This window comes from Globicephala melas, chromosome 17 (assembly GCF_963455315.2).
Source record: "Globicephala melas chromosome 17, mGloMel1.2, whole genome shotgun sequence".
NCBI classification, from domain to species: Eukaryota; Metazoa; Chordata; class Mammalia; order Artiodactyla; family Delphinidae; genus Globicephala; species Globicephala melas.
In genome coordinates this window covers 24,437,048-24,568,040 of record NC_083330.1, presented here as the reverse complement: position 1 = coordinate 24,568,040, position 130,993 = coordinate 24,437,048, and the positions used below count along the sequence as shown (strand labels likewise).

General features: G+C 37.5%; 4 protein-coding genes across 8 annotated transcripts; 3 read left to right on the top strand and 1 right to left on the bottom strand.

Annotated features, from left to right (window-relative positions):
- Nucleotides 1-23,923: 23,923 nt before the first annotated feature.
- On the bottom strand, nt 23,924-61,697 carry CHMP4C (charged multivesicular body protein 4C). 2 transcript variants are annotated; one of them, XM_060287328.2, is made up of 5 exons: nt 61,598-61,697; nt 31,045-31,222; nt 28,757-28,871; nt 25,606-25,771; nt 23,924-25,423 (listed from the first exon to the last, which is right to left on the bottom strand). In XM_060287328.2, exons 1-5 carry the CDS (start codon nt 61,662-61,664, stop codon nt 25,359-25,361), a joined length of 591 nt encoding a protein of 196 aa, XP_060143311.1. In that variant the 5' UTR covers nt 61,665-61,697; the 3' UTR covers nt 23,924-25,358. The 2 variants fall into 2 exon arrangements, with proteins under 2 accessions (XP_060143311.1, XP_030695051.1); XM_030839191.3 differs by lacking the exon at nt 61,598-61,697 and adding an exon at nt 51,249-51,552.
- Nucleotides 61,698-61,921: 224 nt separating this feature from the next.
- ZFAND1 (zinc finger AN1-type containing 1) lies at nt 61,922-89,482 on the top strand. 3 transcript variants are annotated; one of them, XM_030839188.2, is made up of 8 exons: nt 61,945-61,999; nt 64,880-64,922; nt 65,883-65,922; nt 68,283-68,407; nt 68,495-68,586; nt 69,370-69,491; nt 86,715-86,870; nt 86,961-89,482. In XM_030839188.2, the coding sequence occupies exons 1-8, from the start codon at nt 61,945-61,947 to the stop codon at nt 87,129-87,131; spliced, it is 804 nt and encodes a 267-aa protein (XP_030695048.1). In that variant the 3' UTR covers nt 87,132-89,482. The 3 variants fall into 3 exon arrangements, with proteins under 3 accessions (XP_030695050.1, XP_030695048.1, XP_060143403.1); XM_030839190.2 differs by lacking the exon at nt 64,880-64,922 and having other exon boundaries at nt 61,922-61,999; XM_060287420.1 differs by lacking the exon at nt 86,715-86,870.
- A 139-nt stretch (nt 89,483-89,621) lies between these two features.
- Nucleotides 89,622-92,150, top strand: SLC10A5 (solute carrier family 10 member 5). Its single transcript, XM_030839185.2, has one exon. It carries the CDS (start codon nt 90,744-90,746, stop codon nt 92,058-92,060), a length of 1,317 nt encoding a protein of 438 aa, XP_030695045.1. The 5' UTR covers nt 89,622-90,743; the 3' UTR covers nt 92,061-92,150.
- A 6,512-nt stretch (nt 92,151-98,662) lies between these two features.
- On the top strand, nt 98,663-119,617 carry IMPA1 (inositol monophosphatase 1). 2 transcript variants are annotated; one of them, XM_030839184.2, is made up of 9 exons: nt 98,663-98,763; nt 101,729-101,846; nt 102,226-102,359; nt 104,189-104,293; nt 105,483-105,528; nt 107,781-107,889; nt 109,702-109,810; nt 116,875-117,026; nt 117,893-119,617. In XM_030839184.2, the coding sequence occupies exons 2-9, from the start codon at nt 101,784-101,786 to the stop codon at nt 118,006-118,008; spliced, it is 834 nt and encodes a 277-aa protein (XP_030695044.1). In that variant the 5' UTR covers nt 98,663-98,763; nt 101,729-101,783; the 3' UTR covers nt 118,009-119,617. The 2 variants fall into 2 exon arrangements, with proteins under 2 accessions (XP_030695044.1, XP_060143193.1); XM_060287210.1 differs by having other exon boundaries at nt 98,666-98,763; nt 101,784-101,846.
- Nucleotides 119,618-130,993: the final 11,376 nt, after the last annotated feature.

Here is a 130,993-nt window from a genome sequence, read left to right as displayed (position 1 = left end):
AAAATAGCCTTGATTTTAAAAGCAAATTCGCTAATATCAAAATACTATAATAAATGTTGTACCAGTGTATTATATGTTATACTTGTATATTTTCCACATAATCTTTATCTTAAATCTCTACCTATAGAATCAGTGGGTTTGCCTTTGTCAGAACACTACCTCTTTTTGCTAATCAAGGCATACTCTTTAAAAAATACAGATTGTAAGCAAATAGGCAGTTATACAAAAAAATAAAAGAGAAAAAGCCATATATCCTACAAAGTTCCTATGTCAGCTCCTGGCATTGCATTTTTATTTCTGTATATGTGAATATGTTGCTATAATGTATTGATGCTGATTTTCTTCTTAATATATTTAGCCAAGTGATGCACTTTATGACAATTAAACTCTTTTGTGCCAAGTTTAATTGGTGAATTTCTTTAGTAAGTGGAGTTAGGAAAAAGAATTATGTAGTGCCTTCACTATTTCACTCTTTACAGAAGTCTCCTAGAGTCTTTGAGTCCGCGTTATGAAAACAATGTTTATCTCAGCTTTGCATATAGTTGTTGAAAGTGCCTTGTTTCATTTTTATAGTATGAAGTTATTTATTTTATATTTCTATTGTTTTGCATATTGCTGTTAATAAGCACTGTAATCATGCTGGCATTTTGAAATCCCAGTTGGTATATTGAACTGCGTATGCTTTCTAAAAACTGAAGGAAACTTATTGGGGAAAGAATAACAGTCTCCGTGTTTTTCTTTCACTAGCTAAAAGCTTATCAGTATCTTGATGTACATATTAAGATGTGGTTGTTTAAAATTCTACGGACATAGATTAATAGATACAGTGGCTGTTGTCAACCTTTGATCTAAAAAGGAGACTGCTTTTTACCAAAGTACCAAAATTTTTTAAAGTCTTCATCAAAATGGACAGGTATGCTCTATCTCAATATTTTCCACAAACTATATTTGAAATGTGTGTGCTGTCCAGGGAGACCGAAAGAGTATAATAAAATGGTCTACTTGTTCATTTCAAAATATTATTCTAGGCTTTAAAAGGTTTAAAAAGAACAATCATTTAAATTAATCAATATAATTTTTAGTCTAATAAAACAAGATGATAAATTCCAGATATTATAGTGCTACATACATGTCTGTCTTAAAGTGAACCATACACTTTCAAAATCTGGCCTTTCAGAAGACTGTATTTAAAACTTTGAATGGGTGAAGAAAAACTCTTGTTAATTAGGAAAACCACTGTTGTTTATATTTAGAATTTACTTTTATAATGCATCTTATTCCCAGTATTATACTCATTTAATAAATTATTTTTTCAGTACAACAGTAGCTGTGTTGTTCAGATCTTGAATACTATTTTTCTCCTCCAGTTTCTATGTTCTTCCTATCCCTTACGATTATTGTAAATTTAATTACAGTTAACTGCTGCATTTCACAGATGTGGAATGAGTCTGTGATTTTCGTTTTAAGTTTACACTTTATATTACTGATCATTTTAAGTCTTTGTAAATAGGTGCAGTTCACTTCAAATGTAACCAGTATTGATTAAAAATTTGAACGTAACTGAAACAATTTTGTAGATAATCTTTTAACCTTTTGAAAATTAAGTCCATGTATAAGAAGTACAACCATAAAATTCAGCATTTTAGAATGTGTTCTATCTACTATACTTAGATTAGCCATTTAAAGCACATTTATTTGGAAAACCATGGTCCTCAGATAAATCATGTAGTCTGCTTCACCTGTCTGTGAGATTAGCAGGGAACAGTGGCCTTAGGTCTAAGAATAATTAGTCTGGTTTTGAAATGGATTTGTATTACTTACAGGAATAGAGGAAGTTTTAGATGTTGTTAAAACAAGTTTGTATTCCCAACTAGAAAGAGAAAGGAATCTAAGTTTTATATTCTGGGAGATTTTCAAAGAGCTACATATTTGATCCACATTTTGATTCTTCATAGAATTAGCTTTACTCCATTGCAATTTGCTTCTATGCTGTTGGCTTCTACTAGCAAAAACAATCATCAAAACTTGTATTTTCAATACATGTGTTTTTAAAGCTGATGCATTCTCTATCACACTGTGTACCATTTATGAGAACTCGTGGGAGAAAATTCTCGTAGGTCTCAGTTCCAGTAAAACCTGTGCGTCTCCTAAACAATTGATTTGTTTTTATCTTAAAGATCGTATTACTGTCATTCTCTTTTTTGTTTTGTTTTCTGGGGAGCTCTAAGCCAAATTGTGGTTCACCTGTAGCTACTGTATAGAACCTTATGAATTATCCTTTTGTATAGTAAAGATGACTTTATTTTTCCCTCTTATTTTCTTTTAACTCCAATTTTCTTCCCTATTTAAGTTCTTCAATTAGAACAGATGTATTTTTGTTCTGGTAAAGTCTCATATTTTAATGATATTTTAGACTACATTAGGTAAGAACTTGTCATAGCCTGTACTAAAACAATTTCTGCATCATTAAGTGATGCCAGTAATTATACAAATTATTTTAAAAGATGCCTTTAAGTAAAATCAGTGAACATGAATGCAAATTTAGAAATGCTGGCTAGTGGTAAGCTATTGGTAGGTTCTCGGCCAGAACACAATAAACTCAAATTATGGCTTTAACCATTGCCTCAAATTAGAGCAAACCCTACTTGCCACTTTCTTATATTTATCATTGATAGAAAAGTAGACCAGTGTTAATATCTCCACACAAATCAAACAACAACAACAACAACAAAAATACAGCCAATGTATACTCAATAGATGAAAGGTAGTGTTTTAGATACAGGGAAGACTAGGTACAGACTTCAAATACCCTAGTGTAATGTTTGCAGCCCAGCTAACTGTAATCAAAGAGGTATTAGTGCTAGTCAGATGGTGGCTAAAGCCCTTTGCTACAGTGTGAAATATAAAGCCCACCTTGTGATGATTAATCTCATGACAGGAGGACTCTTCTAGAATGAGCTGATCTGCCAGTCCAGTCTTCCAGTTCCCTCTCTAGCACACACGATTCATTGACTAACCTGACAGATGCTTGCATTCCTCATCTCCTTTGCCACCTCCAAAATAAGAATTGGAGAAACTTAATACTTGTTTTCTCAGCTCCCCTTGCAGCTAGGTTTGAGCCTGTGACACATTATGGCCAGTAACACAAGTAGAAGTCTGCTGGTAGCTTCTGGGAAATCTCTTGCTTTTCCTGTAAGAAGGTAAACATGCTACTGACCCATCCTATCCCCCCTTCCTCTTGTTTTGACCTCAGATGGTATCCAGAGGTACTATGAAAGCCATCTTGCAAACATGAGGTATGACAAGCATGGGGGAAGAGTAAGAAAATCACAGAGACTAGCCACTTGTTAAACCACTCTAAATTGTAGTTTTTTGTTAATTGTACCAAGATAAAAGCTATCTTAAATTTGGATTGTGGATTGTAAGCTTAAAGAGAAAATAAAAGGCCTTTCTTCCTGTGATGATGTTGTATATTAGCAAAGAAAAAAAAAGGAGAAAAAAAAATTTTTGAAAGCTAAAGGGGAGAGAAGTATCTATTAGACATATCCAAGGTCACATTACATTTGAGGCTTCTTTTGACAAATTAAATATGAAAATCTAGTATTCTACATATAGGTATTAGTCTGGTCGGGCTACTATAATACCAAAAACTGGATGGCTTAGACAATAAATTTACTTTCTCACAGTACTGGAGTCTGGATGCCAAGATCAAGGTGCCAGCAGGGTTGGTATCTGCTGAAGACTGTCCCTGGTTGCAGACAGCTTCTCGCTGTGTGCTCACGTGGCCCTTCCTCAGTGCACGTGCATATGGAGAGCAAGCTCTCTGGTATCTCTCGTAAGGACAGTAGTCCCATTGGATCAGGGCCCCACCCTTGTGACCTCATTTAACCTTAATTACTCTCTTAGAGGCTCCATTTCCGTATACAGCCACACTTGGGAGTTAGGGCTTCAACGTAGGAATTTGCGGGGGGACACAAACATTCAGTCCATAACAGTATGGAATGAATATGATATCACTAAATGCTTGCAAAGATTTTTCTCAGTTCAAAGGATAAAAGTAGATAGCCTTAAAAAATATAGCATATTCTTTCATTTGTTCATTCAACAAACACTGAGTATCTACTGTGTGTCTGCTCTGGGTTATGAAAATTATTGAGAGGCACATGATCCCTTCAAGGAGTTCAGAGTGATCCGATTTTTTATGATCTCTATGTGGTGTGGCATTGAGGTAGATGTGGTAATATTCTTGATGAATTATGGGAATGAGAGGACTGGAAAGGGGGGCAAAGACTGGCAAGCAGTAGAGGTCTAGTGCTTTAGCTGCTTCTTAAAGTGGAATGTGAAGGGCACACCAAGCCGAAGAGTCTGCTCCAGCCTATGCAAGTGACAAGTATAATTATCCATAATTCTTCTTCCCTTATCCCGTACATTACTTATAGCTACAAAATGCAGAAGTCCACTTACCTGATGTGATAGATCAGAGACACATACTATGATACACACCTTAAACATATCATTTTAACTTAATGCACATAAGTGTATATTCATTTACCAATGTTCTTATAGAGGTTCAAGGCTTTTCTTTGGTATAGTTTCACTAGTGAGAGTTTCTGATTCTCTCTCTTGCTAAGCCATACCCCTAATGCATTTTCTGAAGCTTAGCTTTGGTTTCTGCAGAATGAAGACATGTATGAAGGAATCTGCGACAGGAAGCACATTTCTTACTGATTTCTTTTTCAATCCTTTACTGCTATCTTACATACACTTTTACCAAGTATCATCTGACCTAGTTTTTCCTAGAAATTATTTATTCTCCTATTTCACTGTTTTATATACTATTAATAAATTTATTTAAAATTAATCTAAGTACAGCTGATACAAGTTTGGAAACAAAACTGATGCTTGGTAATCACACAGCCCTCTTAGGAGGGAACAGAGTGTGCAGGTGTTCTAAGAAGGATCCAACCAGCCACGAGCATCCAGCATACCATGGGTGTCAATGAGCACATTCTCTAGAGAAGATGGAAAACTTCAGCGGGTAAATTATGTATTCTAAGTTTGGGGGTGGCGAGGAGATGGCTTACCTTATACCTTGAATTTATCCAATTCTCTTCATCTCCACTGCCATCTACCCGGTCCAAACCACAAAAATATCTCAAGTGAACAACTGTGAGCCTCTATCAACTGATCTCCCTGCTTCCATCTTTGCCCCACTATAGTCTCCCATAGTTGCCATAGTGTTCTTTCTGAAAAATGTAAATCACATAATGTTTTTTTCTCTACTTAAAAACTTTCAAAGATTTCCTACAATGTTTAGTACTGTAACATTCAAACTTCTGTATGTGGCCTCCAAACATGGCTTTACCCTGACAGCTCCTCCTCCTAACGCCAGCCCACAGGTCTACCTTTCTGTTCCTTGAGTCTGTTAAGGTCTTCTGCCACCTAACCTTTCCATATCCCCTGTCTAGAATGCTGTATCCAGAATCCTACCTGTCTGGCTCTTCTCCAAATTTTAAGTTAAGTGTTATCTTTATAGGCAACCTCAAATAGTCCTCAAAACAGTCACTTCAACTGCAGATTTCTTACTTTCTTACTGTCTGTTTCAGAGCTTCCTCCAAAAGGAAGCTCTGAAGCTTTGTCTACTTTCTTCTAACCCTTGCCTGTCCCCACCACTACCAAGCTTAGAGAGATAAGGCACATAGTAGGTGCTCAAAAATATTTATTGAATAATTAAAGACCTAAATTAGGGAACTAGTAGAGAAAGTAGAGGTATTTGAAAGGGAAATTTAAGTCTTGGGGATTGACACTCTCTGTGGATTGTTGTGCTACCAACTGAGGAAGAGAGTGACGCAGGGAGGGGGAGTTTTAGGGAGGGGGGCATAGATTCAGTTTGGACACGCTGGGTTTGAAATACTATAGGTTATCCAAGTGGAGCTCTCCAGCAGGAATTTGGATACAATCCTCCAAAATTCAGGGGAACAGTGTGCCTTGTAGAACTCAAGTCAGATTAATTAGGATTAATTGTTTTTCATATCCTTTGCCCATTGTACGTTAGTCTAAAACCTATCAGGGACTCATATGTTAGCACTAAAATGAAGACCAGAAATGCATGACTCCATGTGTACTATGGTGACAAGCATCATGGAAAGATACCTAATGGGCCCAGGTGTCTCATCCAGTTAATTTGTTTTTCATCCCATAAGTAATTTGTTATCAGAGAAGATCATGTTTTTCTTCTTCCTTCAGAGGAGATACAATAATGGCACAATATCACAGTTTTGTCTTGTTTGAGGCTAATTTTAATATTTAGTATTTAAAGCAAAGGTTAAGAAAAAGAAGAAATTCAAATATACGATAAAATGAGAAAAGTTGGACCTCACTAATCAAAAATAGTTGCTATATATATGTATATTTTTTAATGGTATTTTTACTAGAGTTGGAGAAATGAAGTCTGTGTATTGCTGGTGGCAGTGGGAATTGGTTTAAGAATAATATTTCTGGAGCTGATCTGACTACATACAGCAAAACTATTAAAAATGTTCATAGCCTTCAACCTAGGAATTATACTTCTAGAAACTTAAACCAATGAAATATATGTGATGTTTAAAGATCTTGCTTAAGGGATATGATCACATTTATCTCAAACACTTCAACCAAAATTTCCACTGCTAAGGAGATTTATTAAATATTTTATAATATATAAAAAGGTAGATTCTTTTGTACCCAATAAAGCAAGGTTGCAGATTTAAAGATGTACATGAAGTACCACTACTTGAAAGAAGCAGATTTCAAGACAGTATGGTCTCACTTTTATAAGTATAAAAGGTATACACTTATGCATTGGTATACAGAAAGAATAAATACGTAAAATATAAGAATATGTAACGATTAAATAAAGAATAAATACGTAAGATCATAGCCATGATTATCTACTAGATGGAATTACGAAGGAATTCTATTTCCTTCTTTTCATGAATCTGTATTCTTTTACTTTTCTACATTAAGCATGCATTACTTTGTAGTTTGTTTTTTTTTTTTTTTTTTTGCGGTACGCGGGCCTCTCACTGTTGTGGCCTTTCCCGTTGCAGAGCACAGGCTCCGGACGAGCAGGCTCAGCGGCCGTGGCTCACGGGCCCAGCCGCTCCGCGGCATGTGGGATCTTCCCGGACTGGGGCACGAACCCGTGTCCCCTGCATCGGCAGGCGGACTCTCAACCACTGCGCCACCAAGGAAGCCCACTTTGTAATTTTTTAAAATAATTTTTAAACTAATGGTAACTAATATGTGTTTAACACCACCATCTACTGTGTGTTTGACTCATGGCAAATTCCTCAACCTACCTGTCTCCTGTAAAAGGAAGATAGTGCCATTCAAACTACAACACTGTTGAGGCCTAAATGGAGTGTGAAAACTCAGTCTATCACATAGTAGGCACTTATAAATGAACAGACTCTGACATCCAACCCTGTGTACCATCATTGTTGGCCATTCAGGTGTATACCCGTAAACCTGAAACACAGTGGAAATCCTTCATTAAACTGATATTGGTGGACAGACCGAATGTCATTCATTAACCATGTTATTCCATCATTTACTGTATATTTCACATTTTGAAGGCTTGAATAGGCTCTGTCTGGTTTACAAATGGTTTTTGTTCTAACCATACTTCCACGTGACCCATTTGGTAGGCGATAGTTTATCAAACTGAGCTTAAAATGCTTTTTTAATCTATAAGATAATGGAAATCTGTAAAATGTTTGCAATGGGGCAAAATGGTTTTGAACTGGTGATTAAACAAGAATAATTTAACAATAAATATTTATGTGGACATACAGGGCTTGAGGGAAGCAGTTTGATTAGAGATGAAAGGTATGTGGAGACTTTTTTTTTTTTTTTTTTTCACGGGCCCAGCCTCTCCGCGGCATGTGGAATCCTCCCGGACCGGGGCACGAACCCGTGTCCCCTACATCGGCAGGCGGACTCTCAACCACTGTGCCACCAGGGAAGCCCAAGACTTTTTTATCAGAGTAGAATTGCTTTACAATGTTGTGTTAGTTTCTGCTGTACAATGAAGGGAAGCAGCTGTATGTATACCTATATCCCCTCGCTCTTGGGCCTCCCTCCCACTGCCCGCCCCGCCATCCCACCCATCTAGGTCATCACAGAGCACTGAGCTGAGCTCCCTATGCTTCACAACAGATTCCCACTAGCTATCTATTTTACACATGGTAGTGTATTTATGTCAAAACTAATCTCCCAATTCATCCCACCTTCCTCTTCCCACCACTGTGTCCACATGTCCGTTCTCTATGTCTACGTCTCTATTCCATATATGTGGAATCTAGAATAATGGTACAGATGAACCTAAGTGGAGACTTTTGTAAAGAATCTAATGGGCGATTTCAAAGAGAGCCAGGCCAAACACAAAGAGATGAGACAGATTTGTAGTCTGCTCAGAAATGACAACTCTGACCACCTCAACTAAATGGGCCAACAAAGCCAACCGACAGTGCAAAAGATTTGCCATAAGGATACAAAAATAGCTCCCCAAGTTCTCCCTGGTTTCTCATGGAGGCCAACCTCTAGTTTGGTGACTCATGCAGCACACGTGGGGCACAAGGTCACAGAAGCAAAGTAACCACTGGCTCCCTCCCTGCCTTCTGTACATCAGCTAGAGTGGAGCCATGTCAGCCCTAAAGACCCACCTACTGCCATACAAGGGAACCCCTTTCAGTGCCATAATTATCTGACAATTAATTCTATTTTTAGTGTCTTCATGCACTCATGTTTCACAAAAGGCTATCAATCACCGGCTCTAATTTTATGCTCATTAATCAAAATAAGGGCTGTGAAGACAGAGGAAGAAGTGAGAGATGGCCTATAGTTGAAATAGTTAAAGTATGCATGATAAAAGAAGAACAAGTTACAACAACATTTGGGCTCATGCCCCGGAAATGAAGGAAAGAAGACCAGACAAATATGAATACAGTGGATAAAGCTGGGACAGACAAAAGCGGAGGGGCTCTCCTTCTAGGTGGCTGATATTTCACTGTGTCAGACTTCAATCCTTCAGAAACCCAATGATTTATTTAGTAGGGTCTTGGAGAAACTGTTTTTATAGTATATGAACAACTTTATGTTCAAAATAAGACTTTTATTGTATGTGCTGAAAGACATAAATACATTTAGAAATGGCTTTCACTTTTTAGCTAGGTAATACATTAATTCCTCGATAAAGGTTGATATAGCTAACATGGATATATTTACAATGTCTTCCTCAAAGTATTTTGTAAAAACCTGTTGGGTTTACTTTTCTGAACATTTCATATCTACAAAATATTTCCTAATTTTCTCCAGTTCTTGAAGCCTCAGAACCTTCCAAGTTCACTTACCTCTTAATCCAATACTAGTTAAGAATATACTTTAAAATTGAACAGACTTAAGTTTGAGTTTGGGCTCTGCTTCTTACCAAGTGGAGCAAGTTTCTTTGCCTCTCTGAGCCTCAGTGCTCATTTAAAACAGAGGTAATGATAGTGTTCACCAATTTGGTTTGTTGAAAGGAGGACATGTGAAAGGGTGTGTCAAGTGTGCAGCTGTGGACCTGGCATCTCCCATGGCCTGGAAATATCACCATAGCCCTGGGCAGCATGGGTGTTGCAAAGGTGCTAAGCGTGCTCTTCTGTGCACAGGTAAAGCTGTCAGGCAGGTATTTCTGCCTCACCCAGTGCCCACCGAGCTGTGTTATAAAAAGGTCATAATTCAGTCGCAGTCTGGAGACTTAAGTGGAGAAGAGAAAGCTACCTGCAGTCCTGGACTATCCATATTCCTACCTTTCATAGTTTCACTTGGTGATAGTGGGATCTCTGTGTGAATAGATATTTTCATGGAAATACACGTTTAACGCACCCAAGTTGACAATCGGTTGGAGCTCACCTCTCAAGGTCATCTATCACTCTGCTTCTCATTTCCTAGTCATATTAGCCTTTTCCAGCTCCTTGAGTGTTCTACTTTCCTACCCCCTTACCTTCACACACAACATTATCTCCACATTTTCTTTCAATAGAAGCAGAAAGCCAAAACTTAGGATATCTCAACTTCCTGCTTCTGCTGTCTTTCCGATAAGTTTTGTTTCATGAGTGTTGCTTACAAATTGCTCTATAAACACTGAAAGTTAAAATGAGTTGTCCAGTGTAAATGCATAAGGCAAACAGAGCATATTATTTAAGGACACAAAGAAATGGGGAAATGAAGGAAGTTGATCTATTTGTTGTCAGACATCAAATTCCCTCAGACTTATTCTTGGAAGCATTTTTCTTTTGGTTTAGTCTCACCTTTCAAATATGTCAGAGGAATAATATTGATTTAGTGCACGGTCAAGGCATAAAATTTGATATGGAAGTCACTTCCTAAATTTATTTTCAGGGTACAGAATGGTCATCATGACTAAACAGACTGTATGCCTTAGGCTTTGGTAGGTTCCTCATTTTATTACATAGGGCATTTTCAACTTAAAAATGTTTGAAAATAAATATTATTTGAATAACATTATTCCATTCTTTTTTCACAAGCTTCTGCTGGGATGAGAGGAGATGTAGTCTAAGAAATTTGTATTTGAGATGCAGAAATAAGAATTTCCTTAAATTTAACCAATTTGAGATTCCTCCCCATGTCCATGGAATTTATGGAAAAATGACAGCAACAAAGACACAGTCTATGCTGGCCTTAGATTCTGTCTAGAGAAATATTGCAGAAACTTTTTAGACATTGCTCTCAGTTACACAACACTTTGTAATCTGTATGAGTTCAGGCATTTAATCAGCAAACAGTATTGGCCGTCTGCATGGTAGAGCTTGTTCTTGACATGTGCTGCAAGGAACAAGGCCCTTCCTGACCCAGCTACTTCTCCAGGCCCTCAACTGCAGACATGGTCAGCCCTCTGTGAGTCCTCAACTCCAGACATGCTATCTTCCAGCTCTGCATGGCATATTGCCACTGGGATGCCCAGGAAGTTGAACCCCTAGCACTTTGTACATTCCTCTAGTACTTACTGCTTTGGGCTGTACATTTAAGTCCATTCCCCATGTAGACACTAATCATATGCATGCCAGAGGCTCTATAGATATTTGTTGCATGTGAAAGGATTGTGACCAATCTTGGAAATTAAAAATAATTTTAAAATAAGGTATTTGGACCTCAGTCAATTAATACTTTATCAACAACTCACAAGTAATATAGACTCAGAGGGTCTATTATAACTAGAAGTACTTTAGAAATTAGCTGGTTTAAACTGATCCTCGGGCACAAATCCCATACATAACAAAGCTGCCTTTCCCCCAGAAGCGACTGTGATTTGGACAGCTCTCCTGCAGGGGTTGTGGCATGGAAGTTTGCAGACAGACTCTACTTCTCTGGATTCCAATCCTAGAATGTTTATGCCTGAAGGAGACTGTCAAATCTTCTGCTTCAAATCCCTCATCTTACAGGTAAAAAAAGTCAAACCAGAAAGATTACCTGAATGCAGTGACTGAGTGGTAGAGCGTCATGGGAAACAAGTCTTTTTGGCTTCCAGTCCAGTGCTGCTTTATTTCATACAAACCTCTCCCGTGTTTGGTTATATCCATAAAGACGACATGGATGATAGATCATAGCCATTATCTATGTATTAACTTTCCCACAGTTACTGGAGGGAGAGTTCTCAAATTTGTCCCTGATTCCAGGTTCCAGTTCTACCTTTTAGGCTTATGTTGACAGAAGAGGTTGGTGAAGAAGGGTCTTGTGTCCCATTTTAATACCAACAAACAGGAGTCAACAACTTCCAGCCTGAGCCTGGCTGCACGCATCCTATCCTCCTCCCTGAAGTCTTTGAAAATCGGTGCCCATTCCAATGCCTAGAAGCTCACAGACAAGGAGAGCTGTTTCTCCGAATTTACTGGAATGTTGAGCCCCTCAGGCGCTGCTGCAGTCATGCAGTCCTGGTTCCTCTGTGCGAATGAGCAGTGAAAACCCTGCTCCTCTGAGCTGCTTGTTAGAGAAGTTACCTCTATTGCGTGCATGGCTGAGCAAGGTTGCTGGGTCTTATCAATTCCTTGAGAAGCAGTCAACCAAGGCATCTCCCAGTTAGCACAGTCCCAAGCCACCTGTACTCGGGGAAGAGAGGGCCACCCCAGGCATCACTGCAAACTTGATGCTGTCACTGGCAGCCTCACCTTACTGGTGCGCAAGATGCCCTGGAGTGTGAGATGAAGTAGGAGGGATTCCAAAGACGACTTGCTTTCAGGCTCAGTTAAACCATATGTCATGCCTTGTTGCCTAGTTTATAAAGAAGCATTTATCAATTCTAAAGTTTCAATTAATAAAATGCAAACTATTAGCGATTTTCCACGAACCGAGCTGCCTATGGCAGATTTTAGTCGGCGGCTAATACTCGGCTTGACGATGAGCTTGGAGTGCCGCCTAGTGGGAACGATGCGTGGTAGCACTTGATAGCCTCGCATTCTGCGGAGGAAAAAACTATCAGGAGATGTCTGAGAGGCTACAAATTGAAGATCTCTGTCTGGCTGTTGTTTTACGGGTTTGTCAGACCTAAAGGAGATACATCCCAAGAAGATTTATCTTGAGAGACTATCTCATCTAAGAAAATGTACTACCCGAATGAGTGAGCTCATCCCAGCTAGATCTCAAATAGCCTACAGAGGAATGTATTTCATTTACTGTAGAATTTTTGGTGAGTTTTTACATTTACCTTCATAAAGTAAGAACATAAAATTTACCCTTGCCTTACCCATTTTTATATCTGAAATGCTAAAAGTCATGATCAACTATTTTTTAGTTGTAATAAACTTTGCAATGTATCCATTTCTATTAGTTTACCTATTTTTCACTTAGGTTGCCAACTACACAAGGTTGAAAGGTGCCTGTCTCTATACATTTTTAATAATTCTACTCCCAATATCACCCTTTTCATTTTTTCACATTCTCTTTATTCCTTTATCAAAACTTTTCTTGTGTTTTAATTCCTTTTACGGCTAGTTTTCTAAAAGTGGTATGTTTGAAAACTTTTTGTCACCTTATTTTGAAAAAAATAAAATTCTTCCTCTTTTCTCCATATCTTCTGTTTGAGGGAGAGGTTGATTTTTGAAGAGAAGTGTCTTTGCTCAAATAATTAAAAGATGGAAAGCTGCTTCTTGGAAATAGGAATTTTTCCATTCTGTCAAAATATGTCATAGAAGCTAAAAAAAAACCTCCTGGATTTTCCATGTATCCTGTTCCTTCCTCAGTTGCAATTTCCACTAACTGGCTATTAGCCAGTCCTCTTCCACTCCACCCTCTTCTCTCTACAGCTGCAGTTTGCTGACTCCAAACTCTGACTCTTGTACAGGTTACCCTCTGCACTCCAGCCCTGAAATCATCAATGTGCACTAAACATCTCAGTGTTGATGTCCAAAACCAAACTGATCCCCTTCCTCCTACCCAGGTCTGATCCACCTTCTGATATCCCTATTTCACAGAAAATGGCACAACCATCTGCTGAGCCTCTCAAACCAGTACTTGAGGGTATCTATGACCCCTCATCTAAACCCCATTGCGGTGCTCTCAGTTTACACCTCTCAGTGGGTCTTTCTGTGTTCACTTCACCTGTCTCCAATCTAGTCTTTATTTTTGTGGTAGACTGGACTTTGTAAAATTACAAGCTCATTAACACTTAAAAATCCTTCCTTGACTCCCCAGTACCTTCAGCATAAATCCAAATCCTATACTAGGATATTTGAGACCTTCATCACCTGGCTCCTATCAGCCTCATCTCTCCCCACCCTCTGTCTTACACCCAGTGTTCTGGCCATCCTAGACCCCAGCATAATCTTTCACAATGCCCTGCCTTAGCCACTGCCCGCCAGCTCCTTGGACTAGACACTTCAGTCCTCAACTCAAGCAACAGCTTGTCCAGAAGACCAGCCTAAGGCATCCAAGCAACAATGGAACACTTATCACAACGCATGGGCTCAGCGGCCATGGCTCACGGGCACAGCCACTCCGCGGCATGTGGGATCCTCCCGGACCAGGGCACGAACCCGTGTTCCCTGCATCAGCAGGCAGACTCTCAACCACTGTCCCACCAGGGAAGCCCTGCACTGTCTTTTGATGTGCCAGCCCTCCCCCAACCAGGAATAGTGGTTAGGGCAGGAATGAGGTTACCCATTTTTGAGAACTTAATGCCCTAGAGAGTAGTTGTTTTACTTATTGGAGAAGTTGTGAACAAGATGACAATGGAGAATCTTTGTGACTTCTCGTGTGCCAGGCACAACATGGATGTTACCTGTATGGTTATATTTAATCCTAATTTTGACCTTATAAAGATATTTTTAAATATTTATTTTACACATGGAGAAAACAAGGGTCAACAAAGTTAAATTATCTAAGGTGACTGTGGTGGAAGCTATAATGTACCTCCCACATCCCCTTCAAAATATTACTGACTTTCTCATCTCCTTGAAATGTTGTCTGTGGCACTCTTCTTCACGCCAAGACTATACCTTTTATCAAGGCAGCCACATTCAATAACCGATCACTATGGGGGATTGCCTCCACTCGGATACCACTTCTTATTGTCTCACAGGGTTAGCTAAGGCCTCCGTTTAGATTGCATTGCAGCTCAGCTTCTCCTTCTATCTAATCCTTTCCTTCGGTATTGATGCCAAAAGTACCCCTTATTAAACTTCCTGTGTTCTTTTCCATCTCAGAGTCAGCTTCTCAGGGAACCTGGCTGGTAATAGTCATGCAGCTAGTAAATGATGGAGCCAACACCTGGACCAGATCAGCAGCCTACAGCAGGAGCTGTGCTCGTGATCCATTAGATTACACCACCTCCTACGATAAACAAGCCTTACTTATCTTTGTAACCCTGGTACTAAGTATAGGTACTCAACAAATATTTGTCAATTCACCTTTTTATCTGTTCTTTTGGCTTGGTTGGTTAGGGTTATTTGTTGACAGTTCTTGCCCTCAGGAACCTCACCATCTAGTCTATTGCCACAGAGGGGCGGGCAAATTATATTCTAAAGTTCATGATTTTAGGATCAGGTCAATAAATGATCAATTTAATTGCTTCAAACAGTACAAAAACGCTCTAATTTTAGAATTTGTTTTATTTATCAATGCTTTTAGAAACTCAAAAATTTAGCAATTATATTTCTACCCCTTAAATACAAGCCTGATCCAAGTCTTATTGATGTTATTTTAGTAAATACCTTTAAGGCCATTAAAAAGCGAAACATTTTAAGAGAAGGAGAGAGAAGAACTCACAGGCATGTAATGACCCTTGGGCCTACCAGGAGTGTTCATGTCACACATTTAGCTCTCCTGCACTTTACAGTCTGCTCTGATTGACTTCAAGCATTGTAGTCATCTGAAACCTTTAGCTATGGCAGAATGCTCCAGATCCTGTCAACAAACATCTTCAGGAAAGAAATCAGAGTAAAAACAACTCAAATTCCTTTGAACCTTAGTTTTTTTCCTTTTTTAAAAAACTTTTATTGGAGTATAGGTGTTTTACAATGTTGTGTTAGTTTCTGCTGTACAGCAAAGTGAATCAGTTATACATATATCCACTCTTTTTTAGATTTCCTTCCCATTTAGGTCACCAGAGAGCACTGAGTAGAGTTCCCTGTGCCATACAGTAGGTTCTCATTTATGTTAATCACAATCTCCCAATTTGAACCTTAGTTTTAAAACATGATCTTGAACTTGTCTATCTTGACTAAGAACTACAAATGGGCTAACTTTTCCAATAGGGACGGAGGGGAGCCTGTTAGTAGCTCAATCTTTTCGGCTGAAGTTTGCTTTCTTTCTCTGCCAAAAGCATAATAGTTCTTTAAAATAAAAAATTAAAACTCTGTCAGAAAAACAAATAAACAATTAACTAATTAATTAGAAATGCAACCAATCTGGCCCAGTTTCTCAGGAGTTTATTACACAGTTTTAGGCTTATGTAATTTTGCATTGTCCAAAGTAAAATAACCTTCTAGGAGAAATACCAGTATGACGCACTCACCCTTTTCACAGTCTGGATTTCTACAGCCAAGGAAAGACAAGGAATGGTCCTTTCTTAGGTTCTACTGGTCTGGAACTATTTTCTTAAGGATTTTATGCCTGTGTCATCTTGTGAGAGAAGCAGTGGTATCAGCAGAAGTACAGAGAAGAGGTTAAGTATATAGGTATTGAACTAAAGGAGAACTGAATTCAAATTCTTAGTCTTAATTTAGCAATTGTGTGTCCTCAGGAAGTTGCTTCATCTCTTTGAGCCACTTTCAAGCTTATTATTAATGACTACTTATATTAATTAATTAATATCTAATTCATAGCCATGTTTTACAAACTAATGAAATATTGAATAAGAATTTTGCACTCAGTTGGCATAGAGATAGCACATGACAGATGGTGATAATTGTTACCTAACATGTCTCTGTTGCTTTGAGAATTGACAAGGGGAGGAAGAAAGTATTCATTAAGCATTAATTTTGTACCAGGTACTGTACTAGTTTTACATACATATTCCCATTTAATTCTCATGATAATCCAGTGATATCAAGGATAATGTTCCTATTATATCATAGAAGAATTTCATCCTCAGAGAAATTAAGAAACTTTCCCAAGTTCACAGAGCTAGACTGTGACCTACCTAAGAGCAGCATCTGTGTCTTGCTTAAATTCACAATATCTATCATCAAGTAGTCTTTTGTGAAAAAATATATGAACAAATGAATAATTTGGGAATGCATAAACTAAATGCAAGCCTTATTTCCCATGTAGTGCAGACTGTGCATACGTCACAGTCAAGGAAACAGGAGTCTTACTGAAATTTTAACAAATCATGTAGACTGTTATTATGCATTCATAAAAGGTACTGAGAGTGGTACACACCACTTTATGCAGAATATTTTGTTTTATACAACATACTTTATTTCCAGGTACTTAAGGAAATCTGTATCCAGTTATTAGCTGACCACGAATGAAACAGAGACTTCAATGGACACACACAACAAAAACTACAGACTTTAAAAAACTAGTTCAGAAAAGTAACTAAACAAGCAAACAAGTTCAAGAAACAACAAAAAACACGAAGGGATGGATTATAATATTTGAATATATGATATTCAAAATATCCTGTTTTCAACAACAAAAAAAATATGATGAGACATACAAAAAAACAAGACAGTATGGTCCAAACACAGGGGGAAAAAAGCAATCAATAAAAACTATCCCTGAAAAAGCCCAGATGTTGGACTTATTAGACAAAGACTTTAAATTGGCCATTTTAAATGTGTTCAAACAGCTAAAACAAACAATTTCTAGAGTACTAAAGGAAAGCATGAGAACAATTTCTCACCAAATAAGAAATATTCATAAGGAGAAAGAATTTCTAAAAAAGACCTAAATAGAAATTCTGAAGTTGAAAAATATAACAACTGAAATGAAAATTCACTAGGGAAAATCAGCAGCAAATTTAATCAGGCAGAGAAAGAATCAGTGAACTTGAAGGTAGATCCATTAAGATTATCTAGTCTGAAAAGCAAAAAGAAAAAATGAAAAAAAAAAAAGAACAGAGACTAAAAGACCTGTCTGATAACACCAAGCAAACTAACATATGTAATTGGACACCCAAATAAAGAGAGAGAGAAAAAGGGAGCCAAAAGCATATTTGAAGAAATAATGGCAAATATGTCCCAACTTTGATGAAAGATATGAATCAACATAGCCAAGAAACTCAATGAACCCTAAGTTGGAAAAACTCAAAAAGATCCACACCTGCACACATTGTAATCAAATTATCAAAAGGCAAAGAATCTTTAAAGTAGCCAGACAGAAGAGACTCATCATGTACAAAGGATCCTCAGTAAGATTAACAGCTGATTTCTCAACAAAAACCACGGAGACCAGAAGGAAGTAGCATATTCAAAGTGCTGAAAGAAAAAAAACAAAACAAAAAACTGTTACCCAAAACTTTATAACCAAAAAAACTACCCTTCAAAAAATGAAGGAGAAATTAAGATACTCCCTGATAAAGAAAAACTGAAAGAATTCATTGTTAATAGACCTGCTTTATAAGACATGCTAAAAGAAGTCCTTCAAGCAGAAATGAAAGGACACTAGACAGTAATTTAAATCAACACAAAATAATAAAGAATAGCAGTAAAGGTAACTATTGCTAGGTAAATATTAGACAGTATTAATGTAATTTTTTGTTTGTAACTCCTCTTTTTTCCCATTTTATTTAAAAGACAAGTACATGATGCAATAACTATAAATCTATGTTGATGGGCACATATGCCTAAAGATGTAATTTATGCAACATAAAGGGGGATGGAGATATATAGAAACAGAGTTTTTGTATACTATTGAAGTTAAGTTTGTATTAATCTGAACTAGTTATAAATTAAGGTGTTATTTGTAATCCCCAAGGAAATCACTAAGAAAATAACTTTAAATTACATAGTGAAAGAAGCTGCAAGGGAATTAAAATAGTACACTAGAATGTATTTATTTACCATTTATATATTAACTTTTTAAAAGAAGTGAGTAATGGAGAAATTAAGGAGAAAAGATAGACATAAGACATATAGAAAACAAGCAGCAAAATGACAAATACAGTAACTACATTAAATAGTAACACTTAAATTCTCCAATTAAAAGGCAGAGATTGGTGAATGGATAAAAATAGAATATCTAATTATATGCTGTCTACAAAAGACTAACGTTAGATTCAAGCACAGATATAGATTGAGAGTAAAAAGATGGAAAAAGATATCCCATGCAAACTGTAACCAAGAGAGCTGGAGGACCTATAAAAACACGAGATAAAACAGACTTTAAGACAAAGATGTTGACATAGAAGAGATGGCAGGAAAACTAAAGTAAACTTCTAATTGACTAGAGCTTGGGATAGAGGTCACAGCTAGAAATATACATGATGACAGGACTGTTATATTAAACTTTAATCCCCATGCTAGCTCAGAAGTTAAAGTATAATATTTAGTAAATATTGGTTGACTGAATGAATAAATTTATACGTGAAATCGAAGTCATTCTCATAGAAGCGTAGTTGAAGCTATAATTTAAATGATATCTATGAATAGTATAGAAGAAAGAGAGGTCAAGTAGCTAAATTATAGAAAATCTGGGAATGATTCACATTTATGAGTCAGGAAGAAGTGTGAGTCTTCCAAAGAAAAAGAAATGCAAGAGTAGAGATTGAGGAAATACAGGAAAGTCATGGAGGGCAAGGAGTAGCAGACTTTCAAGAGTACAGGACACACACTTATTGTATTAATATAGAGAGTATGTATAATTTGTATATAAGCATATATAATCTACATACACACATTTCATATATTTATAGATATATTACATATAATCATGTCACATGCCACATACATGTCATCCTTTCAGTGCTTCATCGAGAAGTATGAATTGGAGTTTTTTTCTGGATGCTGAAAAGGAACACTCAGCCCTCCTGATACCACAAATAATAGGGTATATATAACTTTCAGTAGCCTGTGAATATCGGAAATGTTCAGGAGAATCATTCATAATCAGAGGCATTACCTACTTGCTCAGTGCTCGAATATCTCCCTTCTGAGTAACAGTTTTATTGCTTTGCCCTGTTTGTACGTCCTCAATGTATATCAAGTCTTTTTTTTTTTTTCTGAAAAGTAGCTCCAATGTCTTGTATAAAGTGCAATAAAACTTCTAGTCAGTCAGGAAACAAATGATGCAAAGTAAATTTGAAGTTAGAGGAGTATTTTAACTATTTTAAGAAACATTTTCTCCATCAGAAACATTAATATCTGTCTTAAATTAAAGAAATGAAAGGAAGTAGAGAGGTGAAATAGGTATTGACTAACAGTTCATCAATTTGTTCCATTGGGCTGTAATGTAATGCTATCAAGATATCCTTATTGGTCCTAGCTTCTCTGAATTTTTCCCTTAAAATATTTTTTTCTTTCTTCTTGTTTGGATTGCTAAGTTTGACACATTATTCAATTTGTTTTAGTAAGACATATACCACTGTGGTGTATAAACTATTTGTGCTCCAATTTCTACTAAATAAATCAGTGCTTAGACTCTATGTTTGCCAAGAATAAGGAAATGCTGCAATTCAGAGTTAATTATTCTCGGTTGTTGAGTGGACATGTGTGGTTTGAAGCGGTGTTTTTAGGTTTAGGTAGCTAACACCCCTTCTCTCTTCTTCGGGTAGGAGCACCTTGATTATGCTTTAGCAAACTTCCCTTCCTGCTTCTCAGTTCATGATGGTCCGGGTAGCTACTCCAGAGTTACTTATATGAGCCAACCTTGGTCAATCAAATATTCTGGCTCTGGAATTTGATTCTTGAGCAGAATAACAGCTTGGTCGAAATGGTGGCAGTTTACATTTCCTCATCGTTGGCTACTCAGAAAAAGGAGTCCCTTAGATCTGGCTGCTGTGAATTCCAGAGCCTCTCTGGTTTCTAATCTTCCTCTGATTTGCATTTCAAGTGTTTTCTTTGATTATAGGAACTATCCAAATCACTTCCAAAAAAATCCAAGTTTGTCTCTTAAGCTACGTTGTGTGTTTCTTACAACCAAAAAGAAGGAGAAAAGTCTAAGTGATATATTGGAAAACATATTATTAAAAAATATGAAGCAGCACTGCCCGAATGGAGATCCACCCCTGAGGTATCCCTGTAATAACCAATTTTTAGCAAACATCCCAGAATTTATAACTTCCAAACAGAAGTTTTTCCATTCTAAGATGCATTGCTGGAAACACCTTTAGATGTCTGATTAATACCTGTATTCTTTTCAATACCTCTTCAATCTAAGGATGATTTACTTTTCACCTTTCCTCTCATTTCTTTCATTCCTTCTTACTGTCAACAGAGGGGCAACAACATTATAATTTTATTTCAAAATATTTTATTTCTTTTCAGAGTAAGAGGTCACCTTTTGCAAAATTTATTTTATTTTTAACACTTCGGCATTTTAGTACTTCCAATCATGCATTACTTGTGCACTCATGGTTAATGAGGAACTGATCTTCTTACCCAAAGCTAACCAATAGAAATATAATGTGAGCCACATCTGTAATTTTTAATTTCCAAGTAGCCATATTCAAAAATGGTAAAAACAATCAGGTGAAATAAATGTTAATAATATACTTTACTTAACCCAATACATCTAAAACAATATTTCAACATAAAATAAATATAAAAGTACTAATGACACATTCTACATTCTTTTTATACTAAATCTTTAAAATTCAATACAGTAAGTCCCCTACATATGAACTAGTTCCGTTCTGAGAGCATGCTCGTAAGTCTAATTTGTTTGTAAATCCAACAAAGTTAGCCTAGGTATCCAACTAACACAATCGGCTATACAGTACTGTATTCTAATATGTTTATAATACTTTTCACTCAAATAATACATAAAAAACAAACACAAAAAATAAAGAAAACATTTTCAATCTTACAGTACAGTACCTTGAAAATTACACTAGTACAGTACAACAGCTGGCATACATGGGCTGGAATCGAGTGAACAGGCAAGAAGAGTTACTGACTGGAGGAGGGAGAGGAGGTGGGAGATGGTAGAGATGAAGGATCATCAGCAATAGGAGACGGAAGGCAAGCTGAAATTTCACTCACACCTGACGTTGAGGGCACAGTTTCTGGTTCCTTGCTGGATTCAATTCTATCTACCCTCTTGAAAAAAATGATCCAGTGATGTCTGAGTAGTAGTTCTTTTTTCTTGTCATAGATGACACTGTAGCACTAGATTGCATTCCAAACTGCTGCTGCAAACTTCATGTACCATTCTATGTTCAGGTCCTGTGCCTCAAAAACTAACAGTACCTCCTCAAATAAAGAAAATCCCCTTACCATTTCCTGCATCGTGAATCTCTTCGGTTCTTCAGTTACTTCTTCCTCTTGTCTCTCTTCATCCTGTCATCCTTCAATTCCAACAGGTCTTCATTAGTAAGCTCCTCGTGTTGCACAGTAAGGAGTTCAGTGAAGTCGTCCTCTTGCAGATATAGCTCCAGCTTCTTGCTAATGGTCACTGAAGACCTCTTTGGACTCCTCATCCACCTCCTCAAATCTATGAAAATCATGAACAAACTGTGGGCATCCTGGGCTTGAAATAAAGATGCTGTACTACTGTACTCTCTACAGTACTGTATAGTAAAGTACACAAAAGCACAACCACTTGTAGAGGATGCACACACATGATAATGTACGCCAAACACATGAACTAACTTACATGACTGGACATTCAAACGCACGTTCACATCTTCAGAAGTTCATAACTTGAAGGTTCGTATGTAGGGAACTTACTGTATATATTTTACACTTAGAGCATCAATTCAAATGCAAATTTCAATTAGAAATATTTATTCTGTATATATATATTTTATAAATTTTACAGTTGAAAAAGTATGTACCCAAGTTTTTTCAAGCATACTTAACATTTTCTTATAACCAAATTGAGCACTAGTTTTTAAATTTAAATTAATTAAAACTAAATGAAATTAAAAATTCAGTTCCTCAACTGCACTAGCCACATTTCAAGTATTCACTTCATGTAGCTATTGGATACCGTTTGGACCTCACAGGTCTAGCAGAACTAGCTAGGAATATGTGTTTAAGTAGGTGGGGAGAGATATCCAAACATGTCTCAGGTCTCATTTATGAGGTTTTGATGTTTAAGTTACGTTAAGCTTCACAGAACTGTGGGTTTATAGTTTTCATCAAACTTATAAATTTCTCAGCCATTATTTCTACAAAGGGTTTTTTCTATCATATTCCCTCCCCCTTACTCTCCCCACCCTGAAAAAAAAAATCCATCCAGCCCACCACCACAATTCCAGGACTCCAATTACATGCATGTTAGACAGTTTAATATGGTCTCACAGCTTACTCTTGTTCTATTTTTTTCCAGTCTTTTTTTTCTTTAGTATTTTATTTAGGATAATTTCTGTTGCTATGTCTTTAAGTTCACTAACCTTTTCTTCTGCAACATCTAATCTGATGTTACTCCCTCCCACTATATTCTGTATTTTCATTTCAGATAATGTATTTTTCATGTCTAGAATTTCAATTTGGGTTTTTTTTTTCATATCTGCCATTTCTCTCTTCATTATGATCATGCTTTTCTCTTCTTTCTCAAACATAGGGAGTATATTTATTATAGTAATTTTAATGAACATATGAAATATATTTATAATAGCTGTTTTAATAACCCTTGCCTTCAAATTCCATCATCTGTGTCATTTCTGAGTCTGTTCTTACTGTTTGATTTTTCTCTTGGTTATGGGTTGTATTTTGCTGCTTCTTTGCACTCCTGAAAATTTTTTATTGGATGCCAGACTTTGTGAATTTTATGCTGTTGGGTGCCAGTTTTATTTTAGTTGTTTTTTTGTTGGTACTTATTAGCTTTTATATTCCTTTAAGCATTTGGAGGTTTTGTTCTGGGATGCAGGTAGTTTACTTGGAATCATTTCATCATTTTGAAGCTTCTTTTAAGCTTTTTAGGGTGAGCACAGAACAGCCTTTAGTCTAGGCATAATTTGACCTCACTAGTGAGACAATACCCTTCTAAGGACTCATTTGCTTTGTTTCCCTCTCATTTGTTTCCGTCTCAAGAATCATAGTCTAGTGCTGCCTGCTGTCAACTGTCTGGAAACTGTTGTCTCACACATTTTGTCCAATTTTCTAGTTATTTGATGGTAGAAGGTAAATCCAGTTCCTGTTATTCTATCAGGACCCAAAAGATGTAAAAACTTAATAGTCATTCATATAACAAATCTTTATTAAATGCCAACTGTATGTGAGGGACCGTGCAGAGATACACAATGGGATTGAACTGGAAAAGATACAGTCCATGACCTCAAATTACCACAGCCCAGCAGGGAAGAAGAAGAATAAAGTGATTGTTCAAGTAAATATGCAACATAAACCATGATAGATGATAGGAGAGAAAGCAGAGTGCTACAAAAGTATATAACAGGGAGACTTGATTTAGTCTGTGCAATCAGGGAAAGTTTACCAAAACAAAGGACACTCTAAGATTTAAGGGATAAGTAAGATGTGGTATCTGTGTTGTAGAGGGTGGGAAGACTGCTAAGAAAAAACAGCATGTGCAAAAGGCCTGTGGCAAGATGGAACCATTAGACATCATCAAGTCCAACCCTTAGATTTCCCAGTGAAGACACAAAGGCAAGACACAAGAGTTTTTGACTTGCCTAGTTGTACTGTGTTAGTGTCAGAGCAGGAGATGGAATCCAGAACTCCTACCTCCAGGTCTAGTGTTCTTTCCATCCCATTAGACCTTGTATTCCCTAAGCAAATGTGGGGAATTACTAGATCATTTTCTGTAATGATGTTTGTCATTTTATGGTGCATGAACCATTATGGACAATACATAATGTTGTACTTTCACTTAAAGATCATTATGGCCAAAACTTTATTCAAGATACACTTTTAATTTCCTTCCTATATTTTTACGTATTTACAAGGAATATGATGTAAAGTATAAATAAATGTACAAGAAAGCACAAAACAGAAGAGAATGAATATTCACACATTTAGCACGCTGAAGCCATAACAGCATCATAATGGACTGGGAACGTTAATGCAGCCCCCTAAGTGACTAAATTACACCCAGGAGATTCTTGCTCAGCAGTGTAAGCTGTTAGTGCTTCCGGACATTTTGTGAAATGCATCCATTGTCCCATTCCAAGCTTAATTGGCATAATAAATGTCAATTAAAACTCCTTTAAGATTTTAAACTCAAGTGAAACTATTTATGTATAGACTCACACAAGACTTCTCTACAAACATGTCTCCTATAAGAGATACATTTCTTACACATTCACCCTGGGCTACAACATGGATACAGCACAGCAAACTTGCATTCTCATAGGAAAGAAAGTTATTTTCCCCATCTTTCCTAAACATATCACTCTTAAGTTGCTTATAAACTGTTATATGTTTTATACGTTCATAGAATTCAGTTTTCTTTCAACAAATATATAGAGAGTACCAACTACGTGCCAGGACTGGAAATAATATAATAGTGAACAAGGTAGAATGCCCCCTCCCATCAGTACGGAGAGATCCTCCAAAATGCTACCAGGAAGTCCCATTCCATCCCAGATCCTAAATCTACACATGACTCCTTTTTTAACTTTTACCTATGAGGCTTAAAAGACAATTATTCATCCAGTATAAATATAAAACAGAATCTTTGTTAACTTCTATATTTGGCAAAAACATTTTTTGTGTCTTATGTACAGCTCATTAATTTCGGTGTCCAAAAATTCTGTTTTAAGTAGCCCAAGCTGCCAATTGTTTGATATCATCATCCTCTCCTTCTGCCCTCCTGGAAGATGCTGAAACAAACAAACAAAAATGGATAAAAATTAGTAATTGGTGACATTCATACTTTCAGCACAGAAAACAGGTATGAATTATGTATTAAAAGGTATATTTTATGCAATGAAAGAAAAGTGCTAAAAGACATAGGCCTGGCTATTATTTCAGGTAATTATTTGACCACAGGTGGGGAACAGACCTGCTCGGGATCGATGTGCAGAGGAGGAAGTGCTAGACATGCGACCTGGTACTCTGTCTGGCTGTGCTGGGAGGGAGGAGGAAGGCACATTTGGAAGTCGGATATTTGCCATCTTCTTATTTAATTCTTCCTGCTCCAGTTCCTCAAGTTCTGCCATCAGCTCATCCTGAACAGAGAAAAAAGAAAGAATTAGGGAGTTAATGTTTCAAGAAGTGGGTTTCCTCAAACATAATAACAAGAACATCTGCTACCCAATTGATATGTGAGAACCCAGTGAAATGGAATATTTATTTTAAGACTAAGTCTGTTTTGCAACACTGAGCAATAATTAAAATATGAATATTTGGGGTTGTGCAAATTTGTTGTAGTTAATCTTATAATACTTCAGTCAACAGTTTTTCAAGTAATTTGTGCTAGCTGAATATATAACCTCCACAGTGTCTAGGAAATTTACACCTTGCCTGTCATTTTTCCAATGTATCTTTTATTTTCTACTGTTAAGAATTAAGAATCTGTGAGACTTTAACTAGAGGAAATAAATATTTTCATTTGGGCTAATGCTACTGAAATAAAACAACAGGTATAGCAAAACCATAACATACCAAAAGTAAAAAGAATCAAAGATATTATTGTCCCTTTGTCAAATTACCAAAACTAGTAAATATCATGCTCTATGTCTTAGTTAAGAAAGCTTCAACTCAAGGTAGGTACACTGTATTTCTTTCTTTTAGCAATAGCCCCAGAGTCTGGTTTAATCCTAAACTATTCTCTGTCCCAAGAACCTTAGAGAGGCAAGTCTAGTTTGAGGCTTTAAGGGTAAAAGTCACCTTATGACATATATGAGATGACTTGAGATGAATAGTTCATGTCTAACTGGCTCCAAGTGTTCTCAGGTTGAGTCCAACCCCCCTGAGAGAAGTTGGGAGTCAAAACTAAATTTGTCATCATTAGAATTCTGAGGTTGTCGTTATTAGAAATGACCTAAGACGCTCTTATATTCGACAAAGGAGATTTCTTCATTTATTCATCATAGAACAAATTTACTGAGCGCTCACTCCTGGCTGAACTCAGGGCTGGGGAGACAAAGTCCAAACAACAGTCCCTACATTTAAGGAGCATATTGAATGTAGGAGAAAGGCACAGAAACAAATAATTATTCTATATTAAAATGAGAGTAACAATACTATGGGCCAAGAGTGGAGTTCCTTAAGCCAACCACAGCATTCGATCAAGTCACCATGTATCAGACATACAGTAAGCTGAATGACTGTCTGACCACCATTATATCTACCTCATGAAAAGGAAATAAACATGAAAATGTATAGCATGAGGCCATGTGAAATAGTGTGGTCAGTGTAGTTGTGGGCTTTATGATGCTCCACAGGCTGAATGAATAATGTACCTTCAGCATGAATACTCTGATATCCTATTTCTGCTCACAAAACAATTAAGAACAAATATAGCAAATGTAGTAGTAGCAGAACACACTATCCTACACTGAATGTATGCCCAGAATTGCCAATAGTGCTTGATGGTTACCAACAGCACTGAAAAGATATTGATATTTTCTTTAGCAAATATGTGGTGACAGAATAATCATCTCCATCATTTTCAAACTTCAGGTATCATACACTTATTTATTCATTGATAAAAGAATTTTAGAATTTAAGAAACTTTAGAGATAGTCTAGGGATCCGGTCATTTTCATTTTATAAATAAGAAAACTAAGGGTCAGAAAAGTAAAGGGCCTTACACAAAGTTTAGTAATAAATGGCAGAACCCAGAGGTCCTAATGAGTCCAGAGCTCTTTCCACCATGTCATAGTGCACTCATTAGGTGCTTGTTAGTCTAACCAGGGATAGGCAAACTTTCTCTGGAAAGGACCAGACAGCAGTATTTTTGGCTTTGCAGACCGCATATGGTCTCTGTCTCGTAGCCTTTTTTGTTGCTATTGTCACTGCTGCTGTTGTTTTCTGCAATCCCTTAAACATATAAAAAACATCTTGTTCAACAGGCCATACGAAAACAGAACTTCAGGAGGATTTTTCCCGAAAGCCACATTTTTCCAACCCCTGGTCTATACTATTTTAAAAAGCTATTGAAGAAACAGACGAACAGACAACAAATAGAAAACAAATTTATGGTTACCAAATGGGAAAGTAGTGGGGAGCGAGGGATAAATTAGGAGTTTTGGGATTAACGTATACACACGACTGTATATGAACTAGACAACCAAAAAGGACCTACTGTATAGCACAGGGGACAGCACTCAATATTTTGTAATAACCTATGAGAGAAAAGAATCTGAAAAAAAATAGATATATGTGTATGTATAACTGAATCATGTTTCTGTACACCTGAAACTAACACAACATTGTAAATCAACTATACTTCAATTTAAAAACAAAAAAGTAGAATGGAGAAAGATAAAATAAAATAAAACAAAACTAGAAATAAAAAGCTGTTGACACCCAGTTCTCACTTTCAAGGATTCTGTGGAACTACGTCTTACTTATTAGATGTACCATTTTTAACACTACATGAACGTAGGAAGTCAGATTCTTTGCCATGGTAATCTGAGAATTGGAAATGTTTCAAAATTTGTGTGTACTTTGAGTAGAACAATTGAAATTCACAGTGCAGACATCACCATTATAATTATAGCCTGTATTATTGGACTGATTAATCTCAATGGAATGTGTGTGTTAATAATGTCACTCTACATTTATTTTGTTTCATAGCCTAAGTAATGAACAGAGGCAGCCTAACCTCTAATTTAACATGAGCATGATCTGTTTCTTGCAGAGTGACACAGTCTGCTTTGTTTTGCCCAGATGTGCGAGCACTCAATTTTTCGTAATGGGGTTTTAGGCTTCAACCATTAAAAGTCACTAACTTTACATAATCACATGCTGCTTTTCCTTAATAGCTGAAAACTTAATTAGGGGGCTATTTGCCAAACTATATTAATCTTTCCTTTAAATCAGAGCTACCAACACTTCATTTCCCTCTTAAGACAGGTACTTTTCTAAGAAATTTATTCTTTAATGATATTTAAGGAAATGTGTAAGGAAACCTGCTTGCTCCATATGATGGGAAGCTGTCTTTTTTAGTGGCCACCATACTCCATTCTTTATATAGGGTCACCCACCTCATCAAAGTTATCATCAAATCCAACTCGTTGAGAAAACGCTTCTGAGATTTCTTGGGCAACATCCTGTTGCTCTGCGATCTCTTGCATCAAATCATCTATTTTGTTCAGATCCCTGGGAAATAATATTTTATTGAAATAGTTTAGAATTTTACTTTAAAATTATGAATTTAGATATAAATTAGAAAAATGAGTCAATTTAATATAAACTCTTAGTTATTTCAGTAGGATAGTAAACATTCTGGGTGATAAGACTTATCAACTTTAAGAATTGCATTTCAAAAAAATTAATAATTCTCTATATGTACATATATTTTAAATTATGTAAATTAAATTAAATTGATAGCCAGTACATTTGGGAGTCACTAGAGGGCAAATTATTTGATAACTAACAATATTTGTAGACCCATTTTGAAATTTTGTCTGGTAGGGCATATGTAAAATTTAAATATAAGCTGCTATGTATTAACTCTGCAGGAAGTGGTACCATGGGCCACCAAGGACCACTGTGACTAAGATAAACTCGGGAAGCTCTCAGCAGCTGCTATCAGGGCAGCTTTTTGTAGAAGGTGAACTCTGGAACTAGAGATCTATTTTCTAGACTGCCTAGTACGTCTGAGGTCCTGGCTCCCTGAGAACTTTCCCATAGCTGCTGATGGTCTGAGAGATTACCGATGAGAGCAGGATTAGGCCTATGAAGCCCTCAGAAGAATCAGCAACTTCAGCAAAGGAATCACAGGCGCAGGACGGACAGCTGCTTTCAAGACAGTTTCTAGCACCCAAGTCCCACTGGCCTCCAACCACCCACTGAAGCTGCCAGTGTCCGAATGCCAGCATCTGAGCTGCCTCTCCAGTACCTTGTCTCTGAATCATTCCTCCAACTCTGAAGCTAGGCCAAACTGATTGGATACCAGAGAAGTGACAATTTTCCTCATTATTAAGCAATTAACACTGAAATTTTGATTCCCAGTGGAATAAATCTTTTACAAGTTTTCCATACTCTATACATGGGAAAACCTGAGTATTCTGACATAATTTCATGTAGTAATCAAAAAGAATACTTTGCCATTCTCCTATCATCCCTTATTTCTAATTCTTATATTTATAACAAATATACAAGGATTATTTATTTAAAAATCATATGAGAAAGGTACAGCTAAAGTTTGGGCCTGGGAGTGAATTTTTCTCAAAAGGAACACCCAGGGATGATGCTGCTAAACTACCCGGAGAGAAAAACTATGATTTTGTAATACATTTTAGCACCCAGCTTACAGCAACAATATAGGACTGTGACTCTGATAATGAATTGAAAGATCTCTCAGAAGCTGTCGAAATGATGGCTGATTGTCGATTGATTATCAAGGCAAGAAAATGTTAGCAAAGATGTCTTCAATGACCCCAGGCTCTCTCTCTCCCATCTTTTCCCATCCATGGAAGCTTCTCTACATCCCTCAGTCACTCTTCGCCCTTGCATACCTTTGGTCCAAACTTCACTATGATATTTAACTTTGGAAAAGGATTAGGTCCCAGACATTGATTCTCAGTGTGAATATAAAGCAAATTGTTAGCCCCACTGCCACTATGAATATAGATTACTGAGTGCTTACTTTGTGCCAGGAACTCCTAAGTGCAGTATATCCTGTATCTCATTGAATTTCACAATAACCACATGAGGTAAGTACTATTATTATTTCTAATTTACAGATAAGGAAACTGACTCAGGGAGAGGCAAAGTAATTTGCCCAAGGACAGTCAGCAGGATCTGGGATTATAATCCAGAAAATCTGACCCCAAATCCATGCTTTTATCTACTATTATATGTCAATGGTTCTCAAACATTGCTTAGTATCAGAATCACCTGGGAGCTTGGTTAAAAACAAAAAGGCCCAATGCTTACTTTTCTTGAAGGAGCTTGGGCATCTGTGTTCTCATTAGTAGTGATTTTTGAGTCCCCCCAAAATTTGACAACCACTATTGTATAGTTCTAACACCTTCACAGATATTAACATTTAAGCCTTTTAAAAATTATAGAATGAAAATATTTGCAGGTGGAGTGTCAAACAATAGTGAGGCTACTGGGAAACGTTAAGGGCAAAACGAATGTCCTTTATTTTTTCATGGTCTTTTTTTTCTTTTGCCAATATTACTTCTGCTCTTTCTCTGAAGGAACATTCCATTCCTACATGTCAAAGAGTCTCAAATGAGTAAGCCCATTCCTGTGCAGATCATCATATACTTCCAAAGCACTGAGGGAATTTATGGCTCAGAGGGAGACTAAAGTCACTCACATGTTTTCATGAAGTGCTTTCATGGCTTTTGCTGCAATGCCCATGTTCCTTAACACTTCCGTGTTGGTGTGTGAGTTTTCCAAGGCTTCTCTCTGGAACTCAATGGTGGAAAGTGTGCCATCAATCTGAGTGAGCTGCTTCTCAAACCTCTTCTTTCTCTTTAGTGCCTGTAATGCAGCTAAATAAGGGAGAAGCCACATTTATAAGGAGAGAGCCAATCACTCACTCAAGACACTTGCTGAGCTGTTTACTCAGCACCAACCATGGAATCAGTATTGTTGAAACCAAAGAGGATACCAAATAAAAAAACTAAAGGGTAGCATCTATCCTTTCAGTTGCTTGTACCAACTACTGCTTCCTGAAACATTTTGTTATTCTTCCAAAGATCTGCCAAGTGTCAGAAGATGAAAAGTCAAAATTTCATAGTCTATAAAATATACCACAGTAGTGTTTCTGTTAATATTGGATTTTAGAAAAAGAATAGATAAAATAGAAGTAAATATCACGTAATAAGAAAAATAAAACTTTAGAGAAAGAAAGAATTTTAAGAACTATCTATTCTAGCCCTATTTTCTTATTTCAAAGACAAGTTAATTGAGACCCAGAGAAGTTATATGACTTGCTTGAAGGTAGTCAGTGAGTGACAGTCCAAAGCCTAGGATGCCAAGCTTGTCTTGGTCTGAAGTGACTATGATCAGTAAGGTTACATCTAATCATAAGTGTCCATAAAATCAACACTGTAGAGTCATTCTCAAGGATTAGATGGCATACTGGTGAGGGAAAAGACTGGTGCCTTCAGAGAAATACCCTCCCATTAACACTTAGCAAAATCTTACATGCTTCTTTCAAAAATCACAACACTAAGAGTTGACTCTGGCACCTTGGAAGGCACCCCGAAAAATAGGCCCTAAAATGTGAGTTTTGATAAGGCATTTAGTGAGAATGCAAGAAAACAGCAGCAGCAGAATGCTAATATGAAGATAATTAAATGGAATTGACAAAAGAACGCAAATATTTTTATGGTTTCAGAGTGAACCATGTAAGTTATTGCAACAGAGATTTCTGAGGGAAGGCTGTTTTCTAATGGTTTTGGTCAATTTCTTCTTGTTCTTCCAACAGATTCAGTATATTTATTCCAATGCTTTTTGTTTGGTGCATGAAGACTTCTAGCCATTATACTTTCCTGCTGGAGTTTATTAATGATCTATGAATCAATATTAGTTGATCTCCATTTAACCTTTGCCTCAAGTTCCATTTTGTTTTCTATTAAATTAATATTTAATACAAAGTTAATATTTATCTATTAAAATTTATATTTTTATATTAATATTAATGTTTAATATAAAATTAATCTTTCAGTTTTCTTTTTATTACAATTTGCCTGTAATAATTTTACATGGACCTCAATTTCAAAATTATTTTTAATTTGCTCTCTTTTGATATTGCCTATTACAGATAGCATTGAGTGTTTAATGTGTGTGATTATTTTTAACCATTCAGATAGTCTCCAACTTTTAATGTAAGTTTTTAAGTTATTCTCATTTATTGTAATAACTGATATATCATCTAATATGGTCTTTTTACTATCATATGTATTGTGTTTTCTGTTTGTTATGATTTTTATTTTCTTTTTGCTTTCTTGTCTTTATATAGATTGATCAATTTTCATTTGTCCATTTTACCCCCCTTTAACTGTGGGATAGTTATATATACTAAATTATTCTAATGGATACCCTTGTATTTAAAATATACACATATAATTAAACTTAAGTTTTCTATCCATGTTGAAAATAAATCAGAATCTATAATTAATCAGTATCTATAAAATGTATTGTCCCCAAACAAGATTGTCTTATCACCCCAAACCTCACAGTATTTGATTGAAATAATCTAGATTTTATTAGTTCCAGATGATTACCAGTTTTTTAAATTATTCTTTCAATATTTAAGGAAACATTTCTTAAGTGCAGTAAGTTTCATAGATACAATTTCAACAGTTATTTACACTAAACCAACAGAACTTGCTGGCTTATTTTCTTACTATTGCTTCTTGTATCCTATATTGTCATGAACCCAAGAGAAGAGAGATAATGTAGGAAATAGAATATGTTAAAAACAAAACTTGTATTAGTATCTTCAGGGAGATCAAGAGGCTATTGTGTTATAAGACAAGAATGGGCTTCCATAAAAACGAGCAACTAGAAAACAAGAAAAATACTTAGAAATTAAAAACATAACTAAAAAAAAATAAAAATGTTAAAAAAGTAGAATAAATATAACTGATGACTAAATTAGTGACCTGGAATATAAAGTTAAGGAATTCTCCCAGAACATAGAATGAAAAGAGAGATAAGTTAATATATTGGAGGACAGAGCCAAGGAATCCAACATCCGTCTTACAAGGATTTCAAAAGAGAAAGGATGTTTCAGGGGGAGTGTGGATAATAATACAAGAATAAATAACAATTTCAGAAGAAAACAGAAACAACGGTGGGGAAAGAAGTAATAAAGAAATTAAAGAATACGGTTTCCCCAAGCTGAAGGAAGACGATTCTTCAGAATAAAAATACTCACTGAACACTTAGATGTGAAAAGCAAAAAATAAAAGGCACATGCCGAGACCTATACTAGTGAAATTTTGTAACTCCAAGGTAAAAAAAGAAAATCTTAAATGTTTCCAGAGGAGAAACAAGCAAAGAGATTATCTACAAAGGAATGAGACTGATATTATTATCAAACATTTGAAATACTGGCTATCCAACAGCAATGGAATAGTGTCTTAAAATTTTTGAAATGTTTTGAAGCTAGAATTCTGTAAAAATCCAAACTATTATTTAAGTCTGAAACAAAATGAAGTCATTTTTAGACCTATAGGCATTTGGAGAATTTATATCTATGCACTGTTTCCAAAAAAAATACCTTTACTCCAGTAAAATTTTTTTTAAAAATCCAAGAAAGGACAATATAGGATACAAAAAGTAATAGTAAGAAAATAAGCCAGGGAACACTGTAGTTTAACAGTGTAACTAACTGTTGAAATCATAGTTACATAAGAGTGTTTCTCCATGAGGTCTCTCTCTTGAAAGAGAAGGCTGCCCAGAGCTCTACAGAAGCGCGTGGGGCATGCCGACAGGCAGGCTTCCTTCCAAGGGTAGGGAGGAAGCAGACAGGCTGGGAATTCTTACAGTTGCCAAAGAAAGGCTTTTTAGGTGTGGATCACTTTTCTATATTTCCCTCATGAGTGGTAACTTTCTTTCCCCGCCCCTTTCTGGCCACTGTGAAGGTCCAGGGTCAACTTGGTTCTGCTCTACTTCCCTCCCCAGGTACAACACCACAATTTCTGTCCTTGCTGAATAGCACTAACACTTAATTTAAAGAACAGCTTTTATTTATTTATTTAATCTGTCCTTTAGGAAAGAACTAAAAAAAAAATAAAAAATAAAAAAAACAACTGGCACAAAGGCCTTTCTACAATATCATACAATATCACTGTGGAGAGGCTCTTCACGTGAGTGACCAGAGTTGTGTGAGGGTTTTCTCCTGAACACAGGAATATGGCCAGCTGACCTTCTGTGCTATCACTCTGCCTGTAGATCCACACCCACTATGACATTTATTACATTGGATTATAATTTTTGTAAAATGTATTCTACTCCATCTCCCCTACACTAATTATAAGCCCTTTGTGGAAAGATACAGAATCCTATCCATCTGTTTCCCCAGTTCCTGGCACATGTCCAACAAAATACTGTACATAATAAAAACCAATGTATACTGAGCATTTGCTAGATGCCAAACTGGTGTTAAGTGTTTTATGTGCATTATGTGATTTATATCATTAATTCTCACAAAAAAACTACAAGAGTAAATACTATTATTGGTCCATTTTAGAGAAGATAAGATGAATGAATACTAAATGAATAAATTTCATAATTTTGTGCACCATGACAGCATGGTATAACGGAAAGAGTATGGCCTTCAAAGTCAGAGTGTGAAATTTTCTTCCATGACTTAATAGATGTATATTCTTGGATAAGTCACTTTCCTTCTTGGATAAGTCATTTTCCTTCTCTGAGCTTCAGTTTGTTATTCTGGAAATGAGGACATAATCCCCAAGAGTCAGGGTGATTGTTCTAAGAACTAGTGATAATTTATGGAAACCACCTTATAAAGTACCTGTACACAGTAGAGACTGAGCAACTAGATATTATTTCTATTAATAATAGTGATTTATATAACAGTCATTCATTAATGAGATTGCATATCTTATTTCTGAGAACTCCGAGCAACAAGTTACCTGTTTTTTCACTCTAACTCACCATAACAGGAACATAATATTACAAAACAGCTCTGCATTTCAATGGTACAATACATAATACTATACAGCAGAGTATCCTAAGAAGCTAAACTCCAAATACACATCTCCACCCAACATACCCAGAGGTGGAAGATTCAAAGTCCGTCTCTTTCCTATCTTGTCAGGCTGGTTCAGTGTCCATACTTATTTGGAACCTAACTATACCCATTGACCCAAAAGTATTTTCTTTTTTTTTGTTTTTGAGAATTTTTAAAACTTTTCATTAAAAAAATATGCCACGCTTCCTAGTAACAATTAATTTTAGATTACTTTCTGTAAATTGAAAAATGCAATTTGGTATAAAAGATGGGGCTTTGGAATCACTAGCATTGCATTTTAATCTTACCTCTACCAATTAAAAACTGTGTGTAATAACCTTGGAATGTGAACTTAACTCTCCTTAAATGATGCTCCCTCAGTTGAACAATAATTATAACAATAAAAATAACACCTAGAAGATGACAATAGAACATTGTACACTGGAGTCAGGATTCCTTTCAAATCTAGGCTCCATCTACCCACTGCTACGTGGCCTTACATAGCTGCTTATTGGAAAATGTGAATATAACTCATGCGGTTGTTAAAGATTAAATGAAATAACATATGTAAAGAAATTAGCCTGGCACATAGTGAGTGATTACTAAATATTAGAAATCTTCATCATTACCATCATCTTCTTCACAAGATTTCAGAACTATATTTTGGGAGCCACATGATATAATGCCCAACCTTGTTAATATTTTTTATTAATAACAATAAGTTCTGGAATTCCCTGGCAGTCTAGTGGTTAGAACTCTGTGCTCTCACTGCCAAGGGCCCAGGTTCAATCCCTGGTCGGGGAACTAAGATCCCACAAGCCACATGGCGCAGCTGACATAATAATAACAAGTTCTGGTTTGGACACAATTTTGAACGCCTGTATTAACATATGGTTTCTGCCCTTCAAAATAGTTGGGAGAAATTTAAAAATTCACCAAGATGTGAGATCTCAAATTACACTATAATCTCCATACCACAAACTACTTTAGGTGTCTGAATCAGACACCTAAACTCTGAAGGAGGAAGCAGGTAATGAAAGTAAGTGAAGGAGCTGCTTGTAAATTTTGGAGATTAATCCTTTATCAGTTGCTTCATTTGAAAATATTTTCTCCCATTCTGAGGGTTGTCTTTTGGTCTTGTTTATGGTTTCCTTTGCTGTGCAAAAGCTTTGAAGTTTCATTAGGTCCCATTTCTTTATTTTTGTTTTTATTGCCATTTCTCTAGAAGGTGGGTCAAAAAGGATCTTGCTGTGATTTATCTCATAGAGTGTTCTGCCTATGTTTTCCTCTAAGAGTTTGATAGTATCTGGCCTTACATTTAGGTCTTTAATCCATTTTGAGTTTATTTTTGTGTATGGTGTTAGGGAGTGTTCTAATTTCATACTTTTACATGTACCTGTCCAGTTTTCCCAGCACCACTTATTGAAGAGGCTGTCTTCTCTCCACTGTATTTTCTTGCCTCCTTTATCAAAGATAAGGTGACCATATGTGCATGGGTTTATCTCTGGGCTTTTTATTCTGTTCCATTGATCTATATTTCTGTTTTTGTGCCAGTACCATACTGTCTTGATTACTGTAGCTTTGTAGTATAGTCTGAAGTCAGGGAGCCTGATTCCTCCAGCTCCATTTTTCATTCTCAAGATTGCTTTGGCTATTCGGGGTCTTTTGTGTTTCCATACAAATTGTGAAATTTTTTGTTCTTGTTCTGTGAAAAATGCCAGTGGTAGTTTGGTAGGGATTGCATTAAATCTGTAGATTGCTTTGGGTAGTATAGTCATTTTCACAATGTTGATTCTTCCAATCCAGGAACATGGTATATCTCTCCATCTATTTGTATCATCTTTAATTTCTTTCATCAGTGTCTTATAGATTTCTGCATACAGGTCTTTTGTCTCCTTAGGTAGGTTTATTCCTAGATATTTTATTCTTTTTGTTGCACTGGTAGATGGGAGTGTTTTCTTGATTTCACTTTCAGATTTTTCATCATTAGTGTATAGGAATGCCAGAGATTTCTGTGCATTAATTTTGTATCCTGCTACTTTACCAAATTCATTGATTAGCTCTAGTAGTTTTCTGGTAGCATCTTTACAAGCAGCTCATGCAGCTCAATATCAAAAAAACAAACAACCCAATCCAAAAATAGGCAGAAGACCTAAACAGACATTTCTCCAAAGAAGATATACAGATTGCCAACAAACACATGAAAGAATGCTCAACATCATTAATCATTAGATAACTGCAAATCAAAACTACAATGAGATATCATCTCACACTGGTCAGAATGGCCATCATCAAAAAATCTAGAAACAATAAATGTGGGAGAGGGTGTGGAGAAAAGGGAACACTCTTTCACTGTTGGTGGGAATGTAAATTGATACAGCCACTATGGAGAACAGCATGGACATTCCTTAAAATCTAAAAATAGAACTACCATACGACCCAGCAATCCCACTACTGGGCATATACCCTGAGAAAACCATAATTCTAAAAGAGTCATGTACCAAAATGTTCATTGCAGCTCTATTTACAATAGCCAGGACATGGAAGCAACCTAAGTGTCCATCAACAGATGAATGGATAAAGATGTGGCACATATATACAATGGAAAATTACTCAGCCATAAAAAGAAACGAGATTGAGTTATTTGTAGTGAGGTGGATGGACCTAGAGTCTGTCATACAGAGTGAAGTAAGTCAGAAAAAGAAAAACCAATACTGTATGCTAACACATATATATGGTATCTAAGAAAAAAAAAGGTCATGAAGAACCTAGGGGCAAGACGGGAATAAAGACTCAGACCTACTAGAGAATGGACTTGAGGATATGGGGAGGGAGAAGGGTAAGCTGTGACAAAGTGAGAGACTGGCATGGACATATATACATTACCAAATGTAAAATAGATAGCTAGTGGGAAGAAGCCGCATAGCACAGGGAGATCAGCTTGGTGCTTTGTGACCACCTAGAGGGGTGGGATAGGGAGGGTGGGAGGGAGGGAGACGCAAGAGGGAAGAGATATGGGAACATATGTATATGTATAACTGATTCACTTTGTTATGGAGCAGAAACTAACACATAATTTTAAAGCAATTATGCTCCAATAAAGATGTTAAAAAAAAAAAAAAGAAAGAAAGAAAGTGAAGGAGAGAGCAAGAGGTTAAGGGGAAAGGCCTTCTTTGTTTTCTCACCTGTGAGAAAGAGATAGAGGAATATTCCTCTATTATAACAATAAAAAATAGTGCAAGAGTGATGATAAATGGCCATGGACACTGGCTCCAGTATCAAAGAGACAACAGGAGGAAGTGGGAACTCCAGAGACCAGGAGAGATTAAGCCTGATCTATGGAAGCAACACCACTGGGCTCCAGTCCTTGGCTGCCATGCAGACTGCACGCCCAGCCTTCCACACGATCAAAAGAAGCAAGAGATCTGGATTTGCATCCCAAATCCTTCAAATTTAAAAGCTGAGCTACATTTTTCAAAAAACCTTGTGTGAGCAAAACAGATGATTTCTATATGGCTGGATCTGGCCCCAGGACACCTGACACTTCTTGTGGCTTCTATCTGGCACAGTATGTTTCTCCCAAACACTAAGACCGGACGCTTCTGTTCCAAAGAGTCAAGAGGTGTATATGAGGAGTATCCCTGTGAGCTGTTTCTCATGTGAAATGATGATGCCATGCGCCCACCATGAGATGGACAGGCTTTAACTTTGTTTTCTAATAACAAATTTAGGAAAGAAACAGTTGTATTTTTTTCAAAGACATTCGACAAATGTTGCAAATAAAGCATCACTCCTGATTTAGCAAAGAAGGATGCTTTTCGAGGGGTGTAATTTAACCTATGTAGAATGTGCAATTCAATCTGCCAAGCTCCTACATGTGCTTTTAGGCGGCTGATGAAACCTGGAAAACATTCTTTCTAAAACAAAGGAATCTACTGTATTCCTTTGTGGGGGAGAAACTTCCAGGGGTTTTGTCTCTTTGCATAACAGTGATGTTCCTTCAGCAACGGAGCTGCAGAACAATGTCCGGTATGTACTGCTGCCAAGGGATACACGTAGAGCCCTTACTATACAGCCCATTGAGAACTGGGACTGAAATGTAAGAATTACCCACTTGAACCAAAATTCAACTAGCCCTCTGCAACTCTACCACATTGCCAGAGGAGGAAGGCTTTCAGTCATCTATGAAAAATAACTTCAAATAGCAGAAAAGAGTTGCAGTTTCATTGCTTAGATAATGTAGAGGGCATCTTGATTGGAAAGGTCAATCTGTTATTCTTTGCTTGTTGAAGGTGTATAAATCCATGCCATTGTTCATCTATTAGTTGGCAAAAAAAGGAAGAACATTTTAGGAACCATCATATCTAGTGACTACAAACCTATCTGTGAAATATGAAACTGGATTACGACAGCTCTACTCTCTCCCAGGAACGGATGATTTCTAGAGAAGGCCTAAAAAGATGAAGCTTGGAAGACTTAATCCCAGAGAGTGCTTAAGTGACATGCCACTCACAATTGGTTATGTCCTCTTTTTCTTTTAACTGGGAAGTCTCCTAATCGTGTTGTTTTATTCGAGAAACTTCAATGTAAGCCCCGTTCTTACTCACATACAACTCACTTCATTAATCAAACAATAGTTCTATTTATGGCAACTCATTATACTTCTCGAAAAACACAATCTGAGTAAGCATCACCATGAGCAATCCATAAATGGAATAAAAACAAAGTGTTTCTGTTCAAAGTCACAGGTTAGATTGGAAACAGCTGGGGAAATATTAGAAAATTCTAACATTCATTTATTTGTCCAGGGCCAACCCATTATGAATTTTCCCCAGGCTTCGTCATTTTTAAAAAAATATCCTTCATCCATTCATTTCAGTCACTCCACAGGTATGCACTGGAGATCCACCACATGCTTGGCACTGCAGGAGCAAAGAAATAAGGCTACAATCTCAGAGGAGGCAAAATATAAAACGGGCATTCAATCACTTATTCATCATTCAACAAGCATTTATTAAGCACCTACCATCTTACAGGAACTGTCTCCATGGATACCAACTTGTATAAGGTACATCCTTCACTTCAAGTAGCATAGGAGACATTGAGGAAAATAATAAGAGACACATACACAGCACAATGGATACACAGAGGAATGTACACACTACACTCTCTCTGGAGGGTTAGGGAAGACCTCACAGGGAAGGTAATGAAGCCAGGGTGACTGTCTACACAGATGCTCAAACACACTGCTCAGTAAGAAGCATGAATGATGAAACATATTACTTCTAGCCCCTGACCCTCTCCCCTGCTGCAAATCTCTTTACTAAATGATGTAACGTTTCTGGCTGAGAAGCCGGAGCAAATCACACCAGTTTGCCACACTAGCTGGAACTTATAAGTAAGATCACACTTTCAGAGGTCTGGTCAATATTAAATGTCATTAAAAAGGGTAAATAGCAAGCTAAAAGAAGATTACACCACAGAAATGATGTAGTGGATTATACAATGGCAAAGCATATACTTGAGAAAACAATAAAAAAGGAATGAGAGATATTCTGAGGAAAGGGCATTTGGAAGAGGAATATTGCTGGAAGCAAGCCAGTAATGTTGTACTGAATTTTGTGTTAAAAAAAAAGAAGAGTGATTGATTAATATTATGAAGTGTAAAGGATTACAAAGAGGTGGCCTTAGCCATCTGAAGAAAGATAGAAGAAGACAAGGGAAATGGAAGTTATTGTCCAACAGAAATGATGTTCCTCTCCGCATCCTAAAAAGCTCACACTTACTTTTGGAGATAAGGCAGTTCTTACTGCCAGGATGTCACCCAAGAGATTAATAGAGGAGATAAATCTGAGAGGGGAAGTTCATGACCTAAAAGTGCTATTAGGCTTGAGTTGCCAAAAAAAGAAGAAATGCTTGCATAAAAGACTCATTTTATTTATTTTTTCCTTTTTTTTAAATTAAAAAAAAATTTTATTGGAGTATAGCTGCTTTAGACTGCTGTGTCAAGTTCTGCTGTACAGCAAAGTGAATCATCCATACATGTACATATATCCCCCCTTTTTTGGATTTTCTTCCCATTTAAGTCACCACAGAGCACTGAGTATAGTTCCCTGTGTTATACAGTAGGTTCTCATTAGTTATCTATTTTACACATAGTAGTGTATATATGTCAATTCCAATCTCCCATTTCATCCCACCCACCCCGATTTCCCCATCAGTATCCATACGTTTGTTCTCTATGTCTGTGTCTCTATTTCTGTTTTGCAAATAAGATCATCTATACCATTATTCTAGATTCCACCTATATGCGTTAATATACGATATTTGTTTCTCTCTTTCTGACTTACTTCACTCTGTAAAAAAGACTCATTTTAAATATCTACCGAAATTCCTATTTTTCATAATTAATTGCTTCCAAGGTCAATTTCCAGGCAAGTAAAATTAACTTGTTATTGGAACACTATACCAATGTATTAATTAAAATCTACTTGACATTCTTTGTAAAGACCCAGTTAAGTGACCAGGCAGAATATATAACCAATTGAATGAATAAGTTTTCTACTTGCTACTAGTATTATTAGTAACCTGATAAATTGGTAACCTTTATGGGCCTGCTATTGCCTAGAATATAGAGGAAAAAGTATGAACATGAAACCAGCAAATATTAAATAGAAAAACTCAGAAAACAGCTGATTATGCTTCATTCTACAGGGTAGACATAGGTACCTATGGGTATAATTTTGTATGCTGTGTGTGTACCTTTGTGTATGTCTGTATATACGAATATGTGTATATGCATGTGTTTATATGTGCATGTGTGTATATGTATCTATATATGGATATATGTGTTATGCGTATGTGTGTGTGTGTGTGTGTGTGTAATGTGGTTCTATTTCCTACTTGTAAATAAGTATTCCTTGTTCATATGATGCACCAATAGTTCCAACTACTGTGCCCACGGCTTGTAGGTGCTCCTGAGAACCAACAAACTTTACCCCTAGAGCCCCCATTAGTTCCCACTGCTTATGATTCTATGATTATTCCCCAGAGATCCTATGACCAACAAATCTGGAGGAATACCAAAAAAAAAAATCTGGAGGAATACATAATTCTTATCCTCAAAGCAAGGTGACTATTACTAACTTAAATTTTTGAAGAAAGGTTTACTTTGACATTGGTGATGAACTCTATGTACTATTCTTTAGTTTTTCAAATGTAAGTGAGAGAAAAGCACTCAACAATTATAATAGTTTACGTAAATATAGTTTACATGAATAAAAGTTGTCAAACTGCTCAAAAAATGATAAAACATAGGTTCTTGTGTATATGATCTTTGAAATATGTGTAAATTGGCTTAACATAATCATAACTTTTTTTTCTTGCTTCAGTCAACACAGTAGAAGTTCTGAGTTAGGATAATATCTTGGTTCAAACTCCAAGGTTACACTGACTTTCCTTTTACATGAATGAAATATACAAAAAGAATGGTAATATAAATAGCACTGCTCATTGAGAAAGGCCTGTTGAACAATGTTCCTGCTACAGCAAAGAAGACACACCCGTTATGACTGTGCAGCATATAGCACTCTGTGAAAGAACCAAAAAGATTCACTAAAAATTCATGTTCAAATAGAGAATGAAATGTCCAAAATGTTTTGTCGCACAATTTTATTTCTCTAACTTCATATGTAAGCCAAATATAAAAGTGTAAACTTTATTAATTTAAGCTCACTGGTTGACATTCAATTTTAAGTTTTTAAATAACTTCTAATACAACGATTCCCAAATTTTAACAGAGAATAATCAACTTTTCCTTTCTTATACTTTAAAAATCACCACTCCTCCTTGCTTGCCATTTTGGGTTTGTTTTGTTTGAGGGTAGCAATTACACTGTTGGTATTTAAGTCACTAGACTGCTAGATTGAGAAGAGGTGTTGGAGGCTGCACAGAGCAGATGATGGGCAGGACTTTAGCTATTTCCCATTCTCTCACTGGAAATTCCCACAAGATAGAAATATTTGAGAAAAGGGCTTAGCAGTGGGCTGAGAGAGCCACTGGTCCAGGTTTAAGAGCTCTTACTGCTTTAAAGTATGACCATATAAACTTCGTACTAAGTCCTAAATATTTCCAATAAGTAATTCTCTATTAATACCACTTGTTTGAGGTAAGTAATTAAAATCTCTGGTACGAGAAAGTCAGTTACTCAGGAAATGTCTTATTATTTGCTTTATATTTATTCCAGACTCTCGTTTTGTTTTTTTTTCCTTCACCTTCTGCAAATTTTTGAGCAATTGTGTATGTGTTAGAACTTCTATAAAATTATAGTCAGAAAAAGTAGGAGAAACTAAAATTACTGGTATATGCTGTAAGTTCTGGATGTAGTTTGCTAAAGCAGAGGATTGAGAGTGTAGTTTTAAAAAATAAAACCTCAATATTATTTATATATTTTAAGTGATTGTGATAATTTTGTCCCTTAAGAGCACAAATAGATTCATGTGTACTTAAGCGTATTACAAAAATTGAATACCAAAATAGATTATTCATGCCCTTTCCAAAACTGACCCCCAAAGCAAAGCATCATAAACTTTAAAACTCAGAATCAGATGTCTTGCCTTATAGGCATAGGCTAGAGTATTATGTGTTTTGAGGTTTCTTTTTCTGTTATCTTGAAAATAAAATCTGATCTGAAATAAGTAGCCCTAAATACTGAGAAACATACTAGTAATACTAAGTACATCTGAGGACAGTTCACAGTAATCTCCTGTTGTAGTTTCTTGAAACTGCATAAATCCTATGATTTTGGCATAACCATGGTGTTAGTAGTAACTTTTCTACCTTATTCTATTTTATTGTGGCTGATTCAGTAAACTACAAAATAGCATAAATCAAGTAAAATTATATTTTTGCTGAATGTAAATATTTCCCCAAATATGGTGCTCTATTCCAGCTTTGTGGAATTTAAATGAAGAATAATAACAAATGAACGTTCCAATATTTATACTATAGCTTCAAATTCATGAAGGAAAAAAATAAACTAGATGTAAAGTTATATAACACAAGAAACGGTCCCAATTACCCTCATAGAAGAAGCTACGGGTTAGCCAAAAAGTTTGCTCAGGTCTTTCCATGCCCGAATGAACTTTTTGGCCAATCCAATATGATAGGTCAGCAAACTATCAAAATTTGTACCACAGATACTTGAAAGAATGATTCTAGAACAGATACACTCTATACTCTAGTTTCTGGGGAAGTAGAAAAGAAACCAGTGGTAACTAGAAGCTAATACGAGTTCACAAGGTGAAAATTTAGTTCAAAAACTAATCTCATGGGCTTCTTTTCTTTGGGTTACTGGATGATGACCAAAGAAAAAATATGGACCACCCACTGGCCTTCTAACTTTATACATACCAAAATCACCCAGAAAGCTATGAGTACCAGAATTCTAAACCTTATCCCAGATCTCTTGAAACAGAATCTCCTGCTGTGGCATCTTAAAAAGCTTTCCAGGTGAATCTGATGAAGTTAACACACTACCAGTTCATAAACCAGCATTGTGAACCAGAGGTGTGTGAATATAGTTTGGTTTTAGGAATGTACTTTGTAAGGTATACTGAGGCATTGTTAGGGAAAAGAGAAAAAAACTTAGAGAAATAAGATGGTGTGGGCTAGAGATAGAGGTCAGGTGTATTCATAGCTAGATGAACAACTAAACTCACTGAGTGCTGGGGTGTCAAACCGGTAATCATGCCTTAGCTGAATCTTACATGAAACATCATTGCTATCATGCAGAGGTGATCCTGGAATGAAGTCCCTAGTGATGTGTCATGAGCTTCTGTCCTTGGTTCTGTCTTATTCAATAAATTTTAATACTTGGACAACAACAAAAAAGGCAGCTGAATAAATCTGTGACTGATTCAACCAAAAGAAATGGCTCATATATAAGCCAATGAAATTGGAATTTTAAAATCTTAATTTTAAGGCAACTGAAAATAAGATGATATTGAATAGAAATACATGTAAAACATGGAATGCAAGTTTAAAATATTGTTTTTAAAAAGCGGGGGAAGGGTAAATCTGGCTGGGATTTTTAATTCTTTCCAAGTCCAGTTGTAGATCCTTGCCAGGGCTCAGAGGGGAGTGGGAGGTATTAAGAAAGCGAGAAGTTTTAAAATTACAGTTTAAGTGAATAGGGCTCCCAGGAGTGGTCCAGACATTTTAGGTCCCCCCCAACCAGGGGGTAAAGCCTGATGGGAGTTCCCGAGGTGAGGGAGGAAGTTGAGGGTGGAGGTTGAGGAAGGGTCACATTTCTATTGATCTGTCTTTTCCAGAAGAGAAATGGGCAGTTGACCTGAGAATAAGATCCAGGTATTGGATGCCCCAGGAATAAAATTCTTTTCCCTGGGCCCAGAATACACAGAGTGTGGTACAACAATTGGATAATCAGAGGCAAACAGAACACTATTGTGATGCCTGGTTGTAATTTGAATACTGGGGGACTCTGGGACCCTGCACAACGATTGTGGAGTAATAGTACCCTATACACTTCCCTAAAGAAAACTAATTCCGGTGCCTAAGATGACTTGTCAGAAGCTCTGGGAGTGTTTCTTCACAATTAACACAGCAGGAGTATCTGTGTAACACATCCGGGTATCTGAGTGATGCCAGAGGAGAGGAGGAACAAGAGAACAGAATGGGGGAGGAAGAAAGGAGAGAAGAGATAGTGCCTCCCAGTTTAACAGCCCATTAAATAATACATACAGGTTCTCAAATTGCATCAGAATCATTGAGTTATTTGTTCAAAGTTCAGGTTTCTGAACTCTACACTCAACCCTAAATTAGGATTTTTAGGGGCGTCCTTCTGAGTATACACTTTAACCAGCATCCTCCAGGGCTTCTGATGCAGCTGATCTGAGGCCCACATTTTGAGAAATTCTATTAGGAAAAGAGGTCGCCAGGTAAGTGATATCTCCCAGGGGAACTTCCATCTGGGTCCTGCAGTCTGTGCCTGTCTCCTATTACCTGAGCCATGCTTTCGCCCTCACTAGTTTGGCACTCAACCAGCTGATACCGATGTGGTTCTCTTTACCAATTTCTTCTGGTCTCCGGTGTTTGAGATTGCAGACTTCAGCTCTGTGACAACTATCATAAAAAGCCCAAAGAGATTCCAGCATTGAGCTAAACTAGTGGGACTGTGCCCACATCCCGACTCCAAGGAAGCCCCAAACTGCATCATGACTCTGAAAACAAATTCATCCTTGCCCCCAAACACCTCAGGGCTCAAAGGGAGCCAGCTATGCACACAAGACTCTCTGCCTTGAGGTCTCATTTCACCAAACAGACACCTGGCAAAGACGTTGAATGACCTCGGCTCCGAGTTGTCACTGGAATCCTGTGAAATGAAACTGAGGAGGGATTTTGGTCAAATTCACTTCCTCTCTGTCTCAACCTCTCACCTCTGTAAGTCCAATTCCCAACAGCCTGAGGCCTAGTGATAACTCCAGCCTGGATCCACCCCTTTTCACATAGTTACATATTTGGAGTTCTTGTTCTGCCTGGGAAAATGTAAGCAACAGGGCCACCACAAGAGTGAGGGGAGAGAGTAGAGCGGTACCGAGGGGGAAGACGTCAAGGGCCACTCACTCTCTGACTGACCTGCCCTGGTGAGCAAACCTCAGCACGGGAAGCGGTAACTGAGGAAGTGACAGAGGTGGGGTTGCAGAACAGGAGACTCAGGCAAGTGACTGCTGTCCTCAACTATGTGAAAGGTCTTCACATGACAGGTGGAGTAGATTTATTCCGTGTTATTCCAGAAGACAAATTGGAGCCAGTATGTGGACCTTACTAGGAAACTGACGTCAGCTTTAAAAAAAAAAAAAATGCTATGTTATCACAAAGGGTGATATATATAAAGTGCTGAATGGAGGGCTTGACACAGTAATGTCGTTAATCATCAAACCTTTGAGGATCAACTTTATCACCACCATTATGCAGATGAAGAGACTGAGACTCAGGCCAAGTAAATGGTCTAAAGTCACACCGTTTCTAAGTGTCAGGACAGGGCCAGGAATCAAACCCAGGGCTATCTGCTTTGAAGCCCAGGCTCTTGACTACAACACTAAGTTACTTTCTATCAGATATTTACACATTGATGAAAACTGAAGAGGGATATTACACTTAAGCAAATCCCTGTGACCATCTCTTAATGATTTTATTAAAAAAAAAAAAACTCATAAGGGAGGTTAGAACAGTGACCTCTAAAATGTTCCACCAACTAGTGTGGCAGGAGGGAGTTGCAATGTACTAAAATGTTGATACCTTCAGCTCCTGAGGCCTCCAGCCTGGGGTGTCCAGAGTCCTTGAGCTGCTGGTCCTTGGTTATCCCAGTGACACATACAAACATTATCGGTGCCCATGGGTGCCATGATATGAAAAGAGTTAGGAAGCACTTCAAGACTAAGAGACCTTGTATTTCTACCCCACTAACATTACCATGGATTTAGTTTTCTCATCCTTGACCCTGGCTACAGGGCAGAATCACCTGGGGGCACCTTTAAAAAATATTGATGTCCAAACCCCACCCCAGCCAATTAGATTAGAATCTATGCGGGCAGGATCCCGCAGGCATCAAGGTGACTTTCACATACAGCCAGGACTGAAAACTGCTCTAGATGACAGTGCTCAGCAAAAATAGAAAAAAATTACGTGACGTATAAAAAATTCTGCTTTTCCACAAAGCAGATTACTAGCTTATATAAAGCAGGAGTTCTATCATAGTAATCTGAATAAACTGCACTAAAGAATGCCTGCTCTTCTCAAGTTTTTAACCAAATTATAGATCTTGCTTCAATTGTTCCTCTTTTAGATCAACAGAGCCTTGATATCATGGCTGTTGCAAAACCAGTTTGGTGGTGCCCACTCAGGCTCTTTTTGGTAGATTATGGTAATTGCCAAAGAGGTTTGAAGTAAGAATTAGCTACCACTGCACAGCCTTGCTACAAGTTGCAATGAAAGCAAGTTTCAGACTCAGATCTGCAGATACATTTATTAAGCAAACATACATTGGCCAAGCAGGCAAAAAACAGTTTCTCAACCTGTTCATGAGCTCACTGAAGTTCCAGCTCTATGTCCTTTTAGTCTAATACATCTTATACGAAAGGCTCACTGAACACAGACAGCGACCTTCCCTGGCAGGGTGCTGTGCTCTGTGGGAGTTCAGACATCCACCTGAACCAAGGACTGGACACTACACTGATTTGATCAAGTCCCGGCTACCATCCTAACGTTGTTAGTTATACACCTAGTACATTCTTAACGCCTGTTCTTACGTGGGGAGCAAGGAAGTATCTCTAAACTATCTCAGCCAAACCACAGGTTTAGAATACCCACAATTTCACCAGGGAGATCCCATTTCTAACATTTATTATGCTAATTTAAGAGTTACTCATTTTACCAATAAAATCCATATTTGACATTGAGAATGCTAACTGTCAAAACTTCTGTTGTAGAGAACTAGATCACGGAAGAATTTGTACTGGCTGGGAGTATGGCCCTTTCTGATATGATACTAGATGGCCACTCAACTAGCATTCTTGACAGCATGTTAGCTGACTAACCGCCTCTAGAAGTAAAACTTTAACTGCACATACATATGTCACTTTGATTAACAGGTAAATTACGGCCATTCTGACACTGACATTGTGTAGCACAAGATCCATTTAGTACTAAGTATATTTGGCCTTATTATGTGTGTGAAAATATTTCTTGGGGGCTAACGGAAAACAGTAACCATATGTATATGAAGTTATTTGGAAGATGCTGATATTGACAGCGTTTCGAATGCATGGCCTGTGATTGGATTCTTTCCATAGTTTAGATTACAGATGGCCTCATGCTAACCAGACTCTTCCTACTTCCAGGGCCACTGTAGAATCAGGCTTGGGCTAACTCCAATGAAGTTCCCATGGATAAATGATGAAAAAGAAATAGCTTTTCTGAAACCAATTGATTATTTGCACTTGATACATCTCTAGCTACTCTGATTTAAGGAAGTTAGATTGATGTTCCTGATTGTGTTGCCTTTATTTATTTTTTTTTGGTGTCTTTATAAAGTCTACTTGTAGACACTTTATTTAGTGCATTGCCAACTCAAGAACGTTATATTATTTTACATTCTTTTCTTTTGAAAGCAAATCTATATTTCTACCACTTCATAGAAGCAGACGTTTCATTTTTCAGATTTTTTTAAGCCAGTATTTACTGAGCAACCACTGTAGATAAAGCTACGTACAGATCCAAGTGGATAACAAATCAAAAAAAAAACACAAAAAAAACCTTTGACAGAGTACCTTGATGGGTACTCTAAGCAAATGGCAGAGTACCCATCAAACTGAAGAGGAAGGGCCCAGGAACAGAACAACAAATGGCTTTTTAGCAAGTCATATTGGCGTAGTCTCTCTGTAGAAATTGCCATTTAATAACATCCCAAAATATTTCAGACACGAAGTAAAAATAGAAACCAGCACTTAACTCTAAAACAGCCTATAATGTGGACAAGAGTTACATGCAAGAGCAGAGGAAAATGAAACTTGGCCTTTTTGTTGTTGGTAGTAAATGGGCACAAATGTCATTTTTATGGAAAGAGCAGGATTTTCAAGGTCGACTCCAGGAGACATGATTCCTTTCCTGTGTTAAACAATAGCAGGGTCATTTAGGGCAAACTAAATCTTCCCAAGGCTTCATTATGACTCAAGAAGCCCAACTTGAGGATGCAAGTTCAGGGTTTGGTGGTGAGCAGAGTCCTAAATTGCCACTTCTATTTCTGGGTCTGTCACTGAACTTGTGTTACAAGAGCAAATCACTTCAACTTCTTGCTGGGTTTTTATATGTGCCACGGGTGTTGTTTAGATCTATTCTCTATAGAGAGAGCCATACACTGAAGAAACCAATTAGCTCTGGCAAAGAACAAAAGGTTCAAGGTGCAAGGGGATCACCAAGAATCATTACTGACTTAAAGTCCTTTCCGCGTGGCAAAAGCCAGTGATAGAATTAATATTTAATTCTCCGACATTACTTTTTTGGTATAATAGCTCAACTGCACAACAGCCAACTAAAGTCTTCAACAGCTGAGGAAAAGGGAAACCAGAACATACTAGAATATACTTCAATGGAGATTTACAAGCAAGTTAAAATGTGCGATTCAAAATACAAACACACGGCAGAAAAATTGATATTTAGCATTGAAATCAGCAGGACTGGACCAGGGTGAGACAAGCCAGGAGTAAAATTTAAGGGGGTACCCAAAAAAGCAATAATCAAGATAAATAATATTTCAATGCAATATTTGTGAAATTCAAAATTAATACCAAAAAAAATCCACGATGAACAAAACATCACATTTCAGAACAAATTTGAAATAAAGAAGGGCTGTGCAGAACACATAAGGGCCAGCTGCAACAGAAAAGAATCAATAATACCAATCCTGTTTTTATTTTAAATATTGATATTTTGTTCATTATGGATGCTTTTGTATCAACTTTGAGTTTTTAAAATATTGCATAAAAATATTGTTCATCTTGATTCCTGAGATGTGTGATGCCTCCTTACATTTTGCCCTCTAGGATTGTGCTTTGCTCAGCTCTCTCTAACTCCGGGCCCCTGGGGGGTCATTACCAGTTTCTAGAAAGGCCATGGGAGCACACCTGGTGGCCTGGGGGACAGGTGCTGTGGGCCAGACCGGACTGTCCCCAAGGAAACGTCTGGAGGTAGGAGGGGGAGAGTTCACGCCTGGGGCCAGACCCCGAGCCTACCTCGTTTATTCTTCGTGCCGTGCTTCTTGGCCAGGCTGAGCTCTCTCTGGATTCGATTTTCCAGGTACTCTTGTTTCTTGCTCAGCATCTCTTCTGTCTCCCGAAGTCGAACCAGGGCTTCCTGGGAGCTGGGAGCAGCTCGGCTCTTGGAAGAGCCTCCCCCTTTAAAGAACTTGCCCAACTTGCTCATGGTTGTGGAGTTGAAGGGTGAGAGCGGTCCCGGGAGCGTCCCAGGGCTCCCCGGGGCCGCGCCTGGGGAACAGGTGAGCGCGATCGGGCTCGGGTCTCGGAGGCCCAGACCCGGGAAGGCGGCGATCCTGGGAATCAACACGTCGTCGGGCTTGCCCAGGTGACACCCTCTCCTGGGCATTTCCTGGCCGCCGGCTGGGCCCCGCCCCGTCGCGCGGCAGGGGCGGGGAGGGCACCGGAGTCGGACGTGGCCGACCGGCGCCACCCGGCCCCCGGGGAGTTCAGGCGGAGAAAAGAGTTGAAAAGAGCGACGGGACTGCAGCCGAGTTGCTCTTTTATCTACGCTGGGCACGCACCCGGGGGTGAAGGACTAGTTTGTGCATGGCTCAGAGAAAAGCAAACCACTCTTCCAAGGGTCTTGGGCGGGGCATGAAAGCCTGTGTATAATAAGTGCGCTTTGCTGCCCTGGATGAACAAGATGCATAATTCCACATGTGTTTTTGTTTGTGATCGTGTGAGCACAGTGTCAGGTCTCTGTCCTTGGGAATAAGAATATTCAGGCGCGTTCATCTAGGTGTGCATGGTGTGTGTAGGAGTGTGGAGGGCAGCGGCTTGCAGGACATTTGTCTGCCACTGTGATGCAGGTGTGTGGGCAAGTAACTCATTCTCAGGACGGCTGGTCTGACTGGGCTCGTTGCCGCAGGTGTAGAATCTGGGCAGGTTGATGTGTGCCTGGCTGCCAGTTGGCATGGGTGGATTCTAGATCATCCTTACATGGCTTGAGGTGACGAAAGACGGTGGTCATCTCTTTCCCTAATGTGAGGACTTCTGAGTGTGTTGATGGCTGCATTCAGTTCTGTAACTAGGCATCTGAAGCTTTCAGTATGATTGCTAGTGTACCAAAGCCTTTAATGGGGCGCCTGTGTTTGGATCTATGTCAAATACATTTACAGAGACACCTACGTAACAAAAAGGAGACAACGTCTTGGGAAAAAGCAGCATTGTTTTGTTCATTCTCACTATCTCAGTCCCATCTAGTAGAGCTGTAACCAAAGAGTTTGGTTAAGATAAAGGGACCACAATAAGTAATGATTATGGATGATGCAATTCAACTGAAAACCTGTACAGAGCACGCTGCGAAAAAGGGGAATATGGGATTGAGTCTGTGTTCTAGTTTTCCAAGGCTAGGATGTACTCCACATAATACAGCCCTATTTGAGCAGCGTTACTCACCGTCATCAGAACCTATTTGTGATCATTAGCTAACTAACCACTGATTGTTAAAGGGGGAAAAAGCATCCATTACTATGACAGATACAGCTTGCTACTCAAGATCAATAACCCAATTTCATCTGCCATCATATTTACCCAGAAGCATCAGGTTGATGCTTCCTACAATTTTATCCAACATGGGTAGAGCTAATGACAAAGAAATTGAATATTTTTATAGGAGGCTTACTGGTCTATATCTTACACACAGACATGGGAACTTATCATTTCCCAATAACTATAGCCAGCCACCTCTTACCATTTCCTGCCTGGCCATCCAAAGCACTTATGGCCTGTAACACATATTTTGCTCTAATCTTGTATATAGTACACTATAATAAGGATTATATTTTGTTATTATCTAAATATTTCATGAATCTGTTTTGGAACTTATTTTCATGCTTAGATTTAAAACCCGTTGAGAGTGGAGAAGTAGCACATATTCTGCTGGTCAGTTTAACCAACCTTTACTAAGAGTATTCTATACATAAGGTTCTGGGAATGCAAGTGTATTCTGCCCTCTAGGAGCTTACCTTATCGTGATAGTAGTAACAGATGCCATATTTTGAGCACCTATTATATGGCAAGCACACTACATGCATTATTAATAATCTCTACATCAACCACACAAGATAGGTATTGCTGTTTCTCTTTGACAGATGAAGAACCCATGGCTCAACTGGTAACTTAGCCAAGCTCACACAGGCAGTCAAAGTGTAAGAGATCTTTCTGTTTTAAAGCTTCTGGTCTTTCTACTGTTTACATGACCTTTCCCTCCTGAGTAGTTTGGTCCAGAGGAGAAACTCATAAAGTATTTATTTCATTAAATAACATGGGGGGTAAAGAGGCTGGTATGAGGCATCAGCTTTAAGGGATCCTACAAGCATTACTGAATTCATGGAGGAGTATGTTTAAATAAGAATCTGTCCGGTATAGAAAAACATTCCCTCTGGTTCACTAACCACTATTTTTTTGTTGAGAGAACATTGAACAAGTGGAACAAAGGGACTGAAATTTATAATGAGGAGTTGCTTGACCATCCATCTGTCCATGTTTTTATCCAACAGCTATTTATGGAGCATGTCTCTGTTCCAGGCATTTTGCTAGATGTTGGGGAGGTGATTAAAAACAAGATAAGGACATTTTACAGTTTAGAAAAGAAGACGGGAGCTAAGCAAATTATCTCACAAATAATGGACTTTATAAGTTAAAGTTCTAATAAGTGCTATGGAGAACTTAGACATACAGAGACATGTAAGAACAAGTCGTAGAGAAAGCTGATCTTGCCCTAGGGGTCAAAAATGGTGGCTTGAAAAAGTGACATTTAAGCTGGAATTTGAATGATGAATAGAGGGTACCTAGGTATAGAGAAGGGAAATTGGTATTCCAGGGTAAGTAATCATTCATTCATTCATTTATTCATTCATTATGATTTTTTTCTGAATGCATACTATATACCCAGCACAGTTCTAGATGCTAGAGATTCAGCAGTGAGGAAAGAGAAACTAAAATCCATGCATTTTTTGGAGGCTACTTTCTAGTTAGGGAATGACAGACAAATAATTAAGAAAGTAATGTACTATATGGAAAAAATAAAGCAGGTAGTGTTAGAGAATGAACATTTTAGACAGTGTGTGCAAAAATCTCAAGTCTGAAGTATTAAGGTTTGAAAGAAGACCAGGGTATCTGGAGACAGAAGAGCAGAGTGCTGTGAGGTTGTCTTTAAAAGTAGTCTGAGTCCAGATCACATAGGGGCCACATGACATGCTAAGGATCTTGTAGAGCAAATGATAATCAATAGGAAATTAGAACAAAGGAGTTAATCATTAATTTATAATTCAATGGAAAATCTGTTCTACTCAATTTGATGTGTAGCACTTTCAAAAACACATGTGGTGTGCAAAGCAAGCTACCTTTGAATTAAAAATAATTCCCTTCCATTAATATATAATCTCAATAGGGAAAAGATAATACTTGCAAACAAGCACACCATCCAAATATATATTAGTGTTTAATCCAGCAGTGGGATATAGAGAATAAATGTTTAAATCAATGATATAGAAGCTGAAAATAACACATTAATCTTCATTCAATACTCATCTTACAAATGTGGTTTCATAAAGAGTTCTCAGCATCTAGTGTATTTTTCATTTTCTAACCTCAATTGATCTCAGTTAATAAGGAAGTTGTTGTTCAAAAGAATGATCTTGTTCAGGATGATTTACCATGGTTAAGATGGCAAAGGAAATTGGAAATTTAAAGATCTGTTAAAAAGACCTAGATGTCAGGCTAATTGACACATTTTGGTTACCCCTTGAAATTACATCTATTTTTAGAATGCCAGATGAACTGTCCAAAAAAGAAGAATTACCCTTTAAACATACTGCAGAATCATCATCAAATAGTTATTTATTAAACAGCTCAACAAGCATGTACACATTCTTTCCATCAGCAGGTTTTTTGTTTGTTTCTTAGAACCAAATATTCATTGTATATAACACTCAATCACAATAATGACTACAAAAGTAGCCATTATGGAAAACAATAATTTTGCAAAAATAAAAGTTTTGTTACCCTAATTCATAATGAAGGTCTCTGGTACCCGTGACTGAGTTTTGCCTGCATAGCTCTTTATCCATGTTTTCTCAAATCTCTGTCCATCCCTGATTAGAAAGAAATTAAAGAATTTAAGGGTTATCAGATTTGGCTGTAAAGTGTTTTCTACACCAGTCACTTAATGTATATAAAAGGAGATGTAACCCGTTTACCTCAACACCATCCTTACTGCATAGCCTTCCCAAAGTTGATTCTTAACGTCTTCATTTACCTCCAGAACTTCATTATACCCGAGTGCACTCAGGTGAGATTTTGTACTTAATGGAGGAACATATAAATTATCTCCAATCCAGCTCCTTTCCCTCTCAGGTGATAACTGTAGCCTTCCTTTCACCCAAGCCCAAAACCTTGGAGACATCCCTGACACCTCTCTTCTCTCACCCCACATCCAATCCATCAGCAAGCCCCACGTACAAAAACATGGCCACTCGCCACCACCAACCCTGCTAACACGCTGCTCTGAGCCACTCTTAATCTCTCAGTTAAATACTGCAGTAGACCTCTGACTGACCTCCCTATGATCACCTTGACCTTGCTGCTGTCTCCCTACACAGCAGCCAGAGTGAGCCTGGCTCAGAACCTTCCATTGACTTCCCACCTCACTCCAATAAAAAGACAAGATCTTCACAAATATCAAGCTCTGATATGAAGTGCTGCCAACCACACCTTCACTTCACCAGTGCCTCCATGTCCACACATCCTACCGTAACTGAAAATGGGGTCTGGCCACTCTCCCCTCAAAAGCCAATAAAGAGGCAATGTTGGTCTGCTTTATTTTGGATGCCGGCAACTGGGCGGAGGGCGGACTCCTGTCCAAAGGCTGACTTCCCCCCACTGACAATCAGGGGGTAAGAGCTTTTATAGGTGAAGGGAGGGGGCTACATGCAGAAACAGCACAGTCAGCTCTGACAGTCATTTTGAAATTGGTCATCAGGGGTCTGACCAGCGTCATCTTGTTTTAAGTACAGTTAATCTTCAGTTCCAGGGTTGGTTTGTTTCCATTTCTTTTTTTTTTTTTTTTTGGCACAGGCCTCTCACTGTCGTGGTCTCTCTTGTTGCGGAGCACAGGCTCCAGACATTCAGGCTCAGTAGTTGTGGCTCACGGACCCAGCCGCTCCGCGGCATGCGGGATCTTCCCAGACCAGGGCTTGAACCCATGTCCCCCACATTGGCAGGCAGACTCCCAACCACTGCGCCACCAGGGAAGCCCTGTTTCCATTTCTTGAAGGCAGTTCTCGGAATTGTGGCAGCTGATGTAATGGACATAGTCTGGTCATCATGTAGTTAACTTCTCCACCTGATGAGGGTTTCAATATTTGTAAGATAGCTCAAAGGATAGGGCTCAGAATATTATGTATAGCCCTGAGGAGGAACTAAAAGTCCTTGAATTTGCTTAATGACTAAAGTATTATTATTTGGTCTCCTTCGGCTGTTTTCCTTTGTTTCCATATTTTCTCACTTCTCTGATTAAACTTATTCTTTGGCTAAAGTTTTTTCCACAGACAAAAGGCAGGCAGAGGACATGGGGAGCAAGGACCATAGCGTCCTGCTCTGTTTCACTACCATTCCCCCCAGTCCAGTCTGCTCCAGCCACACTGTTCTTCCCACTCCAGCTAGAATGCAGCAGGCTCACTCTCACTGAAAAGCCTTTGCACTGGCTGCTCTGCCCAGAAACCGGACATCCATTTTGTTCACTCCTTCACCTTTTTTAGGACTTTATTTAAGTATCACTTTCTCACCCCACTCTGTTTAAAATTGCAACCCTCTCCCCTCACCCTCCTACTCCTATAGAACCCTTATTCCCTTTCCCAACTTTATTTTTCTTCATAGCATTTACCACCATCTATCATGTGCTATCTTGGTCTTGTTATTCTGTCTATGTCTCTTGCCCCTCCCCACTAGAAGGCTCCCCATGAGAAATGAGATTTTTATTTATTTTACTCACCATTATATTCCCAGTTCCTAGAACAGACTCTAGCACATCGTAGGCACTCTATCAATATTTGTTGAATAAATGAATGAATGAAGAAATACAACATAAGTGATAAAATATTCAAATGATGATATAAAATACGAAAATATTTGGAAATGCATTTCCTAGATCTAGTCATCTTTGTCATGATTCTGATACAGAAGAGACACTATACTTCTAAGTTTTAAGTCTGAAACCAGTTTGCAAAGGTTCTCAAAAAATCTCTGGCTGTCTTACCAGGGCAAAGGAAAAAACTTTGGACAGATGTTGCACCCAGCACTTTAGAAGGAAGAAATCACTTTCTCATATTAAAAATGTACTCTCTAGAAACGAATTCATATTTTAAAATATTTGATTCCTTTTCATTGGTGAGAATTTCAAGGAGCCGTGCTAATAGTAGCTGTTATTGCACATCCAAAAATCTTTTATAGTTAATTAATTATATGTGAATACCCAATTTGTCCCAAAACACAATTGAAGACATCATTTCAAAATACTTTTATGTATGTTTATCAGGACAACTAAAATTATTTTTCTAAAGAATAATTGCCTGTGGAAACTCCTGAGACAAACCGTTGCTAAAACAGATGATACTTTCCAAAACGCAGACATGTAATGCACAAACATACACACACAGATGCACACATTGGCTGTTATAATAATAGTGGGGATGGTAGCTTTGATGATGGGTTTTTCTTTGTTCACACCCTTCCTCAACTCTACTGATTAAGCCCTAAACATTATAAAGGCTCTGAGTTTCACATAACACTGTTTTTTGTTCTTCACAATTCTGTTGCCTTCCTTTAAATGTGCCCAAGATTGCCTCTTTCACACTTGAAGTGCGGTACTCAGAACCAAGCACAGTATCCCAGGTGTTTTTGACCAGTCAAGCAGAGTGAAACAAGCTACCACATCCATGTTCCTTGTTCTGAAGGTTCTATTTTTATTAATACTGATTAAGATTATAAAGCTTCTGGTGCAGCTGAATGTCAATGTAGACTTGTTCATTCATTGATTCAGTGGACAGATATTTTTTGAGGCCTTACCATGTGTCAAGCACTGAACAATTCTAGGAAATATAAGAATGTATATTGGGGTAGGTAGAATAATTCCCCCCTCAAAGTTGTTCACATCCTAAACCCTGAAACCTGTAACTATGTCACCTTGTATGGCCAAAGGGACTTTGCAAGTGTTAGTAGTTAAGGATCTTGAGATGGGGAGAGTATCCTGAAATATCCAGGAGGGTCCAATGTAATCACAAGTGTCCTTAACAGAGGAAGGGCATAAGGGTCAGAGTAAGAGAAGGGAGAAGTGGAGAAGGACAGGAAAAGAGAGATATTTGAGGAGGACACATTGCTGGCCTTGAAGAAGGAGGAAAGCATCACACAGGGAGGCAGGAGGTGAGTAATTTTTTTATAAGCCATTCAATGAAATGGGGATAATAATGGCATATATCTTAAAGTGTTGTGAAGATTAAATGATTCGTTTAAGTGCTTGGTACATAATAAAATAATCAAGAAATTTTAGCTGTTATTGTTAAGTTTGAATTTAGAATATTCAAGATTTGATTTCAAATATGGTATGCAAGATAAATTGATATTCAGGGTTATAACAAATTTACAGAAAGGTACATAAACATATAGAGACAGATTAACAAAGAGTTATACAGTGAATATCTATATAACCACAACCCAGGTCCCTGTTCTCATAGAGCTTACAGTTTAGAGGGAGAGAGAAACATTAATCAAATAATCATACAAACAAGTAGAAAATCGAGTCTGGGACAAATGCCTTGAAGGAGATACAAAGTGAATGTCATAATAGCAGGATTTGTCCTAGTCAGGAAGAACAAAGAAGAATTTCCTGAGGAAAAGATACTTGAGTCGACAGCTAAAAAAATAAAGCAGAACTTAACCAGATCGAATGGGAAAGGGAAGAGCATGCCAAATAGAAAGAACAGCAGTTGTGAAGTGATGGAGGCTCCGAGGAGCACCCATTATGAAGAGGCCTTTGAAAGATAAAGAGTGAGAGAAAGTTGGGTTGAGTCAAGATTTGAAAGACTTTAAATGCCAAGCAGAGTCATTCCTTCCTAGACCATGTGAGCTCCTTGAGGTTGGGTCTCAGTCGATTCTGTATCAAACCTAGAATAATATCTGATATATAATACATGCTCAAAAGACTTGCTAAACTGACTTGAGTGCAGAATTTATTTTGTAGCTAATAGAAGCCACTGAAGATTTTTTTGGTCAGGTAAATTATAATCTTGCCTGGTTAGTGCTAGTAAGAAAAGTATGTAGCAGGTGCTACTTTAGCACGTGGCTGATGTCCTGGAGGACTGAATTTTGTCTGTGCATTCTGAAGGCTTTCCCAGGTGAAAGGTTAACAGAATTACACTCTGAAGGTGGAATAAGAGTGAAACCCGTTTGCTAAACTGATCCAATGACAAGAATGAATGTGAGGGCACTTGTTAAAAACATAGCTTCCCAGGATCCATCCCAGACCCTCTAAATCAGACCCAGGGAAGATGTAAGTAGCTGTATTTATTAACAAGCACTTTACCTGATTGTTATTCTCAAGAAAGTTTGGAAAACTCTGGTATATAAAACATTCAAAGGAAAAGGAAAGGCATGTGCCAAAGCATGAACATCTGAAAAAGCCAGAGGTATTTTATGGAAATGATTGGGAAGTAGGGAGATAAGGGGAAGCAGTTATTGCTGAGGCTGGAAACTGTGACGAGCTTTACCAGTTAAGTTTGTCCCAACTAAGCTAAAAAATCTTGTGAATAATGGAGACCCAATGGAAGATCTTAGGGCAAGGAAGTTAGTTTTTTGGGAGGAAATTACTCAAGAAATTGAAGAGTACAGGTTTGAGAGACATTTCTGAGACATAATTGAGAGCGTTTAATGGCTACTTCCATGAGAGAAGTAAGAAAGGAGAGGTGGAAAATGAATCCAAGATTTCTAATGTGGCAGACTTCCCTTGTTAGAGAAGGGATGGTATGGTAAGAAAGCATTCCAGTTTAGAATTAGAAACATGGAACTAGAAACCTCCAGTTTGGGAGCAAGTTCTCAGGGCAGAGAATATGGTTATGGGATCATTGGAACCATGGGAATTTCATTTGAATGAGGATGCAAATTGATAAATGGACCAAGCACAAAATTACAGGGAAACAGGCATGTTTAAGTAGCACCTAGAGGAGAAATCAGCAAAGGAGACTAAACAGAGATGGAAGAGTTAGCAACTGTGATCTTGGCTATCTGAATCATTTAATGCTTCCTATACTCCCAAGCTAGTGAACTGAAAAAACATTTCCATTAAGATTGGACTCATAAATAAATATTTGCCACCTATCTAGAACATTTTAACAGTAAAATTCTAGAAAACCTGCCATTGGTTGATCCAATCATCTAAAAGAAACATACAAAATCTAGATAAGTCACTGATTCTTAAATTCAAGAACACCAGAAGTCTTTGATACTTGGATTTTAGTCCTGGCTCTTCCACTAATTTGGGCAAATTATTTAACTTCTATGAACCTGTCTTCTCATCTTCAAAAAAAAAAAAAAAAAAGGCTGGGATAGCTAGATTTCTTCTGTTACTTCCAGTTCTAAAATCTAAATTTTCTCCAGAGACCCAAGCAAAGTCTGAGATGAAAATTTTAAATAGATTTATTCAAGAGCAAATCTTGAAGTAAGGATACCTATTTCCCAACCCCACCCTTCCCTCTTCCTCAATGAATATTGATCGGGAAATATTTAAATTTATATAGGAGGCACTGGATATTTTTACAATTCCTCTCAGTACAGCTTTGATTGTCACTCATCCACTCTGAGTCGTGTCTAGTGTCACCTAAGTGGAATGGCATCCATTTGCACCCCACCTAGAAGAGTCTCTCCTTTCTCAGTATCTTTGGAGTGGCTTGTCAAGCACATGAAGCTCCCTACCTCCCTACATCCCAATGGAATCACCACAAGCTTTCTTCAGGACGTGTGTTAAATCAGTCTGTGCTCTCAACTGAGGGACCCTATGCGGCTCAGTGCACACTCAGGACTTCAAGAGCTAGAGACTTTTTTTTCCTACTAGATTGTAGAAAGTAAGGGCAGGGCAGAAAAAGAAACGTCTACTTTTTAAAAACCCTGACTCCTTTGCAAGGAGCATTTATATAATCAAGTAACACTGGTGTAGGACGAGTGAGGAATTGAACCAGGGTCGGTCTATTTCACTTGATTCCTTCAAATACTTGTGCCAAACTGTGCTTCCTAGAGTTATGGAGTTATGTTAATTCAAAAAAAAAAAAACAAACCCTTGCGAGGCCGTCCGGGACTCCGATTGCAGCACGGAGGAGGGAACGCACGCACGCAATCTTCCATAAAGGCAGTTGGATATTTTCCTAAGGACTGGGCGACAGGACTTCCGCCCGAGGGAAAACCGAACAGAGAAACCACCTTTTCCTCCTGCCGCCTCACTAGGCGACCCAGATAGCAAACATTCAGAACTCAGGGCACTAGGATCAGCCCGATCGCGTTCAGTACGAGCCCCGCCCCCACCTGCGGACTCCGCCCCTGGGCCCACCCCATTCCCAGCAGGCACCGCGCGAGCGACCTTGTCCCGCCCTGCCGCGGCTGTGCCCGCCTCTCGCGGCGCTGGGAGATGGCGGAGTTGGACATTGGGCGGCACTGCCAGGTGGAACAGTGCCGGCAGCGAGGTGATTCTGGAGCCCCTACCTCTGGTCGCGGGAGGGAAGTCCGTGGGGCGAGGCGGAGTCTGAGGAGGCAGGGCGGGCGTGTCCCTTGGGGGGGGGGGGTCTGCCGTGACATGTGTTGATGCCCTCGATGCCCATGTTTTTTGTTGCCCTTGAGCCTTTGGAAGAGGCTTATGGTCTCCTTGGAAGGGAGCCATGCGATTCCCAAAAACATACCTTGCAGTGTGAACTTTGATTTTCAAGTGCGCCTTGCCAAGTAGTCGCTTCGCGCCCACTCCTTTCTGATGAGCACGGGTAGGGAGGACGCTTCGGTCTGGGAATCGGGAGAGTTCCCTTCTGAACCTGCCACTGCGACCTCGGGCAAGCCACTTCTCTCCCAAACTTTTTGTTTGCTTATCTGTCAGAGCAAGGAGTTGGGTGAGATCAGTTTTTAACCTCATTTTCGCGGGCTGCTCAGGAGACGAGCCCTTAGCATTTCCTCTGGATGATCATTACTCTCTCTCAGCTCTGTCACTCTTTGATTCTGATTATCACTGATTCAGTAAACATTTACTGAGCACCTCCTTTGGTGCTGGGACCACATAAGGGTATAAAATATAGCCCTTTGCACAGAAAAGCTTTCAGGATAGTTAGCTGCTTTTTTAGAGCATTAGTAAGGTGATGTTCTCTCTCCGCTGAACTGAGAGACCTTGTGATACACATAGCCCAATCTAATAGCCAGTGGTAGTGGGGTACAGGCCTTAGAAACATCTGTAGCAGGTATGTCCTGAAGCACTAGAGCCACACAGAATGCTCAGTCTTTGGTACCTGGCTTTCGCTCCAAATGGATGCTACCACATCTGGCTCATACTACATTGGGTGGCAAAATAGGTTTTATCTCCCATTGCAGCTACAGTCACTGGCAGCAGGTAGCCACCCGATCACTGTTGAGAAGGACTCTGGGGTTTAGCCCAGAATTAGTGGGAGTGCTACAGTTGATAAATGATACATGTTGTGTGTGGTGGGCAAAAGGACACAATCCCTGCTAGGTTATTGTTACTTTCAGCACTCTGATTTGTATCTTTCACCACGGGCTGTCATCTTCAGCCATTCAGCAGGCAAGAACCAATGTTTCCTTGCAGATCTTTCATAGGGAAGCTTAGCCAGTTGGGTTTTGACTGTAAGTTATATAATTCTGGTATACCTGATTATCTCTAGCAAGTCCATAATATCTACCATTTGTGACATAGTTCATCTTCCTTTCCAACTTCAGGTGTCTCTTAAAGTGTAAATACCTGAACTGAGGCAGGGTCTAGCTCTTTTGGACTAGTGGAGAGCAGTTAAGAGTTAGAATACGTTAAGTGAGTATCCTAAATTTCATTTAGCTTCTGGATGAATAGAAGGATGGTGTCAAGTGTTAGGAAATTATCTTGATCTTAACTCTTACCCCTGGATTCTCTTGGTTTGCGTCTAATATTTAGTTGGTCACCAAAGTCTCAAAATAGTGAGCATGTACATTTTTCCGATTTGAAAGAGACATAAAAGTTTTGTAAAGTATCATATACTTCAGTTTCCTTCTCTTTTTGACAAATGTATACCTACTTTCTTGGTATGAAACAGATACTTACAGTATCATGCTTTCAGGACAACAGTGACAATGCATTAAGTTCGCTTTTCAGGTGAAGGAAGAACTATATTTGGGCCCTCTTGTTCCATGAGCAGAAACATCCAGTGGTCCCTTTGGGTTATAATAGGACCTCTTCTTTTTCTTTTGGGTTAAGATACTCTGTAGGGTGAGATATTTTGGGACAATAGTAACTTTCTCTAAAGTGCAGTGCTTTTTGTTTTCATTTTGTGAAAGTGGTGTGATTAGATATAGCCAGCCTCACTTGGCTGTATACTGTAATTTAATATGAGGTACACTGAAAACAATTTAGAGAAGAAATGATTGTATTCAGTGATTTATGGTCAATTGTCACATCTAAGAATGGATACTTTCATGTGCTTTCCAAAAATTCATTTCCTAACTTAGTTGTTACTTAGTCCTAACTTAGTTTTTCCTCAACAGCAAGGAAAGAAACAATTCAGGACTAAAGTTTGCGGTATCAATCAATCCATCCATTGAATTTCTGGAATTTCTTTGAACACATCTCTACCTAGTCACCACAGGATTTTTCTGAGTTGAGTGTGTATTCAGAACAAGTTAATTGCTATAATTATTCTTGTTAATTACAGGTATTGCCTTACTATTCTTATCTTTTACATGTATCTCATTTGGTTTTTACAATTACCCTGTGTAGTAGGTGTGGCATATAGCATAGATACATACACACATATATACATATGCACACAAACACAATATACTTATATCTATGTCTATTTTTATGCATATTACCTAATAATAGAGCTTTGGTTTTGTATACATACACATACATACACTGTATACTATATATCAAATATATATATATATACAATATGTATGTATGTAATCCAAAGCTCTACTGTTAAGTAACTTGCCCAGCATTGCTAGATTAGTAAGCAGTGGAATCAAAATTGAAACCTAGGATTGTCACTTCAAATGCAGGATTTTTGCATTATACAGTCCTCAGAAACAACACCTAGTAAATCTGGGAAACAAACAGAAAACTCACAGGACTTCTTTTTTTCTTTCTGGTTTAGCATGCTACAGCAAGTAACATTTATCTTCTGATAATCCAGTTACTTTCAAAGTGCTTGAGGTTGTGATGGCTTTTGTTTAACCACTGCTTGCTGCACTAGGATATTGTTCAAAAAGGAAAGTTCTCCTATAGCCATAGTTCAGTACTTTAAGATTCTTTTTACTTAAGAAAACTAAATCAAAATCAGTTACTGACCAGAACATATAACATTTCCCCTCAATTTTAGATTTTCTTCCATTTGTATGTGATGGTTGTTCAGGAATATTTTGGTAAGTTAAGTTTTTATGCTTTATTTGGGAGTAATTTTAGTGTTTATAATATGAGATTTATTTCTAAAAAGTAGAATGATTTAAAATAGTTTTTACTTTAGCCACTGATATCTGATATTCATTATAGTAATCACTTGGGGAAAAAAAAATAGACTAGTCATAGACTCTGATTACTTGTACATATATGTGGCTAGTCTTTAAACTTTCCAGAAATGGGGTGATGTGTGTGATTTTTATGTAAAAGTCACATATATGTCTTTTAATCACAAGGAGAGAACATATCCACAATATAAAGGATATGGTAAAAAAAAATCCAGTTATGATTATTAGTCTTTATTTTAATTAATAAAATGAAAAGAGCCCAACCTTTATATTTCTTAAATTGAATACTATACGTCCTTTGCACACACATCACATGTAAAGTAAAACCTGGGAACAAACAAGAATTTTGGAAAATGCATTTTCTTTTCAATTAAACTTTCAAGTATCAGGTATTTAATTTATTACATAGAGCACTGAAAGAATAAATTCTTTTCAGAAGATGATTCAGAAAGATTTATTAGAAGTAAATAAAAATAATGCATATTTTTAAGTTATTCAGAACTAGAACACTCCTTTGACATTTTATTACTGATTATTTTTGAGAAATAAAAGAATCAAAAGGGTCTGCATTTTCACACACCTTAAAGCACTCAAAGTAAAGGTAATTAAGAGTGGTGAATTTTTGTACTCATTGAAGTTGAATAGTAGTTGGGTTTTAAAACTTTTGAGACTATAGATGCTCTGTCTTTTATTTATCTGTCATTTCAGTTTATTCTTATAGGCAGAGTTGTTAATGTAGTGTGAGTGTAGTTAATCTTAAGGATACTAACCATTAAAATATCTCAAATTACTGCAGTTATCTTTAAGTACATTATTTGATTACATTTAAATAAACACTTTTTTTTGTTGTTATTTAAGCCTTGAACACAGGAGCAGGGAGTCACATAGCTGTCCTGAGGTATGTTAATATCTCCCGGTAAAACATGTTTGTGTTTATGTACTTTCATTCAGAATTTGATTCAATTTAATCCCAGTGTACCACAGATTAAAATTTGGCAGACTAAACTGATTATGTAAGAGGGTCTTACTTTATTTGTATTATTTTTCTCAGTACGTTTTAACATAAAATAGTCTACTTGGTATTTATAAATTTTTGTTCTTATAATTCTTATTCCTTTGTACTTCATTTCTGTTTACATAGCCTGCTTATAGCTTTAGGCTCTATATTTATAAATACATAATGGAATTAACATCCTCATCACTGGTGCCTGGTGTTAGGACTCTGTGGTAATACATTGTTCTGACTCCATCAGCCTTAGGTCACTAGGAGCAAACCTGTAGTCCAGCAAAATCTCCCTACCCTAATTTGGACCAAATCAAGAGATTAAAAAGGGCTGTTAAATAGAAGCCGAAATATCATCTTTATTACTGATAAAGAATAAGTTGAATGATATAGCTTAATGTAGAGCCAAAAATGATATAGCTTAGTGTAGAGTCTGCAAAGGAAATCCAGAATTAGGTGGATTTGCCCACCAGTCACAGCAATGCTGCACCAGGTTAGGCTTCCAAGGAAAAAAAGAGAAAGCTGAGCCTAATGTAATTTTCTCAAATTTGTGATCAGAGAAGTTGTTCCACCTCCCTTGGATCAGAGGTCAGCAGGAAGTTAAACTGAATTTACTCCATTTGGAAAGAAGCATTTACCTCACGTTTTGCAGTTGATATTTATTCCTGCCCACCATTTACCAAACACTTTACTGAGTCTCTTGATTATAGAAAATTAAGGTTAAATGAGCTTCAGTCAAAATCTGGCCCTTTGAAGTTTTGGTGATTTATTTGAGGAAATAAAAATTAAGTAACATATTGGTATTATCCAGGATTACTTGGAAGGAAATACTCATATAGAGTCATATAGTAAACATATTCATGTTTGTTATACAGCTTGTAAATCTTCCCTGTGTTTTCATTTTTCTTATATGATTTGATTTCTATGAATGTCTCTCAATTAGATCTTATTAATTTAAAGGTGAAATAAAAATCTTCTACCTTTAGACCATTGGAATAAATTTGAAAAAATAGTTAAGAAGTTAATTCCAACAAGATGTAACTATCATTTATATAGAGGAATGCGCTTTGGTTATAGATTTCAAGCAATTACAGTTGACCCTTGAACAACATAGGTTTGAACTGTGTGGGTCCCCTTATACGTGGATTTTTTTCACTAGGTATGTACTATACAATGCATTGGATCTGCAGGTGCAGAACTGCAGATACGGAGAGCTGACTGTAAAGTTATACTTGGATTTTCAACTGCGTGGAGGGTTTGTACCTCAGCCCCTGAGTTGTGCAAGGGTCTACTGAGTTCATTCAGTTCTAGAAACCTAGTTACTTAATACTCAAAATAGCCTGAGTGATCTGGACTTCTTTTTATCTCATAAAAGCTCTTTTTTCTCTGATGTAATATTTGCTAGTAATACAGTATTAAATACAAAATAAAGTATATCGTGTGGAACTTCCCTGGTGGCACAGTGGTTAAGAATCCACCTGCCAATGCAGGGGACGTGGGTTCGAGCCCTGGTCCAGGAAGATTCCCACATGCTGTGGAGCAACTAAGCCCATGCACCACAACTACTGGACCTGTGCTCTAGAGCCCACGAGCCACAACTATTGAGCCTGCGTGCCACAACTACTGAAGCCCACGCGCCTAGACCCCATGCTCCGCAACAAGAGAAGCCACTGCAATGAGAAACCTGTGCACCGCAACAAAGAGTAGCCCCGCTTGCCACAGCTAGAGGAAGCCCGTGCACAGAAATGAAGACCCAACACAGACAAAAATAAATAAATAAATAATTTAAAAAAAAGAATAGTATATCGTTGTGAAAACTGTCTTTAACCCTCTGTATCATGGAAAAACATATAATTTTAAGTGTTCTTTTACATGTATTTAAGCCTCTAAAACCAGTATAGAAAGTAGATATGACTTGCCATTTGAGGAGTGATGAGCTGATTACCTAAGCATATTATTATGGAGGCATCTTTGTGTAGTATGTTACAAAGTAGAAGACTAAAATTATGGAGAGTAACTGAGTAGTCATTTTAACTTGACTTAGAAGATAAATACACCACAGTAGGAAAACTTTGGAAATGTAGAGCAGTCAGCACAGTAATCATTTCTTACATGAACAATTTTTATAATCTATGTGAGAATGTGTGAGTTTCTCTTATAAGTTTAAGCAAAAATGATATGGATATCCAGAATAGATTTGTTGATTTGCTTTAAATGTGAAATATAATATCATGTCCCCCATTTTACATTTTCAGGTTACTGTAATTGAGAGACTGAAGTCAGATACACATACATCTTACCCATGCTCATTCAAGGACTGTGCTGAAAGAGAGCTTGTGCCAGTTATGTGTCCTTATTGTGAGAAGAATTTTTGCCTAAGGTGATCACTGAGACGATTCAAACTCTGTATATCTGTTTAAGTCATATGCAAATACATGAACTAGTGTCACTCTTCTGTTGCTCATAGACATCGTCATCAGTCAGATCATGAATGTGAAGAACTGGAAATCCCTAAGTCTCGTATGGCTGCCACTCAGAAACTTGTTAAAGACATTATTGGCAAGTATCTAGAAAGCTTGTTTTGTTGTTTCCCTACTGCTCTCTATACTCTATATGAGTTCCAGAGCCCTGCTTCTCGTGTCCGCTTGCCAGTTATGGAAGGTGTTGTTAGCAACCCTGATGGTTGTAACTTGCTATAGATTTTGATGACATTCTTGTGACAGTATTTCTCACAAGGCTTTCCAATGAAAATTTGGAAATTCTATGGAAATATCCTACCAGATGTTCTCTTTTGCTGGACCATTTATATCAGCTGGTTAACCATCTTGGCTAAAAATTGTATTTATGAGGCTGAAGTAGTGGTTTACATTCTTTAAAGACTAAAGTTTAAGCCCAGTCAGCTGTCCTATGAATGCTGCTGATATTCTGACATATGAGGAAAGAATGTATCTGTGGTTTAGACCAGTCTGTCTGCTACCATGTTAGTTCAGCTGAATTTTCATTTTATATTAAGGGTGTTACTTTAAATTAAATTAAATTAATCAAATTAAAATCTTCTATAACCAGATCTTAAAATTCTCTGTAGAAGTGTTAGTGATTGCTCTGGATTAAATAGATTTAAGCTGGAAAGAGGCACATAACTTGTTTTTGATGTGGAAATCACTTAGGTCAACTCAGTGGTATTTTTCCATTGATCATACCTATAAAATGAATGTGGTCTCTATATATCTCTATAATATGTAATTCATGTACATTTCAGGGCCATAGTTAATAATAATAAAAATAAAACTCTGGAAAATGTAGAAGTTCTTATTTGCTTATATGCTTACACTTATTTCTTAGATTCCAAGAGAGGAGAGACAGCAAGTAAACGACGGAAAGGTGCAAAAAATAGTGAAACAGCTGCAAAGGTAGCATTGATGAAATTAAAGATGCATGCTAATGGAGATAAATCATTGCCACAGGTTGGTCTTAGAGATTTTAGAAAACAAAATGTTCTAAACATAGTTAGAGCTCCCTTTTTACTCTTCCCTCTCATTAAGTATGAGAACCTTATATGTATCATTTCTACTATTACATGGCATCAGTCTGCATAAATAATACATAGTTTTTATGAGTTTTTTTCACTTTATAGAAACAGCAGTAAACCATATGTATCCTTCTTCAACTTTTTTCTTTTACCCTTGGTATCATTTTTTAAAACTTTATCCATGCTGATACATTGAGTCTTGTTCATTCATTTTGATAGCTCACATTTTTCTGTAGTGTGAATATCCATTTATCCATTCTTTTAGTGAACACAATTCAGATTTCTTGTCCAAGTTGTTTGCTATTATAAACTGTTCAAAAGTGAACATCCATGTGTACTTGTAGGAACATTTCTCTAGGGCAGCTTCTTTAAAACTCCATATTGCCAATTACATTTTCTGTAACACTTCAGTACATATATACATACATACGTACCTTAACACAGTTTCAGCAAGTAACTGATGTGTATACCTTATGTGTATGTGTATTTTCTGATATTTTTTATTCTACTTTAAAGATTGTTGATTTTGTAGCCCCTGAAGGATTGAGACCATCAAATTGAAAAATGCTACTCTAGGGAACATACCTAGAAATAGAAAAGCTGGATCATGGGGTTTGCTCATCTTCAGCTTTACTAGATATTTTCAACCTTTTTTTTTTTTTAATAGATATTTATTGGAGTATAAGTGCTTCACAATACCGAGTTAGTTTCTGTTACACAACAAAGCGAATCAGCCATATGCATACACATGTCCCCATATCCCCTCCCTGTTGAGCCTCCTTCCGATCCTCCCTATCCCACCCCTCTAGGTCATTGCAAAGCACGGAGCCAATCTCCCTGTGCTATGCTGCTGCTTCCCACCAGCCAACTATTTTACATTTGGTAGTGTATATATGTCAGTGCTACTCTCACTTCACCCCAGCTTCGCCTCCCCACCCCGTGTCATTCAGTCCATACTCTATGTCTGCCTCTTTATTCCTGCCCTGCAACTAGGTTCATCAGTACCATTTTTTTTTTAGAGCCCATATATATGTGTTAGCATACGGTATTTGTTTATCTCTTTCTGACTTACTTCGCTCTGTATGACAGACTCTGGGTCCATCCACCTCACTACACATAACTCAATTATGTTTCTTTTTATGGCTGAGTAATATTCCATTGTATATATGTGCCACATCTTCTTTATCCATTCATCTATCGATGGACATTTAGGTTGGTTCCATGTCCTGGCTATTGTAAATAGTGCTTCAATGAACATTGTGGTGCATGTCTCTTTTTGAATTATGGTTTTCACAGGGTATATGCCCAGTAGTGGGATTGCTGGGTCATATGGTAGTTCTATTTTTAGTTTTTTAAGGAACCTGCATACTGTTTTCCATAGTGGTTGTATCAGTTTACATTCTCACCAGCAGTGTAGGAGGGTTCCCTTTTCACCACACTCTTTCCAGCATTTATTGTTTCTAGCTTTTTTGATAATGGCCATTCTGACCAGTGTGAGGTGATATCTCATTGTAGTTTTAATTTGCATTTCTCTAATAATTAGTGATGTTGAGCATCTTTCTATGTGCCTTTTGGCCATCTGTATGTCTTCCTTGGTGAAATGTCTGTTTAGGTCTTCCACCCATTTTTTAACTGGATTGTTTGTTTTTTTGATATTGAGCTCCATGAGCTGTTTGTATATTTTGGAGATTAATCCTTTGTCTGTTGATTCATTTGCAAATATGTTCTCCCATTCTGAGGGTTGCCTTTTGTCTTCTTGTTGGTTTCCTTTGCTGTGCAAAAACTTTTAGCTTTTAAGTTTAATTAAGTCCCATTTGTTTATTTTTGTTTTTATTTCTTTTACTCTAGGAGATGAGTCAAAAAAGATCTTGCTGTGGTTTATGTCAGTGTTTTTCCTATGTTTTCCTCTAAAGTTTTATAGTGTCTCGCCTTACATTTAAGTCTTTAATCCAATTGGAGTTTATTTTTGTGTATAGTGTTAGGGAGTGTTCTAATTTCATTCTTTTACATGTAGCTGTCCAGTTTTCCCAGCACCACTTACTGAGAGGCTGTCTTTTCTCCATTGTATGTTCTTGCCTCCTTTGTCGTAAATTAGGTGACCATATGTGCGTGGGTTTATCTCTGGGCATTCTATCCTGTACTATTCATGTAAATTTCTGTTTTTGTGCCAGTACCATACTGTGTTGATTACTGTAACTTTGTGGTATAGTTTGAAGTCAGGGAGCCTGATTCCTCCAACTCCATTTCTCTTTTTCAGGATTGCTTTGGCTCTTCAGGGTCTTTTGTGTTTCCATACGAATTGTAAGATTTTTTGTTCTAATTCTGTGAAGAATGTCATTGGTAGTTTGATAGGGGTTGCATTGAATCTGTAGATTGCTTTGGATACTATAATCATTTTCACAATAGTGATTCTTCCAATCCAAGAACATGGTATATTTCTCCATCTGTTTATGTCATCTTTGATTTCCTTCATCAGTGTTTTATAGTTTTCTGAGTACAGGTCTTTCATCTCCTTAGGCAGGTTTATTCCTAAGTATTTTATTCTTTTTGTGCAATGGTAAATAGCAGTGTGTCCTTACTTTCTCTGTCTGATTTTTTATTGTTGGTGTATAAGAATGCCAGAGATTTCTGTGCATTAATTTTGTATCCTGCAACCTTTCCAAATTCATTGATTAGTTCTAGTAGTTTTCTGGTGGCATCTTTAGGATTTTCTATGTATAGTATCATGTCATCGGCAAATAGTGACAGTTTTACTTCTTCTTTTCCAATTTGTATTCCTTTTATTTCTTTTTCTTCTCTGATTGCTGTGGCTAGGACTTCCAAAACTATGTTGAATAAGAGTAGAGAGAGTGGACATCTTTGTCTTGTTCCTGATCCTAGTGGGAATGCTTTCAGTTTTTCACCATTGAGTATGATGTTTGCTGTGGGTTTGTCATATATGGCCTTTATTATGTTGAGGTAGTTTCCCTCTATGCCCATTTTCTGCAGGGTTTTTATCATAAATCGGTGTTGAATTTTGTCTAAAGCTTTTTCTGCATCTATTGAGATGATCATACGGTTTTTATTCCTTAATTTGTTAATGTGGTGTATCACATTGCATGATTTGCATATATTGAAGAATCCTTGCATCCTTGGGGTAAATCCCACTTGAGCATGGTGTATGATCCTTTTAATGTGTTGTTGGATTCTGTTTGCTAGTATTTTGTTCAGGATTTTTGCATCTATATTCATCAGTGATATTGGTCTATAATTTTCTTTTTTTGTGATATATTTTTCTGGTTTTGGTATTAGGGTGATGGTGGCTTCGTAGAATGAATTTGGAAGTGTTTCTCCCTCTGTAATTTTTTGGAAGAGTTTGAGAAGGATGGGTGTTATTAGCTCTTCTCTAAATGTTTGATAGAATTTGCCTGTGAAGCCAGCTGGTCCTGGACTTTTCTTTGTTGGAAGATTTTTTTTTTTAATTTACTTATTTTATTGATTTATTTATTTTTTGGCTGCGTTGGGTCTTCGTTACTGTGCGCAGGCTTTCTCTAGTTGAGGTGAGTGGGGGGCTACTTTTTGTTGCGGTGCACAGGCTTCTCGTTTCGGTGGCTTCTCTTGTTGCAGAGTACAGGCTCTAGGCATGCGGGCTTCAGTAGTTGCAGCACGCAGCCTCAGTAGTTGTGGCTCGCAGGCTCTAGAGCACAGGCTCAGTAGTTGTGGCACACGGGCTTAGTTGCTCTGCGGCATGTGGGATCTTCCTGGACCAGGGTTCGAACCCGTGTCCCCTGCATTGGCAGGCGGATTCTTAGACATTGCTCCACCAGGGAAGCCCTGTTGGAAAATTTTTAATTATGGTTTCAATTTCATTACTCGTGATAGGTCTGTTTATATTTTCTAATTCTTCCTGGTTCAGTCTTCGAAAATTGTACCTTTCCAAGAATTTGTCCATTTCTTCGTGGTTGTCCATTTTATTGGCATATAGTTGTTTGTTGTAGTCTCTTATAATCCTTTGTATTTCTGCATTGTCATTTGTGATTTCTCCTTTTTCATTTCTAATTTTACTTATTTGCTTCCTCTCCCTTTTTTTCTTGATGAGTCTGGCTAAGGGTTTATCAATTTTGTTTATCTTCTCAAAGAACTAGCTTTTAGTTTTATTGATCTTTGCTATTGTTTTCTTTGTTTCTATTTCATTTATTTCTGCTCTGATCTTTATGATTTCTTTCCTTCTACTGACTTTAGGTTTTCTTTGTTCTTTCTCTAGTTGTTTTAAGTGTAGGGTTAGATTGTTTATTTGAGATTTTTCTTGTTTCTTGAGGTGAGATTGAATTGCTATAAACTTCCCTCTTAGAACTGCTTTTGCTGTGTTCCATAGGTTTTGGGTCATTGTGTTTTCGTTGTCATTTGTTTCTATGTATTTTTTTATTTCTTCTTCAGTGATCTCTTGGATATTTAGTAGCACAATGTTTAGCCTCCATGTATTTGTGTTTTTTTACAATTTTTTTTGCTATAATTGATTTCCAGTGTCATAACATTGTAGTCAGAAAAGATGCTTGATACGATTTCAATTTTCTTAAATTTTCCGTGGCTTGATTTGTGATCCAAGATGTGATCTATCCTGGAGAATATTCCATGTGCACTTGAGAAGAAAGTGTATTCTGCCACTTTTGAGTGGAATGTTCTGTAAATATCAATTAGATCCATCTGGTCTATTGTGTCATTTAAAGCTTGTGTTTCCTTATTTATTTTCTGTTTGGGTGATCTGTCCACTGGTGTAAGTGGGGTGTTGAAGTCCCGTACTGTCGTTGTGTTACTGTCAATTTCTCCTTTCATGGTTGTTAGCATTTGCCTTTGTATTGAGGTGCTTCTATGTTGGGTGCATAAACATTTATAATTGTTATATCTTCATCTTGGATTGATCCTTTGATCATTAGGTAGTGTGCCTCCTTATCTCTTGTAACAGTCTTTATTTTAAGGTCTATTTTATCTGATATGAGTATTGCTACTCCAACTTTCTTTTGAATTCCATTTGCATGGAATATCTTTTTCCATCCCTTCACTTTCAGTCTGTATGTGTCCCTAGGTCTGAAGTGGGTCTCTTGTAGACAGCATATATATGGGTCTTGTTTTTGCATCCATTCAGCCAGTCTGTCTTTTGGTTGGGGCATTTAATCCATTTACATTTAAGGTTCTTATCAATATGTATTTACCCATTACCATTTTCTTAATTGTTTTGGGTTTGTTTTTCTGGGTCCTTTTCTTCTCTTGTGTTTCCCACTTAGGGAAGTTCCTTTAGCATTTGTTGTAAAGCTGGTTTGGTGGTGCTGAATTCTCTTAACTTTTGTTTGTCTGAAAAGCTTTTGACTTCTCCATCGAATCTGAATGAGATCCTTGCTGGGTAGAGTAATCTTTGTTGTAGGTTTTTCTCTTTCATCATTTTAATTATATTCTGCCACTGCCTTCTGGCCTGCAGAGTTTCCACTGAAAACTCAGCTGATAACCTTATGGGGATTCCTTTGTATGTTATTTTTTGTTTTTCCCTTGCTACTTTTAATATTTTTTCTTTCAATTTAATTTTTGTTAGTTTGATTAATATGTGTCTTGGTGTGTTTTTCCTAGGGTTTATCCTATATGGGACTCTCTGTGCTTCCTGGACTTGGGTGACTATTTCATTTCCCATGTTAGGGAATTTTTCCACTGTAGTCTCCTCGAATACTTTCTCAGACCCTTTCTTTTTCTCTTTGTCTTCTGGGGCCCCTATAATTTGAGTGTTGGTGTGTTTAGTATTGTCCCAGAAGTCTCTGAGACTGTCTTCAATTCTTTTCTTTCTTTTTTCTTTATTCTGCTCCTTGGCAGTTATTTTCACCATTTTGTCTTCCAGCTCACTTATTTGTTCTTCTGCCTCTGTTATTCTGTTATTGATTCCTTCTAGCGTATTTTTCATTTCAGTTATTGTGTTATTCATCTCTGTTTGTTTGTTCTTTAGTTCTTCTAGATCTTTGTTAAACAGTTCTTGTATTTTCTCAATCCGTGCTTCCATTCTATTTCCGATATTCTGGATCATCTTTACTATCATTACTCTGAATTCTTTTTCAGGTAGATTGCCTGATTTTTCTTCATTTATTTGGTCTTGCAGGTTTTTCCCTTGCTCCTTCAACTGTGACATATTTTTTTGCCATCTCATGCTTTTTTTTTTAATGAGTGGGATTGTGTTCCAGTTTTACTGGTTGTTTGGCCTGAGGCTTCCAAGACTGGAGTTTGTAGGCTATTGGGTAGAGCTGGGTCTTGGTGCTGAGATGAGGAACTCTGTGAGCCCTCACTCTGATGAATATTCCCTGAGGTCTGAGGTTCTCTGTTAGTCCAGTGGTCCAGACTCAGAGCTCCCACTGCAGGATCTTCCGCCCAACCCCGTGCTCACAAATCAAGATCCCACAAGCCACGTGTGGTGGCAAAAAAAAAAGAGAGAACAAAGTAAAAAATAAAATTAGATTAGGAAACTAACAGATATGTTAGAAAGAATGTAAAAATAAAAATATAGATGAATCAACAACTGGAAGGTACATCAGTACTACAGTAGTAAAAAAGAGGAGGGAAAAGAAAAAAAAAGAAAAAAAAGAAGGAGGGGGGAAGGCCTTGGCTATGGAGAGTGGGGCCTAAGCAAGGATGAGGTTTGGGTGGGGGGCGGGGCCAATGCTCAGATCCCACGGGCTGGAAAAGGCCCTGGGGACTGTGGGGGTGGGGCTTAGGCTCAAGGAACAGAAGGGGCTCAGGCGTGCCTCCCACTTCTGGGCTCAGAGAGCAGGGGACCTCACCTGGGAGCCTAGCAGGCTTCCTGGGCTCGAGTGGGCAGAACAGACGCCCTCCTTTCCTCTCCTGCTCCTCTGGTCTGGGGTCTGGGAGGACCTCTACTGCCTGCCTCTCCTGATCTCCCTGGCCTCCTTCCTATGCCCCCAAGGACACACGCAGCCTGTAGTGGGCTTGGAGAGCAGGGGATCGGCCTGGGAGTTCAGTAGGCGAGTGGGCGGGGCAGTCGCCCTCTGTTCCGCTCCTGCTCCTCCCAGAGGGCCCCTTCCGCCTGCCTCTCCTGATCTCCCTGGCCTCCCTCCTATACCCTCAAGGACCCACGTGGCCTGTAGTGGGGTTTGGAGGGCGGGGGACTGGCTTGGGAGTTCAGAGGCTCCCTGTGCCCGAGTGGGCAGGACAATTGCCCTCTGCTCCTCTGCCGCTCCTCCTGGATGGCCTCTCCCGCCTGCCACTCCTGATCTCCCCAGCGTCCCTCCTATGCCCCCAGGACCCTCATGGCCTGGATGGGGCTTTGTGTGTGTGTGTGTGGGGACCAACTTGGGAGCTCAGCAGGCTCCCCGGCCCCGTGGGCCAGGTGATCGCCCTCTGCTCCTCTCCCACTCTTCCCAGAGAGTCTCTCCCACCTGCCTCTCCTGATTTTCCCAGCCTCAAGGGTGCCGGTCTTGTCTGGCCTCCACTTCTCCTCCTTCCTCGGTCCCCCTACATCCTACCGGTTCACTCTGCGTTTCCTCCCATCTCCTTGGGGGTTAAAGTCCCCCACCAGTGGCTGACAGGTGCCCTAGTTGTGGGGAGATGCTAACTCCACATCTTCACGCACTGGCATCTTGCCTTCTCTCCTCCTTGTCAACTTTTTATTTTAAGTAGTTGTACAAATTTATCTCCTTCTTGTAGTGTCTGAGAGTTTCAGTGTTTCTTGCCACCGTAGGGTATTATTCATTGTTACCAATCTGATAGATGTGAAATGATACTTCAGTGAGGTTTAAAGTTGAATTTCCCTGTGACTAGTGAGGTTCAGCTACTTTGCGTATGTTTATTGGATATTGGGCTTTCTTTTGTGAATTATTTGTTCATATCCTTTGCCCATGTTTTCTGTTGGGTTGTGGAACTTTTAGAAAGGTTTATAAAAGTCTATATATTCTGAATTCTAATCTTTTTTTGATTAAGTATGTTACACAAACCTTCTCTCAGTCTGTAGCTTGTCTTCACTTTGCTTTTGATCTCTTTAGTAATTCAGACTTTCTAAATTTTAATACACTCAAATTTATTAATGATTTCATTAAGATTGTACTTTTAAAAATGTTATTTTCTTACATTTTCCTTTAAAAGTTTTATTTTATATTTTTGTTTAGCTCTTCATTCCATCTGGAATTTAATTGTAAGTAAGTAGAGGTAGAGATTTCTTCCTTCCCCTCCCCACCCAATGGGTTACCTATCGTTGTAACATAAGATATTGAAGCTTTCATCCTTGTAATGACATTTCTGTCATACACCAGATTCTTTTGTATATGTGGGACTAGTCTGGGGATCTCAGTTCAGTTCCTTTGGTCTGTTTGTCTCTCTTTGCATTGATTTAAACTGTCTTAATTATAATAGCTTTATAATAAGTAGGACAATCCTCTCCACCTCATTCTTTGCTTTCAACTGTGTCTATTCTTGGCCATTTATTCTTTTGTAAAAATTTCAGGATCACTTTGTCCTGTTCTGTTAAATGGTGATTTTGATAGAAATTGTGCTGAATTTAAAATTAGAGACAGTTGACATCTTTAAAATTTCACTCTTCCCATTCATCTCCATGGTCTATCCAACTTTATTTAGGTCTTCTTTTATGTCTTTAAGGAACATCCTATAATGCTTACCATACATACTTTATATGTCTTTTCTTAGATTTGTTCTTAGGCTCTTCATAATTTTTGCTGCCATTGTAAATGGTAATTTTTTTAAATTAACATTTTTCTAATTGTTTATTCCTGGTTGTTTTATAATGCCCTTCCATCCAGCAAATAGACTCTAATAGTTCCCATAGTTTATAGATTTCCTGGCTTGTTTTCTGTGCAGTCACATCTTCTGCAAATGACAATTTTGTGAGTTGTTTTTTTTTTGTTTTTGTTTTCTTTCAAATTTGCTTTTCTCTTGATCTTCCACCTTCTCATTATTATTGTTTGTGTTAGTGCATTGGCTGAAATCGCCACAACAGTGTTGAATAATATGAGTGATAGCAGGCATTTTCATCATATTTCTGACTTTTAATGCAAATTATTCTAAAGTTTTGTCATTAAATATTACATTTGTAGATTTTTGATAGTAGCCTTCCTTAGGTTAACAATATTTTTCTATTCCTAGTTTTCTAGGAATTTATATCAAGAATAGGTATTAAATTTTGCTGTAATTTTTTTTCCTCCATCTAGTAAGATGATTATGTTGAGTTTTTTTTCCTTATCAATGTGGTAAATTACATTGATCAATTTTTTTTGTTGTGAATCACCCACATATTCTGGGATAAACCAGTTCACTCTGGTATATAATTCTTTTAAAATGTGCTGCTAATCTGATTTACTAATATATTATTTAGTGTTTTGTCTTCACATTAGTAGCCAACAAATAAAATTAGTTGAGTAGCTTTCCCTCTTCTATTCTTTGAAATATTTGGGTATTATTTGTTCTTGAAGGTTTGGTAATGGTTGTTATAACTTTCAGATTTGTTGCCTTTTTTTTTTTTTTTTTTTGTGATACACGGGCCTCTCACTGTTGTGGCCTCTCCAGTTGCGGAGCACAGGCTCCGGACACGCAGGCTCAGCGGCCATGGCTCACGGGCCCAGCCGCTCTGCAGCATATGGGATCTTCCCGGACCAGGGCACAAACCCGTGTCCCCTGCATCGGCAGGCGGACTCTCAACCACTTCACCACCTGGGAAGCCCTGTTGCCTTTTTTTGAGGGGAGAATTTTGAATACTATTTTAATGTATTAAATAGTTCTTGGCTTATTTGGGTACTCTATGTCTTCTGAAATATAGTTTGGTAAATAACATCTTTCTTAAAAATTTCTGTTTGATGTAGATCTTTCAGTTTATTATTATAAAATTGTTCAACTTATTTTCTTATGTTCCCAAATCTCTATTGTGTCTTTCATTAGTCATTCTTAATATTTTTCATTCGTACTTTTCTTTGATTTCCCCTTGAACAGTCTTGCTAGAGGTTTGTGTTTACTTTTTAAATTTATATTTTAGTTTCTTCAAAGAATCATGTTTTGGTTTTATTGACCTCTCTATTGTTTCTTTGCTTTCTGCTTCGCTAATTTTGCTCTTATTTTTTTTCTGCTTTGTTTACATTCTCTCTGATGTTCTTTTTCTAACTTCTCACACTGAATAATGAACTTGCTTATTTCAACCTACTTGTTAGGTGTATTTTTTTTTTTTTTTGGTAACTTTATTTTGATACAGTTTCAAACCGAAAAGTTGCAAGAATAGTACAAAGAATATTTTCATATTTGTTACCCAAATATACCAGTTATTTACATTTTGTCCTGTTTGTTATTTCATTTGCATTCTCTCTCTGTCCATATGTATATGTGTGTGCATGCTTACTAATTTTTGTTTGGCTTGATGTATCAGTTTCTGAAACAGATGGTATCAAAATCCCACTGTAGCTGTGGTTTTGTCAGGTTTTTTATTCCTGTAACTCTTAATAGTTTTGCTGAGTTGTATATTATCAGATACATTGAATTTCTTCATCATTATGTCTTCTTTATGAATTTTGCCTTAAATCCAGTTTTGAATGATAATAATATTGTTTCATTACCTTTCTTTTGATGAATAGTTAACTATTATGTCTTTATCCCTTTATATTCAACTTTTCTTGTTTTATTTTTAGGGTGTTTCTTGTAAGCAGCATGTAGCTGGACTTTGTTTTTTTAATCCAATTTGATAGTATCTTTCTTTTATAGGTGAGTTGAACCCAATTATATTTATTATGATCACATGTATTTGAATGTATTTCTTCCATCTTATGTTTTTTGCTCATCATCCTTTTCCTTTTATTATTTATTTCTCTCCAGTCATTTTTTGTATTGACTGAATTTTCTGTATTCCCTTTCATTCTGCTGGTTTAGAAACCATTGATTATAGTCTTCTTCTTTGCATATCCTTAATATTTCTTTTTTGAAAACTTCTTTATTTGTTTTTAAAATTATAAAGATACATACTTTCAACAAGGGTAACTTAAAAAAATTGTATAAAGGAAAAGAACTAAACACACCCTCCTGTGCTCATGTCCATCTCAACTGAGGATGGTTTTGCCCCCTTGGGGACATCTGACAATGTCTAGAGACATTTTTGGTTGTCACAACTGGGCATGGGGGTTCTGCTGGTATCTAGTGGGTAGAGGCCAGGGATGCTGCTAAATGTCCCACAGTGTACTAAATGTCCCACAGTGTACAGGACAGCACCCACAGGAAAGAATTTTCTGGTCTAAAATGTCAATAGTGACATAGTTGAGAAGACCTGCTCTAAAGTATCCAAAAATATTATTCACATTACTTTGCAATTCTTTTATTACTTAAAACATAATAGCAAAAACTTCTATAGCACTAACTTTGTTCCAGGCCCTCTTCTATCACATTTAATGCTCGCAACAGGCTTGTGAAATATGTACTATTATCTCTGCCTAATAGACAAGAAAACTGAGGCACAAAAAGGTTAAGTAACTTGGTAGTAACACAGCTAGTAAGTGGAGAGCTGCAAATTGAAACCAGGGAGACTGCCTCAGAAACCATGTTCTCAACACACCTAACACTTTATCTTGGAGCATGCAGGTCTATAGATAGAACTTCTTCCCCTGTATCATTAATATTTGTGTGTGTTTATACATATATGTACTGACACATATTATTTATATATATATATGCACCCATGTATATATGTGCATATACATGTGTATAATTTTACATAAATGAAAATGGCTATTGGTATATGCATACAAAGACATAAAGAGTGTTTTAGGGTCATTATTTCATAAAAATGGCATGATATTCCTTTAGTTAGCACTTTTTTTGGAATACGTGCTATATATCAGGTTCTGGGGATAAAACAGTAGGTAAAACAAACCTGGGGATACAACAGTAGGTAAAACAAAGTCCCTGCCCATATGAAGTTTATATTACAGTAGGATGAGACCGCTATTAAATATATACTACAATTTCGGATGGTGATTAAGCCGATGGATAAAAATAAAGCCCACTTCAGGTAGGTAAGATATCCTTTTATCTCTATATAGTCTTCTTATGAATGCCTAACAGAAATTCCCCCAAGGGAACTGGTATGGTTCTAAATCATTTTCTTTAAAAGCTTGGATAATTTTCCAAGTGGTGTGGATCTACTGTGACTTATATCACCATTTTCCTATTGATGAACATTCACTTCCGTTTCCAGTTTTGGCAACTGTGCTAAGAAGTTTCCTATTTCTGTGAGATAAATTCCCTGGAGTGTGTTTTCTGGGTCAAAGGGTATGTGTATTTTAAATCTTAATAGATGTTGCCAAGCTGCTTTACAAAGTTGAAACAATTTACATTTCTACCATCAGTAATTATAATAGTCATCTTTTATTGACTGATTGCACTATGCCAAGCATTGTTTTGTGGCTCTAGATTTTTATCTCCCGTAGTACTCATGACTGTCATGTGATACATTATTATCCTCATTTCACAGATAAGTAATCTGAAGTGAAGTGCTGTTAAGATCACTCACGTGGTCAGAGCCTGCCATTCTACCCTGTTTATTATTATACTGCCTCTTGTGGCCATACATGAGAGTACCTTTCCCCTCCAGTGGTTTCCAGTAGTTGTTTATCTTTTAAAATGTATTCCAGTCTAATGGCTGTGAAAAGATATTTCCTGATTGCTTTACTTTGCATTTCCTTGACCACTGTTCAGTTTGAGCATCTTTTGTTATGTTCATTGGCCATGTATGATTGCTCTTCCTTGAATTGCCCATGCATATCCTTTGATCATTTTTCTTTTAGGTTGTTATTTTTATTTCATTTATATTTTGTTTGGTCAACTATGGAACCTCTTGGAGTAGAATGGATATTAATCCTTTATCTATAATCAATCCGCTTTGGAACCTTTTTTCAAAATCTGTCAGACATCTTGATTTTACTTAGGTATCTCATTGACATATCAGGGTTCTAAATTTTTCTAAGGTCTGTCTTTCATATCTGTTTTCTTAGGGTTTTCATTTTTTTATCTGCTTTAATAGATCTGGAATTTGATTTTAGCATATGATATGAGCTAAGGACCCAATTTTATTTTCTTCCAGTTGATTAGCTAGTTTCTGCCAACCAATTAAAGAATTCATCTTTGTCCTATTGAATTGAAATACCACATATCACCTTCATGATAAGTTTAAAATTTATTTTTACTAGATCAGTTTTTGGATTTCCTATTCTATTCCATTCATCTATTTCTTATTCATATGTTAATACCAAGTTGATTTGATATAATAACTTTATAGAATGTTCTAATATATGATAATGTAAGTCCCATCCATAGTTTTTCTTAGCAGTTTTTTTTTTTTTGCTTTATTCATCCATATGAACCTTGTGATTATTATATACAATTTTTTTTTTTTAATCTCTCGGGATTTTCATGGTTGTCATAATGGGACAAGGTTGTAAGTGACAGACTCCAGCAGATACTGTTAAAGAATATAGCTTCTTTAAAGGTCAAAATGTAGAAACTGAAAGAAATCATTATAAAAAGCAAGAGAGAACACAACATGGTTTAGGCAGAAATGTGGCTTCTCATATCTTTCAAAGTTTCCCACAAGGATGTTGGCTGTGAATAATAGTGCCTACAGGAAGTGAGAAATCTGCCATTTATGAGAAGCCTGATTTGCCATTCTCAGGAGGATTTTATTACCCAGTTGGCCTCTTCCTTTTGATTCTGGGGATTCTGGCTCCTTCCCTACCCACAAGGTGCAAGTAACTGAGGCAAAACCTCCTTGATACATTATCAAGTGATTTCTGTGAAGTTGGGTGAAGTAAAATTCAACTTCCCTGCAGCATCTATTAACAAGTCCTGACTGAGGATCATTCCTGAAGGATTCTCTGAATTTGCATTATATGATATATATTAATTTTGAGAGAAATGACATTTTTATGACATCATCTTCCTATCTAAGAACTTTATGTCTTCTCTTTTAGATCGCATTTTATTGCCTTCTGTAACATTTTATATTTTTCTTCATTTAAGTCTTATTACTCCTTGCTTATTTTCATCTCTAATTATCTTATGGGTTTTCTTTTCTTTGTGAATAGAATATTTCCCTTTACCTCTATTCCTAGTACTTATTGTTAATATAGAAGAAAAAGATCTTGAATTCTGTATATTCATCTTATTCAATCACATCGCCAAATTCTTCTATTTATTTTAGAAGTTTTTTTTTTTTTTTTTTGCCTTTGACTTCCTAGGTATACAATCACATCCCATTGACAAGTAGCTTAGTTTTTATTTTTCAATAATTGTATTAGTTATTTCATTTTCTTGTATTATATTATCTATAATCTTCAATATAATGTTTTGTAATAATAGTGATAATAGGCATGTGCTTACCTTTAAAATTTTTAACATGTATAATTAAATACCAATTCTTCTCTCAAAATCTAAAGTTACTTGGTATTGTATCCTCTTGAATAAGACAAAGAGTTTGACATGGCTTTATGCGGTTGAATATCTTCCATCCCATCATCTTCGTTCACACATGATTATTTTTAAGTCACTTGCTATTTAAATTTACCAATATATTTTTTGTTTCTTTTTTCCTTAAGACTCACTTTTATTTTGGCTAAAGTCCATTCTTTAGCAGTTCATTCATTAAGAGTCTTTGTTGGTAAACTCTTTCAGTCTTTTGTTTGTCAGAAACTGCCCTAATTTTCCCTCACTTGAGCTGGATTATCTGTTAGATTCTCTCAACCCTGAATATACTATTCATTGGCTTCTTTTGTCTATTGTTCAGGAAACTTGTGCTGTAGATCTTATTCTTGTTGCTTTTTGGGTAATTTTTCTTTCTTTTTTTTGTGTGTGTAGCTTTTAAGATTTTATCTATGATATTTTCCAGTTTCAGTGCAATGTTGCTAGGTGTGGATTTGTTTTAATTACACAGCTTGACCCTTGAGATAGATTTTAAAATCTGACTTATCTCTTACTCTTGGAAAATTATTATTTTCCTTCTGAATATTACTTACTTTTCTTCTCTTCTGAAACTCTTACTAGACATATTTTAGAGATTTGTAATTTCTATCTTTATGTCTATTTGTGCTGCCTTCTAGATGACTGCTTCAATTCATCTTCCAATCAATTAAACCTTTTTATTGAAGATTATAGCAATTTAGTGTGCTTTAATTTCTTATTTCAGAAACTGTATTCTTAGGTTTTTATATTTCTAATTGGATCTTCATAGCTTTTCCTGTTTCATTTCTGCCTGTTTCAGTTTTACAATTTTCTGTTCCATTTTTATGAATATTATTCTTTATCTCATTATACATTCTAAATAACTTTTATAAATGTCTTGTTCAAGTTTATTTAGTTTCACCTGCTCAGAATAAGTTAACCTTTGATTTGTTTTGAAATTTCGGCATACAGCTTCTGCATGTTCGTGTTGAGTAGGAGTTTCTTTCTGTGTCTCTCTTACTGTTTTCACTCACCTCTCCCTGCTAGCAGTCTCACATTTTCTTCCACAGGCCCACCTACCCATGACCTCTATTCCAAACCCAAGTTTGAGATTGACACTTTGTGCTTCTGTTCTATGAAGATTTTCAGATTATTACAGATCCATTTACTGAGCTGGAAGGCTTTGGCTTTGTTCACTGTCAAGAGGTTATATCTGTGCTTTTCTGCCTCCCTGTATATCGGTTTTTGTAAGCAACAGCCTACATCCACATTCAACAGTAACTTCTTAAGCCTCCTTTCCTGGAGTGCACGTCCCACACAAGCTCCTGTTTTCAATCAGTGAGCCGGACGTAGGTGCCCCATCACCATGTGACACTGTTATTTCCTGTTAACCCAAAAGCTCTTCCTCTTCTGGAGCCCTGAAAGCCTGTGGCTCAGCCTGCCTACTGTCACTTTGCCTTTCTGTTTCATTTTTGGATCCTCAGACTTATTTATTTTTTCACTTTTAGGTGAGGGTATATCTTTTTAAATTTCTCTTTCAGATTAATGCTCTTGTTGCTGTGTTTTTGGAGCAAGGACTACGAGGTTATAGAGTTGGCCCAAAGCTTGAATTTCCAATGATTTCTTATTTTTCTTTTAATACTTGTTCTCTGTAATAATGCATTCCACTGGTCTCTAACAAATCTAAATTCCTTAGTGCTGAGATAGAAATTGTGTTGAATCTATTATTTCTTAGAATAATTGTGATCTTTCCCTACAACTTAGGGATCCTCCAGTTATGCTGAAATATTTACTGTAGCAGGAATTGGTCTGTAAAGCCAGCACTTCTTTAAAGCGATTTTAGGAAGAAGGGAAAATCAGAAGCCAATACCTTTGCTCCTCTTCTTGTTTTCTACATTTGTTAATTTTGCAAGAAAGTACAATATAAAGGAAGCATACAGGGTATAGAATACTGGAGGAACCATCTCCAGATTTCTGAATCTTTCTCTTTTGTTGATATGGTGCTTGTCTAACTTTTTTTTTTTTTTTTTCGTTTCTTTGTTTTCGAAAGCCCTGCTGTCTCTAAATATGTAGTGAGGTCTTTCAGGTGAAAAGAAATGTTATATGTCTCAGGAATCTTTTAATTGTAAGTGACAGAAACTTGACAGAAACCAACTAGCTTACTCAAAACAATTTTTCTTTTTCTCACATAATGGGGAGTGCTGCACTGATCTGGTCTCAAGGTATGACTGAATTCCAGGACTCAAATGCTGTTGAAAGAGGCCATCTCTTTCCTTGACTTCTCTTTCTGGGAGTTAGACTCACTGTTTTTCATTTGAGGAAACTTTTCCACATTGGTTCAGGAATGGCTGAGAGGCATGGAGGATAGCTGCAGGCAACCTCAGGTTTAATTCAGCAAGACTTAAAAAAAACTCTGGAAAAATATTGCTCCTCCCTGCCCCCAGGTTTTGAATGTAAAATCCCAGGAAAGGACCTTGATTGGCCTAATGTAGGTCACATGACTATTTTTTCATAGATAATCCTGACTAGGGTCTTAGATCCTCTGCCCATGCATTTAGGTGGATGCTGGGGTTCTATGATTGTATTCCCACTAGAAGTTGTATCATTAGAGGGTAATCCTTCTCTGACCAGGAGAAGAGAGGAAGAAATGTCACCAGACAAAAACAGATGTCCATTTCATGTATATAATCTGTATTTTAACTTTTTATTTTTACAGACGGAAAGAATTTACTTTCAGGTTTTCTTACCTAAGGGGAGCAAAGAGAAGAGTAAGCCAATGTTCTTTTGCCAGCAGTGGAGCATTGGAAGGGTCATAGACTTTGCAGCTTCTTTAGCCAGTCTTAAAAATGACAATAACAAATTAACACCTAAGGTAACAACAGGTTATAACTTCTTCCCTAAAAGTTTTAGAATACTCTATAAAGCACGTTTATTACATTATGATGTATCTCTCTCTTAACAGAAATTGAGATTATGTCACAGTACCTCAGGAGAAGCCTTACCCTTGGATCATATTTTGGAAACCTGGATTGCTAAGGAGGATTGTCCTTTATACAATGGTGGAAGTATTATCTTGGAATATCTGAATGATGAAGAACAGTTTTTAAATAATGTTGATTCTTACTTGGAATAGTCATTCAGGGAGTCAAGCTAGAAATCGAGGAAAATTCATTGTTAATCAAATTCTTTTACTACAAATACTATGTATTTTTTATTTTTAAAACTTGCTTTTTATTTCATATTATGTCATAATTTACATTATCAGTCTTTATTAAATTGGATTTGAATTTTTGTGTTTTCAGGTTTAACTATGAACTGACATTTAGCAAATTCTCTTATCTAATTAACTTTTATTAGGTTATGCTATAATAACAACAACAAGATATATTTCTCATTTGGTTAATGTCGGCTTTGATTGGCTGTGACTCTGCTCCATGTTGTCTTTACTCCAGAATCTAATATGAAGGAATGACCCCTTTTGGGGACATTGCCATTCTTATGGCAGAAGAAAGAGATGGCTCTTAGAAGATAACATGTATCACTTTTGCTTTACGCAAGACACATGACCAAGCCTACCATCATGGAGCCTTAGTATCCACCTACATCATGATGTATAAATTGATGTGTATACATGAACCATAGAAACTTAGAGGTCATCTCACTCACTCTTCAAAGTTTGTGGATGAGGAGTCTCAGGCCTAGGAAGGGAAAATTATTTTCTTGTTGTCACCTAAGTGCTTTGGGGCATATCTCTGATTAAAAAACTCCCTCCAGTAGGATTCACCATTTTATCTGTATCATACAGTACAGATAAGAAGAAAGATGGGATAGCTAAACTACATTACAAGTCCTTTATATATATACCAAAGCAAAACACATGCCAAAAGTAACTACATTTTACCAACACATTAAAATTAATGCTCCTGACTGATGTATTCTATCTATACTCAGCAAAGTACTACTATAGAGAAGAAATAGAAGTTATTTCTGTTTGTTATTTGTCCCTTTTCTACTTTGCAATAGACAGGGATAGTGGCTTTAGGTTTAATTAAAGGAATAAACTCACAGTGTTTATTTCATCTCTAATTCTTTCTTCATATTATTTTCATGCAGTGAATGGAGATAACTTCTGACTTCTATCAGCTGCTTATACATTCATTTATTAACCTAGTTATTCAAGTACCTACTAAATGTAAGGATTTGATTCTAACTGCCGTGGTGGATACAATGAAGAGATGTATACGTACTTAAAACTATAATACAAAGCAGCGTGGCAAGTGCCAAAGAATATATAGTAAGTAGAGCTATGTTCTAATAGCTCTTTTATCAGAAACCATAAGACCAGAAGTAGAAATAATATTTAAATATATTCCCAGATACCAGACAGTTTTAATACAAATACCTTAGCATCTGCATAATTACTTACACAGGGTAGATGACCAACACATGTCTCATGAATTGAACTGAAGCTAAATATACCGGAAAAAATACCAATGCGGGTTGAAAAGAAGAGAAGTAAGGCGAACAGAGATTGAGCTACACTTGAGACTAAACAAGAGGTCCTGTCAATGATTAGAAAAGAGACAAAGCAGCATGGAGGGAAGGACTTATGTCATCTGGTCCCAGATAGTGGAGCAAACTAGTCTGTAAGAGACACAGGTGCCAGCATTCTTGGAGGCTCTATGGACGGGAGATCCGGCCTGAGAAGTCTCCTAAAGAGAACAAGCTTGTGGGCACGAGAGGAAGTCCCCCCAGTGTCTCGTTTCCAAATTACTCTGAAATCAGACATCTTTCTCAGGCTTTCTTTTAGGGCTTTCAGTTGAGTCCGCTTAATATAATTCTAGGGTTGGCTGTCCCCACCCCTCCTTAGAATCTTTCTACCTGCTCACAGGCGACTAGAATTACAAGCAGAAAACCCACAAGTAGAAAAATGTTTTAAATTCAGATAAATATCTAACTACAGTATGATACAAATGAGCTTAAGCTTCATATAATCAGCCAGTAAATACACATGAATAATAAATTACTAGATTTTTCCCAGATTTGTCAGATTTTATTCCAGGCAGTTTTCAGATAAGAAGCCTTGGAGAACCTGAAGAAGGGTAAAGGCTACAGATGGAAGGATCTGAGGAAAGTAAAATTTACATTCCTCACCTCTTTGACCTGGGCGACAAAAATTGTGAATTAAGATATTTGGTCACATAACTGTAAAGATAACTTTGGTTTCATAAAGTTCTTGTCTTATGTTTGTTTTTTATCTTTTTAAACCAGGGAAGTTCTCTGGGAACTTAACTGAAATATCACAGAAGCATTAGTTCCAGTCCCTATTTTCAACATTGGTATAGTGTATTTTGTTTTTCTCAGTGTGGTACATGGAAATAAAATTGATGGACTATAAAGTCTATTGTATTTGAAAGATTAACCTACATAAGTGAAAATTTCAAAAACTTGTAAAAATATCCAATAAAAATTGCTTTGACAATTTTTGAGGAGCAAACATTTTATGATCTAAAATACTTAATGTGTAACTGTCATTGTTGTATCTGACACAGATTGTGTCATGATTACAGGAAGGATCTGCTGAAATGATTATATGATCAGAGACTACTAGATCTGTAGGCTCAGTAGTAGATAACTGTACTGGGGTTTTTTTGTTGTTCTTTTTTTTTTTTTTTTTTTTCTTTTTCTGCTTAGCATCAGAAGCCCCTCCTCTTGTTTGGGAAACAGAAAGCATTTGTGAATCTGTGGGTTGAAGTTCAAAAAGCCTGACTCTTTTCCTTATTCCAAGACAGGCATATGACCTAAGTTGGGTCAATTGAATATCCTTGCCATAGCTGTGAGTAAGGAGTCGTGTTACTAGGAAGGAATAAAAGATTAGAATTAGTCAGTGGGCTTCGACTGCCCCATTGTGTCAGGGTCCAAGTGTCCAGCAGCAGTGGTCCCTTAACCAGGCTGTACCTTTGGCCATGGATCTGGCTATGTGCTCTCCCTAGGTTGCCAAGCTATCTGGTAACCATCCAGGAATTTTTTTTTCTACCTAAGGACACCACAAACCGTTTCAGTTTTTGCCTAACTGATACCATCACTGTTTAGAGTCACGGGAAAACCCTAACTAGCCTAAGGATGCTGCAAGGCCAATGTATGGGCTCTGCAGTTTCCTGAGTAATGATGAAGAGCCAGCAAGGCTAAGCTCCAGGAGGGAAGAGTCACCTAGCTTGATGACTGTGGTATACTCAGCTCCTAGCTCAGGGCCCTAGAACACAGATTCCGTAAATTTTTATTTGATTCTGACCTGAATGAATAAAATAGTAACACCCACCTCTAGGCCTCCTCAACGTCTATTTAAAATTTTTGGATCCTGTCTGCTTTTAGTGTAGATTTTCCTTAGGAAGGAACAGAACTCAAAAAAAGATGACACTAAGGTTTTAAAATCAAATAAGTAGGAGGCTGTTTTTCCAGTGGCAGAAATGAAGTCAGGAGTAAAGATTAGGTTTCTGCTGTGATAAACTGAACCTGTTAAATGCTATGACTTTGACGTTTCGTAACTGTAGGTTAAACCGTTATGTCACTCATTAGATAGCTCTGTATTTGTTTGAAAAGTACAAGAGTCCCTCCTACTGGACTTTGATCTAGCAGAAACAACTGTTACCTAACAACCTCAGACCATCACTGGAACACCTGTATGAAGAACGTTCTTTAGTTTATTTAAATGGTTTTGCATATGTAATTTATTTAAGGCTTCAAAATGATTAGAAAACTTTTTATGGTCCTGCTTTTGTCGTCTGTGACTCTTGGGGAGGCAAGGAAATCGTTTCTCAGTTTTCTGAACATAGAAAAGACTGAAATACTATTTTTCACAAAGACTGAAGAAACTGTCGTTGTAAGGTCAAGTTACAGAGGTCAACAGCCAAACTCCAGCTACCTCTTTGTGCAACTAGAAGATCCTAAAATGCTCCAAGTGGTGAATGTGACTAAGACCTTATCAGATGTTACCAACTTTAACATAAACCTGGTGACAGATGAAGACGGGGAGACAAATCTGACTATTCAATTGTGGGATTCTGAAGGTAGGCAAGAAAGACTCATTGAAGAAATAAAGAATGTCAAAGTCAGAGTGCTCAAACAAAGACAAGACAGTCTTTTCCAGACATCAAACCTTATTGATAGAAATATCCTTATGCTTTTTCTGCCAATGATACTGTTAAATAAATGTGCGTTTGGTTGTAAGATTGAATTACAGGTGTTTCATACAATATGGAAGAGACCTTTGCCAATAATTCTTGGGGCAGTTATACAGTTTTTTCTTATGCCATTTTGTGGATTCCTTTTGACGCAGATTTTGGCATTGCCTGAAGCACAGGCTTTTGGATTTGTAATGACCTGTAGCTGCCCAGGAGGGGGTGGGGGCTATCTGTTCGCTCTGCTTCTAGAAGGAGATGTCACTTTGGCCATTTTGATGACTTGCACATCAACGTTATTGGCCCTGATAATGATGCCTACCAATTCGTACATATACAGTAGGATGTTAGGGTTATCAGGTACTTTGCATATTCCTGTTTCTAAAATTATGTCAACACTCCTTTTCGTACTTATACCTATATCAGTGGGAATAATCATCAAGCGTAGACTACCTGAAAAAGCAAACTTCCTGGAGAGGATCATTAGGCCTCTGAGTTTTATTTTAATGTTTGTAGGGATTTATTTGACTTTCAGAATGGGATTAATGTTTCTAAAAACAGTGAACCTAGAGGTGCTTTTATCGGGTGTCTTAGTTCCTGCTTTGGGTTTGTCGTTTGGGTACTTTTTTGCTAAAATGTCTATGCTGCCTCTTCCTGTTTGTAAAACTGTTGCTATCGAAGGTGGGGTACTGAATAGTTTCTTAGCCCTTGCTATTATTCAGCTTTCTTTTTCACGGTCCAATGCAGACTTGGCTTCTGTGGCTCCTTTCACAGTGGCCATGTGTTCTGGATGTGAAATTTTACTGATCCTTCTGTTCTACAAGGCTAAGAAAAGATGTATCCTTATCATAGAAGAGAAAAGAAAGAAAAATCCCCTGGTCTAACAGTTAAAGCTTTACTGAATTTTCCTACTCTGAATGAGGTACTGTGGGAGATTCAAAGAATATCTGAAATGATGCCTGCTCTCAACTCACTTATGATCTGATTGAAAACTTGACATTAGGGGAGAAATATATACATACATATAATCATATGTGCTAAACACCAATGAATAGTACAGACAGTTAAATGTACAGGAATTCGGAGGAAGGAGACTACTTTTCAACTGTGTTGGCTTGGAAATGTTCTATAGAGTTGGATTTGAATATAATACTTTATTATGGTCTCTTGAACAGGAAGGAACAATAAAAAAAAAAAAGTCCTCCTATAGTGATTATGATATATCCCAAGTATTTACGGAAGGGCTGCCCTTCCATAATAGGCATTTGGTAAATGCTCACACAGTGAATGAATACGTAAATTCATATTTGGAATCAATGTCTTAAACTAAATATAGCATTTCTGCTCTCATAATTATACTTCCTCCTGTCATCCACGTCTCCCACTAAAGACGTTACCATTTACCCTGAAGCACAGGGTCATCTCTTCCCCCTCTTCTCCTTTCTTCCCTCTTCTTTTTACAGGCAATTTCCTGTAATATCTTTTTATCAGTCTCCTCTCTATTCCCAGTACTACCACTTTTGTTCTGCCCTAGACTGCTGCTTCCCTAAACCTTTCTTACCTGGCTTTTGGCCTCTCTGTCCACTCTCCAAGCACTGGCAGAACTTTGATCATGTGCTTTCCCTGCTACAAAACTTTTTGCCTCTTGAATAAAGTCTGTATTCCTTAGTGAGGCATTTTGTACACTCTGCTCACTGACTTCACTCTAGCGTTCCAGTTTTATCTCCCCTCCCACTTCTTTACAGGTAGTCTTTGCTCCAATCAACAGATAACTTGATAACTCATGACTCTGCCTTTGTTCACACTGTCCCTGAAACCTGAGGGGACCACGTCATCTCTGTCTATATTTTGATCACTCTCACAGACCTGGCTCAAATACCACCCTTGCCATGAAACTTTGACTCATCCCCCTTAGCTACCGGGAACTAAAATTTCCTCTAAATTCTCATCACAATTTTTTATGCTCATAGTACTTAGCCAACCTGGCTTGCATTACAGCTATTTGTGTTCCTATCGTATCCTCCCTATTTTGCTATAAATCCTTGAACATGCAAATTATAAACATAATATAATATGTAAACAATATAACAATATTAACAGTACAATATAATAGTATGAACAGTATAATATAATAATATAAACAAGAGAATACGATAACTATTCATTTTGATACTCCCCATAATATGTAGCATATTTCCTGTGTGCTTATTCAAATAAGTATTGAAGCACAGACTAGGGCCCAAATGAATAGTATGTTCGTTTTTATACCACTGTTGAGTTTTCAAAAGCAATTTTTAGTATCTAGTTCCAGTTTGCACTTCTCTGCAAAGAAAGTGAGGGCATCAAGAAAGAGAAATACCACTCTAAATAATTCTGCTTCCCACATTTCCCAGGCCTTTAGTTATAGGCAAATTACTTAGCCATCCTGTAGTACCATTTCCTTACATAAGAAATGGAGATAATAGTGTAAACTCCATCAAATTGTCATAGGAATTAAATGAGATCATATTGACAATGTACTTAGAACAGAGTACATGCTCAGCAAGTATTAGCTGCTATAATTATTTTACCAGACTTTAAACTTTTGACAGTGATGTATCTACTGTTGGTTTGAAATACTAATCTGATAACTCTGCATAAAGCCTAAAACTTCGAGCATTTTCCTGTTAGTGTTATTCACCATCTTACTCATAGTATTAGGGAATTTTTGTTCAGTTTGCCAGCTGATAAGACAACCAAAGTTCTTTTTTTCTTATTTCACCAAATCCAGTATGTTAATACCAAGATTCATCAACGTGCTGGTTTGGCATGGTTATTATTCATTTTATAAAATGTTAATTGCCTACATGAAATACTTTACTACTGACTCCTTTAAATGGAAATCTCCACTTAGGGGCTTAAAATATAATTAAGCTTGCATAAATTTGACTTATGTACATTTTCATGAACATATTTTACTGATTGGGAGACCAGAAACTGCCTTTCTAGTTGCTCTTTATCCTTAACTTTGTGGTCTCGAACAAGACACTTCTCTGCAGTTCAGTTTTCAAATCTGTAAAATGAAGAGATTCAACTGAGGTTTAAGATCTTGCTTAACTCCTAAGCCTGTAATTCTGGCATAAAACTCTGGGACATTAACACCACGGGCAGGGCAATGGGTTCAGGTTGACAAGAGTAACCACTCACAGTTGCTGTTTTCTACTTAAAGCAACAACCAAAATATAAGTTTCTTGAGAGCAGGGACCACATATTATTCTTTGAATTCCCTACAGTTTTTAACCAATACTTTTAATTGAGTTGGTGCTCATAAAACATTAAATTAATTAATCATTAATATCTATGGAAGTCAATATCATATACTCTAGGGCCAGATTATGCCGGGGTCTGCAATTTCAGCTCTGTCACCAACTGGTTGACATTGGTCAAGTTACTTAATCTCTCTATGCCTAAATTCATGTGGAAAGTGGGGATAACGATAGTACCTACCTCATGATATTGTTGTGAAGATTAAATGAGTTAGTATTAATAAGGTCCTCAGAATAATGCCTAACACATAGTAAACTCTATAATTACTATGGTTACTCTCTGTATGTTTGATCTTGCACCTTAAAAGCAGATTAATGTGTACAAATGGAATATATTTTATTTATCTTATAGATGTATCATGGAAGATTGAGATTTTTATGTAGGAAAATTTGTCTAATTTGGATGGGGATGAAGTTATTCAAGCTATTTATTTATTGTTTAAGAATGAGAGGCATAAAGCAGGCTAACTAATTGCTTGAGTTCATACCAACCATTTGTCCAACAATAATCAGTATCAAGGCTGCAAAGAACAAAAGGCTTTATTTGAAGTCTTAAGAATTGCAATTCAGGAGACACAGATTTGGGACTTCCCTTGTAGTCCAGTGGTTAAGACTCCACACTGAAGGGAGCCTGGGTTCAATCCCTGGTCAGGAAATAAGATCCCACATGCTGTGCAACATGGCCCCCAAAAAAAAAAAAAAAATTATTTTAAAATTAAAAAAAAAAAGAGAGAGAGAGACAGGAGACACAGATTCGGGTAAAACTGAAAGAGTATTGCAGGGGAGAGAAAGGAGCTTATGCAGGCAAAAGCCACAAGATTGTTCAAGAATTATGACTGACCCTGATTCAAGAAAGGAAATATTTGTCCTTAAGGCTCTCATGAGTTATTTTAGGGTAAGGGTCCAATAAATATCTTGAGTTTCTGGAACATTGGGTAGATGTTCTGGATGCATGTGTTAAGATAATAAGTGGTCAAAAGTTTCATTTTGTCTGAGACATGCATAAGTCACACTTCCTTGATGGCCTCCTGGCTGGCTCCATTTTAGAGAGCTCTCTTAGCAATACCAACTCCATTTTGATTTTCCTTTCACACGTTTTACACAGCCATGATTGGTTAGACAAAAGATCCAGAGGTAGAGGGATAAGCCATTTTTTAAAAAATAAACTTTCATTCCAACCTTTAATAGAGATGATTCTATGATACATTTTTTTCCAGAACTAAAAACTCTGTCTGTAATTCCAACCTATGTTATGTCAAAATGTGAAATCTTGTTAGGTATCCTGAAGATTCCACCCATAAGGAACCTGCATTTTGTGTTTATAAATTTTTGTCATTTTTAATCAAAGTCCACTGAATAATTAACTATTAATTAAGAAGGTCTTGGTAGGTGGAATCTGTATGTGTTTTTTTTGTTTTTGTTTTTAGTGAAAGGAGTTGCCATTTAAAAGAAGTCAGCTCCAGGGACTAAATAAAGTTAGCAAGATACCCAAGATTGCAGGGGAAGAAATCAGCATGCAGGGTGCTCTTTATTATGCAAATACAAGGCACCTATCACTCATGTAGGTGATGACCAGAGCACTCTGTGGCTTGACAAAGGCCATCCTTCCCAGAACCCCTCCACGAATAGTCAGGTGTCTGGGGAGGTGTCAGGGGCATTGGATCTGGCCTGTCTTCCATTTTGAGGTTTAGCATAATTGGAACCTCTGTCATGGATGTAAGTCCGCTGGTAGGAAAGGATATCAGAGGCCCCCAAGAGGGACCCCATTAGGGAAGTCTGGAACAGTGATCTGGTCACCACGCCAGGGAGCAGATTTTGTCCTGGTATAGTGTGTGGCTAAGGCTGGAACCTGACCCCTCTGTAACCCCAAACCACCTTGGCGCAGCAGACAGTCTTCGGGGTTGGGAACACCAGCTGCAGATGTGACTATAGCTTTAACAATTGCCCTTTTGGGAAGCCAAGATCAATGCACTAGGTACCAAGGTCTCTGCAGCCATCTGAACCACTCACAGCACTGGACAAAAATCTTTTGGATTGTGTGGGACCAGTTTGCAACACTGCCAAAACCAGATCGGAGCACTAGACCTCCCTGTGTACTAGAGGATTCTTCATTTTACTTTCAGTCAGGCATTTGAAAGCAGAACAACCTCCTTGGACTGAAAAATCCCTGAGTTACTTGAGGACAATTGTAAAGTAGCAGCTGAGGCTCCTAGAAAAAGATTGTACTTCTTGCTCACTAGAGGTAGGAAGCTTGAAATGGTTTTAATTTGAAGGAATGAGATATTCTATCTACTCTTCGATTACACCGATATTAGCAGCTTTGTTTATTTAAACGGGACTTAAAGAGGACTCAAATGACATTTCTGCAAATGCCTGGAAAATTTTATTTGGTTAAAAACCAACACTTGTCACCACAGAGTTGGCAAGATTTTTATTTTAAGATGATTGACAATGAAGAACCAAAAAGCTAATTTCTAAAGTTTTTTTTTTTAGTTTTTTTAATCAAGAAGACAAAAGCATCATTTGCTAGACAAATTGAGGTGTTCAAATCAGATACTTAGAAGGAGACAAAGTTCTGGCTTTTTGTGAGGTTTGGTCCCAGACTCCATGTCATTCATTTTTGAGAACTCTCATTTGCAACACATTGGTGACAATATCCTGTCTTTTTTTTTTTTTTTTTTTTTTTGCGGTACGCGGGCCTCTCACTGTTGCGGCCTCTCCAGTTGCGGAGCACAGGCTCCGGACGCGCAGGCTCAGCGGCCATGGCTCACGGGCCCAGTCGCTCCGCGGCATGTGGGATCTTCCCGGACCGGGGCACGAACCCGCGTCCCCTGCATTGGCAGGCGGACTCTCAACCACTGCGCCACCAGGGAAGCCCGAAGTGGAACTATTTTAAGGACCATAGACTAGTCCTTGTATTTCATGTGATGCAAGCTTATCATACTATGTATTCCCTGAATATGGACTTTGGAGTCAGTGTGTTCTACTCTTTGCTCTTGCTGTGTGACTTGAGGATAAATAACTTCCCCTGAGCCTCAGTTTCCTCGTCCATATGATGAAGCTGATCATATCTTCTCATGGAACTGTTGCAACCTTTAAGTAAAATAATGCATATGAAAACAAAAGTGCCTGAAGCATGGTAAGTCCTCACTACATGGTTACCAAATGAATTATTGAGAATAGGGGCAGTTAGTTGGTTCTGGCCAATAAATGTCTGTCTGTCTACCTATCATAGGTTTACTATAGTGTATATTGTTGAGGAGGAAGAAAACTTTCCTCTAGGAAACTTTCTAAGTTCTTCTGGCTGGTCTAAGAATTAAATTGACATGAGACAGATTTAACAGGAGAAAATCAAATTTAATTTTATACATATGAGAATCCTCCACACATAAAGGGGCCAGAGACCCCACGTGCATGAGAGGGTCAGAGGCAGAAAAGTAAAATGAGGACTACATGCCATCCTGAGCTAAGGAAATGAGATGGGGGCCTGGGGCTTCCAAGGACAGGAGGATGATAAGAAAAGCAGATGTTTGGTAATTAGATATTTGCCCTACCATATAGATGGGGCCCTTTAGATAAAGCATATCTCCAGTAATAACTCTTTTCTGAGAAAAATTTCCAGTTTAAATTCTTCTAGGTAGTTAAGGGAGGGAGAGTATTTTCTCTTTCACTCACCAGGTCTCAGTTGCCTTTAGCTCAAAATAATCCTCATGCAAAAATGGAACATTTGGGGGACGCTCCCTTATGAACCCCTACAATATGTATATAGTGTAGGTTTACCCAGCACAGTTTTAACAAAAGTTGCAAAGCTAGAGTCGTATCTCCAGTTTGTGTTTTGCCAAAAGGGTAGCATGGAATAAAAGACTGGGACAAAGAAAGGGAAACAGGAAAATTGGAAGGAATGGAAGACATAAGGGATGGGCAAAATAGAGGAAAGGAATTTTTTTTAAATTACAGAAGAATGTACAGGCAGGAGAAAGAAAGTCAGAAGAACCACAGACGAAAAAGAAGAGGTCAGATCTGGAAGGACCAGGCGGAGGGGGACGGGTCAGGAAGCGATCACCAGCGCAGCTTGGGTCTGGGGGTGGGGCAGGGAGTTGGGGGTTGGAGGGCTATGCTCCGTTGTGGGGCGGGGCCAGAAGAAGACGAACCCCGTGGGCGGGGCTGCAGGGGCGGGACTTCCTGTCGGAGGCGTTACCAGCCTGACCCTCCTCTCTCTCCGGAAGAGGCCAGCGTTGGATGCGGCTGGTATCTTAGCGAGCCTCTAGCCCTTCACCCAGAGGTGAGACCTTCCTTCCTGCGATCCCGCACCAGCCCTTGGGCGGGGTCGTCGGGCGCTGCGGACGCGGGCGGCTCTCCGGAGTGGTTTGGAGTGGGTGGGCTCGGTCAGCGGTGCGGGGTGGCGCCCAGCGACAGAGGCCGCAGTTGGGGCGCCTTCACCCCTGCTGTTTTGTCTTGAGCCACGGCTGAGTGACACCAGGAACGGTCCCTGCGTGTGTAGCGGTTTCGCCCCCGGGATCTCGCTGAACCTTTGCGGCAGCTTGTGTAGAATAATTCCCTCTTTTTCACTTTACCGATTCCAAAGAAGCTCAGAGAGACCTGGCATACGTCCAGGGGCGTGTAGTCCCGGTGTAAGCCCCTGATCCCGTGCTGTCCGCAGTCCCGCTGCTGGGGACAGGTGGCAGGAAGGTGGCATGGCTCCCACCGCAGGGAAGGTGGGAACCAGGACAGAAAAAGTTGAAAATGTTTCATGTGTTTGTCTTTGAGAAAGTGAAGGTGAACAAAATGTGTTCCTTTTTGAGATATACTCAAAACTGGTTGGAAAGATAAGGCATGCACGCAAATGACCGAAATGTAAGGAAACATTCCTGAGTGCCCTAAGAGTGATGTACAAAGTTTTATGGGGTCTTCCAGGCTTGGGTGTCCTCTGAGCTTCTCATAGCATGTTCCCTCCTAAGGAATGTCATTCGGACTCAGGACTCAGTTGTTGCCTACTCAGGTGACTTGCATATTTAAATCTGCAGGCCATACCTCTCCTCTGAGGTCAGGATGCATACAGTCCGCTGCCTAATTGACATCTTCTTTTGGTTTCACAAAGGTTCCTCATTCTCTACTCATTAAACTTTTGTTCTCCCGACCTCCTACCCAGATCCCAAATTTGACTCTTCTATTGCTCCGTGTTTCAGTAAATGTCACCATTATCCATTCAGTTGCCAAAGTGAGATATCTGGGCATCATTAAACTCTTCCTCTCCCTCATACTCCATATCCAATCTATTGCTAAGTGCCCTCAGCTTTACCTCCCAAAGCAAATATCCCCACTGTCTACTCTTCCCTCCACCCTCTAATCCATTCTGTTCAGCAGCCACAATGTAGTGATTCCTCATGGCTCTCAAATCAAAATCTTACCTCTAAGGCCTCGCTAGGGATGAGCCCTACTATCCCCCGGCCTCACCCCTCCCCCATTTCTCTTGATCTGTGAGCTGTCACACTTAGGCCTTTCAGTTGCTCTTCACATACCAGGAGTCCTGCAGTTGAGTTAGTTAATACCTATTCTCTTGTCCGTCAAATCTTGGTTGAACCATGTTCTTAGGGAAACCGTATCTGGTACCTAAGACCAGGTCAGAGTTCCCCTGTTACATGCTTCTCATTGCACTTCTGCGTAGCCTTTATTGCATTTGTGATGTTGCATGTGGTCTGTGATTTTTTTTTTTGATTAATACCTGACTACCCACTAGAGAGTAAGTGTGAACTCTGCCTGTTTTTCCTCACTGTGATGCATTGCACAGCATATAATAGATATTCAGCACATAGCTCTTGAATGGTTAAACAGATTATGACTTCTGGGTGGAGAATCCCTAGAAGAAAGGGTAGCTTTTGAAGTGAGCCTGGAAAAATTGGTAGGAGATATCAGTGCTGTTAGTACAGGGAGATATGAATGGCTTAAGCAAAGTTTCTGGCTAGAAAGCAGATTCATAGTGAGAACATCTAGTTCTGTTTAAGCCTAGAAGAAAGAAATGGGAGTAAGTAAGAATGAAAAAATAAAGTTTGGAAACAATTCTTGAAGTGCTCTAAGCAGTTACTCCTATAACTCAAAAAGTGGCTTCCTTTTAAAATTATTTAAACGCTCATATCAAGAAGAAGAAGCAACTAGCAGAAACAGCTCAAAGTATCTGTCCTTTGTCCTCCCTTCCCTTCCCCTCCCTCTCTTCCCCTCCCCATTCCTATACTGTGAGCACCATGATTGGGATTTCCGACCAGTCTTCAAGGTGAAACTCTGTGTAAGTTATTCTCAAATATAAAGATGACAAAATTAGGGTTGTTTTATAAATGATCCACATTTTTCTGAGTCTGACAGCTTGAAAAGCTTCACTGTCCTGGGTGCAGGTTTGAGAGTGTGGTCAAGCCAGTGGTGAGTTAGTTTAGTCTTCTCTTCAGAAGTAAGTGGAAAGCTGGACAGTTCAGAAGACAAAAATGTGTTGTTTTTTTTCCTCTCTGAAACTTGAGGAAATTCCTTTTTTACTTTATTGTTATTTTTTTAGTCCTGGAATTTTCTTTCCTCAGAATGTTATGATAGAAAGAGCAGTGGACTTTAAATTCAGAATTGAGTTCGAATTCTGACTGGGTCATCTGTCTAATAAAGCAAGTTATTTATAATCACTGAGCTTTAAGTTCTTCATCTTTACAACCTCATTAAAAATAAATTTGCATGTATAAAGTACTGAACTACCTGACATTCAATTAGTACATGTGCCTTCTACCCCTTCCCTTCAGAGCTTCTTTAATTTCTATCTGTGGCTAGTGGAATGCACGGATGCCAAAACTGCAGATACTGAAAACTATCTGTGTTCCCTGTGTTCTTTCTCTAATTTTCACTTTATTCTTAACCCAAACATGCACCTGTCTTTTAAGATATTTCTTGTGTCCTTTCTTCTCCATTCCCTAGACCAATGCTGTTTTTTAAAATGTTGTATGGTATGGGCACTTTGGGAGACACTTTTATAGAATAAAATTTTATAGAATAAAATAATTTTATAGAATAAAATAAAATTTTATAGAATAAAATTTTTTGTTATGAAAATGTTTCTACAATAGAAGTGAAGTAATTTAGATAAAAAGTGTTTCTTAATGGACCTGTGAGTGAATACTGAAAAAAACTGAACTCTAGAATCAGGTAGAGGGTGAATCCTGAATAAAAGTATGTTGCAAATTGAGCTGTTTTTGTGACCTAACTATTCTATGATTAAGATTTTTAGAGATTTGTAACTGCTGTATCTTTGTACGTGTTAAATCTGTTCCGAAGATGGCTGATCCTTGGCAGGAATGCATGGATTATGCAGTAACCCTAGCCAGACAAGCTGGAGAGGTATGAACTGAAATCTTTTCAGCCATGATGTGTTGGATGTGGACAGCGTGTGGTTGCCTTGTTAAACAAAACATATACTTTGATTAATCTGTATCTGTTTTCATTTTATTGAACTTTAGTGGAGTGATAGTTTAATTTTGTGTCATTAAACTTTTTGTGATGACAGTTGTGAATCTAAAATAGGATGTAAGATTCTGTGATTTTATACCTAGAAGGTCATAACCCCTAAGGATTTATTTTATTTACACTGTGGTAAGAAATATTTAAGAATATCATTTAAGACAGATTGAATGTTTCAAACCATTTCTGTATTTCATCTTTTAGTTTGATTTAAAATGACTTATGCTTTTCCTATTTGCTTACCAAAAAATCTTTTTAGATGGCTCGTGAAGCCCTAAAAAACGAAATGAATATTATGATCAAAAGTTCTCCAGTTGATTTGGTAACTGCTACTGACCAAAAAGTTGAAAAAATGCTTATCTCTTCCATAAAGGAAAAGTATCCATCTCACAGGTATTTCTTATTTCAATTTCTTGTGATAAAAATGAAATCTAGGTTGGAGTCAATAGTACTAGACAGAAATTTTGATTTTAGACTCAGTAATTGACTATACTTAATTTAAGCTGAACGGGAATTTATTTGGAGGGTGTTGGGCAGCTCAGGAGCCCTGAGAGCAGGGCTCAGGTGGGAACCAGGGAGGAAGGCAGAGCTGGTTAGGATTGGGTTAGGGTTAGGGTTAGGGTTAGGGCTAGGGTTAGGGTTAGGGTTAGGAGCCATTGCTTCAGATGCTGCTGGTAGCCTCACTCCTGACCCTGCTCACTTTGGATATCTTTACCCCATTAGCTCAAGATTACAAATCCTGGGCAAGAACATCTGCTAGCTGAACTGAGATTGTTTGCCTAAGCTCACATTTCCAGGGAGCAGTGAACAGGGCCTATTTGGATTCCTTTATAGTAAGAGGAGTGTTTGGATGCTGGGAAGTTGACGTGACAAGTGGCTGGCATAGACAAGATTTAAAAGTTCAGTTTTATTCTCTATATTGCAAACTTTTTTAGGTGCTAAAGTCATGGTATCTTTAAGGAGTTTGAGAGAAAATACTAAAATCAGGGCTTTCTTTATAGGCACAGAAATATAACCAAAATATTGTCATCATTTTAAGGGTTTAACATTGTCATTCTCTACTTCTTCGTGATCATGCCATTGGCCATTCCTGGTATTTTAGTCACTGAGGAGAAAAAAAATGTTTAAAGCTAAATATATGTCTTCTCAATGAAAAGGTTTATAGCCAAGAGAAAAAGAGATACAAGAAAATTATGATAATGATTATTAGGACTGTTCAGTATTGAATAAAGGACATAAATAAAAAAGAAAGTAGCAACGGAAAGAAGAAATCCAGTGAACTCAGACACCATTTACAGAATTCACCTGAGATTTACTGTGTAGCGTGTTTTAGGAAAGCATGTAAACACAGTAATTTTGGTGGGTGATTTGCTTTCTCATTGACTTATTTAATGTTCTGTATATTATCTACTGCTGTATAGCAAGTTACCCTAAAAACTTAGCAGCTCTAGACAGCAAACATTTATTATCTTAGAGTTTTCTAGGGTCAGGAATGTGGTAGTAGCTGGGCTGTGTTGTTCTTGCCAGGGTCGCGTAACGTCATAGTCAAACTGTGGGTCACCTCAGGCTCAACTGGGGCTGAAGGGGCCATTCACTTATGTGATTGTTGGTGACTTCAGTTCCTCATGGGTTGTCTGCGGCAGCTCCGCTCAGTTCCTTACCATCTGGGCCTCTCCACAGAGCAGCTGATAACATGGTGGCCGGCTTCCCCCAGCGCAACAGAGGGAAGGGGAGGGAGGAAGAAATAGAGTGAATAAGATGGAAACCTCAGTGCCATTTTGTGAACGAGTCTTCCAAGTTGCACGTTGTCACTTCCACTTTGTTCTATTGGTTAGAAACGAGTCACTAAGTCCAAATTCACACTCAAGGCAAAGGGTGTTAGGCTCTACCTCTTGAAGAGAGGAGTATGAGAGAATCTGTGGACTTATTTTTAAAACCTCCACATTTCCTTAGTAAGTTCTCAGCAACAAATTCCCTTTTCAGCATGTGTGCCTTCACTTATCCTGGCATTACATTTGAGAATTTCAGATTCTGTTATTTTTCACATGACTTTGTTCTGGGGGAAGTAAAACTTTCTCACTTTCATCAGTCTGCAGGAAAAACAATAGAAAAGTGTAGTGTACGGACTTTTGTTGTGTTTTATAGTAGACCCTGGGTAGCTTAAGGTTTGAAAATTGTTGAAAGCAATGTAAAGATTCAGAGTTCGTCACTTTTGATTTTAGTTTCATTGGTGAGGAATCTGTGGCAGCTGGGGAAAAAAGTATTTTAACTGACAGCCCTACGTGGATCATTGACCCTATTGATGGAACAACTAACTTTGTACATGGGTATGTTTTAAAAATTTTAATATTGTAATTGCTGTTACTGTATTAACTGAATGGACTGTTGGATATTTTGTTCACAAACATATATACTTTAGAGAACTGTGTAAATTGTAGAGTAGTTTGTAAGTGTATTATGCATAATTTTCATCAGCTATGGAAGAGGTGATGAAGTATTAATGTTGTAGACTTGTCTAGTGCAGGGAAGTGCCCTGTTTACTATTCTTTTTCTCACTGTTGAAACCACATAAAAATGTATGCAAGCAACATTGCTCCTTTGAGATTAATTAAGGAAATAACTAACTCAATACTGGAGTGTTGTCTATATAGAATGGGTTCAATCCAGGAGAAAAAAACTGTTAAAAAGAGCATGGGTTTTAGGATGTATGAATCGTGACCTTGAGCAAGTTGCTTAATCTTTCTAGGCCTCAGTTTTTTTTTTCATTCTATAAAATGGGCACATTAATGGTACCTGCCTCATAGAATTGCTTGTTGATGGGACTCAATGAGTTGTACATTTATATAAGAACTTACTCTAGTGCCTGGCACAAAGTAAGTATATAACTCAGGATATTTAGAAGAAAGCCTGATAGAATTGCCAGTGAGAGTTCAAATGAGTAGCCTAGTTTGGTGGGATGACACATAGTTGTTATATTTGAAGTTACCATGTAGCTAGCTGTATGTATCTTTACTAATAGAATTGTTAAAGCCATAAAGCTAAGATGTAGAATCGTTTTGTGATGGAATGTTAATGTGGAAAGATGCTCATAATATTATATAACATAGAGAAGATTATAATATATAGTATGATCCCATTTTTGTTAAAATTAAAACTATATTAATGGAATTCTACATTTAAATTGTATGAAATGGCATACAGTGCCAAGTGGCCTTCCCACTTCTGACCCCAGCTTCTCAGGACCCATCTCTGGAGGTGACCATTGTTATCAGCTTCTTGTGAATCCTTTCAGAGATGTCTCATGCCTGTAGAAGCATCCTGTATGTACGCATCTGTATATTCTACCCTCCCCATCCCCTACGATTTACACAAAGGGTTGCATACTGTACACACAGTTCTGGGGGAGGAGGGATAAGACTGTTCATATGAAAAAAATTGTAAGCAGTTTTATTATGAAAACACATGTTTGTTGAAAATAAGTTCTATTTTGATAAATTTGTGTGTTTTTTTTTAAAGATTTCCTTTTGTAGCTGTTTCAATTGGCTTTGTTGTTAATAAAAAGGTATGTTGTTTAAATTTATGGTTGGTAAAATGCCTTGCTCTCATTTTCTGAGAAAAGAGTAAATGTGTCTCCATAATAAATTTAGGTTTGTCTCTATTCAATTTATGTAGCTGCATTATTTTGAAATAAACTGCAGAACTGTTAAACTTGTCATGATACTTTTTCCAGTGAAGAAAATGTAATGTTTTCTGAGAAGATTTTATAAGGAAAAAATACACACAAATAACTGAAATATGATTCAGTATTTAATCATCATTATATACATGATAGAGTCAGATAAGATAGGCGTTGATGTAGGGTCTGAAATGCTTAATGGAAGAGGTGTGCTTTGAGCTAGGAATGCTTTAGTAGGCATTGTGAAGGGAAACATCAGGAAGTGGAAGGGGCCAAGCATGTTTAGAAAATGCAGACTATGTTCAGGAACCTGAACACTTGCTGTCTCTAAAGCCCAGTAGAGTACAATCTCTACCTGTTGCATTTCCGTGCTGTTTGGGTATTTGATTGATCAAAACACGAATGATGTTTACTAACATCTTACATAACTGTCTTCAAGGGGCTTGAGATATATTTGATCAGCATGTACACAAGAGAGTTAAGAAATCTCTGAAAATAAAAACACAGATTAGTGCAAATGAAATCTTAGGCACAGGATTGTGTTAATCACTGAGAACATTCAAAGGGAGATAGGTGAGCATTTCTCATTTAATCAGCCCTGGGCTGTTGAACTCCCAGTTCAGTGCAAGAGTTACACGTGTGAACAGATAAAGGTAATATGTGGTGGAACTGTGAAAAAAAAAAATACTATGAGAACATGAAGAGGGTGTAACCAATTCTGCCAGGAGTTGTTTGGGGAAATCTTCATACTAAATGTAATGGGTCTTAGAATTTGGTCATGTGAGTTGGGTCATAGCAAATTAGGGGTTTGCCAGATAAAGAAGAAAAGGAAAGCATTTTAATCAGAAAGAACAGTTTGGAGAAGAGCATGATGTGTGTGGGGAACAGTGAGATGTTCATTGTGGGCAAACCTCTGGAAATGGCAGGAGCAGAACCAATGAGGTGAGTTAGTTGTCGTCTTGCCGTGAGGCACCATGGCCTGTCCGTGTCAGAACATTTAGATTTTGTTTTTAGGTGGTAGGAAACCAGTAGAGGTTTTTACGTGCAGAGTGACAGATAATTCCAGCAATGTAGAGGTCACACCAGAGGGGCCGGTGATTCTGAACTCAGATGGAGGTGGGGAGAATGGCTGAGGAAATGCCAAAAATCAGGAAGTGTTTTCAAGATAAAATTGGAAGGAAGTGACTAATGGGGAAGGAATGAGGCGTGAGTGATCAGATAGTGAGTGAGTTTGACCTCCTCAATTGAGGTTTCTGCAAGCCTAGGTTCTGAAGCACAGCTACTGACCTGTTAAGATGGGGTTGGTGGGAGCCACAGTTAGAGAGGTAGTTGAATTTGTGGACTGGAAAGAACAAACCTGTAAGAATCGAGAGAGCTAAAAGGGAAATGGAAGAAGAGGAAGAATGAAAAACTCTGGGGAACACAACTTTTAGGGGTTAGGCAGAGAAGAAGGTCATAAGAAACTGTGACACCAAGACAGATCAGTGAGTGTAGTAGGAGGTCTAGGAGAATACTGCCAGTAACACGGAGTATGGGATTAACTGGTGATGGTTAGCAGTCTCCAAATCTTCAGAAGACGCATTTGGTCAGCAAGAGTGCATTGATGATCTCTTTGCAAGGAGTTTCAGGAGATGCGTGATCAGGGAAGAAGCCAAATTGTAGTGTAGTAAGAGAATGGGAGATGCAAAGTCTAGACCACTCTTTGGCAGTGAAGAGAAAAGGAGAAGGTAACGTTTTGAAGGTTTTGTGAGGGAGGAAGAAATTTGGCGAGAAGTCCCGGAATGAAAGTCCAAGAGAGGAGGGATCAGTTGATGGAGCAGTTTTTCAGAGAAGTTTAACAGGAAGAAGGATTCACCCTAGAAAACAGGAGCAACCTGTCTTCATCTGAGGCAGGAAGGAGAGAGGTCAAGGTGGGTGCCCTTAAATTTAGAAATGGATGAGACAGGAGTCAAGTGTTTGGGTCTGATGACTTCTTTCCTCTGACTAAGCTGGGAATTAGCATTTTAAATACCCATGGTTTAGCCATTTGAAAACATTATTAGTATACCAGATTTTCTTGTTACTTTCTTAGAAAAAGTATGGATGACATGAGAAAGAATACTCAGGTTTGGTAAAGGAAACTTGTTTTCCTTCTGCAGATGGAATTTGGAATTGTATACAGTTGCATGGAGGATAAGATGTATACTGGCCGGAAAGGAAAAGGTGCCTTTTGTAATGGTCAAAAACTACAGGTTTCACGCCAAGAAGGTTGGTTTATCCTCTAATTTTTGGTGTGATTGATATTATGTATTCGTATGCTACTGTTTTTGAATGTTAACCTGTAGAGCTCTCCAAGTGTTAACTGATTCATAAATTGTGTCTGTTTTCTCTGTACTTTTTAATTGTGACCACAATTTTGGATGTAGTAGTGGAAGCAGGGGAAGCAAGTGCGATGGAGCAGAAGACACTTGAGGCTTGCGTTTTGTCAGGGGCTGGGGAGGAAGATGAGTAAGAATGACTCTCTGCCCTCATGGCCTTCATGTTTTATTGCTTCAGCCACTGCATCTCAAATTCTTTGTAGAATTCCTTTGTTCTGTTGCCATTGGGCCCAGTTATTAGTAAATTGAGGGGGAAAAGGCACTTCAAGTTGGGAATCATTAAAAATGAGGCATAAAACTATTATATATAGGATGCATAAACAACAAAGTTCTACTGTATAGCACAGGGAACTATATTCAGTATCCTGTGATAAGCCATAATGGAAAAAAATATGAAAAAGAATACATATATATGTATAACTGAATCACTTTGCTGTATAGCAGAAACTAACCCAACATTCAGTTATACATATATATATTCTTTTTCATATTCTTTTCCATCATGCTTTATCACAAGATATTGAATATAGTACCCTGTGCTGTACAGTAAGCCTTGTTGTTTATGCATTCTGTGTATAATAGTTTGCATCTGCTAGTCCCAAACTCCCAATCCTTCCATCCCCCTTGGCAACCACAAGTCTGTTCTCTATATCTGAGTCTGTTTCTGTTTTGTAGATATGTTCATTTGCGTGATATTTTAGATTCCACATATAAGTGATATCTTGTGGTATCTTTCTCTTTCTGATTTACTTCGTTTAGTATCATAATCTCTAGGTCCATCCATGTAGCTGCAAATGGCATTATTTCATTCTTTTTTATGGCTGAGTAATATTCCATTGTATGTATATACATCTTCTTTATCCATTAATCTGTTGATGGACATTTAGGTTGTTTCTGCATCTTGGCTATTGTAAATAGTGCTGCCATGAACATAGGGATGCATGTATCTTTTCAAATTATAGTTTTATCTGGATATATGCCCAGGAGTGGGATTGCTGGATCATACAACAACTCCATTTTTAGTTTTTTGAGGAACCTCCATACTGTTTTCCATAATGGCTGCACCACTTTACATTCCTGCCAACAGTGCTACCATTTAATTTTAATTTTTGTCTTTTTCAAATCTATATATAAATTATTTAATTTCTAGATTCCACTTTTTTTTTTTTTTTTTGCGGTACGCGGGTCTCTCACTGTTGTGGCCTCTCCCGTTGCGGAGCACAGGCTCCAGACGCGCAGGCTCAGCGGCCATGGCTCACGGGCCTAGCCGCTCCGTGGCATGTGGGATCTTCCCGGACCGGGGCACGAACCCATGTCCCCTGCATTGGCAGGCGGACTCTCAACCACTGCACCACCAGGGAAGCCCCCTAGATTCCACTTTAAAAAAAAATATGTAAGACGTTTGCTCGTTTCCCACTAAATGTGTCATGCATGCAGGCAGATTGGTTATATTCTGTACTTTTGGGGGGGTGGTGTAAGGAGCTAGACTCTTTTTGATGATTATAAAAATGATGATAAAATAACTAAAAGAGATAATAAATTGATAAGTATTTTAATATTTAAAGACTTAGAAAGAAACAAATATGATACAACTAGAAAGAGGAATAAAAATGTCCAATTTGTTCTGAGTTACAAGTGTCAAATTTTTTATCAGAATTCTTATTAATAAACTCTAATGATTATTTAAAACATTTTCTTTTAGATGTTACCAAATCACTCTTGGTGACAGAGTTGGGCTCTTCCAGAACACCAGAGACTGTGAGAATTATTCTTTCTAATATGGAAAGGCTTCTTTGCCTTCCCATCCATGGGTAAGCTCTTTTCACTTTTTCCCAAAATTTGAACATTCTATGTTAACATTATAGATAATTTGACATTCTAAGGAATGAATTTTTCTTTAGAAATGAAATTTTTAATTAATAGACATGGGATCAGTACCGTAATTCTAATTTTATAATGTAATTTTTAAAACTTTTATTTGAAAATAATTTCAAATTTAACAAAATTTTCGGAAATAAAAAACTACAAGAAACAAGAGTATACACTTTATCCAGATTCACCTATTGTTAGCATTGTACCCGTTTGCTTTGTCATTTTATCATTCTTTCTTTTCTCTGTGTCTGTCTCTCTCTCTCTCTCTCTCTCTGTGTATGTGTGTGTGTGTGTTTGTGTATACTCCTTTCTTTCCCTGAACTATTTCATGGTAAATTATTTAGATTATGGCTCTTTACCCCTAAATACTTCAGTTTGTTATTTCCTAAGAATAAGGATACTCTCTTCCATAACCACAGTACAATTATTGACTTCATGAATTTGCTCTTTATCTAGTCTACCATCCATACATATATAGCTTTGTCAGTTGATCTAATAATGTCTTTTATAGCATTTTTCTTCCTCCAGTGCAAGATTCAGTCTAGTGTCAGTATTATGTTTAGTTGCCATGTCTCTTTGGCCACCTTTAATCCAGAACATTTCCACAGCCTAAGTAATTACCCGCTTCCTCTAAGTTTTCAAGTTATTTGCATGGAGGTATACAAGGTAGAATCTTATAGTTTATTTCTGGCCTCTCTGTATCAGTAGTTATTTCCCCCTTATCATTTCTTATTTTGTATATTTGTGCTTTCTTCTTTTTAAAAAGTCTTGATTAAGTTACTTGGTGGTTTGTCTATTTTATGTTTTTTCAAAGAACCAGGATTTTGCTTATTAATCTGGTCTACTGTTTTTCTCCTCTGCTTTATTATTTTCATCATTGTGCTTTCTTTTTGTTCATTTTGTTGTTTCCTTTATTTTTCCTTTTTAAGTAGAGAATTTATTTGTATGCTTTGATTTTTATTGATGTAAGTATTTAGGCTATGAATTTTTATCTGATTACTGCTTTAAATGTATCCCATAGATTCTGATGTGTTTTCATTTCAATTAATTTTCACAAAATTTGTTACTTCTGTTTGTATTTCCCTTTTCACCCAAGAGTTGTGTTCTTAAATTTCCACGAGGAAATGACTTTTTTTGCTTTTTTAATTTCATTTTTAATTTGTAGTTTTATTACATTGTAATAAATATATATTATGGAACTTTATGTTTTCTTTGTGCCCTGTATATGATCAATTTTTGTGGAACTTCCATATGCACTGAAACAAAAGTACATTCTGTATTGTACTTTGATGTTTGAACTTGAAATCTGCTTTGACATCAGAATTGTGCCTGGTAAATCTTTGTCCACTCTTATTTTTAGTCCTTTTGAATCACTGAGTTTTAAGTGCATCTCTTGAATACAGCATAGAGTGGAGTTTTGCTTTATAATCAATTTGAAAATCTTTTTTCTTTCCATAAAAAAGGTAGGCTTACTCATTTATTGATATGACCGTTTTGTTTGGTCTCAATTCTGTTGTATTATCTTACATTGTAATTACTTTGTATATTATGTTATAGTTACTGTATTTATTTGGTGTATCCCCTCTGCTTTTTTTCTTTTTAGAAATAGAAATTTGTGAAAGGTTCAATTTTATTCTCATGGGTTTCTTTTATATTAAAACTCTTTATAATGCTCTTAATATTCTCTTTTCTTACTTGACCATTTACTCTCTGTAAAGGCTCCAGAACGTTTTGGCTTCCGCCTGTTACCTATATGACATTCAGTGATTTTACTCTACTTTCCCCTTTTTCTCTCCCTTTTCATCCAGTTTTTTAAGTTGCATTCTTTATACTTTGTCAGACGTGTTATTATTACATATTCTTTCACCCACGGTCCCATCCTGTGGTCTTAGTTTTTGACTTTATAAAATGCTCACAGTCCTTCCATGAAGTTTTCCTGGTGTCAAAAGTTCATAAATAACAGAATTAAAACCAGCGAATCACTGAAGTATAATTAGTAAAAGTTTATTGTGAACACACAAAAAGACAGTTTGCAAACCAGGAACACCCTGACCAAAACATGAAATGAGGCTCAGGCATATATTGTTATAAAGAAGCTTATAAAATGAGAAAGCAGTGACTATTTATTCTTCACAGTGATTGGCTATAATAGAATTTTTTTAAATGATAGGGAATTGATTAGTGGTTACCTCATATCAGCCTTGAAAAACAACTTAAGTTTTGCTTGTCATTTCCAGAATCATAAGCAAGAAATGACCCAGGTTGAGGTAGTTTTGCAAAATATGCTAAATTAAGCTTTGTTTGCATGACTAAACTGGTTTTGTCTGCTCAGGGAATTTTCAAGGCTGGTCTCTGTTTGTTTTTGATTTAACACCAATCACCTTTAGATTAGATGAAGCTCATCTCTTAGTAGATTCCTTGAGAAGGGCACATGTACACAGTATTCCATGAGATCTGGCACATTCCAAACTGTTTTTCTATGGTCTTGAAACGTGAAAGACAGCTTGGCTGGATAGAACATCTTTAGTGAAAGAAAGTATAAAGTACATTTCTTTTTTTTCTTTTATTTTTAGAAATTTATTATTTTTTATTTATTTACGTTTTGCTTCGTGGGTTTTCTCTAGTTGCGGTGAGTGGCGGCTACTCTTCATTGCGGTGTGTGAGCTTCTCACTGTGGTGGCTTCTCTTGTTGCAGAGCATGGGCTCTAGGTGCACGGGCTTCAGTAGTTGTGGCACGTGAGCTCTAGAGCGCAGGCTCAGTAGTTGTGGTGCACGGGCTTAGTTGCTCCAAGGCATGTGGATCTTCCCGGACCACGGATCGAACCCATGTCCCCTGCGTTGGCAGACGGATGCTTAACCACTGTGCCACCAGGGAAGTCCTGAAGTACATTTCTTAAAAATGCTATTACAGGGCTTCCCTGGTGGCGCAGTGGTTAAGAATCTGCCTGCCAATGCAGGGGACACGGGTTTGAGCCCTGATCCAGGAAGATCCCACATGCCGTGGAGCAACTAAGCCCGTGTGCCACAACTACTGAAGCCCGCGTGCCTGGAGCCCCTGCTCCGCAACAAGAGAAGCCACCGCAATGAGAAGCCTGCGCACCGCAATGAAGAGTAGTCCCGCTCGCTGCAACTAGAGGAAGCCCATGCGTGGCAATGAAGACCCAACACAGCCAAAACTAAAATAAGTAAATAAATAAAAAACCCAAATTAAAAAAAAAAAGCTACTATACTGTTGCCTTGCTTTGTATGTTATGAGAAATCTGATGCCAATTTAATCTTCTTGGCTTTTAAATTATTTCATTTTTTACTTGGAGGCTCTGAGAAAAATTTTTTTCTTTTAATCTTCCATGGCTGACACTTTTATAACGGTATATCTTGGAATTGCTCATTCTGGGATGTTTTCTCCCTATAACAGGTAGATTCATATCTTTTTTTTTTTTTTTTCTGGAAAGTTTTCTTGAGTTTTAGGTTTAAGTATTAGTTCACTTCTGCTGTTTTCATTTTCTTCTTCAGAGACACCAGCAGGAACATTAAATCTTCTTTGTTTCTTCCCTTGCAGCCACTTTCTCTCCGACCCATTTTACTTCTTTCTTTTATCGCTTTTCCTCACTGCCCTTTATTAAGTTTTCATTTGCATCTGTTCTCTTTAGGGGACCTTGCGATTTAGTCTTCTTTTCTGATAGAATTTTGTCTTTTTTGTCCCACTTCTTTTCTGAGTTCGGTCATCTCTTGTTTTATTTTTTCCTTGTTTTATTTTGTTTTGTTCATTTCTGTGCTTAATTTTTTGCAGAGACACTTGATGAGTCAAAAAAACCCCAAACACTTTTATTAGCAATGTCTGATGTTTCACAGTAGATTTGTGTGGATGTGTCTGCTTTTTCTGTCTCTGTTCACTTTGCAATCTGGGTTCCTGGTTTCAGAGCTCCTTATCCTGTCAGTTCTACCCTTCTGTATAGGTTCTGTTATGAATTTCTGCTAAGTGGTGGTGGGAGGTGAGGATTGGCATGTCTTGTTTCTCTTTCATTTCTCAGGATCTTTAATTTTTTCACTCTTAGCTCCTGCTTTTCCTTCACTTTGTCCCAAGAGATACCACCTCCTTTTATTTTAAATTGAAGTATAATTATATATTAATTATAAATGACATTTATGAGGCAAAGTAAATCATTATGGGTCAATTTCCTTTGTGTAATTTTTGGGGATTTGTTTAATGAAATGCACTGTATTTGTTTACTTTAATGATGTTTTCTGGTATCATGCTTTAGGGAATAATTTCTTCATAAATATAGCTACTATTTTTTGAGGCTCTTTTATATGCTAGGCCCTCTGCTAGGTGCTTTACGTCTGTTGTTTCTAATCATTGCAGCCAGAGCCAAGGTAAGTTGATATTTCCATTCTGATGACAAGAAAGCTAAAATTTGAAGAAGAAACTTTTTCAAAATTATAGTTTTTAAGCAACTGAGTAGGGGAGCAAACTCAAATCTGTGTGATTCTGAAGATAGTCTTTTTTACTCTATACCATCCTAGCTGTATAGGAGGATCAGACAAACATAGAATTCAGGACACATATGCAAAATCTAGACCACAGCCTCAATTATTTGGTAATTAATAATATTTAGTAATATTTGTCCATAAAAGAATATGCTTTCTGATCAAAAGACCTCTTGACTGAGAGCCATTGATACACATCAAAAGTAGACAGAAGCATACCGTATATGCTGTGCTGGAAGAACTGCCTATATAGCATTGTTCTTCCAGCCTAGGGTTCTATGTTTGAATAGAATACCAAGAGATAATTTGTGAGCGATCTTGGTATTTTCTTTCTATGACATGAGATGTGAACTATCACATACCCTTGAGAAGAGGAGGAAAATACACCATTATTTATAAACTAAAAAAAGCCACTAAAGTTAATTTGGGTTTATATATTTGGAAAGCAGTCAAACACCTATGGAAGTTTATTGAGGTTGCTAGTTCTTTCTTAAATTTGATATATAGTAAGAATATAGGCAGTAAAATATATTTGAAATCAAGGCATCATGTAATTCTGATCCTTTTCTAAAAAGAAAAATTGCTTTGGCATGAAGGATGTACTCAGGTGCAGTACTTTTTTTATTTTTAAGAAACTAAACAAATACCACATTAGTCATCAATTTCTCATTATTTCTTTTTTTTTATTTTAATTTTATTAGGGTATTGTTAATTTACAGTGTTTTGTTAGTTCAGGTGTACAGCAAAGTGATTCAGTTATACATATACATATATTCATCCTCTTTTAGATTCTTTTTTCATAAAGGTTATCCCAGAATATTGAGTAGAGTTTCCTGTGCTGTACAGTAGGTCCTTGTTGGTTATCTGTCTTACATATAGTAGTGTGTGTATGTTCATCCCAGTGTGTGTATGTTCATCCCAAGCTCCTGATTTATCCCTCCCCACTGTGTCTCCCCTTTGGTAACGATGGCTTGTTTTCTATATCTGTAAGTCTGTTTCTGTTTTGTAAGTAAGTTCATTTGTTTCATTTTTAAAAATTATATTCCACATATCATATGATATCACTCATATGTGGAATCCCCTTATTTCTTTAAAAATAAATAGTGAAGGAACTCAGTGAACAGACCTGACTGCTTTATTTTCAGGGGTTTAAATTAAACAACTAAAAAAGAAGCTTGAGTAAAACCCATTTGAAAGTAGTAACTTACAGATATGATGACCTCTTCTTCTTAAACATTTCAGTGTGTATATTTTTGATAAAAGGGACATTCTTTAACATAACCACAATTACTAAAATCAGGAAATTAAGTTTGATACATTACCTAATATAGTGACTTAATTCATATTTTGAAAGAATTCTAATCCAAGATCCAATCCAGGATCATACACTGCATTTAGGTGCCATTTCTCATCAATTTCTTTTAATCTGGAGCAGTTGCTTAGTCTATCTTTTATGACCTTGACATTTTTGAAAAACATAGGGTAATTATTTTATAGTATGCCTTTTGATTTGAATTTGTTGGGTTCCCTCATGATTAGATTTGGGTTATGCATTTGGGGCAGGAATGCTACAGAAGTACTGTTATTTCCTTCTCAGTGCATTATATCAGGAGGCACATGGTACCTTTTTGTCCCATTATTGAATATTAACTTTGATCACTTGGTAATGATCTTGCTATCTTTCCCATTGTAATTATTGTGTATCTTATAGGGAGATACTTTGATATGTAAATATCATTCATCCACTCATTTTAGCGTTTATTTTTTATTTATTTATTTATTTATTTATTTTGCGGTACGCGGGCCTCACACTGCTGTGGCCTCTACCATTGCAGAGCACAGGCTCCGGACGCACAGGCTCAGCAGCCATGGCTCACGGGCCCAACCGCTCCGCGGCATGTGGGATCTTCCCAGACCGGGGCACGAACCCTCGTCCCCCTCATCGGCAGGCACACTCCCAACCACTGCGCCACCAGGGAAGCCCTAGCGTTTATTGATGATTCTTTCCTGAATCAGTTATTATTATAATGGCTAATAAAGTAATGTCTGTACTTACCTTAACTTGATATATTTCCAAGGAAAAGCTACTGTGAGAAGGCAAACCTGAAATAATCTTTCCAGGCAGGCCTAGATCTAAGCAGAGCCCACCAGTGCTGTTATCTCTTTGGTCACGCGTACTGATGCCCATGCAGTTGGGGATGACCGGGAGTACATTTTCACCCTTCTATAAACTACTTGTATTGTGGGGCTATTGTCCCTGGGTTTAGACCACAATGAATATACATGCATACCATGATAGTAGAATTATAGAATTTTCTTCAGTTTTTTTCCCCAAAATATCCTTGTTTTATAGTTTATGTTACAAATGATTGCTTCATAGGATTAGTTTTGTCATTTATATAGTGCATCATGACTGTTGCATCAGGCAACACTTAAAAGAAACTGAAGTTAAGGAGGAATGCCTTATTTGAAATAATTTCTTTTTCTATCTTATTTTTAAAATGTTATTTGTTAGGATCCGAGGTGTTGGAACAGCAGCTCTTAATATGTGCCTTGTGGCAGCTGGAGTTGCAGATGCATATTATGAAATGGGAATTCACTGCTGGGATGTAGCAGGTGCTGGTGTTATTGTGACTGAAGCTGGTGGAGTACTCTTGGATGTAACAGGTAAAATTATGGGACAGTAAAGCATTTTTCTTTCCATATCTGTTGGACCTTCCTCTATATATGGCTTTTTTCCTTTAATGTTTGTTACATGTTATACCTCAGCTCTTAAGGCAAAAAAAGCCAGTAATTTTCTACACAATCAAAATAACAAACATTGCGAGATAGAGGCAAGGATAAGAAGCTAATGGTAGCATGGAATTAATAATGATAAATGGCTTAGCCTCTTCAAATATGAGTATCAGGAATTCTTGAGAGACTATAGAAAAAGTCAAGAAGGTCACTGAATCTGAGAATTGTACCAAGAGTTCTCTGAATGGTGACCATGGTGGTGGTTGAACATGGACTTCGTCCAACATCACTTTCTGCCTTGAGCCTAGAGGGGCTACGTATTTCCTCTGCGCTGGTGGTGAGATTTTTAAAAGAGCGAACCTGGGTTAAAATAATTCATCAATGGCCTGGGAGAAAGACAGCAAAGTATTAAGGAAATGGGAAGGAGAGTGGTGTGAAAATGCATTGGAGTCAGATTTTCTGTCCATAGATTCCCAAACATTAAAGAGGTAATAAGAGTAATAAAAAGAAGAAATAGAACACACAAAAGGTGAAATAGAGAAAAGATGACATTTTCCAGACTAGTGTGATTGAGATACCAGTTCCCTCCACAACTGGTATTTACTAAAAGAAGGTGCTTAGAAACTCATTTATGTATTATCAAAGCTTAAACATTATGGTTATGTGACAGCATAGATCTTTTTAAAGATTGTCGAAAGTATTAAAATGTTATGATTGACCATAGTACATATTGCTATGCAAGTTTTATAGGAATTACTTTTGTACAGGATATAACCATGTTCCATATTTGATTTTAGGTGGACCATTTGATTTGATGTCACGAAGAATAATTGCTTCAAACAATAAGACATTAGGAGAAAGGATAGCCAAAGAAATTCAGATAATACCTCTTCAAAGAGATGATGAAGATTAATTCTAACAGCTTCACACATTCAATCAGTTGCATCTCTCCAGGTTTGCTGATGGTGTTACAAAATTCAGGACATCTGTTTCACTTGAATAATATGATTGGTTTAAATTGTCGTCGATGTCCAGATTAAAAATTGCAACTTGTTCTGTATTTTACTAAGAGTAGGTATGCAAGAATGGCTGAAATGTTTGTTTCATGGTTTTAAAAATTTTTGCGTGTTAAGAATGTACTTTGGGAAAAATATGCAGGCAGTTGATGAGACAGGTATCACATCAACTGAAATAGTCAATTAGCAATTTAGAGTTTCTAAGTATTTATGAGCCTCTGAAATCTTGACTTAACTATTTATGTTCGTATGCATTCTTAATTACAAAGTTAACTTTTTGGAAAATTTTTTTTCTTTAGTTCCAAAAGCCATACTTAACTAAATTTGTAAGAAGTATATAATGAGTACTTCCTAGACCAAGGTTTCTTTCTTTGCAGAGAACCGTGTTTTATTAATCAGTGTAGCACCAAACATGGTACCTGTTAAATAGTAGGCAATCCAAAAATAAGCATTGAAAGAATTAATATTTTAACGGTAGCAATTCCTAGTTGCTACATAAAGTAATGAGCTCATCATTCTGTAATTTTACTTCAGAATGGAAGTAGAAATTATCTAGTTTGGAAGTAGAAATTATCTAGTCATCCTTTTTATATTTCACATTACCATTCCTTTTAACATTTCACATTACCATGCCATTTCAATTAACTGTACCTATACGTCCTGATATATTTCAGTTACTGTACCTCCTGATATCATTTGTTATTGTGGGCATTTCTGCAGTTTATATGTTTTTCAAAACACTGCATTGCAGTATTTGTTTGGATTTCTTTAAAGTCCATATATAAAAGAGAAGAAACAGTTTCAGAAAAGCACTTTCATCAGGTATCTGATGTAACTAGATACTGTATGACACTTTACTAAACTCAAAATCCATGTTTTCAAGATGATCTGGCTGAGCACAGGAACCTGGCAGATATACTGCTTTGTTAATATTGAACTATTTCTTTCTTCCCAATCTCCTTATTTACCTTTGTTGATTCTATTCAGCCTTCAAATATTCCTTAATAGTCTTTGGCTTCTCAAACTCAAAAAGAAAATTGTTCTGGTTCATAGATACTTTTAAAAGAATAACTTATTGCTTAGCCTTGTCCTTTGACACATGAACAGTATTAAGTTTTGTTATAGGCTCATGTGAGCCTTATATTTGATGAAAAGAGAAGTGCTTCTATAAAGTTTTCAAGACAGGATTGTTTTTTTTTTTTTAATTGTCGTGCACATCTAATACATTAAATATCTATGAACCTAAGATTTGAGTATTATAATTACTGTATTTGTACTGTTGGTCAAATGCATCTCATACTGTAGTATTCTAAGACAGGTTGTTTTGCAATTAAATATATTGTGATTAAGAATATGGTCATGAATAAAATTTTAACTAAAAAGTATATATATGTTATAGTCAGGGTTTATAGTCTTCCCAAGTGTACACACACACACACACATAAAATATACACACTTGAACACCCCTCCTTTTTAAAATAAAAAATGAGCTCATTCTATCATGTACTTATGTGTGAAGTGTTCTTTGGATTCAATATGAATTACTAGCTATTCCTAGAAATAATTTACAATGTCTGGGTCAGTAGTTTGCCTGTGATATATATCATTTTGACTCAGTTGTCCTTCATTTCAAGATCTAATCTAGAGCCTAAGATACAATGTTTAAAGAAAGAAAAAATAATCATTTCAAATTGTTTCTCTTTGCTTCAAGTTCATATCCCCCTATCTTTACCCTGCCTCATTTGGAAAAATTAATTCTTTTGTTATCCAATTAATACATACACATAGTTCAAAATTTCAAATAATATACAGAGCTCAGAAGGAAAGCAACATTTTCCTATCCCATTCCACCTCACCCCTAAGTCGATCTCCCCAAACTCTTTAAGTAGTTTCTTTTGGTATTTACCTCCATCTTAAAAAAAAAAAAAAAAAAAGATAAACATATTCTGTTACATCTTTATTTATTGACTTTATTAATTATCTATTAACTTGCTATTATGGAAGATGAGGATTTTGTACTCTTAACTCCATGAATTACTTTTAGCTCCTCCTTTCTATTCTTCTAGTATAGTGATATCTATTATTTGTTGTTGTTGTTAAATTTATATTCAGTGTTTAACTTAGGACTTTTATTCACTGCTAACTAGTAGTGTGTTATGATGACATTTTCTTTCCTGTGCAACTTTTTGTTCTTTCTGAAGTTGACAGATTTTCCACAGGACTGTAAGTGTTTTTTGTTTTCCATTTGTTCAACCATAATCAGATATTCTCTTCTATTAGTACTATTTTCTTTTCCTCTTGAAGATAGATCTTTTGGGACCCTTTTCCTTTTCTTCTAGTCTGATTGGTTCCTGGCTAGATATGCCGCATGGCAGTCCTTCTGGGGCTTCCCTTTGCTTCTAGAAGATAGCAGAGGAGAATATCTTCCTGACCTTTGTAGACAAAGAACTGGTAAATATGACACAAAAAGCATTATGCATAAAGGAAATAATTGATTAATTGGGCTACATTAATATTAGGAACTTCTGCCATCAAAACACACCAGACAGTCAGAGGGCAACCCACAGAGTGTAATACATACACCTGACAAAGTATATCCAGCGTATATAAATAACTCCTACATATCAAGTTCCAACAAACCCCGAATGATACCAAGGATTGATAAGGATGTGAAGCACCTGGCCACCTCTATCAGTCCAAAGGTTCTGCCCTTTTTGAAGTGGCCAGTGATGTCCTAATTTAAAGAAGCCAGATCTTTTATGCTATTAATTTACTTGACCTCTCTGTAGTTTTTCATCTCACCCATTCTCTGTGTTTTTAAAATTACATTTGTCAATTCTCCTCTATCCACTTCTTGTCTTATTTGCTGACTCTTCTTCCTCTGGTGAAGATACTGTGCTATTAGAGAGCCATTCTTGGTCCCCGCTTCTATCGAGTCACTCAGGAAACTCATTCATGTCCCTGACTTCAGCTGTCACAACCATTCTGCTGAGTCCCAAATCCAGATCTTAACTTAGTGCCCGCATTGCCCTTGTGAGTTCTTACCCTTCATCTCCGTCTCCTTGCTGGACGGCCCCTTCTGAATGCCCTCTACTTTTATCAGCCCAACATGTCTCTAACCAAACTAATTAATTTTCTGCTCATAATTTTCTGCTACTGTCCTATATACATTCGCTCCCTACCCCATCCTCTCAAATAAGAATCTGTTATATTTGATGTGTCCTTTCCACTAGTCTTCCATTCCAATTTGTCAAAACCAAGTTTTTCATAATATTCCCCTCTCCCCACCCCCCACCCCCCAATATTCCCATTGAATACTCCAGCCAAACAAACACTTGCTCTTCACTGGACTCCTCTGAGACTTTTCAGATGATATTCTTTCTGCCCAGTATTATTACAGTAATACTCATCACTTTTTATGATTGTAAAGATACCTCTAAGTCACAATGATTCCCCTTTCACTGGGAACTGCCCCCGACACTCAGGGCTGTCCCTACTGTTACCATGTCTGTAGGTGATATGGTTCTGCCCCCTGATGAATTCATGAGATGACATCTGACCCAAGCAGGACACGTGAAATTTACTAGGGAATTGGGCATTTTGAACCCAGTTAGGAATAGGAATAGAACAGAAATTAGGAATGATTCGGAATAACTTATAAAGTTGAGGTCAGTACTGAATATGAAGTCACGTGCTTCTCAGGGAGTGGCTGACCCTCAGGCTGTACCGGGCATCAGCATTAAATCCCACAAATCTTCCAGTTTAAGAAGAATAGAAATAGGCCATAGTCACGCGTTCTAATTTCTAGTATTCCATGTTATATATTTATATCCCTTAGGTTGTTTATTCCCTTAAATAACTCATAAAATATCCTTGATAATAAATATTGTTATTAATAGTTAGCATTTGTTGAGCCCAAAGTACCATAAATTATGCTAAGGGCTTTTCATTCATGATCATATTTAATTCTCACAATAACCCCAGGAGAGGTTATTATCCTCATTTTACTGAGGCACATAGATGTTATTAAACCAGTTTTCCTGCTCAAGGCCATACAACTAAGTGGTGGAACTCATGTAGAGATACAGCTGAGTCCACAGTCTTAACCCACCACCCAGTGGCCCTCTCCCTGGCTATACGTTAGAATCACCTGGGACGTGAGTCTCACGGAGTGAATCTGACTTACTAGGTCTGGAGAGTGGCCTGGCCATCTGTATTTTTAAAAAATTTTCCAGGTGATTCTCAGGGTAGCGCAAATTGGGAACTGTTTGCTCCAGTGTACTGCTTCCCAGAAGTAACCGATGTTTTAGAAGTAGCCAACTCACCTGCCCACACACTCCCTCAGCTCCACAAACCTCAGAAGGTTTCATGATATAATTTGATGTCTTAAACTTGAAATGTTGCTTTGAGTCATCCCTCTGCCACCGAGTGAGCCAGATTTGAAAATTATTGTACCAGACTTTTTTATTTCCACAAATTAACACTAGATGGCAAACTATACATGGGGAATCATCTTATGTTAAGCATTTTTTATCTCTGAAATATTTGATTTTTTCCTTCAAATAACCTTATTAACCAATATTTGAGTTTAATAACATAGTATTAAAACCAGGGAGATTTTTTTCATAAATTGAATTACTCTGTATTGTGGATCAACTCATATTCCCTTAAGCAGAACCATAGATACCCTAGATGTACACTATGGCCTTAATTTTAGTTATTTTTTCAACTTCAGCTTTAAAAAGGGGTTCATTAATTATAAACGTATATAAAATGAAATACTCGCGAACACTTTTTCTGCCAATAGATTTTAATGTCCTGTCAAAAACTTGACTCATTAATTAAAACGTTTACTAATGCCCTGCTTACGTTTCCTAGGAAGTTTGTGGAAAGCCAGCCCTGCAAAGCTGGGGTCACTTTGACAGTGTTATATGCCCACTTTTCCTAATGGCTCCCTCATTTTTCTTGGAATACAGTTTAAATTCCTAAGTATGGATTAGAAAACCATTCAAGATCTGGCCTGACTCTCCTGTTTTCTCAACTTTTTCACTCCCAGCCCCACATATAACACATAGAGCTCAGACTAGATTTCTTTCATCTTTAGCAACGTATCTTCTTCTGTTTCATGAATGTTCACTACAAGCTGGGATTTGTTTGTTTCATAGCATTCTCTCCCACCTTCCATTTTGAAGCCCATCTCAACCCACCTTCACATGTTTAACTTCTACTTACATATTAGGTCTTAGCTTACATGTAACTTCCTCCAAGAAGCCTTCCCTGACCACTCAAGTATGGTTTTGTTTCCTCTCTTTAGAGTTCTGCATTTCCTCATTTACGTACTTAGCACACCATGTTATAATCACCTCTTTTGTGTCTGTAAAGACCTCAAACACCATGGAGGCATTCTTGGTTACTCTTGTATTCTCATCAGCTGTCTCAGTGCTTGGCAAATACCAAGTCCTCTACAGGTATTTACTGAACAAGTGAGTGAGGTCTCAATATCTAACAGCACCCTTATGCCATTTTGTACCCAGGTTTGAGAGCAGTAACTTCTACGCACACCTGCAAATAACAAATTGTCTAAAACCAGCTCAAATTGTCCCTTTCCTAGAAAAACAAAAGACCATCCCATCTAGTTATTGATTTATTTAAAAAATAAGACAAAACAAATCATCTAGAAAGCACCCCCAGAGTCTTATAGATTTACTTCAGATTCAAGGTGACAGGATATGAGATGTGGAAAATAAAATGGATGTCTCTTTTGCCACAAAATTGGAAGGAAAAAAACTTTACATGATCATGCAAAGTTTATGTGTATAGAGGATTTCACCACATTGAGAACCTTTGATGATTTGGTTCCACTAAAAACCAAAAGGTCTTCACAAAATTTCCATAATAAGGAGGAGCTCATTTCCTTCCTTCCTTCCCCCTCCCTCTGCTTCCTCCCTCAATAAGAATTCAAGCCCTGAGAATAATGTAATTTCTCAAGAATAAATTCTGAAGATAACTAGATAACATTTCTTCCAAACCAAAGGAGGCAAGAATATACAGTGGAGAATAGATGGTCTTTTCAATAAGTGGTGCTGGGAAAACTGAACAGCTACATGTAAAAGAATGAGATTAGAACATTCTCTAACACCATACACAAAAATGATCTCAAAATGGATTAAAGACCTAAATGTAAGACCGGATACTATAAAACTTCTAGAGGAAAAGATAAGCAGAACTCTCTTTGACATAAATCGAAGCAATATTTTTTTGGATCTGTCTTCTCAAGTAAAGAAAATAAAAGCAAAAATAAACAAATGGGACCTAATTAAACTTAAAAGCTTTTGCACAGCAAAAGAAACCATGGACAAAATGAAAAGACAACCTACTGAATGGGAGAAGATATCTGCAAATGATACGATCGATAAGGGATTAATATCCAACATACATAAACAGTTCGTACAACTAAACATCAAAAAATCAAACAACCTGATTAAAAAATGGGTAGAAGGACTGAATAGACATGTTTCCAAAGAGGAAATGTAGATGGCCAACATGCGCATGAAAAGATTATCAACGTCACTAAGCATCAGGGAAATGCAAATCAAAACAACGAGATACCACCTCAAACCTGTCAGAATGGCTATCATCAAAAAGAACACAAATGTTAGGGAGGATGTGGAGAAAAGGGAACATTCCTATACTGCTGGTGGGAATGCAAATTGATGCAGCCACAGTGGAAAACAGTATTGAGGTTTCTCAAAAAACTAAAAATAGAGCTGCCATTTGATCCAGCAATTCTGCTCCTGGGTATATATCCAAAAAAAAAACCCCAAAGACTAATTTGAAAAGATACAGGCACCGCCCCCGCCCCCCCGTTCATAGAAGCATTATTTACAAATGCCAAGATAGGGAAGTGTCCATCAACAGATGAATGGATAGAGAAGAAGTGGTATATATATACAATGGAATACTATTCAGCCATAAAAAAGAATAAACTTTTGCCATTTACAGCAACATGGATGGACTTGGAGGGCATTATGCTAAGTGAAATAAGTCAGACAGAGAAAGACAAATGCTGTATGATATCACTTTTATGTGGAATCTAAAAATACAACAAACTAGTGAAGATAACAAAAAAGAAGCAGACTTACAGATATAGAGAACAAACTAGTTTACACCAGTGGGGGGGAGGGGCAATATACAGGGGGGAGTGGGAGGCACAAATTATTGGGTGTAAGATAGGCTCAAGGATATATTGTGCAACACGGGAAATATAGCCAATATTTTGTAATAACTATAAATGGAGAGTAACCTTTAAAGATTGTATAAAAATAATTTTTAAAAATTTTTAGGGGCTTCCCTGGTGGTGCAGTGGTTGAGAGTCCGCCTGCCGATGCAGGGGACACGGGTTTGTGCCCTGGTCCGGGAAGATCCCACATGCCGCAGAGCAGCTAGGCCTGTGAGCCATGGCCGCTGAGCCTGCGTGTCCGGAGCCTGTGCTCCGCAACGGGAGAGACCACAACAGTGAGAGGCCCGCGTACCGCAAAAGAAAAAAAAAAAAATTAAATGGAATAATAATAATACTTAGTTAATGGGGTTATTATGAAGTTAAATGAGATAATGGATGTTGAAGGCCTAGCACAGCATTTGATGCAGCTGATTTTTTAATAAAGTAAATTTCCTTCATTGTGAAAAAAGAAAAAAAATGTAGGTAAACCTCAATGCTGACATAGCCCTGAGACTTGTATGCTTTGCTGACATATTTACTAAGGGAGTCTTGATTTTTGACTTCGTATAAAGATAATAGTATTGAGTAGATATAAAATCCTTTTTAGTTCCTATCCTGGGTTAAGCAAAACTGGCAAAAATAAAGTTCCTGCAGAATGTTGGGTTTTTTTTTTTTTTTTGCCCTCTCTTTACCAAATCTCAATGTAATTACTTTCACATAACTATATGAAATTTATTTTGAAGGTTATTATAAACAACAGTCTGTGGGCTTCTAAAACTCATCTTAAATCCCTGTAAGAATGTTCATTGTATTTCTCAAGGTTCTCCTTGTCATTCCCTGGAAGAAATTTCTGTATGATCTTTATATATATATATGTATATATATATGTATATATACATATAAAAGATTGTTCTCCTGAGAACTTGGATTGCTTTTATCTGAGAGATAAGTAGGAATGTGCTAAGATTATAAATTCCATGATCTTACCTCAGATCAGCAGAATTTGAAATTCTGTTGGTGGGGCCTTATTGATTCTAGTTTTATAAACTCTTCAGGTAACTCAGGTACTCAGAAAAGTGTGGGAATCCCTCTTATAGACAAGATTTATATAATTGACTAGATTTCTCTTCAAATTTGGCCACTGGCAAGCTGAAAGACACATTTATGGTGCACTGGTAGCAGGTGTGTAGATTATTGTATTATGCTTTTTAATTCTTTTCCTGTCTCCCTGTGTTCTCATCTTTGGTTTGTTTTTAATTTCTTCTTTCACCTCACTTCTAATTTAAATTCTTGTCATATTACATATTCACATATGCCATCTTAAATCCTTTTTGGAATATGACAAGAAACAGATATGTAGATAACCACACAAATATATAAATAATTATTACACTCAGCTTCTGTCAAGAAAAATATTGCAGTTGGTACAAAGATTAAGCACCCTTGGCTGATCTGGAGAAAGCTGTGTGCACGTGTATGTGTGTGTGTGTGTGTGTGCTTGCATGTATGCTCACTCATGCTGAGAGAAATGGGAGAGGGGGTCATGCGTGTGCATTACAGAACTATTGTACATCTGTTTAAAAATCAGTAAATGATTTTTCAATTTTTCTGTCAAAAAGCAACTATATTTCCTGGCTGCTCTTCATTAAACTCATGGTACATGTACCAGCTAGAAAACTTACATCTGAAACAATGACATGGATGTTTTGCTGGGACTGACCCTTTCCCTCCATTGTGCCCTTTTTCGCTTGGCCCCAAACAAACACTTCCATCTTAATCCCTGTCTTGTCTTCCATTACTTGCTAGCTAATTCCCATGAAGGCATTAAGTTATAGGAGCTTTAGAGAGTGATTCTTAGAATTAGTAAAGGGGACCCACAGATTGTTTTGCTGTATTTCACTAAGGGAAAATACACTCTCTGCCTTTCTGTCTTTACTACAACCACCAAGCCTTGGAGAATCACTACAGATGGGATTAAGCCTGGCAATTATACCACATGGGTAACTGTCTGCTTTATTTATCTGGATGACTGGTCATGTGTCTGCAGCTGGGAGAACCAGACATTCCTCTCTTGTTTTACTCTCCTCAGTCGTTCCCAGGAGGAAGCTCCAAGCTCTAGTTGGACCGCAGTTTGAGACATATCAGCTAAATGACATCAGGGAGCTATTGGGGTGATGTGGCCTGACACCAGCTCTCTGTCTTAGAAACCAAACTGAGGGCTCTCAGGCTTCACTGTATTTGCTGGGTTTTCACTTTTTTCATATCTACTTATCACACGGCTCCGTCTGTTCTGAAACATAAGTGACAGCTAGGCTTCACCATACCAAGATCAGCTTTATAATTATTGGGTCATGTTGGCTCAGCTGAAGACCCTAGAGTTTGATAAATCTAATTGGGAAATATTCTTCAGGGCTCTGTAGGTCAACACAATACTTGTCAAGCTGCTACTAAATTTTGAGGTAAGTGTTAAGCACAGGGATCCACCTAAAGACAAGGTCCTACTTCAACTCAACCAATATTCTGAGCACCTAGTTTGTGAAAGGAATGGGGTAGGCATTACAGGGATCTGGAGATGGGAAAACGGATCATTAGAGTTGATAACAAGAGCCAACATTTAGTGAGCACCTGGTAGTTAATATACATAATTTAATTGAATTTGAAAAAGTTGAGCATAACTCACTTCTTACAAATAATATAAGGATAAGAATAAGGATGAGGAATGGATAAGGAACTTGCCCAAGGCTATTTAGAGAGGTGTTGGAGCTGGGATGCAAAGCTGCTGTTTTTTCCCAACTATGGTGCCACCTGCAGCACAGAGTGCAGTGTGTGTGTGTGTGTCTCATAAGATATGTAAATCAATAACTATAATACCAAGAAGAAGAAAATAAAGTGTGATGGAAGAAAGACCAACAACGTGCTATAAAGATTTGGAGAGGGCTTCTCTGGTGGCGCAGTGGTTGAGAATCTGCCTGCCAATGTAGGGGACACAGGTTCGAGCCCTGGTCTGGGAAGATCCCACATGCCGCGGAGCAACTGCGCCCATGAGCCACAACTACTGAGCCTGCGCGTCTGGAGCCTGTGCTCCGCAACAAGAGAGGCCGCGACAGTGAGAGGCCTGTGCACTGCGATGAAGAGTGGCCCCCGCTTGCCACAACTAGAGAAAGCCCCTCGCACAGAAACGAAGACCCAACACAGCCAAAAATAAATAAATAAATTTATATATATATTTAAAAAAAAGATTTGGAGGAAAGAATTCTGTTAGGAGGAATTGGAAAATTGACTTTTGAATAGAGTTAAAGCCCTTAAGGAATGGATGGAATTGAGAAAGATAGAGTTGAGACTGGCATACCAAGAAGAATAATACCAATCAGCCTGAGAAAACACCTGGAGACAGGAAAAACCTGGTTAGTTTAGAGAAGGGTGAGAACTCCCATTTAGTGAGCATCTTAGGTAAGTCCAAGGGCCCATCAGGAGGACAACATTGTGGAGGGCCCTGGATGCCTGGCCAGGATGAGGAATTTCTCTTAAATTTGCTAATGAACTCTCAAGGTTGTTGGGCAGCAGAGAGATTGACAACAGTTGCATGTAAGAAAATGAATAGCAGATTGCAGACAGGAGTGGTATTTAGAAAGCATGAAGGACAGTTAAAAGAGTTTTAGAGAAGTCCAAGAAAGAATGAGGGTGACTTGGCTATGGGCAACACAGGAGGGGGACAAATCCAAAACCCATTGTAGAGGTACCATCTTCAGGACTTTGGCAATGATTAGAAAGATTAGGAGCAGATTTGGGGAGAAGTTCAGTTTGGGACATGTTGAGCTTCAAGCAAAAGTAGGAAATCCAGGTAGAGATGCTTAGAGGGCAGTTGGCATAGCTACCCAGAGTTTGGAAAGAGAGGATTAGTAAAACATGAGAGATTTTGGCAGAGAGGTTGACACCATAGGAGAATAGGCGATTACAGAAAGGCGTAAGGAAGAGATGGGAGATAAAGATCCTCATCAGAGGATCTTCGAAGAGTGTGGTTCCATTCATTTGGAGATAGATTTATCAGGAAAGTTGATACATGTAAAATAAAAACTGATAAAGAGCAATTTAATCCCATCAGAAACTAGTATCTTGACCTCTCAAAATAAGATAGTGGTTATCAACTATGAACACAATCTGACTATTGTGAGAAAAAAATTGGAGAAAAAAATCTAGGTGCAGTGAAAGAAGAGCTGTATAGAATCAACAAGCAAACTTACCTTTACATGTTACTGAATGCAGGTCCATGTGCCTGATGCACAGTGAGGCCAAACAAACCTAAATATTGCTGGAGTTTGGAACAGAGAAAGATTTATTGCAGGGCTGAGCAAGGAGAATGGGTAGTTTGTGCTTTAAAAACAAAAAACATACAAAAAAACTCCCCAAGGGTTTTATTTTTTTTTTTTTAATTTATTTGTCTGTGTCAGGATCTTCATTGCCACTTTCGGGTTCTTTGCTGCCACATGTGAGGTCTTTTAGTTGCAGCATGGGAACATCTATAAAACTCAGGAAATACGCATCAGATGCTATTATCTAGGAACTTCAGAGGAGCTAAAACAGAAGATATGGGGGATGGGTCTGTCCTGGGAAGGCCCCATAGGGTCCTGCTTGGCTACGTACAGAACTCCACACACACAAAAGACTTAACAAGGAGGAAAGAGCCCACCCCCATGACTTTAAAAAAGATTGGATGACAGCCTAGGCCTCTTGATCTGTGATATTCAGGATTCCCCTGGGTTGGTTTTTGTTGTTGTTGTTTGAATAACTGTCAGCCTGAAGTCGCCTCTTTTCAGCCTCCTCCTTTCAGTTTGTTTTACTATGACTTGTGTAATAGGAGTGGACACAGGCAATTCCTCTGTAAAATACAAATTTAAAGGGGAGGCTGAGACAGATCTACCCTACAAGCTGTTCCTGCACGTAGTCATTTTTCCTGCTTGCCCCAGCCCTGGATCCTGCTTCTTTACCGAGTAATTACCTGGGCAGTGCTACAACACAAGTGAACATTTATTCAAGCCAGAAGCACTTCAAATGGCAAGAGTATTCTTTCAGTGTTTACCGTTCTGCCATGGACAGCTTAGGCCAGAATGCTGCTAATGACTTTCACACACACAAAGGTTAATAGATTTGAATGATAGCTCTCATGTTCTTTAGTCACTTGGTGAGAGGCAAATACTGCTATAGGGCATATAATGATTGAGGATGTAACTACTATAAAATAACAAAATAACATCGTGGAAATCGACCCCTTTATATGGGCATGAAGTCCCACTCACAGGAGTACGTGAGAAAGGGCAGCTCACATTCTGTCCATCCTCTGCTCTCTACCCGCAAAGCATGAATGGCTCTTTAAGGAAATCCATTTAGCCCAGAGTGAATGTTGCTTTGGCTTCTTCCTGTTTCCTCTAGTTGTAAAATTCAGGAGAGGCAGCGAGTGAGAATCTGTTTCAAGATTTTAACTCTTCTAAAGAATCAGATCTTGTTCATTTTAGATTTGGTTTTCTTTACCTACTCTTTAAGAAAATGGAAAGGATGTATAACTCTAAAATAATTCAACTGAGCCAACCAGTAAGGGGTTGGGGAGAAGGATTTTGGAGTTGATTAGTTCCCGAGTTTAATTTTTCCTCGCTGATTTCATTATCACT

Bases quoted from the DNA above. Each gene is read 5' to 3' on its own strand.
- SLC10A5 (XM_030839185.2), top strand. From the start codon at position 90,744: ATGATTAGAAAACTTTTTATGGTCCTGCTTTTGTCGTCTGTGACTCTT.
- CHMP4C (XM_030839191.3), bottom strand. From the start codon at position 51,438: ATGAGCAAGTTGGGCAAGTTCTTTAAAGGGGGAGGCTCTTCCAAGAGC. The intron at 28,872-31,044 runs GTGAGTGACTTT...ATTATTTCCCAG, and splicing joins AAAGCACTTCATGAAAACAT to GGATCTGAACAAAATAGATG. The intron at 25,424-25,605 runs GTCTGTTCCCCA...TGTTTGTTTCAG, and splicing joins TGCACATCGATCCCGAGCAG to CATCTTCCAGGAGGGCAGAA.
- IMPA1 (XM_030839184.2), top strand. From the start codon at position 101,784: ATGGCTGATCCTTGGCAGGAATGCATGGATTATGCAGTAACCCTAGCC. The intron at 105,529-107,780 runs GTATGTTGTTTA...TTCCTTCTGCAG, and splicing joins GCTTTGTTGTTAATAAAAAG to ATGGAATTTGGAATTGTATA. The intron at 107,890-109,701 runs GTTGGTTTATCC...ATTTTCTTTTAG, and splicing joins ACAGGTTTCACGCCAAGAAG to ATGTTACCAAATCACTCTTG.
- ZFAND1 (XM_030839188.2), top strand. From the start codon at position 61,945: ATGGCGGAGTTGGACATTGGGCGGCACTGCCAGGTGGAACAGTGCCGG. The intron at 64,923-65,882 runs GTAAGTTAAGTT...TTGTTATTTAAG, and splicing joins GGTTGTTCAGGAATATTTTG to CCTTGAACACAGGAGCAGGG. The intron at 68,587-69,369 runs GCAAGTATCTAG...CTTATTTCTTAG, and splicing joins ACTTGTTAAAGACATTATTG to ATTCCAAGAGAGGAGAGACA.